General features: G+C 39.5%; 12 protein-coding genes, 2 long non-coding RNA genes and 1 other non-coding gene across 25 annotated transcripts; 8 read left to right on the forward strand and 7 right to left on the reverse strand.

Moving 5' to 3' along the window:
- Positions 1-4,241: 4,241 nt before the first annotated feature.
- LOC141607075 (uncharacterized) lies at positions 4,242-4,656 on the reverse strand. Its single transcript, XR_012526886.1, has 3 exons — positions 4,598-4,656; positions 4,419-4,511; positions 4,242-4,319 (listed from the first exon to the last, which is right to left on the reverse strand). It is a non-coding gene; the product is annotated as an uncharacterized LOC141607075 (long non-coding RNA).
- Positions 4,657-29,144: 24,488 nt separating this feature from the next.
- On the reverse strand, positions 29,145-31,578 carry LOC141607076 (uncharacterized). The gene is made up of 3 exons (XR_012526887.1): positions 31,396-31,578; positions 31,189-31,297; positions 29,145-29,471 (listed from the first exon to the last, which is right to left on the reverse strand). It is a non-coding gene; the product is annotated as an uncharacterized LOC141607076 (long non-coding RNA).
- Positions 31,579-48,330: 16,752 nt separating this feature from the next.
- Positions 48,331-51,609, reverse strand: LOC141606929 (uncharacterized). The gene is made up of 2 exons (XM_074426315.1): positions 48,921-51,609; positions 48,331-48,758 (listed from the first exon to the last, which is right to left on the reverse strand). Exons 1-2 carry the CDS (start codon positions 51,607-51,609, stop codon positions 48,331-48,333), a joined length of 3,117 nt encoding a protein of 1,038 aa, XP_074282416.1.
- A 1,744-nt stretch (positions 51,610-53,353) lies between these two features.
- On the reverse strand, positions 53,354-55,010 carry LOC141605068 (putative LRR receptor-like serine/threonine-protein kinase At3g47570). The gene is made up of 2 exons (XM_074423698.1): positions 53,902-55,010; positions 53,354-53,730 (listed from the first exon to the last, which is right to left on the reverse strand). Exons 1-2 carry the CDS (start codon positions 55,007-55,009, stop codon positions 53,354-53,356), a joined length of 1,485 nt encoding a protein of 494 aa, XP_074279799.1. The 5' UTR covers position 55,010.
- A 5,301-nt stretch (positions 55,011-60,311) lies between these two features.
- Positions 60,312-61,790, forward strand: LOC141607088 (uncharacterized). The gene has a single exon (XM_074426449.1). The coding sequence runs from the start codon at positions 60,312-60,314 to the stop codon at positions 61,788-61,790; it is 1,479 nt and encodes a 492-aa protein (XP_074282550.1).
- A 500-nt stretch (positions 61,791-62,290) lies between these two features.
- Positions 62,291-70,266, forward strand: LOC141605071 (uncharacterized). 7 transcript variants are annotated; one of them, XM_074423702.1, is made up of 6 exons: positions 62,340-62,728; positions 63,550-63,774; positions 64,492-64,637; positions 64,762-64,868; positions 67,348-67,430; positions 69,607-70,266. In XM_074423702.1, the coding sequence occupies exons 2-6, from the start codon at positions 63,745-63,747 to the stop codon at positions 69,688-69,690; spliced, it is 450 nt and encodes a 149-aa protein (XP_074279803.1). In that variant the 5' UTR covers positions 62,340-62,728; positions 63,550-63,744; the 3' UTR covers positions 69,691-70,266. The 7 variants fall into 7 exon arrangements, 2 of the variants coding, with proteins under 2 accessions (XP_074279803.1, XP_074279802.1); XM_074423701.1 differs by having other exon boundaries at positions 62,343-62,728; positions 67,348-67,442; XR_012526285.1 differs by having other exon boundaries at positions 62,348-62,728; positions 63,557-63,774; positions 64,762-67,229; positions 67,348-70,266.
- Positions 70,267-71,767: 1,501 nt separating this feature from the next.
- On the reverse strand, positions 71,768-76,794 carry LOC141605070 (uncharacterized). The gene is made up of 2 exons (XM_074423700.1): positions 76,092-76,794; positions 71,768-75,959 (listed from the first exon to the last, which is right to left on the reverse strand). The coding sequence occupies exons 1-2, from the start codon at positions 76,716-76,718 to the stop codon at positions 75,873-75,875; spliced, it is 714 nt and encodes a 237-aa protein (XP_074279801.1). The 5' UTR covers positions 76,719-76,794; the 3' UTR covers positions 71,768-75,872.
- On the reverse strand, positions 72,982-73,542 carry LOC141607089 (70 kDa peptidyl-prolyl isomerase-like). Its single transcript, XM_074426450.1, has one exon. The coding sequence runs from the start codon at positions 73,540-73,542 to the stop codon at positions 72,982-72,984; it is 561 nt and encodes a 186-aa protein (XP_074282551.1).
- A 1,011-nt stretch (positions 76,795-77,805) lies between the features above and the next one.
- On the reverse strand, positions 77,806-77,879 carry TRNAV-CAC (transfer RNA valine (anticodon CAC)). The gene has a single exon. It is a non-coding gene; the product is annotated as a tRNA-Val (tRNA).
- A 65-nt stretch (positions 77,880-77,944) lies between these two features.
- On the forward strand, positions 77,945-81,639 carry LOC141605086 (large ribosomal subunit protein uL5c). The gene is made up of 3 exons (XM_074423715.1): positions 77,945-78,282; positions 80,078-80,278; positions 81,080-81,639. Exons 1-3 carry the CDS (start codon positions 78,049-78,051, stop codon positions 81,416-81,418), a joined length of 774 nt encoding a protein of 257 aa, XP_074279816.1. The 5' UTR covers positions 77,945-78,048; the 3' UTR covers positions 81,419-81,639.
- A 1,682-nt stretch (positions 81,640-83,321) lies between these two features.
- LOC141605081 (sphingoid long-chain bases kinase 2, mitochondrial) lies at positions 83,322-89,324 on the forward strand. Its single transcript, XM_074423706.1, has 12 exons — positions 83,322-83,676; positions 84,539-84,615; positions 85,156-85,209; positions 86,090-86,149; positions 86,400-86,477; positions 86,576-86,622; positions 86,718-86,758; positions 86,905-86,989; positions 87,091-87,205; positions 87,356-87,478; positions 88,081-88,181; positions 88,753-89,324. Exons 1-12 carry the CDS (start codon positions 83,499-83,501, stop codon positions 88,880-88,882), a joined length of 1,089 nt encoding a protein of 362 aa, XP_074279807.1. The 5' UTR covers positions 83,322-83,498; the 3' UTR covers positions 88,883-89,324.
- A 546-nt stretch (positions 89,325-89,870) lies between these two features.
- Positions 89,871-92,142, forward strand: LOC141605082 (uncharacterized). Of its 4 annotated transcripts, none has more exons than XR_012526295.1 (7): positions 89,871-90,378; positions 90,612-90,766; positions 90,884-90,950; positions 91,151-91,202; positions 91,502-91,581; positions 91,679-91,894; positions 92,030-92,142. XR_012526295.1 is itself a non-coding variant. In XM_074423708.1 (7 exons), the coding sequence occupies exons 1-7, from the start codon at positions 90,018-90,020 to the stop codon at positions 91,744-91,746; spliced, it is 675 nt and encodes a 224-aa protein (XP_074279809.1). In that variant the 5' UTR covers positions 89,934-90,017; the 3' UTR covers positions 91,747-91,941. The 4 variants fall into 4 exon arrangements, 3 of the variants coding, with proteins under 3 accessions (XP_074279809.1, XP_074279808.1, XP_074279810.1); XM_074423708.1 differs by lacking the exon at positions 92,030-92,142 and having other exon boundaries at positions 89,934-90,378; positions 90,612-90,643; positions 90,752-90,766; positions 91,679-91,941; XM_074423707.1 differs by lacking the exon at positions 92,030-92,142 and having other exon boundaries at positions 89,934-90,378; positions 91,679-91,941.
- A 691-nt stretch (positions 92,143-92,833) lies between these two features.
- On the forward strand, positions 92,834-96,548 carry LOC141605083 (uncharacterized). Of its 2 annotated transcripts, XM_074423711.1 has the most exons (7): positions 92,877-93,177; positions 93,307-93,435; positions 93,641-93,795; positions 95,562-95,628; positions 95,851-95,902; positions 95,974-96,053; positions 96,151-96,548. In XM_074423711.1, exons 1-7 carry the CDS (start codon positions 93,096-93,098, stop codon positions 96,225-96,227), a joined length of 642 nt encoding a protein of 213 aa, XP_074279812.1. In that variant the 5' UTR covers positions 92,877-93,095; the 3' UTR covers positions 96,228-96,548. The 2 variants fall into 2 exon arrangements, with proteins under 2 accessions (XP_074279811.1, XP_074279812.1); XM_074423710.1 differs by having other exon boundaries at positions 92,834-93,435.
- A 616-nt stretch (positions 96,549-97,164) lies between these two features.
- On the forward strand, positions 97,165-99,472 carry LOC141605084 (uncharacterized). The gene is made up of 5 exons (XM_074423712.1): positions 97,165-97,652; positions 98,069-98,223; positions 98,656-98,722; positions 98,843-98,894; positions 98,998-99,472. Exons 1-5 carry the CDS (start codon positions 97,265-97,267, stop codon positions 99,083-99,085), a joined length of 750 nt encoding a protein of 249 aa, XP_074279813.1. The 5' UTR covers positions 97,165-97,264; the 3' UTR covers positions 99,086-99,472.
- A 1,066-nt stretch (positions 99,473-100,538) lies between these two features.
- On the forward strand, positions 100,539-109,052 carry LOC141605085 (CAAX prenyl protease 1 homolog). Its single transcript, XM_074423714.1, has 14 exons — positions 100,539-100,666; positions 102,181-102,328; positions 102,458-102,542; positions 102,699-102,794; positions 102,985-103,050; positions 103,212-103,310; positions 103,512-103,625; positions 103,719-103,829; positions 104,472-104,534; positions 105,130-105,219; positions 105,454-105,570; positions 108,146-108,217; positions 108,458-108,523; positions 108,672-109,052. The coding sequence occupies exons 1-14, from the start codon at positions 100,636-100,638 to the stop codon at positions 108,789-108,791; spliced, it is 1,278 nt and encodes a 425-aa protein (XP_074279815.1). The 5' UTR covers positions 100,539-100,635; the 3' UTR covers positions 108,792-109,052.
- The last annotated feature ends 16,162 nt before the right edge of the window (positions 109,053-125,214 follow it).

Consider the following 125,214-nt stretch of genomic DNA (forward strand, 5'->3'; position numbering starts at 1 on the left):
AATCGCGTAGGAACCCTGGTTCCAAGCGATCTTGAACTTTAAGCTCAATGGTACCTATCCACCAGATATGGACAAGAGGGGACAACGTGCTATACGCCTATTAGCTTCCCAATACATTCTGATGCAAGGAGAATTATACAAAAGAACACCTCTTGGTGTAGTCCTACGTTGCCTTGATCATTCACAGGCACGAAAGGTGATGGAAGAAGTCCATGATGGAGAATGCGGTCCCCACATGAGTGGGCCTATGATGGCAAAGAAAATCACACGTTTGGGATATTATTGGACTACAATGGAATCCGATTGTATCAAATACGTAAGACATTGCCACAATTGTCAAATCTTCGGGAATGTACAACATGTCCCTCCTTCATTGCCCTATACGATGACATCTCCTTGGCCATTTTCTGCATGGGGAATTGACATAATCAGAAAAATAACCCCAGCCGGAACAGGAGGTCACTGTTTCATTCTAGTAGCAATCGACTATTTCACCAAATGGGTAGAAGCGGCTTCCTACACTGGTCTTACGGCTAAAAATGTGGCAAAGTTCATACAAAACAACATCATCTGTCGATACGGTTGCCCACATGAGATCATTAGCGATAATGGATCACATTTCCAAGCTGAGACCGAGCAATTGCTAGCCAAATACAAGATTAAGCATCACCACTCTTCGCCCTATAGACCACAGACTAACGGCGCGGTAGAGGCGGCAAACAAGAATGTTGTCACAATTCTCAAGAAAATGACCGACAACTACAGAGATTGGCCAAGCAAGATACCCTTTGCTTTATGGGGGTATCGTACATCAGTTAGGACGCCCACTGGGGCTACTCCTTTCTATTTGACCTACGGCATGGAAGCCGTACAACCAGTCGAACTAGAAATACCATCCTTGCGTATTCTACTCGAAAGCCAAATCCCTGAAGCCGATTGGAAGAGGGATAGATATGAAGAACTCATCCTCCTGGATGAACGTCGGCTGCGCGCCTTGCATAATATCCAAACATATCAAGCACGTATCAAACGAGCTTTCAACAAAAGGGTTAGGCCAAGAAACATCAAAGAAGGAGACTTAGTACTCAAATCGGTTAGAGCTCTCTTACCTGTCGACCCAAGAGGAAAATTCAAACCTAATTGGGCCGGACCATATCTAGTCAAATCCATACTCCCAGGGGGTGCGGTTAGAATCACAGACCTAGATGGGAATGAGTTTTCAAACCCCACAAACCTTGACCAACTGAAACGATACTATGCCTAGAATAGGACCACACACGCGCCTCGCGTAAACCCATGTGTCGCTCTTGTGGCACTAAATAAATGGCCCCTGGCTAAGCTAAAATAAGCTAAGTGTCACTGTGCTCTTGCATCTTGACAAGATTATCATCCTCATGTCATCAAATAAACTAAATTCGCACCTTGAGAACAAGCAAAAGCTCATGCTTATTTTCTATGTTCATTAAAAGCTCTTGCTTCGAACATTTATTCTTTTACATTTACTCGAACTACGCGCAAGGGTTTGATTTCGCTTTTTTTAAGTGAATACGTAGGCAATCCTTCACAGGATTCAACCCGTTATATCTAAAATGTAAATAGAAGGACATTTGCATTGCATTTGAAATTCGACAAGGATAATAAAAGAAAATCACAGCGGTTTCATAACCATTCAACCTTTTTTATTCCGTTCACTTTCTAATAATAGTAGTACGTTACATAATAAAAATAGAATAGGCTAGGATTCTAAAAATCCCTCCTTTTTTATTACAACAATAATAATAATAATCAAATAATAAATAAGGACTCGGGCTATTCTTCCATCTTCCCTTTGCCCTTGTCATTCTTCTCATACTTCTTGTCACGACCTCGGGCCGGGCGCTCTTGCACCACTTCAGACCTAATCACCAACGGTCTTTCTCGAGGCCTGACTCTTCCATTCGTGCCAACCACCATCTCTGCAACAGGAGTAGTCTTTGATTTCTTTGAAGGACGAATGACCTGAAGCCCGACTTCTTCTTCTCCCTCTGTCAGATGCTTCTCCTTCTCCTTCTCTTTCTCTCCCTCGCACCTTGTAGTCAACAGTTCGCGTTTCCTCGCCGCGCTCTTCCGGAGTCGCAGCCTTTCTCCACCTCAGATAGGAATCCGACACCCATAAAGCATTGGCGGAGAAGTTCAAGAACCACATGTTTCTTTGGGCCCATTTAATAGCCCACTCTCTTCGGCTCTCGGTAGTAAGCGCCACAAAGCCTCATGGGACGGTGTCAAGCCTCGGGATCGTCTGCTTCAGCCCAACTTGCCTCATCAATCTTTCCGGAAAGATGCATACCATGAACTCCAATCCCGGAATGCGCACGGACCTAGTCGGATCCAAAGAAGACACTCCAGTGACAGACTTGAAGTGCCACCACGGTACGACCCACCTAATCAACGGGCCATCATCACTTTTCAGCTTGTTCTTCCAATAATCACAGACCCGAGTGAAGTCCACCATGTACAACCTCGTCCTCATCGCAATCATACGGGAATGATAAGAAAGTGCATGAACTGGGAGCTCGATCAATCGGAGCCGTTCCATAAGCCAAACCTACCAAAAGCAGGTATTAAAAAAAAAAAAAAAAAAAAAAGACAAAAAGGTGTCTTTTACCTGCAAGATGACGGGACTTCCCAAAAATGGCAGATCGCGGTTGGATTTCCTATTATCCAAACCCAAAATAATCTCCCCTAGACATAAGCAAGCTGGGCTCCTGCGCAGCTCCATTTGCTCGATAAGGCACAAAAGACGAGGATCACCTCTCAAGTCTTCATCCACATGCCCTTGGAAGACATACACATGCAACAAACAAAAGCCAAATGCTCTCCTCCTAGCAACATGAGAGACAGTAGGGTCGGCCCTGTTGATGAATCGATCAATAAAGTCCAACATTCTCACGCCTTTCGGGGTAACTAGACGATCCACCTCAAGTCTGGTCAGTCCAAGCAAGTCTCTGAATTTGCTCTTATACCCTTGTGAAGTGGAAGGGATGGCAGGTAAATGTTCAGGATCCCACCCACCAATAGCAGCTATTTCTTCAGGAAATGGGCAAATATCACCTCCTGGGAACGCAAAAACATGATAATTCGGGTCCCAATAGTCAAGGCAAGCATCCAAGAATGGTTTTACAATCTTAATGAGTTTCAAACTCAACAAAGACCCAAGGTTATAAGCACCCATGTCATGCTTCTCCATATTCGAAAATTCATTAGTCCATTCCTTCAAGCGGATCTCCAAAGTATTCATGATAATTTTCTCTTGAAAATTTATTTTGGGAATTTTGTGTGAATAGACGAAGAAGAGACGGAAGATTTATGTGAATTAAAACTCCATCGACGCTTCTATTTATACTAATTGCTGTTTCCAAAAATCCGTCAGAACGGACAAGCCTGGGAACAGGCGCAGCACCTGCTGCGCCTCTTCAAAGGGACGCAGCTCATGCTGCGCCTCTTCCCCAGTCTCACTTCTGTGATTTCCGCGTTGGATCTTTCCTAATTCTATAACCGCATGATTTCCTATTCGTGCGAGGTTGTATTTTGGTAAATACGGGAAGATTACCATATTTCGAGTTTCCTAAATTCGCGGGCACACATTTCGAGGCGACGTCGACACCTTCGCCATTTCATCACACTAAAATTCATTTTTTCATTCTTTCTAGGAAATAAATTTCTTTTTTTTAATTTCTTTTAATAATTTCTTTTTTATTTGTTATTTTCAACATTTCATTTCTACATTTCTACACTTATAGATTCCTCTTTTTTCTTTTTTTAAGGGGGTAACCCTCCCTACCGTCCGGTCATTTCCGGCAAATTTTTTGCATTTTACGTTCTTTTGAGTCTTTTTTGCGCTAATTAAGGCCATATGTATAAAATGTGTGTTTTGCGTGATTTCCATGTAAATTTCGGCAGCATGACGGCGTAAACCGTTGTCTACCAAACCTGTTCAAAACTAACCTGCAGATACAAGCAAGACAACCCAAAGAAAGAAAGGCACTCAGGCCATCGTATATACAAATGTACAAGCAAACTGGGGGCTTGCGCCCCGAACAAAGTCCAAAAGTCCAAGCAAACTGGGGGCTTGCGCCCCAAACAAAGTCCAAAAATGTTCAAATCAGAAGTCCAAATGTACAAGCCTACAAAACTACACAAAACTACCGCTGGGCGCCCTCCAACTCAGCAATTCTTGCCGCAAGAACGGCATTCTCAGCATCCCGAAACTCGAGCTCCCTCAACAAGCGAGCCGTCTCCTCCCGGGACTGGGCCAACTCTCGCTCCAGCTCGCGGTCACCCTGAAAACAGCAACAAATTGGCTCATGTCAATCAATTCAAGCAAGATCGAAAATCAAAACCAAAATCAAAAATCAAAAGAAATCAAATGAGGTTCATACCTGACGACCTCGACCACCGACGAGTGCCTCGATGGCGGTAGCTCGTAGCCGGTTGGCCACCCTCCATAGTGCCACGAACCGAGATGGCGCGACCTGCATTTCAAAAGAAATTCTCAGTAAATTGAACAAGTTCAATCAAATGTGTTCTTACACGAAAGGTATATAAGCGGGAAGCTCACCCTCCGAATCAGATGCTGTCAGTCGTCTAGGCCAGCATCCTTCACAGCTACGTCAAAGTCACGCAGCTCAGAGATCGTCGTCCTCCCGGTCGCGTCAGTGTACTCAAGAGTCTCGGGATACACTGGGGGCTCGATGCCCGCCGCCTCGACCTCCTGCAAAGACAAATAGCTCTCATTAATCGATGATCTTTCGTCGTAAAATCAAATCAAGGAAAAGTAAAAAATACTCACCACTACTGGCCAGTACGCCAACCTCCCGTAAATGAACGCCGAGTAGTCCTCGCCAGGGAGAAGAAGGTCGTCGCCACTGGCACCAGCCAGGTCCGCCTCCCTCTCAGCCTCAGTAGGCTCCCCGAACATCGTCCTCGGAGGATCAACAGGAACCGTCAACGCGTCCCGAGAGCACCGACGAGCCAAACGCTCGCCAAGATACCACACAGACCCATCGACGTCCACAACAAAGAACGGCGACTCGGGCTCCTAGGTCGAAGGACCTCAGCAACAAAAGGAGGCGCTCCAGCGTACTCCGCCCAAGGTCTGGGCACCCACTGCGACAAGACAAGGCAAAGATCATTTTTATGATCAAGCGAAGGCAAAAGGATAAGAAATATAAATGAATACGAGTGGGATACTCACGCTACTCAGCTGAAGGGCGTTCACGTCCCGCCGGTAGACATTGTGCGAAGAACGCTTGCTCTTCACCCGGCACATCACCCAATCCCTCACCACGGGATAGGCCTTCTCCAGCGGCTCCGTCCTCTTCGGCGCGAGACTCGGGAAGTAGGAGTACACCCATGCCTGTAAAACAGAATAATCAAGAACGATCCTTCGTAATTCGATAAAGAAAGAAATTTGCTATTAAAAGGAAGGTTCATACCTCCAACAGTAGTCCAGGTCCGACAGCACCAGGAGAAGTCCCCTTCTCCATCAGCTCTGGACGAACCATGGCCCTCATGAAGCGGATGAGGACCGCAAACCAGCGATGACCCGGTCCCGGCGCCCCCAGGAACTCGGGTCGAAAGAAAGGGAAGAAGCTTCGTCGACAACCTCTCACCCTTGTCTCCGAGGTAAATCGAAGACAGAAACCACCAAAGCCACAAAGGCGAGCCCTCCGCTCACCAGGTGCGGGGAGGAGGAGCCGTCTCCCTCCCATCGATCGTCACCGGCCACGGGGTCTTCCCCGTGAAGTAGTCTCGAACGTAGGTACTGGGTACCAAACCCGATCGCAACACCTTCGGCGACAAGTTCCAACCGATCAACCTCCTCGCCTCGGCCGAGTCCGCCCTCATGGCGCCTCTCGGCCACACCATCTCCTCGGTCCCACACGGCAGACCAGAAATCATGCCGTAATCCTCCAAAGTAACTCCCACCTCACCAAAAGGCAGGTGAAACGTGGAAGTCGTATCCCAGAATCGGTCCAAGAAAGCACGGACCAGGCTAAGGTTAGCCCGCAACTTCCTATTCACGATATCCCTCCAGACCTGAACCAGAGGACCGAACGCTCCACGCTCGATCATGGCCCTCTCCTCCGCCGACAGCCGCTCGTAGTGCTCCATCGCTGTCGTGTAACCCGAGAACGACCTGATGTTCCCGGCCTCCTATTATGATTTGAAACAAAGCTATCTTTAGTTTTGAATGAAATGTGAAAGAAATTTGAAAGAAATTTAGAATGAAAGAGGATGGATAATGAGTAGTGAATTCCTATTTACCAGGCTCTTCACCGTCTTGTAGGACAGGTGACCCTCTGCAGCCCACACAAGGTGCCTACTCTCCCAGGTCTCGGCCCACGCAGGAGCTCCCCTCAGCTAACGACCTCCTCGCCCAACGTTGGCTCGTCTCGGGATCTCCTCCTCCTCGACAGCCTCCTCCTCGTGAAACTCAGCAGCCATCACCGCAGCGGTGAAGGCCTGCTCTAAAGCCTCCTCAACAGTAGTGGCGTCTATCTCCATGGGAGTCCTACCAGAAGTAGAAGCATCATCGCCTGCAATGTTAAAGTAAATTCAGGCCGCGTCACATGACGACAAGCCTTTGTTAAGGGGTTTTCGAGCCTTCAAAACCCAGAAAACGCCCCTTTCCGGCCATCTTTGGCCATATTCCCGCCAACCCAATCACTCATGTGATAAATTGGGTCAAGTCAAGTCCAAGTCAAAGCCTAGTTCCGGGTTCGAGTCAAAAATTCGGCAGCATTCCGCCATAACGGCGATTATGCCCTAGAAAGGTGTCCCGAAAAAGTTGTTACAAACCAAAATTCCGAGATGGTAGGAAGTTTACCCATCATTCAAGGATTCCAAATATCAAATTTCATCGCCAATGGGCAATCCTAAGGCCATTTTCGAAGCCATTTACGGTTTAGCTGTAAAACCGTCTCAAATTTCACTCAAGAGCGCAAAACTCGACAAAAATTTAAAGCAAATACATGGTTATGTTCCTAACATTGCCTACTATCCATTTCTAACATCAATTTGGCATGGCAAATCCATTTGGGGGAAAAGCCCCAAATTTTCGATCAAAAGGGTCGAAAACCCTAAATCTCGCGGCTCAAAATTCAACAAATGTAGATGATTAATGCAAGATTGGAACACATACCTCGGTTAGTCATATTTAATGCAAGCTTTTGGATCAAACCTCGACGGAAATGGTGAAGATTTGAGAGAGAAATTGCGGAAATTGTGTTTCGAAATAATGAACACAATCCATCTGATTTCGCGTTTTTACGCAGAAAAAGCCAATTTGGGGAAAAGACGCAGCAGGTGCTGCGCCTCTTCCAAGAGACACAGCTCTTGCTGCGCCTCTCCCTTGTGTTCCCTCCATACGAATTTTCAAAAATTCGTTATGAGTTCGTTATTCGTGGGCCCATCTTTGGTGCGCCTCTTCTTCAACGCTATTATATTCTTTTGGTCCGTTTCGATGATTTTCTTTCGTTCCGGCCCGCATTTTATCCAAATAAGAAAGATTATTTCGATATTGCTCATATTCCATTATCCAAATAAGCATTATTTCGCAAAGATTGCTCATATCCTTTTATCCAAATAAGCGGAGTATTTTGCAAGATCGCTCGATCATTATATCCAAATAGCAGAGTATTTTGCAAAGATCATTGCTCACTCAAGATTTCTCCCACGACGGTCAAGATGTTCCTAGTCGTCAATATATTCCCCAGTAAGAGTTTGTTTGAGACCGACGCAAGCGATTCAACCTCAAGTTTCGCCGAGTTCGCTTGAGACTAACGCAAGCGGATTCCCAGCCAGCTTTCTACCGACGTCCCGTCGCTTGCTCTCAATGTTTCTTGTTTCCCCGCGAAGTTCGATTAAGTCTCAGGTATGGTCTCTCCTTATGGCTGGCGAGCTTCCTTACGTAGTCTAATGGACTTTAAACGACCCTCCCCGATAGTCGACAGACTCTAAAATGTTCCCGACGACAGGTCCTTGGCTCAGACCCCTTGAGCCGCCTCGCGTCGCCATAGTCGTCAGGTTGTAATCTTCGATTGACCTGATGGCTATACTTTGACTTTCGCCTTGTCCAAGCCTCAGTCAAAGTGGGGGCTCTGTAGACACCTCGTTTCTGCACCTCCCGCAAACCACCCGGTGATGATTGGGCCGCATGTTTGGTACGCAGAACGATTTGTGACAATTCGTAAGATTATCATCAAGTGATTGCTCAAATATTAATGTCAACCTCTTAGTTGTCATCTACTTCCCGATACGGTCATTTTGGCGAGTAATTAGAGTACATTCGAGTCCGGTCAAAAACCGTCTTCATTTTCTCGATAATCGTTAAATCCCGAGTCGGAATGTTCGAATGTTCCTGGATATTTCTATTCCATATTTCACAAATTTTATCTTTTGGAAAATAATATCCCGTAATATTCATGATTAATATTAAGGAAGATCGGATTATTTCCGTCCTACCATAACTCAAACGCGAAATCTTTCTTCAAAGGAGAGGAAACCTCCCGGGAATAGACGCAGTCTTTGCGCCTCTTCCAAGAGACGCAGCGGTGGGCGCTGCGCCCCTTCCCAGTGCCCTTCTTTGCATGTTCCACGTATCTTTTTCATATCTTTCCGAGATTCACTTCCAAAGAGTCTCCGAAACCCTAAACCTTCGTGTGATTAGTATAAATAGGAGTCTTCGCTCCTCATATTTCTCACGCGAGTGTCCGCCCTTCTCTTCTCCCTTTGCATTCTAGACTTTGTTCTTACTAATTGGCGCCTACGTGCTTGAACATTCGACCACGTAAGCTCGGATCTTTCCGGGTACCAGCCTCTCTGTTGCATGACCGACCAATTTGACCAATTACACCAATAATCAATCTAATTAATCAATTTGTTTCAATCGTTTTCCTCTTACGAGGGCACTTTCATTGCATTCGCGTCGAGCATCACTAATCGATATCTTAGTCCTTCTCGTTTCGTCAACATGTAAGTCTGAGGGTGTATAATCCTTATTTATTTATTGTATTTATTTATTGTATCACTCATTGTAAGGTTTACGTCGAAGATACCAATTAAAACCGATTTCTAAAACCGTCTTTAAAACCTTTTTTACGGATTTTCAGTAGACAGACAGTCGAGAAAAGACGCAGCAACTGCTGCGCCTCTTCGAAGGAGCGCAGTTCCTGCTGCGCCTCTTCGTGAGGCTGCCGCAGTTCCTGCTTCTTTTCTTCTTCTTCGTCCTCTGTAAAATTCGTCAATCTTTTGTTTGTTTTCGTTTGTTCCGTTAATTCTTTATCATGATAGTTTAATAATCGTATGTATATATTATTTATCATCATTAACACGTTTTAATTCATCGTTAATCCGACTTAAATCCCAAGTAATTCAATATTTGCGGGGTTTCGTCATTAAATTCAAACCCGGATTTTAGAGATTCAATTCGTTCATACTGGGTCTCTGGAATTCGATCATTGATATAGCTTTCACATATTCGTTGTATATTCATCATGTTTAGTCTAGTTAATTATTTCAATGGAGGACTCATTCACCATGTCACTAATTAATCGTTCATTTACATAATTAATCCGTTTGCATCCGTCTCATTCATGTTTTTACTGTTTTTACGACTTTAATCACATGTGAATAATCCATTAATCACTTTCATCCGAGTAATTATTATCAATCAATCCTTAAAATCCTCAATTGACATTAACGGCTTGCAAATACGGCTTCACGGCCCGGGAATCGAAGAAGAATGACGCAGCGTCTGCTGCGCCTATTCAAGGGACGCAGCTCTTGCTACTTTGCGCTTTGTTCTGGCTGAGTTCTATCTCTGAACTCCGTTTTGCCTTGACATAATTAATTAGCTTACGTATTAATCTAACTAATATCCGTAATATCGCTAATTTCTGTTCGTCTATTTATTCAAAAATTCGTTATGAGTTCGTTATTCGTGGGCCCATCTTTGGTGCGCCTCTTCTTCAACGCTATTATATTCTTTTGGTCCGTTTCGATGATTTTCTTTCGTTCCGGCCCGCATTTTATCCAAATAAGAAAGATTATTTCGCAAAGATTGCTCATATTCCATTATCCAAATAAGAGCATTATTTCGCATATTGCTCATATCCTTTTATCCAAATAAGCAGAGTATTTTGCAAGATCGCTCGGATCATTATATCCAAATAGCAGTAGTATTTTGCGATCTTCGCTCACTCAAGATTTCTCCCACGACGGTCAAGATGTTCCTAGTCGTCAATATATTCCCCAGTAAGAGTTTGTTTGAGACCGACGCAAGCAGATTCAACCTCAAGTTTCGCCAGAGTTCGCTTGAGACTAACGCAAGCGGATTCCCCAGCAGTTTCTACCGACGTCCTGCTGCTCTCAATGTTTCTTGTTTCCCCGCGAAGTTCGATTAAGTCTCAGGTATGGTCTCTCCTTATGGTCAAGCGAGCTTTCTTACGTAGTCTAATGGACTTTAAACGACCCTCCCCGATAGTCGACAGACTCTAAAATGTTCCCGACGACAGGTCCTTGGCTCAGACCCCTTGAGCCGCCTCGCGTCGCCATAGTCGTCAGGTTGTAATCTTCGATTGACCTGATGGCTATACTTTGACTTTCGCCTTGTCCAAGCCTCAGTCAAAGTGGGGGATCTGTAGACACCTCGTTTCTGCACCTCCCGCAAACCACCCGGTGATGATTGGGCCGCATGTTTGGTACGCGGAACGATTTGTGACAGTTCGTAAGATTATCGTCAAGTGATTGCTCAAATATTAATGTCAACCTCTTAGTTGTCATCTACTTCCTGATACGGTCGTTTTGGCAGTAATTAGAGTACATTCGGAGTCCGGGTCAAAAACCGTCTCCATTTTCTCGATAATCATTAAATCCCGAGTCGGAATGTTCTGGAATGTTCCGGATATTTCTATTCCATATTTCACAAATTTTATCTTTTGGCAAATAATATCCCGTAATATTCATGATTAATATTAAGGAAGATCGGATTATTTCCGTCCTACCATAACTCAAACGCGAAATCTTTCTTCAAAGAGGGAAACCTCCGGGAATAGACGCAAGCAGTCTTTGCGCCTCTTCCAAGAGACGCAGTATGCTGCGCCCCTCCCAGGCCCTTCTTTGCATGTTCCACGTATCTTTTTCATATCTTTCCGAGATTCACTTCCAAAGAGTCTCCGAAACCCTAAACCTTCGTGTGATTAGTATAAATAGGAGCCTTCGCTCCTCATATTTCTCACGCGAGTGTCCGCCCTTCTCTTCTCCCTTTGCATTCTAGACTTTGTTCTTACTAATTGGCGCCTACGTGCTTGAACATTCGACCACGTAAGCTCGGATCTTTCCGGGTACCAGCCTCTCCGTTGCATGACCGACCAATTTGACCAATTACACCAATAATCAATCTAATTAATCAATTTGTTTCAATCGTTTTCCTCTTACGAGGGCACTTTCATTGCATTCGCGTCGAGCATCACTAATCGATATCTTAGTCCTTCTCGTTTCGTCAACATGTAAGTCTGAGGGTGTATAATCCTTATTTATTTATTGTATTTATTTATTGTATCACTCATTGTAAGGTTTACGTCGAAGATACCAATTAAAACCGATTTCTAAAACCGTCTTTAAAACCTTTTTTACGGATTTTCAGTAGACAGACAGTCGAGAAAAGACGCAGCAACTGCTGCGCCTCTTCGAAGGAGCGCAGTTCCTGCTGCGCCTCTTCGTGAGGCTGCCGCAGTTCCTGCTTCTTTTCTTCTTCTTCGTCCTCTGTAAAATTCGTCAATCTTTTGTTTGTTTTCGTTTGTTCCGTTAATTCTTTATCATGATAGTTTAATAATCGTATGTATATATTATTTATCATCATTAACACGTTTTAATTCATCGTTAATCCGACTTAAATCCCAAGTAATTCAATATTTGTGGGTTTTCGTCATTAAATTCAAACCCGGATTTTAGAGATTCAATTCGTTCATACTGGGTCTCTGGAATTCGATCATTGATATAGCTTTCACATATTCGTTGTATATTCATCATGTTTAGTCTAGTTAATTATTTCAATGGAGGACTCATTCACCATGTCACTAATTAATCGTTCATTTACATAATTAATCCGTTTGCATCCGTCTCATTCATGTTTTTACTGTTTTTACGACTTTAATCACATGTGAATAATCCATTAATCACTTTCATCCGAGTAATTATTATCAATCAATCCTTAAAATCCTCAATTGACATTAACGGCTTGCAAATACGGCTTCACAGCCAGAACTGAGCCAAGAACAGACGCAGCGTCTGCTGCGCCTATTCCAAGGGACGCAGCTCTGCTGCGCCTGTTCCTGGCTGAGTTCTATCTCTGAACTCCGTTTTGCCTTGACATAATTAATTAGCTTACGTATTAATCTAACTAATATCCGTAATATCGCTAATTTCTGTTCGTCTATTTATTCAAAAATTCGTTATGAGTTCGTTATTCGTGGGCCCGTCTTTGGTGCGCCTCTTCTTCAACGCTATTATATTCTTTTGGTCCGTTTCGATGATTTTCTTTCGTTCCGGCCCGCATTTTATCCAGCGCAGCATTATTTCGCAGTATTGCTCATATTCCATTATCCAGCGCAGCATTATTTCGCAGTATTGCTCATATCCTTTTATCCTGCGCAGTAGTATTTTGCAGTACTGCTCAGATCATTATATCCAGCGCAGTAGTATTTTGCAGTACTGCTCACTCAAGATTTCTCCCACGACGGTCAAGATGTTCCTAGTCGTCAATATATTCCCCAGTAAGAGTTTGTTTAAGACCGACGCAAAAAGATTCAACCTCAAGTTTCGCCAGAGTTCGCTTGAGACTAACGCAAGCGGATTCCCCAGCAGTTTCTACCGACGTCCTGCTGCTCTCAATGTTTCTTGTTTCCCCGCGAAGTTCGATTAAGTCTCAGGTATGGTCTCTCCTTATGGCTGGCGAGCTTCCTTACGTAGTCTAATGGACTTTAAACGACCCTCCCCGATAGTCGACAGACTCTAAAATGTTCCCGACGACAGGTCCTTGGCTCAGACCCCTTGAGCCGCCTCGCGTCGCCATAGTTGTCAGGTTGTAATCTTCGATTGACCTGATGGCTATACTTTGACTTTCGCCTTGTCCAAGCCTCAGTCAAAGTGGGGGCTCTGTAGACACCTCGTTTCTGCACCTCCCGCAAACCACCCGGTGATGATTGGGCCGCATGTTTGGTACGCGGAACGATTTGTGACAGTTCGTAAGATTATCATCAAGTGATTGCTCAAATATTAATGTCAACCTCTTAGTTGTCATCTACTTCCTGATACGGTCATTTTGGCAGTAATTAGAGTACATTCGGAGTCCGGGTCAAAAACCGTCTTCATTTTCTGATAACTGTTAAATCCCGAGTCGGAATGTTCTGGAATGTTCCGGATATTTCTATTCCATATTTCACAAATTTTATCTTTTGGAAAATAATATCCCGTAATATTCATGATTAATATTAAGGAAGATCGGATTATTTCCGTCCTACCATAACTCAAACGCGGAAATCTTTCTTCAGCAGGAGGAAACCTCCTGGGAATAGACGCAGCAGGTGCTGCGCCTCTTCCAAGAGACGCAGTGGCTGCTGCGCCCCTTCCCAGGCCCTTCTTTGCATGTTCCACGTATCTTTTTCATATCTTTCCGAGATTCACTTCCAAAGAGTCTCCGAAACCCTAAACCTTCGTGTGATTAGTATAAATAGGAGCCTTCGCTCCTCATATTTCTCACGCGAGTGTCCGCCCTTCTCTTCTCCCTTTGCATTCTAGACTTTGTTCTTACTAATTGGCGCCTACGTGCTTGAACATTCGACCACGTAAGCTCGGATCTTTCCGGGTACCAGCCTCTCCGTTGCATGACCGACCAATTTGACCAATTACACCAATAATCAATCTAATTAATCAATTTGTTTCAATCGTTTTCCTCTTACGAGGGCACTTTCATTGCATTCGCGTCGAGCATCACTAATCGATATCTTAGTCCTTCTCGTTTCGTCAACATGTAAGTCTGAGGGTGTATAATCCTTATTTATTTATTGTATTTATTTATTGTATCACTCATTGTAAGGTTTACGTCGAAGATACCAATTAAAACCGATTTCTAAAACCGTCTTTAAAACCTTTTTTACGGATTTTCAGTAGACAGACAGTCGAGAAAAGACGCAGCAACTGCTGCGCCTCTTCGAAGGAGCGCAGTTCCTGCTGCGCCTCTTCGTGAGGCCGCCGCCAGCTTCCTCGCTTCTTTTCTTCTTCTTCGTCCTCTGTAAAATTCGTCAATCTTTTGTTTGTTTTCGTTTGTTCCGTTAATTCTTTATCATGATAGTTTAATAATCGTATGTATATATTATTTATCATCATTAACACGTTTTAATTCATCGTTAATCCGACTTAAATCCCAAGTAATTCAATATTTGCGGGGTTTCGTCATTAAATTCAAACCCGGATTTTAGAGATTCAATTCGTTCATACTGGGTCTCTGGAATTCGATCATTGATATAGCTTTCACATATTCGTTGTATATTCATCATGTTTAGTCTAGTTAATTATTTCAATGGAGGACTCATTCACCATGTCACTAATTAATCGTTCATTTACATAATTAATCCGTTTGCATCCGTCTCATTCATGTTTTTACTGTTTTTACGACTTTAATCACATGTGAATAATCCATTAATCACTTTCATCCGAGTAATTATTATCAATCAATCCTTAAAATCCTCAATTGACATTAACGGCTTGCAAATACGGCTTCACAAATTTTAATCGAAAGAAGAACGACGCGGCGTCTCACGCGCTTATTCCAAGGGACGCAGCTCTGCTACTTGCTTTGTTCTCGGCCGAGTTCTATCTCGAACTCCGTTTTGCCTTGACATAATTAATTAGCTTACGTATTAATCTAACTAATATCCGTAATATCGCTAATTTCTGTTCGTCTATTTATTCAAAAATTCGTTATGAGTTCGTTATTCGTGGGCCCATCTTTGGTGCGCCTCTTCTTCAACGCTATTATATTCTTTTGGTCCGTTTCGATGATTTTCTTTCGTTCCGCCCGCATTTTATCCAAATAAGAGATTATTTCGCAGATATTGCTCATATTCCATTATCCAAATAAGCAGATTATTTCAAATATTGCTCATATCCTTTTATCCAAATAGCAGAGTATTTTGCGATCGCTCGGATCATTATATCCAAAGCAGTAGTATTTTGCGATCGCTCACTCAAGATTTCTCCCACGACGGTCAAGATGTTCCTAGTCGTCAATATATTCCCGAAGAGTTTGTTTGAGACCGACGCAAGCGATTCAACCTCAAGTTTCGCCAGAGTTCGCTTGAGACTAACGCAAGCGGATTCCCCAGCAGTTTCTACCGACGTCCTGCTGCTCTCAATGTTTCTTGTTTCCCCGCGAAGTTCGATTAAGTCTCAGGTATGGTCTCTCCTTATGGCTGGCGAGCTTTCTTACGTAGTCTAATGGACTTTAAACGACCCTCCCCGATAGTCGACAGACTCTAAAATGTTCCCGACGACAGTCCTTGGCTCGACCCCTTGAGCGCCTCGCGTCGCCATAGTCGTCGAGTTGTAATCTTCGATTGACCTGATGGCTATACTTTGACTTTCGCCTTGTCCAAGCCTCAGTCAAAGTGGGGGATCTGTAGACACCTCGTTTCTGCACCTCCCGCAAACCACCCGGTGATGATTGGGCCGCATGTTTGGTACGCGGAACGATTTGTGACAGTTCGTAAGATTATCATCAAGTGATTGCTCAAATATTAATGTCAACCTCTTAGTTGTCATCTACTTCCTGATACGGTCATTTTGGCAGTAATTAGAGTACATTCGGAGTCCGGGTCAAAAACCGTCTTCATTTTCTGATAACTGTTAAATCCCGAGTCGGAATGTTCTGGAATGTTCCGGATATTTCAATTCCATATTTCACAAATTTTATCTTTTGGAAAATAATATCCCGTAATATTCATGATTAATATTAAGGAAGATCGGATTATTTCCGTCCTACCATAACTCAAACGCGGAAATCTTTCTTCAGCAGGAGGAAACCTCCTGGGAATAGACGCAGCAGGTGCTGCGCCTCTTCCAAGAGACGCAGTGGCTGCTGCGCCCCTTCCCAGGCCCTTCTTTGCATGTTCCACGTATCTTTTTCATATCTTTCCGAGATTCACTTCCAAAGAGTCTCCGAAACCCTAAACCTTCGTGTGATTAGTATAAATAGGAGTCTTCGCTCCTCATATTTCTCACGCGAGTGTCCGCCCTTCTCTTCTCCCTTTGCATTCTAGACTTTGTTCTTACTAATTGGCGCCTACGTGCTTGAACATTCGACCACGTAAGCTCGGATCTTTCCGGGTACCAGCCTCTCTGTTGCATGACCGACCAATTTGACCAATTACACCAATAATCAATCTAATTAATCAATTTGTTTCAATCGTTTTCCTCTTACGAGGGCACTTTCATTGCATTCGCGTCGAGCATCACTAATCGATATCTTAGTCCTTCTCGTTTCGTCAACATGTAAGTCTGAGGGTGTATAATCCTTATTTATTTATTGTATTTATTTATTGTATCACTCATTGTAAGGTTTACGTCGAAGATACCAATTAAAACCGATTTCTAAAACCGTCTTTAAAACCTTTTTACGGATTTTCGGTGAGACAGACGATCGAGAAAAGACGCAAAGAATCGCTAGCGCCTCTTCGAAGGAGCGCGATTCTGCTGCGCCTCTTCGTGAGGCCGCCGCAGCCTCGCTTCTTTTCTTCTTCTTCGCCTCTCTGTAAAATTCGTCAATCTTTTGTTTGTTTTCGTTTGTTCCGTTAATTCTTTATCATGATAGTTTAATAATCGTATGTATATATTATTTATCATCATTAACACGTTTTAATTCATCGTTAATCCGACTTAAATCCCAAGTAATTCAATATTTGCGGGGTTTCGTCATTAAATTCAAACCCGGATTTTAGAGATTCAATTCGTTCATACTGGGTCTCTGGAATTCGATCATTGATATAGCTTTCACATATTCGTTGTATATTCATCATGTTTAGTCTAGTTAATTATTTCAATGGAGGACTCATTCACCATGTCACTAATTAATCGTTCATTTACATAATTAATCCGTTTGCATCCGTCTCATTCATGTTTTTACTGTTTTTACGACTTTAATCACATGTGAATAATCCATTAATCACTTTCATCCGAGTAATTATTATCAATCAATCCTTAAAATCCTCAATTGACATTAACGGCTTGCAAATACGGCTTCACAGCCAGAACTGAGCCAAGAACAGACGCAGCGTCTGCTGCGCCTATTCCAAGGGACGCAGCTCTGCTGCGCCTGTTCCTGGCTGAGTTCTATCTCTGAACTCCGTTTTGCCTTGACATAATTAATTAGCTTACGTATTAATCTAACTAATATCCGTAATATCGCTAATTTCTGTTCGTCTATTTATTTAATTTTACCCTTTTATTCTTTTATTCCTTTTTTTTTATTAAATTATCCGTTTTAAAGGTATTTTCGACATAAATCGCCTATTCCAATGTAATTAATGTAATTTCATTTATTGTATTTATCATTGTATTTCATATTCCCTGAATGTTTTCACATGTAAATGAGCATTAAATCCGACCTTCGACTAAATTGTATGCCTAACTAATTGCTCACCGACTTAGCTAAATTCTCACATGTTAGGATTAAAACATGGATGTTGCATTGCATGCATTACAACCGACGATATATCAAGTATGAATAACTCCCTAATCATTAGTAGAGGCTGCTATCGAGGCGGGCGGGATTAGGTGTTCGATCAAAAGAGCTTCCTAATACGTACCCTCACCGCTTACTCCAGATCTCCGTGAGCACCCGTGTTCATTGGCATCCACGAGAGTCATTCTAGACATAGAATGCTAAGGGTAACGATTGCTTAGTGTTCATGTCACTACTTTATGTCTTGACATGACATGAGGTATTCGAACGGTTCCAATTTCCCATAAAAATTGGTGGCGACTCCATACAAAATGCAAACGCTTGTTTCGCTCCTCACCAAGCGCCCCCGTGGGCGGCCCGCTGTCCACACTGCTGCTGATGCTCTTCCTAGTACCTCAACTCCGGGGGGCGAACCGCCGCATCCTGATGAACAGGAGCCACTGGTTGTCACCACGGTAGGGTTCGGGGGTCCAAAGTCGCCTTCTCCTGAAATTGATGAGAAATATTTGGAGGATTTTGATGATGAGGAGGAGGAAAAGACTCATTCTGATGTAGAGAGGCCGCATTTCCTGTGGCACGGCGAAGCCTACTCGATTAAACCCGATCGTGTCTGGACGAGCAAGTTCGCTAGTTGTTCCGGGCCTGAACTTTTTGAAGTTCATTACTCCTTTGGCAAGGGGTATAGAATCATTGTCCCTGAGGGTGATCAGGCAGACTGTTGCCCTCCCGAAGGTTGTATCGGCGTGTACATCAGACATCTGGAGTATGGGCTCCGATTTCCTCTTAATGAACACGTCGCCGCTATAATCAAAGCCATGAATGTCGCCGTGGCACAACTGCATCCGTTGGCCATTAGGACGATAATTGGCTTCGTATGACTTTGTATTTTTAAAGGGGAGGCCCCAACGGTGAACCTTTTCCGCCGGCTTCACCATCTTCGGCAGACTACCCTAGGCGGCTCGGGGTGGTACAACATACAGACCGAGCCACCGTCTCTAAGCTGACCTCTTGCAAAGACTGGAAGGGGCGGTGGGTGTATGTCGAGGTTCCGGAGGACTATCCGCTGCCCCGGTCCTTCCAGCGCCGCGTCAATTTGCGGTGTGAGAATCAGGGGGAGCATGAGAGATATGTCTCCCGTAACAAGATTAAGATGGACGCCAAGAAGGTCTATCTTAAGGAGGACGAAGTACGGGCAATGAGCCTGTTCGAGGCTGAGAAGGATGGCACGCCGAAGGGATGGATGCCTCCGACGCAGATCGTCCTTCAAGACGAGCCGCTTTGTCATGTCGGCCTCATACCGGCCCTCGGCCAGGGTGAGTGGGGTCGGTATGAGGCCCACCTTTGCTTTTTATGCTTCTGTATTTGAGCCTTGGTTTACTTCTTTTGCTTAACTGTTGATTTTGTTTCTTGCAGATCGATTTGGCCGGGATCTCTCCGTCTCCATTCTAAACAAGTTGGGACTTGACCAGGACGGGAGAGTCGTTGAGCTTCACCCTAAGGTCGCGCCGCGTGATCGCAGACCGGCCCCTCACGAACTCATGGAGCAGGCGATGAAGGCAATGTATGTGAGGGCGACTCAAGCGGAGATCGGCGGTAACGTGCCGCGCCGGAGACCAAAAACAACGTCTACGGCGGCTACGACGTCAACTCCAACTCAATCTCAAATCCCCGTAGTCCAAAAGGAGCAGGTGGTCGTCGATGTTGACGAGGACGTCACCGTTGTGGAGGGTCCTCCTCCTTCAAATAAGAGAAAAGAGGCAACGCCTGCCGCTGCTGCTGTTACCGAGGCCGAGAAAGAAAAGGGGTCAGCCGGCCCTTTGTCCAAGAAGGCTAAGACTGGTACGGATCTAACCCATGGCTCGGATTTAGCAGGTTCTTTAGGCATTCCTGATGACAGGCTTTCTGATATGTCAATGAATGTTGACATGGATGCTTTGTCTGGGTTTTTTATAGATCCGCCGTCGCCGGCTGTCGTTCTCACTGGACGGCAATTGGAGAAGCAGCCTGTGCAGACGGGCGATAAAAATGTCACCGCCGACTCCTCATCCCAGAAGGTTTCCTGCGTTCAGCTCGGGGCGGACGGCATAAAGTTGGCTAAAAGGCTGGTGAAGTGGGCTGAACTAGCCGGCACTCAGCTTATCGAGCAAGAAAAGCTTATGGCTCAATCTGCCCCTGCGCTCGAACGGCTTAGGCTTGAGCTTGCCGCTTCTAAGGCGGAGGTCGAGAAGACGAAGAAGGACTTCCTGGCCTCCATGAAGGACTTCCTTGCTAAGCGAAAGCTTAAGGAGGCAGCTGAGAAGGCGGTCCTGGCCGAGAGAGCCAAGGTTGAGGCTGCGTTGGCTGATGCCGCTAAGCTGCGGGAGGAGAGAAACAAATTTGAGGGCGGCTATAAGGCCATGGTTGAGCAGAGGGAAGAATGGAAGTCCCTGCATTCGGCCGAGGCGAAGGAGAATAAGAGCACAAAGGCTATCCTTCACTGCTACAAATACAGGCAACCACAACGGCCCTTTAACAACGCTTATTCACGAAAATCATCAAAACACGTTGTAGAATTTATTCCGCGAATTTTACCAAACTTAATTACAACGGTTATATGTTGTTAACCGTTGTTATTGGTTTTAACAACGGGTCATACTTAAACAACCGTTGTTAATGAAAAAACTAATAACAACGGTTAAATTTTAACCGTTGTTAATGGTTTGGCGCCAAATTAGTGAAAAGTAATCACAACGGTTATATTAGAACCCGTTTTAAATACCTTTTAACAACGGTTGTAGACTCAATAACCGTTGTTATTAATATTATGAAAATCTTAAGAACAACATATTGCTTTATTCTGCTATACGCTACAAACACAAACACAAGCTAATACTGCTACTATATCATCCTCCATTCCTCCCTGATCGTCTCTCTGTCTTCATCTCCGTCACTGTTGTCACGTCTTCTCTCCCTCATCGTGTTTATCAATCAGGTATATATATGTTTCTTAGCAATAACGCTTATAGATATAGGATTTTTTGGGTTATTATCTAATTTGTTGATAATTTAGCTTAATTGCTTTCCTGAATTTCGTTTATTTGTTTGCCTATTATTGTATTTTCTGAATTAGTTGCCTATTATTACGAATGTAGAATAATGACTCGAACTTGGATGATTGATGCAAATATGAGTGACCGCACCGACAAGGATGGTTTAGCTGAATTTTATGAATTCGTTTCGAACAATTTGAAAGGTTCTTCTAGTATTGCATGTCCTTGTGAAAGATGTGGTAATATTAGCTATATGGCTTTTCCGGACGTTAAAATACACCTAGAAAAGTGGAGATTTAGTCGATCCTATACACTTTGGATTTTTCATGGGGAATCATTAGAGGAAGAGAATAACTCTGAAGAAGATGATGTTGAGGTACACGAAAGGCTAACTGATGATCCTGAGTTTGCCGAGTTTTTTGAGTTGGAAGAGTTGGAAGTAGAGAAGTTGAATGTTGGGTCTATAGATAATGAAGAGAATGATGATGAGTCGATTGCTTTTGAAGATGTAGGTGATGACACTAGTAATTGGGATGACCTTAACAACATGTATGAGAAGTTGTGTGAGTCTGAAGCACCTCTGTATCCTGGTTGTAACTTGTAAGTTCACAAAAATGTCGGCTGTGGTGAAGTTGTATAATATCAAGGGGGCAAATGAGGTGAGTGACACGTGTTTCACTAGTTTTTTAGCCTTGATAAAGGAGTTGCTTCCTGATGGTAATGTTCTACCTGTTAAGACATATGAGGCGAAAAAACTAATAAGAGGAGTGGGTATGAAATATGAGAAAATACATGCATGTCCAAATGATTGCATATTGTATCGGAAATTATATCAAAACTTAACCAATTGCCCTAAATGTTTGGAGTGGCGTTATAAGGATAAGGAAGGGGATCCCGGCTAAGGTGTTGTGGTATTTTCCATTGATACCAAGAGTCATAAGGATTTATGCGAATCCCGATGATGCAAAAATGTTAACTTGGCATGAAACAGGAAGAATCAATGATGGAAAGCTAAGACACCCGGCAGATGGTAAGCAATGGAAATCGTTCGACGCTAAGTATCCCGAGTTCGGCAATGAACCTAGAAACTTACGTCTAGCGCTGTCCACTGATGGAATGAACCCACACGGAAACATGAGTAGCCAACATAGTACTTGGCCAGTAGTGTTGGCTATTTATAACTTACCTCCATATGTGTGCATGAAAAGAAAGTATTTGATGTTGTCGTTGTTAATTTTCGGCCCTAAACAACCTGGAAATGATATAGATGTATATTTGGAACCTCTTCTAGATGATTTGCGATTGTTGTGGGATAGTGGGATAGAAGTATTTGATGCATATAAGAACGAAACTTTCAATTTGAGAGCGATGTTATTGTGTACAATAACTTACTATCCGGCTTATGGCGACCTTTCTGGGCACACAGTTCATGGGAAAGAGGCTTGTCCATTGTGTGGGGAGGATATCGAGTCTGAATACTTGAAGTCTTCTCGTAAGTATGTGTATATGGGAAATAGGAGGTTCTTGTATCATGAGCATTGTTATCGCAAGATGCAGAAAGCATTCAATGGAAGACAAGAACTTCGTCAACCTCCTAGAATTTTGAGTGGGCATGAAGTTTATCAGAAAGTAAATCATATTGAGATAGATTATGGGAAGAAGAGCGGCTCTAAATTGTCTACTCGTGGGTATAAGAAAAGATCCATATTTTTTGATAAACTTCCATATTGGCCTGACCTAGAGGTCAGGCATTGCCTCGATTTCATGCACATTGAGAAAAATGTTTGTGATAATATTATCAATACCCTTCTGAATGTTCCTGGTAAAACAAAGGATAAGGCCGCAGCTAGGGAAGATATGAAAATGATGGGTATTAGGCAAGAGTTGGCACCACAGAAGAGAGGTAATCGTACATTTTTACCGCCAGCGGCTTTTACCCTTTCACGGAATGAGAGAAAAGAGTTATGTGCATGCTTGAATGGAATTAAAGTGCCACATGGTTATTCGTCGAACATCAAAAGCCTAGTGTCGATGCAAGACCTAAAACTCACCGGGTTAAAGTCACATGATTGTCACACTTTGATGCAACAATTACTACCTGTGGCTATTCGTTCCATTTTACCTGAAAAGGTAAGATATGCTATAACTAGATTCTGTCTCTTCTTCCAGTCCATATGCGAGAAAGTCATCGATCCCGATGACGCGGATTCATTGCAGGACCTCGTTGTAACCTCTCTTTGTCAGTTGGAAATGTATTTTCCACCCTCTTTCTTCACTATCATGATTCATCTGACCATTCACTTGGTTAGGGAGATTTTGTACCTTGGGCCCGTGTACTTGAGATACCAATATCCTTTCGAAATATTGATGAAAGTCTACAAGGACTATACATCTAATCGGTATCGTCCGGAAGGTTGTATTGCTGAACGCGCTATTTTAGACGAAGCTCTTTCATATTGTTACGCTCATCTCTCTCTTGAGGAGTTGATTGGCGTTCCTAAGAATCGTCATAGTGACTGGATGACCGGAAAAGGTATTAGGGGCCGGGTTGAAAAAATTGTGACACGTGAAATGTTGCATTTAGCACACATGTATGTGCTAAACAACGAAGATGAGGTGCAACCTTATATTCAACAACACAAAGATGAGCTCAAATACGATCACCAAAACAAGACCGAGAAGTGGATTGCGAACGAGCATACGAAGACGTTTCCAGAGTGGTTTACGAATATTGTCTTACGAAGTGTGTCTTGATCAAACTGGTGATGACATCTCTCCTAGGTTACTACGTCTTGGTTTAGGTCCAAATGCCAGGGTCACCTTTTACAACAGTTTTTCCATTAATGGATATACTTTTTACACCCGCGAGCAAGATGAGTTGAGCACAATGCAAAATAGTGGTGTGAGTTCTGAATTTGCGGCAATGCACTTTGCTACTTCAAAAGATAAAAAGCCTATTTGGGGAAAATGCCTTTATTATGGTGTTATTCAAGAAATATTGGTACTAGATTACATTGATTTCACAATGCCTTTGTTTCGATGTAATCAAGTTGATAACAACATCCATTGTGTCCGAAAGGATAAGATGGGATTTACGTTGGTCAATCTGGGTAAGGTTGGCAATAATAAGGATGATCCTTTCATAATGGCATCCCAAGTTAAACAAGTGTTCTATGTCACCGATCCTATGGATAAGAAGTGGTCTGTTGTACTGTCTATAAGGAGTAGAAGGAGTAGTCCATCCGATAATGGTGATGATGATCAGGATGTCGTTTTTGAGGGAATGGATCACTCTACCACTGTATCTTATTTCGACGATGTTGACACTGATCATGAGGACACTGAAAGCATCTATATGCGTGATGACCATGGTGAAGGTATTTGGGTTAACGAAGAAACTATGACATCCAAGAAACGTCCCCGATCCTGAGATAGTTCATCAGGACACAGTGATATGGACGACCAACATTTTGAGTCATTTTCAGACCAATAATTTGATGGTTTAATTTATTGCTGGTAAATCAATAATGGTCATTATATTTTTAAATAAAAATTCCCAAATTTGCATGGCATGGTAAATCTTGTAGCTTAGATATGCAGTATGCATGCATGCTGGTGTTGTCTTATTTTCTTGATCTTATTATTAGATGTGGATCTTTGGTGTTGAAATTGTTGAATAATGTTGCAGATATAGTGCTTCCACATTTACGATATGTATTGTTACAGTTTGGACCGTAATGGAATTACGATAATTTTAAAAAAAAAAAAAAAAGTTCAACAATAACAACGGTTATATTTAAATTACCCGTTGTTAATACTTTCAACAACGGGTGTAGTACCTCTACCCGTTGTCAATGATTTTTTTGACATATTTCATTTTGGCGCAAATTTGGTGAAAATATATTACAACGGGTATATTTTAACCGTTGTAATAAACTTTTGACAACGGTTGACTTTTATTGACCCGTTGTTATTAACATATAACAACGGTTCTTCGTTGAGCACCCGTTGTCAATAGTTTGTCTTAATAAAAAAAGTAATTTAGAAACCCATACAGCATGCCATACACAAACACACACAACATTATTAGTTCAACCGTTGGTATCCTGAGTTAATTCCTCTCTCTTCCTCGCTTTCTACATTCTCGTTGCCGGCCGTCGCCCAATTTCCGACGCCCAGATTCCGTTGCCTTCCCTTATCATCCTGCTCGTTCTCTTTATCATCATCATCATCAGGTATGTTCACTTTAATTTTGTGTTTCGTCATTAGGGTTTTAAGACGATCATCTTGTTTCTTTGTCATGCATCTGTTTGTTTTTCGTCTTCTTTGTTATCTTTATCATCCCGCATCATCTACTTCACTCCTCTTATTAGGGTTTAGGATTTTAGAAGCTCAATCTGTTGTTTCAAATTTTCATTCCTATTAGGGTTTAGGGTTTTAGATAATACTCTGAATGTACGTTGTTAAGTTGTTCATTTCCAGCTATATCATTCATATTTGGGTTTTAGGATTATCATGGGTGAAAAACGTAAAAGAAGTCAAAAGAATAATAAGCCTGGTGATGATAAGCCTGGTGAGAGGGGTGCTACGAAGTGCCAGAAAGTCCTTGCAGCTATAGCCGCTAAACAGCCGTTCCAAATATCATGGAGTGAGATGGGTTTCCCTACTGGTCCAAATGCGGGTCTTTTCTCCAGTTGGATTGGTACTTGCACAAGACAGTTTGTGCCTATCCATGTAGATGATTTTAGAAATTTGAATCCAAAATTGGCGGAGTTATACTTGGCTCGTGTAAAGGAAGGCTTTATTATACCCGATGAAAGCCATGATGAGTATTTAATGCATAAGGCAGCGGATGTCCACAGGCAGTGGAGGTGTGGCGTTGCTAGGGATTGGTTGTATGTGGACAAGGCAACGGGGGAGATGCGTAAGAGCCCACCGGAAAACAAGTGTCCCACCATCAAGCAGGAACAATGGGATCTTTTCAAAAAGATGAGAACTACTGAGAAGTTTCAGGTTAAATATCCTCGCCTTTTAACGATTTACCTATCATTTTTTTAATTAATGAGTCCTTTATATAATCTTTTTATTATCTCATCTACTTGCGCTTTTATATAATTATTTGAAGGCCGTTAGCAGAAGAAATCGTGCTAACATTTCATGCAAGAAGGGGAAATGGTATGGTTCTCGAGGCGATTCTGAAAAGATAGAAGAGGACCTCGTAAGTAGCATGCATTATTCCCCTGTGAGACTTTATTTTTTTAATCACACTTGGACTTGCATTGATACACATTTACGTGTATAAATGTTACCATGTTAATGTGTAGGTGGCAAAGGGAGTGAAAGAGGTGGATCGGCATGTAACTTATAAACAAGGGCACACGCCTAAAGGATCCCGGTCGCGTGACAAATATGATGAGGAAGTGTTGGCCAACATAGTAAGCATTATTTTATTAAGACGAGTTCGTTACTAACTTTATTATTTTAGTCACAAATATAATTTGAAGTTTATTTAATATATTATAGGACAACGTATTGAAAGAGGTAGAAGAAGGGAAATTCACTCCCAGTGGTCGTAATGACGTTCTTGCTAGAGCGATCGGCCGACCCGAACATCCAGGTCGTTTGAGGGGCGTCCCGTTACAGGTTGGAGTAACGAAATATTATGGGAAAACTGCCCCGATAAAGAAGAAAAGGAAGACTAAGTCTGAGAAGGCTGACATGGTAACATTTATTCTATTATTTGCATTTAAGTTCAATTCACATGTTATTGTTGGGATAAAAATTGCTGACACATTACATTCTTGGCAAGCAGCTTCAGTTAATGGCATCCGTACTACTAAAGCTGAATGCTGGAGGTAAGCTTTCCGAAGAAGAGGTGAAGATGATGGAGGATGTCATTTCTAAAGGGGGTAATAATAAGGTACAACAGATTGGTCAAGAGGCCGCTACTACCTTGGCAATACATGAGAAGGAAGTATCGGTCAACGAGATTCAGAAAGATCAGGTACCTAATAATGCTTCTGAAGTTGTAACAACTAAAGCCGATCAGATACCTAATACTTCCTTATTTTTCTTTTTTTTTTTTTTTGGGTATGATCAGGGGGTGTGTTCCGTGCCAGCTCTAATGTAATAAACTTCTGACATCGTGCCATTGGTTAATTTTATTAGGTAAATAATAGGTCTGAAAAGGAGATGCAACTTGAGAAGACGGCTGATGGAAAACAGCATACATCTCCTTTAAGTCAGTTCCCTGTTTTCAGTAAGGTATGCATGAAGTGTTTAATTAGTTAAATTTATATGAATTATATTAAATTTTGGGATATAATAATGTATGTGTATATTCTTCAGACGGTAAACAAGAGGGAAGTTATTCTTGCTGACCCTAAAACCGAAAAGCCACATCATGTGCGTGTTGGCCGGGGTCTCGTAGAAATGCACACCAAATCTGCAGCAGCGGAAACTGTAGTTCATGGCCAAAAACTGTTGCCGAATCATACCAAAGTAGAGATAACTACAGTCTTTCCAGGCCATGAAAAATTTCAACGCTTTGTCCCGATTCGTGACGACATTACCATTCTGGGAGATGCGGTTGGAAGTTTCATCCAATGGCCTGAAACTCACATCTGCTTGGCTCGGACGTCTCCGCCTCAGAAGCGGAAAGCAGTTGGGGTTAGAAGAAGTACCTTTATATATATGTTAAATTTTTAATTGTTGAATGTTTTTATATGTTAAATTTATATGTTATTTTTTTTTTGTAAGGAACAAAAAAGCCGGCTTTGGCGGATAAGCCTAAGTCCACAGACATGCCAACGACCTCGTCGAGACAACAACTTGATGAGGTATTTAATTAACTTCTCCATTTTTTTAAAAACCTCGCTCCCTTTATTTATATTTTTTCTGTATTTATAAAAAGCATGGTAATTTTGTGTAGGGGACAAAAAGACCGATAAGCCTAAGTCCCCGTCTTACCTCGCTTACTACTACCTCATCATTGAAAGTTAGGAGTTTAAACGACACAAAATATAAAGGGAAGGATTACATGGGATATGTAAGAACGGTGACGATGAGGAAACTGCATGAGGAGGCTGCCCATCGCATAGCCACCAAGCAATTGATAATTATTCCGCTCGAGGAGGATATTCTAGGGGTTGATCGCCAATCACTTCTATCATGGGATATACTAGCCGTATGGGCTGGCCTAGACCAGATTGATATCCAACACATATTTGTTTGGATGAAGTAAGTTTCTTAGTAAATAATTTCATATTCTAATATTCTGACTACTAGATAGTGTTTTAAATACCGGAATTAATACCGTAATAATGTAGGATATTGAAATTGAGAGTGATCCCCGAGAAGAATATTCCATCTGATCAATACGGATTCCTGTGCCCCTTTATTTTATCTTTATTTATTGCGGATTTCTCCTTCCAACAACGGGTAGATTATATTGCTCAGCAATTGGCGACAACCAAGAAGCTGATTTTTGGCGCTTATAATGAAAAAGGGTAATAAACAAATTAATATTACGTTTCCCTCTACAATTGCATTTTCATAACTAATATATGTACTTCTTAATAATGATGATGTCTCTTGATGTAGGACTCATTGGGTGTTAGCAGCCATCATGCCGACAAGGAATAAAGTTTTCTGGTTGGACTCTTTACATCATCAACCAAGCGAGACTTTTAAGCGCTTGATTAATATGTAAGTTTATAATACTGATTTATTTATAATAACATTTTCAATTTTTATTTATAGAAAAAAGCTCATTTTTGCCCCTAAAAAAATGAGTTTCTGCCTCCTTTTTTATTTTTAAAAAAAGGGCCTTTGAGAAGAAAAGAGCAAACGAGCAGGATCAACCCACGAAAGATTCTGATGTTGGCCCTGATTTTATTACGATAACAGGGGTACGTGCTCAAATACAATAACATTAAGTGCAAAATCTGGGTTTAATACTAATACATACAATACCTAAAGTTCAAGATTCTGATGTGAGCCTTCTCTCGTCTGTTTGTTTTTATGTAATAATAGGCCCCTCGCCAGCCAGATAGCATACAATGTGGATACTACGCTTGTCGGTTCATGTTGGAGATTATTAGGCGAAGATATATCATTATTCCAGAAAAGGTTAGTAATTTAATAATGTGTTTATTACTTTTTTTTAAATTAGAGCTAATGTTGTCTTGCTTGCTGCTATATATACCATGATGTTGCTAATGTTGTCTTGCTTGCTGCTATATTATATACCATAATGTCTTCTCTTTGTTTTTTACGCAGTATGCAATCAACCCGTCACAACTGTGACACCCTCATTTTTAGCCTTAAATAAAGACGTAAATTCTACGGAAAAACTGACAGGATATGTTTGTAATTGGTTCAACTAGATAAAACCTGTAATTTCAAAAATTTTCCTAAACCATTCACAAACATTTCCAGAAGGAGAGTGCCATAACCTGCAATTTCTAACAAACTAATTTACATACATAACTAAAGACGCGGGAATATAGCGATACAAACCAAAATAGAAGAGGGAGACATATGTCCCTTCAAAATATATATACAAAACCAAAAGTTAAAGGTTTCTACAAAAATAGCCAAACTAGGTCCAAGGTTCTCTTGCTCACTAGCTCGTCCGTGAACCCCAACTAAGCATCAAGTACCTGTCAATCGCATTTTATACAAACACGAAAGCCACAATTCAGTGGGGAGTAACTTCGAGTCCTCCCAGCCACGAAACGTCATATTTAATGTAACATGTAATGTAACATGTAATCAGCATGATAATTAATCTAATTTCCAAGCATTCTATCATATGAATACTAAACTGACCAATTTAAACTATCATGTGAAACATATAACAAGTAGTAATCCAAACTTTATCAATTGTAACCGGCTTACATCTCACCTATTACAATTCATAAAGTCACCATACAAGAAAGGGCAATATATCAAAGACAGGCATAAGTTCTTAGCACGGTCAATAGTCACTCTGTAACTCGAGTCTATACCACGAGGTAGGGAAGGTAATCGAACCGGTATCTTGGCTCAGCGGTTAATATTAATAAAACATGGCCAAGACACAACACAACCCTAGCCTAAAATCTGCGCAGACCTAGACATGCGGATACACACCACCGCACCCAAGACCCACAATTTTTCTAAAACAAAGTGAGTACCCTAAGGAGTCCACCAAAGGGTTGGCTAGTACTTAAGCTGACCACTTACTATCAAAATAAGTAACGAGGTCATGCCCCAACTTGGATATAAATCCACTAGTCAGGAACACAAAGGCTATCAAGCAGTGAACATATACTCGTCAAAGACTATAAAGGCCTATCTATGATGAAGGCCGAAATACTCACCTAGGACCTAGTCCCAGCTAGTCCCAGCTTGAATACTTTAGCCCACACCACACAAGACAAGTAAGACACCCACTTAACCATAAGAGGGCAAAGAGTCCAACTTACCAACATAAATGCTAACATTCTATCATGTGAAAGGCTATATAAATGTCTATTCAAAGACAATCCAACAAAGATCCTCAATAAGTATTCAATACCAATTTCCAATTCTAACAATATTAACCATATTAAAGGTTTCGGGGAATCTAGGGCCGTTTCTACAATATAAGAAGCTACTTAAATCAACTAACTACACATGTGAAATAAAAATATAATAAATGGCCTAAAACAAGAAAAAGGTTGATTATCTAATTCATTCAAAATTTCATCCAACCGAATTTTTACCCGCAACCCCAGCCCTGCGACAGGTACGGGTTAAATTGCGGCTGACCAATCACACAATTGACTGACATCGAATCAGTCAAAGGGACCAAGGCTCAGTTTTCGGCACAATCATCAAAACATGGCAATTATTGCTATAAAATTTATTTAAGCCTATTCATTACAATTTTATTTTAAAATCTATCCTAACATGTGTCAACTACCATAATAAGCATACTTTTTACTATTAACACAATTTTCACTACTAACATGATTCAATTCAAAGTGTACTCAAGTGTAACTTATACTAAACATATCATTAATGAACCCGAAATGACAAATATTGCATGAAAAACCGCGAAACAAGCAACGGGCTGACCCGGGCCAGCCGTGGGCCTGCCATGGGCCTGCCGGGCCTGCTGCCGCCACCCCCATACCTCCATTTTTCCGTTTTTGTTCATTTAAACACCGTTTTAAACATTACTTAATCGTTCCTAAACTAATATGCTAACTTAAACTAACAAAAGACAAGCATTAGACATGCATGCATCAAATTTTATCATGTGAAAATTTACTACTCAAACAAAAATCACAAAACATACAAAAACAACAAAGAATGTGACGATTATTCGTCGAGTAACTCGAAATATGTTACCTTAAGCTAGAAAATGAGCAATTAGCACCTTAAAACCAAACCCTAACAAGCAACTAGCCGCTATCTTCGACAATATACGAGTCCCCAAACTCGTCCTCCAATTCTTCACCTATATAAACAATAAAAACACAATAAATAAGTATAAATACCGAAATTTGCCAAAATTCGTCTTAAAACAACTTCAAGAAAACTGAAATTAAAACATACTAGGTTGTAGATCTCGACGAGAGGATTCCGGAAATATAAATTTTGTAAAAATCCGTCAAGAAACGAGAAAGTTATGGTAAATTTAGCTTGGATTTTATGTGAAAAATGGTGTTTATGGGTGATGGAATGTTTTAGAACAATAAAGAAGGTGATGTTAGGTGAGAAAATCAGAAAAAAGAAAGAGGGAAGGGGGGTGTCCGCGGGAAAGGGAGAAAGGAAAGGAGGGAGACGGGTTTTAGTCGGGATTTTACGAGTCGGTTTTGGCTCGTTTCGATAATAATTAGAACCGTTAGTCAAATGCAAATTCCGACAAGACCAAAGTTCTTAAACACGAGATTACAAGAAAATTGAATACTCATACGACCCATTTCCAAAATTGTTTACCCAATTTTCAAAAGAATTGTCATTTTTCCCCGATATGCCCTTATTTCGAATTAAAAGATTTTTACACGGTTTAAACTATTTTTAAACATTTCGAAACTATCAAAATAAATACTTTACTTCAAAATATAATAAAATTATATTTCTTTGAATTATTTTTACTTGAAATACATTAATATCAAATTTTATTTGATTAATAAATTACTTCCGAAATATATTAACGGTCCGAAATTACGGGGTGTTACAACAACAGATTGAGGAGTACTCAAATATAGATATAGACGAGGTAAGAGACATGTGGGGCAACTACGATTTAGAATATAAAAATGCATGATACTCAGAGTTTAGATCAACTTATTAGTAAATTTTTTGTTGAAGTTAGGGAAAGATTAGTTCATGTAAATTCAACTCCTTGTAAGTATATATATATATATATATATATATATATATATATATATATATATATATATATATATATATATATATATATATATATATATATGATCTTTGTTGTTGTGGTTGAATTGAATCTATTGAGTTCGATGAACTCAAATTTGTGATTTATCTTTGGTCTTTGGTATATGGTGTCATTGATATATGCGAGTTTTGAATGGCATGAAACAAATTTAATTTTTCAAAACATTAGGAGTTCGTAATAAAAACGGTTACTAAAAAAAACCGTTGTGAAGACTTTTCACAACGGTTAATAAAAAAAACACCGTTGTGAATGACTTTCACAAATACCCGCGCATAATATTCAACAACAGGTTTTAAACGAAGAACCGTTGTTAAAAGTCTTCACAATTTTGAAGGTAAAGTTACAACAACGGTTGCTTCAACTAAGAACCGTTGTCAAAAGACTTCACAATTTTGGAGGGAAAGTTACAACAACGGTTATATATACGACAACCGTTGTTATATTATTCCCTCCAAATTTTTGAAACACTTTCAACAACGGGTATGTAGCATAATCCCGTTGTCAAAAGACTTCACAATTTTGGAGGGAAAGTTACAACAACGGTTATATATACGACAACCGTTGTTATATTATTCCCTCCAAATTTTTGAAACACTTTCCACAACGGAGAACACCCAACAACAACGGCTTTTAACCGTGGTGAATACTTTAGACAACGGTTTCATTAAATAACCAGACCGTTGTGAATACCTTCTACAACGGCCGCTTTAACAACGTCCGTTTTTTGTTTTTACAACGGTTTTTACCCGTTGTTATAGGCTGTATCTGTAGTAGTGCTTGCTCAGAGGGAGAAGGATATTGAGATGCTTAAAACCGTCATCATCCCTGAGATGTGTGCCCGGTACCGGGACCAAGCTGAAGATGCTACCAGGGATGCGATTAAAGAGCTCCTTCCTGAAGGTACCTTCCCGTGGCAAGATTTTGACAGGCTTCTTGATGAGAAGGCGGCTGCTGCGGAGGCCAAGGCCGCGGATGAGGCGAAGGCGGCGAAGGCTGCTCAGGAAGCTGAGGCCAAGGCAGCTCGTGATGCTAAGGTGAAGAAGGCTAGAGAGGAGGCCGAGAGGGCAAAGGCAAGTGAAGCTTCCAAGTCATCCTCCGGGCCGCCCATCGTTGGTAATGCTGCTACTGCTGCCGGTGGCAAGCAGCAACAAGCATAGGGAGACGGGCGGTCGTCACCAGATTCACCCGGCCCTTCGGACAGCTTCAGCTGTTCGGGGGCCAACTATTGAGCCTTTCCTCCCTGCCACCCTTTTGGCGCTTCATGTCTTATGTTGTAATCTTTTGTTGTACCTTATTTTTTTGTTAAACTTTGGTAGGTTGTGTTTAGGCTATCCCTATGGGGACGGCCGTCGACTTGATTTTGTCTTGTAAACATTTTTAATAAAGTTTGTTTATTTGCCCTCGGCTTAGCCGAGGCTTTGATCTCATCCTCGCCGTTGTCTTCTTACGTTTTTAACATATTGAGCGCTTTTTCGTTTTTACCTTCGGCTTGGCCGAGGCAGTTAGATTGCGTATCTCAATTGTACTTAAACGTTTTTAAACATGTTGGCATGTCGTTCGCTTCCTCCTCCACTCCCGGTCTGGCCGAGGCGGTCGGATTTGCGCTTCCCAACTGCTGTTGTGAACATGTTAGCGTATCGGTCGTTTCCCCATCACTCCCGGCTTTGGCCGAGGCAATCGAGGTTACGGCTCGACAGCGTTCGTATCTATAGACATATTGATCGCTTCCTCTGCAACTCCCGGATTGGCCGAGGCAGTCAGATTTGCGTCTCAACTGTACTTATACGTTCTTAAGCATGTTGGTCGCTTTCGCGAGTATCAACTGCTGTTGGCAAATCGGTCGTTTCCCTCGTCACTCCCGGCTTTGGCCGAGGCAATCGAGTTTACGGTTCGACTGCGTTCGTATCTATAGACATATTGATCGCTTCCTCTGCCACTCCCGGATTGGTCGGGGCAGTCAGATTTGCGTTTCTCAATTGTACTTATACGCTCTTAAGCTCGTTGGTCGCTTACGCGAGTATCAACTGCGGTTGTAGTGACTGCCCGGCTTTGGCCGTGGCGTCTACTTTGGTACGACTACGGAGGGGACTTGGATCACTCTTTGATGGAAAACTTGGATCACTTTTCATAAGATATAATCACGCGTTGGGGTGCCCACAACGGTCTCGGACACCTCCGCCGTTATATGAAATATTTCCTAAGGTTGTCTGTGTTCCAATGGCTCATTAGAGGCACACCCTCCATGTCTGTCAGCCGGTATGTCCCCGGCCTCATTTCTTCGACCACTTTGTAGGGTCCCTCCCAGTTGGCCGTCATCTTACCATGGATGTTTCCTTTGTTGGTTGCGGCCGACTTTCTTAGGACTAGATCTCCTACTCTCAAGTCCCTTTTGTGGACCCTACGGTTGTAGGCTCTTCTCATTCGGTTTTGATATACTGACAAGTTGAGCCGTGCCGTATCTCGACTTTCTTCGACCAGGTCTAGGGAGACTCTCAGGCCTTCTTCATTTTCGGCTAGGTTAAAGGTTTGCGTTCTGATTGTCGGCACCGCTGCTTCAATTGGCAGGACGGCCTCAGACCCATAGACTAGGTGGAATGGACTGTACCCTGTTGCTTCTTTCTCCGTGGTTCGAAGTGACCATAGGACGCCGGGTAGTTCATCAGCCCATCTTCCCTTTAGATCTTCAACCTTCTTCTTCAACCCGTTCGCATTTGTTTTATTAGCTGCCTCCGCCTGCCCGTTGCTCTGAGGGTGGCAGACGAAGGAGTATGCAAATTTGATACCGAGCTCTTCCAACCAATTCATCACCATGTCGCTCCAAAACTCTCGGCCGTGGTCAAATACAATGACTTGGGGTAACCCAAAACGAGTTATAATGTTCTCCCAAATCACCTTTCTTACGGCCGCCGTGGTCTTGGCAGGTACCGCGACAGCCTCGACCCATTTGGTGAAGTAGTCAACGGCGACGATCAGGTACTTCCTTCCTCCGGAGGCCGTTGGAAATGGTCCCAATAAATCCATCCCCCACTGTGCAAATGGTAGGGGACTGAGTACCGGTTGTAGGTCTCGGGAAGGTGCATGTATCACCGGAGCATGCATCTGACAATTCTTGCACTTCTTGGTTTTCGCCCTGGAATCTTTGAGCATGGTAGGCCAGAAGTAGCCGGCTCGGAGAGCTTTGTGGGCTAACGTTCTCGCCCCCATGTGGTGTCCGCAGATGCCTTCGTGAATCTCTGTCAGTATAAGCTCCGCGTCGGCTGGGCCGACACATTTCAAGAGTGGTCTTATCACGGACCTTCTGTATAATTCTCCTTCGAATACCAAGTACCTTGTGGCGATCCTTCTTATCTTCTGAGACAGACTGCGGTCCTCCGGCAACTCTTTTGTAAGCTTGTATTTCATTATCGGAGTCATCCACGTTGTCTCGGCTTCGATGTCGCCCACCATGCTGACGGTCTCAGTGATGCTTTTAGCATTTCTGATATCCACCAGCACGGTTCGACTGACATTCTTGATGCTTGAACTGGCAAGTTTTGAGAGAGCGTCGGCTCGGTTGTTCTCAGACCTGGGGATGCACTGTATTTGGAAAGATTTCAATTTTGAGGTGTCAGCTTTTACCCTCTCCAGGTACCTTACCATCCCATCGTCTCGAGTCTCATACTCTCCCCGGATTTGATTAGCCACTAAGAGCGAGTCTGTTTTCAACACAATATGCTCCGCCCCGGCAGCTCTAGCTAACTCGACTCCAGTTATCACCGCCTCGTATTCGGATTCGTTATTTGAGGCCGAGAAGGTAAACTTCAAGGCGTACTCAAACTCGTTTCCGTTTGGGCTGATGATAAGGATGCCGGCTCCTGAGCTGTTCGTCGTGGAGGAACCGTCGGTATACACTTCCGACACGCCGGGATGTGATTCTTCTTGATACGTGCACTCGGCCAGAAAGTCTGCAAGCGCTTGCCCCTTTATCGAAGGCCTCGGCTTGTACTGAATGCCAAAGCCGGAGAGCTCCACTGCCCATTTGATAAGTCAGCCGGATTGTTCGAATTTTTCTAATGTTTTCTCCAATGGCTGGTCGGTTAAGACCGTCACGGGATGTGCGTCGAAGTAGGGTTTTAGCTTCCTTGTGGCAACGACGACGGCGAGGGCTGCCTTTTCGATTAGTGGGTAATTTCTCTCGGCGGCCAGCAGTGTATGGCTGATAAAGTAAATTGGGTATTGCTGCTTGTTTTCTTCCCTGACGATTACGGCACTGACCGTGGCCGAGGTAACTGCTAAGTATAGATATAGCGTCTCCCCCAGCGTCGGCCTGGATAGGGTCGATAGTGTCAGAAGGTGGGCTTTCAGTTGCCTGAAAGCCGTGCTCTGTTCCTCCCCCCAGCTAAAGTTTTTATTCCCCTTCAGCACTTTAAAGAACGGAGTGCTCTTGTCGGCCGACCGAGAGATGAAGCGGGCGAGAGCCACCATCCTGCCGGTCAGCGTCATAACCTCTTTTCGATTCCTCGGCTCCGGTAGGTCTAGTATTGCTTGGACTTTCTCTTGATTGGCATCAATTCCACTGGCGCTGACAAGCACGCCGAGGAACTTGCCGGCCCGGACACCGAAGTTACACTTCTTTGGATTAAGCTTCATCTTATATTTCCTTAATGAACAAAATGTCTCGTCTAAATCGGCTAAGTGCTCCCTGTCAGACTTGCTTTTTACAATAGCATCATCGACGTAAGCCTCGATGTTTCGCCCTTTTTGATTTTGGAACACTTTGTCCACCAGCCTAGTGTAAGTTGCGCCAGCGTTCTTCAAACCGAACGGCATCATTTTATACATGAAGGTACAGTGTCTGGTGATGAATGCGCACTTAGGCATGTCTTCCTCGGCCATGAATACCTGATGATACCCTGAGAAGGCGTCTAGCAGGCTTAGCATAGTGTAGCCTGCCGTGGCGTCAATTAAACTATCTATTCGAGGCAAGGGATAACAATCTTTAGGGCACGCTTTATTAAGATTGGTAAAATCAACACACATCCTCCACGCCCCTGACGATTTCCTCACCATTACAACATTTGTTAGCCACTCAGGGTAAGTACAAGGCATGATAAAGCCTGCCGCTAACAATTTGTCTGTTTCAGCTTTGATGGCCTCATCCTTCTCGGCCGAGGAGTTCCTCATCTTCTGCTTGACAGGGCGAGCGGTGGAGAGTACGTTCAGCTTGTGAACGATCACCTCCCGGCTCACGCCTGGCATCTCGGCGGCTGAGTATGCGAAGACATCTTTGTTCTTCCTCAGCAGGTCTAGGAGATCGGCTCTGAATTTTGGCTCCAGGTCGACACTGACAGTTACGGTGCGCTCCGGGTCAATTTCCACTTCCTCGGTCTCGGCTCCCTCGACCATGCCGACATTGGTGTTCATCGGATCGCCCTCCTGTTGCAAGGATGGGCTTTTCCCTTTCTCCGACTTCTTCGCCACTTTGAGGGATTGCATGTTGCACCCCCTGGCCGACACTTGGATGTTGACAATTTCGTCTCTCTCGTCCTTTGAGACGAGCTTTGTGCTTCCCCCGGTCCGAGACGTACATCAATGTCAGGGCCTGGATGGACATCACTGCATCGGCCTCGCTCAAAGTGACTCGGCCGATGAGAACATTGTAGGCAGACGAACCATCGATAACCACGAACTCAGACAAAACATTCTTAGCCGCATCCCCTTGGCCGAACATCACCGGCAGTCTGATTGACCCCGGGGGTACCAGGCCGGCCCCAGAGAAGCTGTATAGCGGGTTAGTGCAGAGGCTCAGGTCTTCAATCTTCAGACCGAGATTCAGAAAGCACTCCCTCAACATGATGTTCGTGTAGGCGCCTGTGTCAATCAGGCACCTCTTGATCAAGTGGTTGGCTATGTCCAGGTGGACTACAAGCAGGTCGCTGTGCGGGGCGACGACTCCCTCGTAGTCCTTCTTCCCAATGGTTATATCGGGGATAGTGGAAGCGGGGATCGCTGTTTTGGGCACAAAGTTGACGGCTTGGTATAACTTATTTAAGTGCCGTTTGTGCCCATTAGCTGACCCACCGTTCTCGTTTCCCCCGATGACAACCTGGATCACTCCCATCCGTTGGAATACTGATTTTCTATTCGCCCCATCGGCGCTCGTTCCCGGGCCTCCAGCTACATACTTGCTGAGGGCCCCCTTTCGGATTAGCTCTTCGATGGCGTTCCTGAGATGTCGGCAGTTGTCAGTTTTATGGCCGGTGTGGCCGTGGTATTCGCAAAACTGGCTTGCGTCACCTTCCCCCCTCGCCTTGGGGGGCCTTGCCCACTTCTGTCCATCGTTCTTGCTTAGGGTGAAGACCTCGGCTATAGAGGCGACTAGGGGGGTGAGACTACTGTACCGCTTCTGGTAGTATGGTCCCGAACTCCCCCCGGCGCCCGCCGAGTTCTGTTTCCTAAAAGATTTCTCAGGCCGTGACCTATTACCGTCACGGCGGCCTTCATCTGTGTTGTCCCGGCGGCTCTTCCTCTCTGGGTGCCCAGTTTCACTGTGGCCTACCCAGGTCTTGTGATAGTCTTCCACCTATATGGCTCGGTCGGCCATCTTTCTGGCGGAGTCTAAGTTGAGGTCTTCGCACTTGATCAGCTCGTTTTTGAACTCGCCTTTCGGGAGGCCTTTCATCAGCGCGAAGGCCGCCAGTTCGGTGTTCAGATCACGGATCTGTTGAACCTTAGCGTCGAACCTCTTCACGTAGCTTCGGAGGGACTCGTCCTCCCCCTGTCGGATAGTTAGGAGGTCTGATGTTTCCACGGCCCTCCTCTTGTTGCAAGAATACTGGGCTATGAAATTGTCTCTCAGGTCGGCATAACAGTATACCGAGCCATTAGGTAGCCCCTTGTACCAACTCTGAGCCATCCCATGCAGGGTCGTTGGGAAGAATCGGCACCACACCTCATCAGGCTGCTCACATACCGACATGTACGACTCGAAAGCCTCGGCATGGTCGGTCGGGTCGCTATCCCCTTTGTATGATAAGGACGGCAGCTTCAGCTTAGTCGGCACCCGGATCTCGAGGACATAGGCACTGAGGGGCTGTCTGACCACGTGCCGAATGACACGCGGCGATCGGCTCCTCGCAACCCTAGTCCGGCTTATCTCCCTCTGGCGGGTAGGGCTTCTTGTCCGACTTTGGTGAGTCGGACTTCTTTCACTCCTTTGGGGCTGGCCTCGTCGTTGCCGCGGCGACGCTGTCCTCCCGCGAGTGGGGGAAGGACGCAGGTCTGCCACTGGCACTACGGGCTCTGCCGGCGTCCTAGCATGCCCAGCTCCTTGTATCGCTCCGGTCAAGTTGTTCGGAGTCACTTTATGGGCCCTGGTCACCTGTGGGTGCGCTGCCGTCACCGTCGTCGTGACAGGGGTAATCGGCGTACTACCCATCAGGTCCAGGAATAGCTTTAAGTTGGCCGCATCGACCACATGTCCCATGACAGTGACCTGGTCGGTAGGCAGCGGTGTTTCTGGCTCTTTCGGCATCCCGTACGCCGTGTCAATGACTCGGCCGGTGGGGGACTGCCTGATCTCAGAATTGTGGAACGTGTCATCCTGGAAGAATGCAGTTTCTTCACTCACAATTTCTTGTTGCTTTGACATCTTCTTAGCTCGTTGAATGGGTTTGTTTTTTTTGTTTGGTAATGTAGTTGACTAGCTTTTAGTATGCTATCCCCACAGACGGCGCCAATTGTTCCGGGTGTAATTCCGGAGCAGGATTATGACCACTTAAGCTTGTAGAATGACGTCGTTGCTTGTCTCTTCCTTTCGCTCTCTCCTGTAAAGATGAACAAACTGAGGGCTCGGCTTGGTACCGAGCGAACTCACTCCGACGCTCAAGTCAGTAAACTTAAAGAGATAAGTTGTGTGTTAACTTGGCAAAGTATATTGTAGAGAGATAAGGGAGTTTTATACCAGATTAAGATGATTTTCGGATCCTTTTCTCAATGAGAGAAGTGGAGTATTTATAGACTTTCACCTTTTGTCACGTAGTGGCCAAGTGGCCAAGTGGCTAGCAGGTGGAAAGACTGTTTTACCCTCGGCCGAGGGACCCATGACAGGCCGGCAGGCCTGGTTGACTCGCTGCCGAGGGGACCGGATGTGAGTACGCGGATATGCCTCTTGGCCGGCTAGTTGCCGAGCCGAGACCCAAGTGACAGGCCGACAGGCTTCGTCGGTTAGGCTGTTAATATGTTGACTTGCTGTCTTTTAGCTTTGACCTTGGTCAAGATGTTGACTCGGTCAGCGGGTGCAGAATATGCCCCATCAACTTTAATTAGGAAAGTGGAAGGGACCCACTAATATCCTAAAACCAAGCAAAATCACGTAGCTCCTTGTACAGCAGCAATACGCATCAGCCGAACAGCAGTCATACGCGACCCGTGTGACATTCAGACAATTCTTCTTTTTTTGTCTTAGCTCCTACTCCCTCCTATTCACTATATTCTTCCTCTTTCCTTTTTGCACAAGAAATAAGAAAGTGATTTTGGACCACACAAAACACACTACCCCACATGTAATTTAATTTGGACCACACAAATCAACCCAAAAATGGAAATAGGGAAGAAAACCCGAATAATCTAAATAAGGAAATAGGGAAGAAAATGGTGAATAGGAGGGAGTATATTTCCTCCCTTAGTTTATTTTTATCATCTTTAATCTTACTCCGACATATTTTATATGCGACATACGAGTCACATACTAACAATTCTCCACTTTTACTCGGACAGTCGCATTTAGCAAACGACTTTCAAATCACTCGACCACTATACAAGTCACTCAAGTAGACTTATATCTGTCATGTTCCAGCAAATTGAGCTCTCACACTAGAACACCATATACTCCACCATGAGTCTACAACCATCCAATATACCCTGGACTGGGTCTGCCGTCCAATAAGCCATGGACTAGGCCTGCGTCCATTTAGCCCTGGACCGGGCCGCTCAAGGATGCTCCACCTTAAGCTCAGCACCCCGAAGGGTCAGGGACTTCTTTTGTTTTATGAACACTCTTGCTAAATTTAAATCTGTGTTTCTTACCAAACACACACGCTGCTCATTAAACTCAAGGTTACTCACCTTGACACCGTTAAAAAGATCCCTCTTGTACAATTGTTGTATCCTTTTATCACCCATATGACCAAGCCGCTTATGCCAAACTTTAGTCTTCTTCTTGTGATTTACGGATGCACAACTTGCAAAATTAGTCAGTGTTTCTCCTTGTAATACATACAAAGAATTTTGTTTGACACCTTTCAGCACCAAACTAGAACCCTTCGTGACAGACAAAATCTCCCCTTTACTCTGGAACTCATATCCTAAATCACTTAATAAATCAAGTGATATAAGATTCTTCCCTAAAGCTGGAACATGTCTCACATTAGTCAAAGTACACTTCTTACCCTCAGCAGTTTTCACCTTGATTGACCCAATACCCACTACCTCACAAGTAGCATTGTTACCAACAACAACGCGACCCTCATTAAAGAACTCATAAGTATTAAACTAATGCTTGTGTGGACACATATGATAAGAACACCTCGAATCTAGAATCCAACGATCATAGGACGAACATAATCAACCACAAGTGTATAGTCCGCCTCAGAATCGTACTCCAAATTCTTACTTTGAACTACAGCCGCATTAAACTTAGCTTTCAACTTAGGACAACTAAGTCTTTTATGCCCGGGTTCTTTGCATAGATAACAGATAACAGAATTATCAGTAGTATTGGTGTCTGGAATATTAGCCTTAACCTTTTTCTTCCGAACTCCGCCCTTTTTAGTATTATCAACAACTAAACCTGCCCCTGATCCGTTTTCTAAGTCAACAGTTGCTTTTTGTCGCAACTCCCTAGTGCAAAGTGCTGACTTCACTTCCTCTAGAGTCAACGTTTCTTTACCAAGAACAAAAGAATCCACAAAATTCTCATACGACGCAGGTAAAGAAACCAGCAGAATTAAAGCAGCATCTTCATCCTCAATCTTAATATCTATATTACGCAGATCTAGTAATATAGTATTATATTTGTCTAGATGATCACGAAGTGACATACTTATTTGCATCTTGAAAGAGAACAGACGTTGTTTCAACAACAACTTATTGGTGAGCGACTTTGTCATGTACAAACTCTCCAATTTCAGCCATAACCCCAATGCAGTCGACTCATCGGCTACCTCAGTTAGGACATCGTCTGACACACTCAACAAGATCGATGAATGAGACCTCTCCTCCATTGTTAATAAGGCAGGATCTTCCGTCTCAGTCACCCTAGGTTCAACACCCGCAGCCGAAGCTTCAGTCTTCGTCACCTTTGTGGAGAAACCCGGCTTCAAGGGTTTCCAGATGCACCGCTCCTTTAGCAAAGCCCTCATCTTTATCTGCCATAGTGCAAAACTATTCCTCCCATCAAACTTCTCAATCCTTATAGTGTCAGTTGCCATCTTCTCCTCCCTGGATCCAAAAACCTAAGCTCTGGTGCCAATTGTTGTGCGGAAGCGCGAATATCTCGTGTTGGGCCTCTGCTGCATCTGTGTCCACAACCCATAATAGTACGATATTGTCCGCTTTGGGCCAAGCCCTCACGGATTTACTCTTCGGCTCCTTCCCAAAAGGCCTCGTATTATTATATTTTGTAGACACTTATAAAGATGAGCTTTCATCTTTATTCTACCGATGTGGGACATGAGTTTTCACCCTAACAATATCCAAACTCTATATTTATAATAACTACTTTTTCACTAATATGGACCTTGATTAAATGGTTAGATCCATGTTTATAATATATTTACGTAAAACCGTCTTAGGAGTATGAGGTTATACTGCTGTGACTGAGAATTTAAGGACTATCTTAGGTCAATGAACGTTACATCCCAAAATGTGGCCCAAGTTGGAATAATCTTAGGTTGGTTCAGAGATAATGACCACTTAATTTGGTCATATATATGTAATAACCACAGGTTTTGCTGTTTTGGAATGTAACGTTCAATTGCATGCAAGCCAGGGTAACTAGCATGTGCTTGTTCGAAACAATAGTATGCTGAATGCATTATAATAATTGTCAAAGAGTGGTATATGTTCTTTGTAGTATCTTCTTGATTATTTTTGGAATTATTATCTTTTTTGTTGTTATGGTTATTATAATTCTTCAATTTTGTAGATATTATCCTTGTGGATATCTTAAATCAATATGATAGATATTACTCACGACATTAATCATGGAAATTAGAAAGCTTTATTAGTTCGACTTATATTAAGAGCTTCAAATTGTCGATGATTCCTTGTACTCAATGGAATGGTGTTGCAGTGTTATATCCTGTGTTGTTGGGTTTGTGCCTTGATTTGTTAGTCGCCGCTTCGAATGACTATGCGGGCCTCGCTGACCGGGCAACGCCCCCGAAACTTAAACGGTATCGGTATATGTTATTGGGCTAGGTCTGTCTTGGGCCTTTATTAGGTCATTCTGTATTAGATCTTAGAGAGTATTATATAAACTCTCTAAGTCTCTACCTAGCAGCCATGTTTATTATAGCGTCTGAATCTGTAAACCGAAAACTCCTCACATATCAATAAAATTCTCTTCTTTCTGCCCTGTGGACGTAGTTTTATTGTTCTTTTATTTGTTCTTTCTTGCTTCCGTTACAACATGTGTGTATTGTGAATATATATTTCCTCCTTGTGGCCTCAAATGGTGTTGTAGTGTAACTAGTGTTGTATCCTGTTAACACATCATGTGACGTTGTCAACTGAAAGGTCGAAATAACATAGGAATTTATTCTCTCCTCCGACTTTGGGTGTTTAGGTAATGAATTTTGATATTTTCACGTCTGTAGATAATCAACCCATCACTTATTTCACTGTCTTTAGTGTTTGGATTTGTCATCGCATCTTGCATACGCGATATCATGCATTCCTTTGGCAGTCGTGTGAACTGTCGTCTCAGAAATAGAGCCATAGAGGTGCTTATCCCGCCAATATCAAGACAATATACTTTTAAATTACACCATCCATTTTAATCCGAGCTTGAGTCGGATTGATTGTAATAGGTAGTAACACTCTTTTATCTGTATTATGTTCATACTAAGACAATATACTTTTTTTTTAAAAAAAAAAAAAAAAAAAAATCATCTGTATTATGTTCATACTAAGGAAATGGGCAAATTCTCAAACTTTGAAGGACCGGTATAGCACATTAAGTGGATTATACATCTGATATACTACATCAAATGGTATAATTTTTGAGCATTAAGATAAAATTTTTGAATTTTAATTTAAAAATTTTGAGTTTTATTATAAAGTTTTTGAGTTTATTTACTTAAACATTAATCTTAAAAAGTCACATTATAACTCAAAAAAATTATATATAAGCTGAGAAAAATTTGATTTTTGACATCATAAAACTAAAATGTAATTTATAAACTCTATATAACTCAAAAAACCACACAAAAACTCAAAAAATTATTAAGTATGAGGTAGTACATCTGATGTACAATCCTTTTTCTCGGTATAGCGTGGTTCAGGGTAGGCTGCTATGGTGAATGTAACATGGAGCAACATCAACAAATGTGATTATTAGTCGGATTCAATTCGGATCATTATGATGCTCTTTATGTGAAAAGTAGGAGTAGAAGTAGAAAATACCTACTTCTACTTTTGGAGGGTAATTATCAGCTTTTAACTTTTTAAAAGTAGTTTTAAAACTCCTAAATTATCTCTCGTTTTAATTATTCATTATTAAGTGAATGTAACGAACAAAAGACGAGTCTGAATCGTTTCTTGATAACTACTCCTTTCGTCTCAATCTTTTGTTTACATTAATTAAAATACTCCTAAAAAAGAATAAAAAAGGGGTACAAATAATCAGAACTTTAGTGTCTTAGAAGAGGACGGAATATTACATATTCAGTTCAAAGTAAATAAATAAACAATAATAAGGAGTTTAAGATCAAACTGCAAATTCATTTAGGGGGTGTTTGGTTGAAGTTTTTGAAATGGATTGGAATAAAGATTCAATCCATTCTAGTCTTTAGTTGAAAGTTTTTGGAATGGATTGGAGTAGTGGTAGTAATATGATGGAATGGGGTTATAAACTTGGTGTATAGATGGGTATGGAATAGAGTTAGAATATCTAACTCTATTCCATACCCATCTATACACCAAGTTTGTAACTCCATTCTGCCATATTACTACTACTCTACTCCATTTCCGAAGCGATCCAAACATTTATCAGCAAGTTCTAACCCAATGGCTTTATAGTATCACAATCCATTCCAATACTTTGAACAAAACGACCCCTATTAAAGTGGTAGCGTTCGTTATGGACATAGTCGTATACTCGTTTAACATAGGTGTTATAGTTAGAGGTGGCAAATGGTCAATGAGTTAGAGTTTGGGTTGGGTTATTTTGGGTTTGTCAAATATTTTGGGTCAGGTCAGTCATTTCAAATTTTGGATTCCATTTTGGGTTTGGTGACTTCAGATCGATCATTTCGGAGTAGGTCATTTTAGATCGGGTCAATTTCTAGTCAATAGTTAAAACACATTATTTAGCACAAGTACTAATTTGATTTACTTGAAGATGAAGGTTATTTTACAAGGTCACTCATTTGTTATGGAGCGACGAAACCAGTGAACTTTTATTTGATATACATAATATTAATACGATTTAATATTAGTAATTGAGGGTTATTTTGGGTCGCTTTAAATCGGATCAATTACCATTGAGTGGTTTTCAGTCAATCAACATTGTGTCAATCAAGACTCAAGGCGGTTTGGGTTAGGTAAGGTCAACTTGGGTTTTGTGTCATATTCGAATTAGGTATTTTCAGGCTACTCACGGATCTCGGGTTAACCAAATCGGGTCGGGTCATATGATTATCAACTCTACCAGCCTACGGGTACAATTATTGCTTGGCGCGAAGGGCAAAGGGAGATTTTTGTGAACTAACAGTCAATCAAATAGAAAAACCGAAAATATAATCAAAAATTCAAAACCCTAACTTTTCCAATTCAAATTTAAAATTGAATTAATTCTTCAAGTTCAAAATTGGATTAATTCTGGAATCAAGAAGATTGGAATCTCCGGGATGATTAGGTATAAATTCCTTCATTTTCTCAAATTTATAGAAGAATGATTTCCTGTTCTAGTTCCTGCAGTTCATGTTTGCTTAGTGTTATCAATTATATGATTCCATGAATTTGAATTTAGTTTTATTAGTTGATGTTCGTAAACCCCTAATTAGTAAAGCGTAGCATATATAGAATTGTTTATAGGCAAAAAAGGGGTATACTCCGTACTTCCGTAGTGATTAAGGAAATTGTGCAATTAATTAATAAACTCTATAATACCGATATTTCTTAAAGTTTATAGGCAAAAAAGGGAGATTTATTTTTGTTGTTAAGGCCTCGAAAATAGAAGTGGAAGATGAATTCTCAGGAATTGTATGCAGGCAAGGCAGATGGTATTCAAGTGTTAAAATGAATATCAATCAAGCTCTGATTTATCCGATGAGTGAATTTCATAAAATGAGGATTCGGGATTAGATCTAAATTTATTTGGTCCGGATGCAGTCCAGATAGAAGGGCACGATCCTGTTCATTTTTTCTGGTCCGGGCCAAGCTGTGTTTGAACCCTATTCTTGTACCTGCAATGATTTTGTAGGGTTCAGACTTTGTGGAACGAATTATAGTGGTTAATACTTAGTGAAGCTTTGAGTTCAACTTGCTCATTTACTGGACCCTTGCAAATGCTTATTTAGAGCAAAAAAGGTGAAGCTATAAGGGTTTAATCATTTCTCTTAGTTACCTCTTGTAGGATAGGAAGATTACGGATACGCCTCTCTAGCATTGAGATGGTTGTTTCTAGAAGCTCGAGACCTGCTTATGGCATCAGTTATCTTCATTGGGTTTTGTGGCAAATGGTCCGAGCATGCCACTCCAACACTAAACATTAAAAAATCCATTCCAGTTTCTCTTGAATTGCTTTGTGGAATGTCCTTTCATCAGGTTCGTCAGTTATTTCGGTCTCTTCAAGTTTTGGATTGTGATAATTGTTTCTGCGGATCTGTTTTATGTCATGAGCTTAGTATTCCGGAGCCATACAGTTCACCATATGTAAATGCTTCGCTTCCTAACTGTCTAACATGTGAGAAGGCTTATATATAAGATTGAAAACAAAAAAAATCTTTCTGTAGAATACGAAGTATTTCATATAGTCATATTCTCTTAATTAAATACTCATTTTTCCCATTTTGATTTCTTTTCAAATCAGAGATTATGATAGATAGAGAAGCTCACTGACCATCAATGATCTACATATCAGTTGATTAAAATATAGGGAACCAAGTTAGCATTAAGTCGAGAAGCTTACTGAGTTTCTGCATCAGTGTTTTGATAGTAATCATGATCTATTAACAGAAGGACCCCTAAGATTGTTATGCTTCACAGATAGGTAATGTTAATTTGACAATGCTCTTAATCCCTCGAGTCTGTTGTGGTTTAACGATGTAACTTTGAGGTTAACACAATTAGATATGTTCGGTGGAAATTCACCTACAAGTTCCTGGGGTTTATATTTGGTAAATGTTACTCCTATAATGCATATAATTTGAGGTTATAGCTTCTCAGAACACTCGTAGTACTTCCTCCGTCTAATTCATTTGTTTACCTTTTCTTATTCTTATCTTGTCTGTGAGGGGTATATTATCGAAGCTAAATAAATGAACGAAACGGAGGGAGTATTATTTTATGAAGGCCAGTGTTGAATTAATTGCAACTATGTGGATGTTCAGCATAACACACGAAACCAGTTAGCTTTGAGAAAGAACAATACACAATAACAGTACATGATTATAAGTAATACAGTACTTAACACTTTATTAGTCATGTATACAGCAAACTGACGGAAAATTAATAGCATTTTACATGCAACTATGGTAGATTCGTAGTCGTTCAGGCCCCTGTAACCATTAGCGATACAAGTAGAAATAATATTATGTTAGCAGAAATTCTAAGCAAATTGAAACTTCACGAATAATTCATTAACTGTAAACTCATGATATGTCTGATGATATACCTCTTGCAGGAAGATTACGCCTGTTTCTAGCACCAAGAAGGTTGTCTCTTGCTGATTGAAGCATGCTTCTCGCGTCAACTATTTTCATTCGCTGTTGTGGCAAATGATTTGAGCACGACACTCCTACACTGATCACGGTAGTAATGCATTCCACTCTTCGTTGAAGCTCATCTTGGATTGCTCTTGGGTCTTCGACTTCTTCAGTGAGATTATCTTCTTCAAGTGATGATGGGTCTACAATCTGTAGGACTTGGTCAGGTAATGCTGCTTCCGCATGCTTATGAAGGTTGTAGCCTTCATTGAACATGTTGTCTGTTGGACTTTTTCCTGTCATTAGCTCGAGTAGCAATATGCCATAGCTGTAGACATCACCTTCTGTAGATGGCTCACTTCCGAGCCCATACTCTGATATGTGAACCCAATGCGAAGGCTTAGACGCATAAATGGGTAGTAAATAGATTACAAGTCCAGCAGATTGCTGAGTTTGTGCATCTTAGTCTTTTGATGATAATATAGTTATATGATTTTTGTCAGACTAATTATAAATAGGAATAACACTATTCTTACCTGGAGCAGCATAGCCTACAGTACCCTTCATTCCAATTGTACTACTTTGATTTGGATGCCGGGGTTGAGTAAGAAACCTTGCTAATCCAAAATCCCCAACATGAGCAACCATGTCATTATCGAGCAAAATGTTGCTTGGTTTCAAGTCGCAATGCACTATTGGAGTTTCACACTCATGGTGGAGATAGCTGAGTGCATGGGCCACATCAATCGCTACATTCACCCTTTGAACAAGGTTCATGTTTCCATCTACTCCATGCAACCATTGCTCGAGACTTCCGTTTGGCATGAACTCATATATTAGAGCTTTAAAATCATTTCTCTGAAAATCAATACTCGAGCAAACTGTTATGATGCCTACCAAATTCCGGTGACGGATATTCCTCAATGTGTTGCACTCTGCCATGAAGCTCTTAGATGCACCATGGTGTTGCAACTTGAGAACTTTCACTGCAACCGTGTTTCCATCCAAAATCCCCTTAAACACAGATCCAAAAGAACCTGACCCCAGTAGGTTCTCTAAAGAAAAACCGTTTGTTGCTTTGAGTAACATGTCGTATGATACTTTCATTGTTACATTCCCCATCATTGAACCCGATAAACGAGGTGTATTTTTCTTTTTGATACATGCCAGGTACAACCCTACTCCTCCTACCGCCATGGCCACCACGCCAACAAGTGCACTTATAATTGGAATTATCAACCTAGTCCTTTCCCTGCTTCGTTTCTCACTGCAGTTAGGTAATTGCAACTCTTTAATTCCTCCACAAATCTTGTTATTGCCAGCAACAAAGACCTCACTTGCATTGGCAAATACTGAATTCGTTGGAACCATTCCCTCAAAATCGTTATAAGATAAGTTAAGGTAATATAAATCTCGAAATTTAGAGAAGAAGGCCGGAATGGGGCCAGATAAGTTGTTTCGAGAAAAGTCAATTTCTTTGAGGCTAGCCAAAGAAGCGAAGGATGAAGGAATATTTCCACTGTAGGAATTTCCATCCATGTATAGATATTGAAGATCATGACAGTCGCCAAGATTATCTGGAATGACACCTGAAAACTTATTGTTAGACAGAAGCAAGGTTTGTAGGTTACTTTGTTTACTCAATTCCAAAGGGAGGGAGCCTTCCAAATGATTTTGAGACAAATCTACTACTATAAATGAAGCAGATCCTTGAAATAGCTTATTGTCCAAGGTTCCATTGAATTCATTGTATGCTAGATTCATCGTCAACAAGTTTTGGCAGTTTCCAAGTTGTGGAGGTATACTCCCTTCGAATTTATTATTATATAAATAAAGATCACTCAAGTGTGATAAATTGCTCAAGGAACTAGGAATTCTTCCTTCTAATCTGTTGGAACTCAAATCAAGTAGTTCCAATTTGTGAAGCTTCCCAAAATCCCGAGGAAGAGATCCCGTTAATTTGCAGCTAGGCATAATTAAGCGCTCAAGATTGTTGAGATTAGTAATACCTTCCGGAATTTCCCCACTTATTCGTGTATCATTGATTGTGAGCCATTGCAAAGAGGTGGATAGATTGGCTAGAGACTTGGGTAATATTCCAGAAAAGTGATTTGATCCCAAATCTAGGATACTTAATCGGCTACAGTTAACTAGAGTATCAATAAAGTTGATATCACCCTCTAGATAGTTATGGGCAACAGATAAAGCAGCTAGGTTATGAAGATTCCCAAAGTCATAAGGAATCCTCCCTCTAAAATTATTGCCCCTAAGGGCAATAATCTCAAGTGCTGTGAGATTTAGTATCGTGATTGGAATGGATCCTGAGAAGTTGTTTCCCGCAAGGTTCAAGTCATTCAGATGAGGAATAGTGAAGCCAATATCTGGAGGAAGTTCTCCATGTAGATGGTTGTCGTTAAATTCAATTTCTTGAAGGAACGAGATATTGAAAAGAGACGGGGGAAGTGTGCCCGTGAGTTCATTTTCTGTAACTTCAATGTTGGTTAGATTTTGCATCTTACCAATACTGTTGGGGATGGTTCCTGTAAAGAAGTTGTCATGAGCAAATATGTATACTAAAGAAGTAAGATTTTGTATGATGTCAAAAAGAGGCCCAGTAAGATTGTTATCCTCCACAATAAATATTGTCAGCATTGATAATGCCCTTAATCCTGTTGGGAGTTTTCCCTCTAGTTTGTTGTTGCCAAAGGAAAGAAGGTTAAGGTTACTGCAATTAGATATGTTGGATGGAATTTCACCTACAAGTGTGTTGTTCCGTAACCTTAATACTTGAAGCCTGTTTAAATGACCTAACTGCGCAGGAATATTGCCAGATATACTGTTATTGTAAAGCTCTATAATTGTAAGGAAGCTCAGGTTTCCTATGAAAGGAGAAATGGTTCCTGCCAAACCTCTAGAACTCAAATCTAATAAAGTCACTCTGTTATGTTTACGCCCACAAGTAACCCCCTCCCAAGAACAGTGGTGAATAGAGCCATTCCATGAACTTAAAACCCTGTTGGAAGGATCCAATAGTTTGCTCTTGATGGCTAGCAACGCAGTGTGGTCGGTCTCGTTGCCTGGGTAGTCAATACTATGCTGTGATAAAGTTCCTGTAATATTTTGCATAAGAAAAACAAAGATGACAAGAAAGGCTGCTGGTTTGCTACAAAATAGAGAAATAATACTTGGATTTTCATTTTGGGTTTGGAGGTTGATTGGTTTCATTGTGTGTAGTTGTCAGCAATTGTTTTGTGTGCGATGCTCTTGATCTTGATCACTCTTTGACTTATATAGGCACTTACATCATCATGATTTATTCGCTGGTCCATCTATTCTTAGTTGGAGTGGTGGCCATATAATAAGGGATTCCTTTCCTATCTAGCCAAACAAGGAGCTAAATTTCGGGTAATCTCATTCATTTCCCCTTCATTCCCTTTCTTGTTTCCATTCTCTTTCCCTTTTCTAAACCAAACACCCCCTAATTAGCTAGCGAAGCGTAACTACTAACTACACCACGTCCACCGATCAAATTTCGGTTTTTGTAGTCTTTACAGAAGACTTTTTCTGGTATTTGACCCACAGGCATAAATAATCAAGCTATAGGCAGCAGTCAGCCTGATTTAAGAAAAAGTTACATACCAGTGACTAATGACTAATGACGATTAATTAACTCCTGCTTACCAAATACTAATGACTCGTTCAATTCAGGATTTAAAATATATATTGAGCCAATCAAATTTCGGTTTCTTTAGTCAAAATTTGTCCAGCATTGATCATTTCCGTTGTCAAATACACGTGAAGATATTCAAAATTTAGCAAATAGTTTATGAATTTATGCGGTTCTTAATTGACTAGTTGGTTGGTTATTTGTGTTTTTTAATTGCTAGTCTATTTTGAATTTTTCTTTCTTGATTATATCCTTGCTTTCGTTCAGCCAATCTCAAACCTTTGATCTGATTAGTCTCAGAACATAACAGTGACTATGTTCACTGTCCTTGTGATTGTTCCCACTTAGTAGAAGAGCAGTGTGCGCTTAATGAGTACTCCGTTTTATTCCAAACCATCAAAGATCTTTCAACAGAACTTGAAAGCTTTTTGCATCAACATAACTTTATAATTCCATCTTAACCCTGGGCGTACTATTTGACCCTTCCAACATGACTTGTATACACCATATGACCTATATGGGGTACTATTTGACCCGTTTAACGCTGATAGATATGGTCATATTAAGGAAGACTAACTGTTTTTATTTATCCGGTTGTTTCCAGGCATATCAGAAGTTTTCAATGGAGCATAAACTTTGTGGCGTATTAATTGAATAGCCTACCAATATGGAATTCTTTGTTGCACTAATAGACACGGGCCTCTTAGCGGAACTGCGGAAGAGACGATGTCAGTGTCGTCACTGCCAGTCCGCCACTAGCACTCAAGGAATGACATTAAGTATTACTGATGTGTTAGGTGGGTGATCAACTGATTATGCAGATAACGTATATATGTGCATTAGTGACATATGCATGATGTTTCCTCTAATTTTCTATTTATTCTTGTTTAATTCCTGCAGGTCATATTTGCTGATGTTATCATGCATATAATTCGACTAATAAGCCATATATTGATAGTTGATATTTGGATGTTATGCTTAACACAAACTATGGTAGATAAGTCATGTTTACAGCAAAATAACAGGAACTTAAAAGCATTATACATTCAACTGTAGTAAATTTGTAGTCTTAATAATTCTATCTTGAACCTTCAATGGGAGGACGCTTTTTTCCTGATTGAATTCGACTTCTGGCGGTCAGGCCCCTGTAACCAACAGCACTGCTAATAGAAATAATGTTATGTTAGCAGAACTTATAATCAAATAAACTTTCAACATAATTCATTACTAGTAAGCTGTACACTCATGCTATATCTGATCAGTGATCATAATATACCTCTTGCAGAAACATTACGCTTGTTTCTAAGCATTAAAAAGGTTGTCTCTTGCCGATTGAAGCCTGCCTATGGCATCGACTATTTTCAGTCTTTCTTGTGGCAAATGATTGGAGCACAACACTCCGACAGTAATCACAGCAGCAATGCATTCCACTCTTCGTTGAAGCTCATCTTTAATTCTGCTTGTGTCATCGCCTTCTTCAGTGAGATTATCTTCTTCAAGTGATGGGTCTACAATTTGTAGGACTTGATCAGGTAATGCTCCTCTTGCATGCAAATGAAGGCTATAGCCTTCCTTGAACATGCTGTCTGTTGGACTCTTTCCTGTCATTAGCTCAAGTAGCAATATTCCATAACTGTAGACATCGCCCTCTGTAGATGGCTCACAGCCGAGCCCATATTCTGAAATATGATCCCCATGACAAGGCTTAGACACATAAACGGGGATTAGATAGATAGATAGGCAAGCCTTACGAAACGTTCATGCATGAAGGGGTCTATTTTAGATAAGAAAAAAGGTATTGCAGTAACCATTTCAGATTTATGATAGTTAAGGAATCAGGCTGTTATTACCTGGAGCAGCATAGCCGATAGTGCCCTTGATTTCGATTGTACTGCTTTGATTCGGATGTCGAGGTTGAGTAAGAAACCTTGCTAATCCGAAATCCCCAACATGAGCAACCATGTCATTATCGAGCAATATGTTGCTTGGTTTCAAGTCACAATGTACTATTGGACTTTCACACTCATAGTGGAGATAGCTAAGTGCATGGGCCACATCAATCGCTACATCCACCCTTTGAGCAAGGCTCATGTTTCCATCAACTCCATGTAACCATCTGTCTAGACTTCTATTGGGCATGAACTCGTATACTAGTGCTCTAAAGTCGTTTCTCTGAAAGTCAATACTGGAACAAGATGTTATGATGCCTACCAGATTCCGGTGCCGAACATTCTTTAACGTGTTGCATTCTGCCATGAAGCTCTTAGACGCACCATGGTGTTGCAAGTTCAGAACTTTCACTGCAACCGTATTTCCATCCAAAATCCCTTTAAACACGGATCCAAAAGAGCCCGTCCCAAGTAGGTTGTCTGAAGAGAAGCCATCTGTTGCTTTGAGTAACATGCCGTATGACACTTTCATTGTTACAATCCCCATCGTTGAACCTGATAAGTGAGGTGAATCTTTCTTTTTTATACATGCCAGGTACAACCCTACGGCCCCTACCGCCATGGCCACCAGCCCAACAAGTGCACTGATAATTGGAACTATCAACCTAGTCCTTCCCCTTCTTCGATTCTCAATGCAGCTAGGTAATTGCAACTGTTTAATTCCTCCACAAAGCCTACTATTCCCAGTAACAAAGACCGCACTTGCATTTGCAAAAACTGAACCCGTTGGAACCCTTCCCTCAAAATCGTTGTAAGATAAATTAAGGTAATACAGCGTATGAAATCCAGAAAAGAAGGTTGGAATGAGGCCAGAAAATTTGTTTCGAGAAAAGTCAATTTCTTGGAGGTTAGCTAAAGAAGCGAAGGATGAAGGAATATTTCCATGGAAGAAATTCCCATCCATATACAAGTGTTGAAGGTCAGGACAGTCCCATGAACCATCCGGAATGACACCTGAAAACTTATTGTTGGACAGTTCTAAGATTTGTAGGCGACTTTGTTTAATCATATTCGAAGGTAAGGAACCTTCCAAAATATTATTAGACATATATAGTTCAATAAATGAAACGGATCCTTGGAATAGCTCATCGCCTAAGGTTCCATTGAGTTCATTGTTTGTTAAATTCAGGTACAACAGGCTTTGGCAACTCCCCAAATGCGGAGGTATACTCCCTGTCAATATGTTGTCATCTAAATAAAGCTCACTCAAGTGTGATATATTGCCAAAGGAACTGGGAATTCTACCTTCTAATCTGTTGGAGCTCAAAATAAGTTGTTCCAATTTTTGGAGCTTTCCGAAATCCCCAGGAAGAGTTCCTGTTAATTTACAGTTGTCCATCGCTAACTGCTCAAGATTGTTGAGATTGGTAATACCTTCAGGAAAGTCTCCACTTATGGGAATATCTTGGATATATAGCGATTCCGGAGAGTTGGAGAGATTGGCAACCGATTTGGGTAATATTCCTGAAAAGTGATTTGGTCCCAATGCCAGGTTAAGTAACAAAGTGCAGTTAACCAGTGTAGCTATGAAGTTGATATCGCCCTCTAGGTAATTCCCCCCAAGATCTAAATTAGTTAGGTAATGAAAATTTCCAAAATTATAAGGAACCTTTCCTATAAAACTATTATCACCAAGTGCGATATGTCCAAGTGTTGTGAGGTTTACTAAGGTGATTGGAATTGATCCTGAGAAGTTATTTCCCCCGAGGTTCAAGTAATTCAGACGAGGAACAGTGAAGCCAATATTTGCAGGAAGATCTCCATGTAGCTGGTTGTCAAAACATTCAATAACGTCAAGGGAGGAGAGATTGAAAAGGGACCTAGGAAGTGTGCCTTGGAGTTTATTTGATCCAACTTCAAAGATGGTTAGATCTCGCATCCTACCGATGCTGTTTGGGATAGTTCCTGTAAATGAGTTGTAAAGAGCACTTAATGATACCAAAGAAGTAAGGTTTTGTATGTTATCAAAAAGAGGGCCTGTCAGATTGTTATTATCCACAAGAAGGGTTGTTAGCTTTGACAATGCTCTTATTCCTTCTGGGAGTATTCCCTCGAGCTTGTTGTAGCTTAACGATATAATTCCCAAGTTAACACAATTAGATATGTTTGATGGAATTTTGCCTACCAGTTTGTTGTTATGTGCCGATAAGTCATTAAGCCTCAACAAATGAGTTACTTCTGCAGGGATTTCACCGGATAAACTATTACTCGAAAGCCAAATAGTTTGAAGGAAGCTGAGATTTCCTATGAAAGGAGATATGGTTCCTGCCAAATCTTTAGAAGTCAAATCTAGTACCGTCACTCTGTTGTGTTTATGCCCACAAGTAACCCCCTCCCAAGAACAATGGTGAATAGAGTCATTCCATGAGCTTAAAACCCCGTTGGGAACCAGTAGTTGTTTCTTGATGGCCACCAACGCAGTATGGTCGGTCTCGTTGCCTGAGTAGTCAACACTAGACAATGCTGTAGTTACTGTAATATTCTGCATTACAAAAACAAAGATGACAAGAAAGGCTGCTTTGCTACATAAGGAAAAAATAGAACCTGGATTTCCATTTTTGGTTTGGAGGTGGATTGGTTTCATTTTGTAAGAGTTGTACTTTTATGTGTGATAATGCGCTTGAACATAATCACCCTTTCATTTATATAGGCGTTTAAATGAATTTTCACTCTACGTGTGTTAATTCTCTGTTGAATTTTCAGACTAGATTTTCAATTGGAGTCAAGTGCATTGTTACGAGTGGAAAAGTAATCGGCAAACAAAAAATTCTCAATTGAATTTTCAGACGAGATTTTATTTGGCCAATAAGAATGAGTTAGCATTTAATTTTGTTTGCAGGGTTTGTCCCAGAAAATACAGGTTCGCTCATTCAACCGGGTTGATCAGCCAAGTTGATTTTTTCCTGTATTTTTGATAAAGCTTGGTGACCTATGTAAGGCGGCATTACAAAAGTATATTGTAAAACAGGTTAGTTTTATAACTACTTTTTCGCTAATATTAACCCTGATTTCTTGGTGGTTAGATCCATTTTATATATTACTTGGTATTTGTGTAGAACCGTCTTGCCAACTTACTAGGGAACAATATTTGTGGTCTGAGGAGTATCAAGTTATAGGAAGCAGTCAACTTGACTTGAGGATAAGTTGCATTATCCTAAATGACTCTTGCCTGCCAGTCGTTCTTAGTTCAGCTTGACTTGAGGATTTAAGGACAATCTTAGGTCAATGAACGTGACATCCCAAATGTGCCCCAAATTTCACGATGTCCTACTTGCACTTCACTATTTATGTTCCCTCTATCCCAAGGAATTGCTTATTTCTATATTTGTTTTTTTGTTAGGAAGTTTTAAACCAGAGTAAATAACTGAGACGGAAAAAGTAATTTAGTTGACTAATCTTTTATCACCCATGACCCTCAGACACTAACAGAAATTACATATCTTTATCCGTTGGAGTTATATTAAGAGTTTCAATGATATTGTCTTGTCTCTGATTTCTGTATTAAGTTAATTGACCAAAACGCCTCTACGCGTCTACACCATCTATCACGACAAGCTCGAAAAGGGAATTTTTCAGGATGTTTTCATTGGTGTAGCCGTGCAGATAAACTTTTGGACTTTTGGTGAATCTTTGATTACTTGATTGAATAAGACTTAGTTTCATAATATGGAATTTTTAGCACTAAACGAGTTATGCATTACTGGTGCAGTATCAATCAATAATGTAATGAATAAGATGTGATTGCCCCACTCAAGTTGATAATTCTACACCTAACAGTAGAACAAGACTACAAGAGTTCTGTGTGCTGCATTCATATATATTGTTGCTGTACGTGCTTGGTCCCTCACTTGATCATTTCTTGTGTAATCCCTTATTGACTTATCGTCTTCAACTACTGCTACCCTCGCTAGCAAGGTTGATTTTTTTGCAAATTTCGAATGGCAAACGAGTGCTGATTCAGACGATTATGTAGAAACCAGGAATGTGATGCAGACTCCATTGTTACATAACTGCCAGAGTAACTATAGCTTGTGAAACCAAAGTGGCTTGAGTGTAGTGGAGCGCGGGAGTGCCTCAAAGCGTTGCAATTGGCAACGAATTGAGAGGTCCCAGGTTCGACTCCCTACACGGGAGTGTTGCGGTTACCTGTCATCCTAAGGGATGTCTTACCTGGCACACGTGGTTTGCAGGGTATTTTCCTTGTGCCGGCGTTGCTCATCCATTAGCGATTGGGGTAGATTTGGATTTTGAAGAGCGTGTTCAGACTTCCGTCTTACGCCATGAGCACTATGTTCTTAACCGATGCAATCTTTACCTTGTTTTAGTTTATGTGATTAGTAGTACTCTAGTGTTTTATATGTTGTAGCCTATTGGTATGGTTTAGTAAGCCGTACCACTATAATGTAAAACTCTTTTTTCACCGCTGCAAAAAAAAAAAAAAAAAAAAAAAAAGCCACAAATAAGAGGTGCTTGTTGGAAAGAATATTATTCATTCTACTGGTCGTTATACAGATACTGTAGGAATTATCTTTTTTTTTTTTTTTTTTGTTATGGACTCGTGGTTATTGTAATCCTTTTAACATTGTACATATTACTGGGTCTGGATCCTCTGTTTCATTTTTGTGTCTTATATTGTGTCTCACTACCTTTCTTTTTGACACATAAGCATTATTGTAAATTATTGTGTAAATGATATAAGTGTGTGATACTGTGATGTATCAAAAGATAACGGTAGCTAGGATATAAGATGGAACACGGAAATGGGATGAAATTCTGAGTCGATATTACTCGCTAATCTCATTCCTTGATGCTCTTGCTTGTTTAACAGCGAACACTTGGTTTAATTTAAAATCGGAAAATATACGTTTTTTAATTTAAGTCATTGAATTTAGTATAAAGTCTCATCCCTTCTTTGAGCTCGCCGTGATAGATACATGGGCGTCTCTGGCTGGAGGGAAATGATGGCCGGGGTGGTTGGGGATGAGCGGAGGTCCATTTGGTGGCCCAACATGCAGTGAAGCAGGGGAGAAGGGTGGTTGGCGTTTAGGTGGGTCTCTGGGCGTCTTTGGAGGGTGGTGGTCTGGTCGTGGCATGAGAGAGGGAGTAGTTTTTGTTTTTGTTTTTTGTTTTTTTGGTTAATTTTTGGGAGTGGCGGGTTTAGGAGGGTGGGTCTATGGACGTCTCTGGTCGGCGGTGCGCTGAGCAGTAGGAGGGGGCGGTGGTTGTTGAAAGTTGGAGGGACGGAATTGAAACACTTCGTAGTTGATTAAATTGTGGGGAGGGGGTTAAAATGGTCAATTATTTCCATGGAAGGAATTTTCATCCATATACAAGTATTGAAGGTCTAAACCAACCACAATGATACTTGGAAACTTATTGTTAGAAAGTTCTAAGATTTGTTGGGGACTTTGTTTAATCATATTCAAAGGTAAGGAACCTTCTAGAAAAACTTTCATTTTATAGAAGAAAGAATAATGATGGAAATCAAGAACTATGAACATTATAGAAACAGAACTCTCAGAACCCATATGGCAAGCTTGAAGAACAAACTCATGGTCTTTAAAGTTCTCTAACTCATGCTCTTCTTCCGATTTTTCATGCTCGTCCACATTATTATCCTCATCATGACTCGAAGAGACAACTTTCCTAAGCACCACATCACTTTTTTTCTTGAGCGGATGATCAGGATTCGAACTATTAGGTCATGTTCTTTTGGACTTAATCTCAGTTCTTTTAAGTGTAGTTCAGATCAGTTCAATTCAAGTCAACATTATTGTTATGATTTTTAGTTGTTAGTACTATATTTATATTTTATTTATTTTAATATTATATTATATTATTTCCCGACACCTTAAAATCTGAAGTTGTATATTTTCGTTGAATGTAGTTGAATAGTCCAAATTATATATTTTCCAGCACCTTGAAATCATTATCATACTGATTTTGGTTCGTCTAAAAAGGAGATTTTCAATGCGCTCATTGAAAAGGTGCGGCGCCGTATTTCGTCTTGGAATGCTATTTTTCTCTCTCCTGCGGGAAGGTTGACTTTGATCTCTTCTGTTTTGTCTGCTTTATCGAATTATGTCCTATCGGTATTTAAAATACCGGTAAGTGTGGCCAATAAGATTAACTCCTTATTGTCACATTTTTGGTGGGCTGGAACGAGATTAAAGTCCACGATCCATTGGTGTAGTAAGAATTTTATTAGCCTTCCTAAGTCGGAAGGTGGACTTGGAATTCGAAATCTTCAGTGTATGAACCAGGCTCTGTTAGGTAAGTTAGCTTGGAAAGTCTTGTCTATGAAAGACTCTATGGTTAGTCGAGTTTTTTATGACAAGCTTATTTGCAATAAGGATCTTGTGATGCCTGGGTCTTTAAAGTCTTGCTCGTCCCAATCTTGGGGTTGCAAGAGTTTATCTTTTGGTATGGAGTTGATTTTGGCTCAATTGGGATGGAAGCCTGGTGTCAATTCAATGCTGCGTATATGGAATTGTGGATGGGTTGGTGGTGAGGTACCACCTAAAAGGACGAGTTTGGGCTTTCCGCCGCCAGACTCTATGTCGAGTTTTACGGTTAAGGATCTTCATACTCCTTCATTGTGTTGGAATCGTGAGCTTATCTTTGATTTGTTTGAACCTGAGTGGGCTCGTCGGATTTGTGCCATACCTATTTGTAATACCGCTGTCGATGATTGTTTTTTCTGGAAGCTTTCTTCTTCGGGGATCTACACGGTCAAAAGCGGGTACGCGGCCTGTCTTGCTTCTTATCTAAGCGTTCATAGTTCGTCTAAGGATGAGAGTAGAATTGATGCTACTTCTAAGGTTTTTTGTAAAAAAAGGTTATGGCGTTTACCAGGCCCGCCTGTTTGGAAGATTCTTGTTTGGCGAATTTTGACGGATTCACTTTCGGTGGGAGCTGAATTTGTTAAACGGAATCTCATCATTGGGTCGGTGTGTCCTTGGTGTGGGGAGGATGGTATGGTGGAGACTGTAGAGCACCTTTTTAGGGATTGTTTTCTGGTTAAGCGTCTTTGGGCGTGTTCTTCGATTGGTATTTCTACTGAGTTTTCTACGTCGGTTAGGTTACGTGATTGGATTAAAAATTGGATAAATTATTTCTACACAAAGGAGGATTCATCTATTACTGTCATTCGTTTCCTTTCGGTTTTGTGGAGTCTATGGCGCATCAGGAACGACATTGTGTTCTCAGGAAAGTCCTTTTCGCCTGAGCACTTCTTTGCTTTTCTTTCAAACTCTACTAATGTGGCTTTGGAAGCGGAGTCACGGCTTGCTTCTGCAGTCTCGGCTTCGAGGGCTGTCTGTTACGATCCGTTGGATACTTTGAGGAATGAGATTAGGAATTATTTTCCGTTCTTTTTGGTGGGAGAAAAAGGAACTTGTGCTCCTTTCCGTGTTAAAGTTGATGCGAGTTGGGTAAGTTCTTTACAGGCTTCTGCAGGTTGGATTGTCTATGCTCCTAATGGGGAATGTTATGGGACTTTTGCCATAAGTTTTGATGCTGAATCCGCGTTACAAGCCGAAGCGATTGGTATTAGGGAAGCTTTGAGATGGGCTGCTAGAAGCAATTTGCTTCACTTGGACGTTTCCTCGGATTGCCTTCAACTTCTTCTTCAACTTGCCCGAGTGGAGTCTCAGCACCACTTGGTTAAGGGGATTCTGTTTGATATTGAGTCGGACCTCTTGTTGTTTCATTGTATTTGCTTTAGTTTCGTTCCGCGTCGTCTTAATAAGGTTGCCCATAACCTAGCTCGGGCTAAATTGGGATTGTAGTTTGTTCTCTTTACAGCTGCCAAAAAAAAAAAAAAAATCATTATCATTGTCATCATCCTCTGAAGATGACAAGCCTACATCACCCGAAGATTGGTCGACCTCTCCGCCATCACCAACACAAACATGATCAGCAGAAGGAACACATCCATCAATATTGTCATCATAGTTCTCGAAAATTAAAGAGTTCCATTTCACCCCTAAAATCTTCAAAAAAAAAAAAAATCATCATTATCCTCATCATTCGCATTACTAGGAGTTGGCATACCATCGTCTTTATTGACATTAGCATTGTTAATCCCAAACTAATTAAATTGATCACCCATCACGCTAACATTCACATCAAGCACATCATTAAAACATTTTACAATTCAAAGCTAATTACTGCACTTGGATATGAGAAACAATGAAACAAATCAAATCAATTCATAACAAGAGCTATATATTTTCTAAGTTAGGTCTCATCTTTAATTTTTTAGGCTCTACAAGCTTTTAGACAAGCCTAAACCCGACAAAACTGCACTAATCAAAATGATCCGATCCGAATAATTCGGCTCGGCACCTGAACTAAGGATTCAGGAGTCGGGATTGTCCCGTAACCTGAATTGTCCCGACCCGAATATTTATTACTCTACCCGATCCATTATAACTTGGTAAAACTAATAACGTACCCGAAAATGACCCAAATCTGAATTGGCCCGACCTTATCCGAATTTTATAAAACCCGAAAATAACCTCACCCGAACTAAATCCGACCCGTTAGCCATGTATTCCAGGTCTAGACATGAAGCTTAATTTTTGGGAGCAATGTCGAACATATGTAAGCTCGATCAAGAAAAAGGAAGAACACCATGGAAGGAAGATTAACCTCTGAACTGGAATCAAGTGTCACGATATGTAGCAAATTCAACTTCCAAGTTTGATATTGAAGATTATGGAAGGTGCGCTTTTTCTTTTTTATTAATTTTATTTCAAGACTAAAAATTCTGCAATTTTCTTGAGTATTTATTTATTATTATTATTTTTTTTTTTAAATTTCCTGGAGTTTAGATTTGGTAAATGTTACTCGTAAAGTGCATATAATTTGACTAATTAGCCATCGATTTGACTGAAAAAAAATAAGCCCTCAATTTGCAAAATTAGGGTTAGACTCTGCGAAATATCTCCTTTGTAAATTGTAACTGTCATATAGTTTGAGTAACATTTGCTTTTGGGTGGTCTTCGAAGCACTACTTTGACCGTATTTTTCTTCATATATATAATTACATGATAAGTACGGAGTAGTAAAGTGCATAAATTTGAGGCTAGCCTCTCACAGTACTCGCTCCGTGCCATTTATTTGTTTACCTTTTTTTTTTCTCTATTCCTTGTTAGGGGAATTTTATGCGGAGTGAGTATGATTTTGTGAAGGTTTAATAACTGAAACTATGTGGTATGTGGATGTTCAGCTTAACACAAGAAACCAGCTAGTTTTGAATAACACAATTCATAAATTACATGTTGATAAGTACTCCGTAGTGACAGTACAAATTAACCTTATTAGTACCATTTTACATTCGACAATACGGTAGATTTGTAGTCTTAAATAATTCTATGTTGAGACTTCATTTGGCGGACGCTTTTTTCGTGATTAAAATCAACCTTAGGCAGTCAGGCCCTTGTAACCATCAGCGCTACAAAAAGAAATAATGTTATGTTAGCAGAACTTCTAATCAAATTGAAACTTTCAGCGTAATTAGTACCTGATTACGCCTGTTTCTAGCATTCAGAAGGCCGTCTCTTGCTGATTGAAGCCTGCTTCTAGCATCGACTATTTTCATTCTTTCTTGTGGCAAATGATTTGAGCACAATACTCCGACACTGATCACACAACTAATGCATTCCAATCTTCGTTTAAGCTCATCTTGGATTCCCCTTGTGTCATCGAGTTCTTCACTGATATTGTCTTCTTCTAGTGATGGGTCTACAATTTGTAAGACTTGGTCAGGTAATGCTGCTTCTGCGTACTTATGAAGGTTGTAGCCTTCATTGAACATGTCATCTGTTGGACTTTTTCCTGTCATTAGCTCAAGTAGCAATATCCCATAGCTATACACATCACCTTCTGTAGATGGCTCACTTCCGAGCCCATACTCTGACATGTCAACCCCATGACAATGCTTAGCCACAAAATTGGTGAGTATTTAATAAATAGACAAAGCCTTAAAACACTTATTTACTATATGTATAAGTTAGGCAATCTCACTGACTTTACATATTTAGCGAGTAGTAGATATATTGGCAATAGTACTTCATGGTGTTTATCAGACAAATTATAATTAAGAATCACACTATTATTACCTGGAGCAGCATAGCCTATAGTGCCCTTGATTCCAATTGTACTACTTTGATTCGGATGTCGAGGTTGAGTAAGAAATCTTGCTAATCCAAAGTCTCCAACATGAGCGACCATGTCACTGTCAAGCAATATATTGCTAGGTTTCAAGTCACAATGCACTATTGGCGTTTCACAGTCATGGTGGAGATAGCTCAGTGCATGGGCCAGATCAATCCCTACATCCACCCTTTGAGCAAGGCTCATGTTTCTGTCGACTCCATGTAACCATTTGTCTAGGCTTCCATTTGGCATGTACTCGTATACTAGTGCTCTAAAATCATTTCTCTGAAAGTCAATACTAGAACAAGCTGTTATGATCCCTATCAGATTTCGGTGACGGACATTCCTCAACGCATTGCACTCTGCCATGAAGCTCTTAGATGCACCGTGGTGTTCCAAGTTGAGGACTTTCACTGCCACCGTCTTTCCATCCAAAATCCCCTTAAACACGGATCCAAAAGAGCCCGTCCCAAGTAGGTTCTCTAAAGAGAAACCATTTGTTGCTTTGAGTAACATGTCGTATGACACTTTCATTGTTACATTCCTCATAATTGAACCTGATAAAAGAGGTGTCTGTTTCTTTTTTATACATGCCAGGTACAACCCTATGACCCCTACCACCATGGCGACCGCTCCAATAAGTGCATTGATAATTGGAGCTATCAACCGAATACTTTGCCTTCTTCGATTCTCAATGCAGTTAGGTAATTGCAACTGTTTAATTCCTCCGCAAAGCTTGTTATTGCCAGCAACAAAGACTGCACTTGCATTTTCAAATACTGAATTCGTTGGAACTCTTCCCTTAAAATCGTTGTAAGATAAGTTAAGGTAATGTAATGAATGAAATCCAGAAAAGAAGGATGGAATGGGGCCAGAAAATTTGTTTCGAGAGAAGTCAATTTCTTGGAGGTTAGCCAAAGAAGCAAAGGATGAAGGAATATTTCCTTGGAAGGAATTCCCATCCATATACAAGTGTTGAAGGTTAGAACAGTCCCATGAGCCATCCGGAATGACACCTGAAAACTTATTATTTGACAGTTCTAAGATTTCTAGGCGACTTTGTTTAATCATATTCAAGGGTAAGGAACCCTCCAAAAGATTATGAGACAAATATAGTTGAATAAATAAAGCGGATCCTTGAAATAACTCATTGCCTAAGGTTCCATTGAGTTCATTGTACGTTAAATTCATGTACAACAAGCTTTGGCAATTCCCCAAATGTGGCGGAATACTCCCTTTTAATAAGTTGTCATCTAAATAAAGCCCACTTAAGTGTGATATATTGCCTAAGGAACTGGGAATTCTACCTACTAATCTGTTGGAGCTCAAAACAAGTTGTTCCAATTTTTGGAGCTTCCCGAAATCTTGAGGGATAGATCCCGTTAGTTTGCAGTTGTCCATCAATAACTGCTCAAGATTGTTGAGATTGGTAATACCTTCTGGAATTTTTCCAATTATCGGAGTATCTTCAACACTGAGAATCTCTAAAGAGGTGGAGAGATTGGCAAGAGATTTGGGTAATATTCCTGAAAAATGATTTGATCCCAAATCTAGGAGACGTAATTGGCTACAGTTAACAAGTTTATCTATAAAATTAATATTACCCTGTAGGTGGTTCCCTGCAAGAGAGAGATAATTTAGCTTATGAAAATTCCCAAGGTAAGAAGGAGCATTTCCTATAAAATTATTATATTCGAGTCCAATAAATTCGAGGGCTGTGAGGTTTTGGATCGTGATTGGAATTAATCCTCTGAAGTTGTTTTCCGCGAGGTTGAACCATGTAAGATGGGGAATATTGACCCCAACATCTGCTGGAAGTTCTCCATGTAGTTGGTTGTCACTAAAATCAAGAATTTGAAGGGAGGAGATATTAAAAAGGGATGTGGGAAGTGTACCTGAGAGTTCAGTTTCTCCAACTGCAAGGATGGTTAGATTTTGCATCCTACCAATGTTGTTTGGGATAGTTCCTGTAAATGAGTTGTAACTAGCATCTATTGTTACTAAAGAAGTAAGATTTTGTATGATGTCAAAAAGAAACCCCTTAAGATGGTTAGTTTGCACACGAAAGTCTGTTAGCTTCGACAATAATCCTAGTCCTGTTGGGAGTTTTCCCTCTAGATTGTTGTTGGCTAAGAAAAACACTCTGAGGTTAACACAATGAGATATGTTGGCTGGAATTTCACCTATAAGTGTGTTGTTAAATAGCCGTAGTTCATGAAGCCTGACTAGATGACCTAATTGAGTGGGGATTTCTCCATATAGGCTATTATTGTAAAGGTTAATGACCTTAAGGAAGCTTAGATTTCCTATAAAAGGAGAAATGGTTCCTGCCAAACCTCTAGAACTCAAATCTAGTACAGTCACTCTTGTATGTTTATGCCCACATTTGACTCCCTCCCAAGAACAGTGGTTAACAAAGTCATTCCACGAGCTTAAAACCCGGTTGGAAGGAACCAATAGTTGGCTCTTGATGGCCAGCAACGCTGTGTGGTCGGTTTCGTTGCCTGGGTAGCCAACACTACGGAATGATAAAGCTACAGTAATACTTTGCATTACAAAAACAAAGATGAGAAGAAAGGCTGACTTGTTACATCGGGGAGAAATATAACGTGGCCTTTCAATTTGGGTTTGGAGATGGATTGGTTTCATTTTGTATAGTTGTGTGCAGTTGGTTGGTGTGAGATGCTCTTGAACTTGATCACTCTTTCATTTATATAGGCATTTTAATGATGATTTATTCTCTGGTCTACGTCTAGTAGTTAGCCAAGGGGTAATTGCACCATCTACTAAGGTAAACATTTAACCATTTCTGCTTAGACCATCGTCAGGTCTAAACTATTATGACATAGTGACATCAGTTTATCTGGTTTTGCATGTTCAGCAATTCAACCTTGATAACTCTGATTCATGTGACTTACAAATATGAAACAATGACTTAAAATAATGAATTGTTAATGAGTGATACTGCTTCCTGCCGGGCATCTTCTGCAGGAGATGTCCGTCGACACATTTATTCCGAATGACTCGAAAATCTGTGGAAGATGGTCACTAGTCAGTACTTTAAGGTGCTGCACCTTGAATATCTAGCATTACTTATTTTGTTTACAATTTACTAGTCTTTTCCTTTGGCCAACTGTTGACTTGATCAAATGTTGTATTAATGACTTGATCAACTGTTGACAGGCATCTCAAATTCTTTTGTTTCTTTTGTTTTTAATGTTCGATACCACACTGTCCGTCACTCTGTGCACAGTGCAGCAGCGCAGGTTTGGATCACTGTAAGCCATTTTCCAGTTTTATTTTGAAATCTGATTAATTTTAATCAAACATGGCATGAAAAGGATTTAGCTTTATTTATGTTCAACCACGCCATTTTGGTTGCCGTTTGTTGTATGAACCCATGTCATGTGGTGTGTCTTCCTTCTCATAAATTCCAATGCTAAGTGACACCATTTCGCTAAAGAGTTTGCTTATGGGCCACACACTAACACACTACAAAAATTCTGAAGTAAAGACGAGCTCAGACTATCCATGGAGAATTTTTTCTCCATGGATAGAATGGAGAAAAACAAATCTCCATGTGTTCTTTATCAATGGAGAAAATCGTGAGTCTTGCGCATCAAAATATTCTTTCCTTATTTTTTTTATTATTATTTTAGCATGTTGGTGGTCCAATTGTAGACTGCCACATGGCCCATAATACGAAATAAGGTCCCACCCATGGACAAAAATAGTTAATCCATGAGACCATGCCTCCATGGTAGTGGGTGTACAAAAATAGTTAATCCATGAGACCATGCCTCCCTGTTTAACTAATGTAATGATCCCTTCACAGAAGAAGAGAGGTCCGTGCCACTCCCACTCAAGGAAGATTTCCCAGTATACTGTTACGATTGTTAGGGTTATGTTTGGTTAATGATGTCAAGTCCTCTTTGCTATTTAATTGTGTGCCTTCCTAGTTTCTAATTGTAGCTTGAAGCATTCAAATCATGTCTCAAGGATATCTCAAGACTGCCCAAGGAAGGTCAAGATTGAAGATGGTCTTAGCTTAGGTCATGTGTTGTATTCGAGATAATTCAACCCGTGGTTTTTGGTTCAGTCCACTGGATATAATTTCCGAAAATTCACAAGTGTTCAAACTTCAAACCTTTTGCAACTACTTTCTGATTTCAGGGTTTTGAAATTTGAAATAGAGGATAAAATTTGAAGGGATGAAAAAGCTTTTACCTTGCACTGTCCAAAGTCACAAGTACTTTTAAGTTTTAACCCTCTCTTAAAATGGCTAAGGGTGAATTAAGGGTAGAAATCCAAATTTATTTTGCCATTTTGGTGAAACCTCCTATTTGAGCTTTGTGGTCACATTTTCAGAATGCATGTTCCAAAAGTTTTTCACCTTTTAAATTACCCTTTCATTTGTCAAAAGAGAATAGGCATGTAAACTTTTACCCTTTTTAACCCATCACTTCCTCTATAAATACTGCCTTCATTTTTCACTTATTTTCCAAGACTTTTCTGAGCATTTTTTTGAGAAAAACCTTTGCACATCATTTGTGCATTTAAGTTCTTGTTTCCTTGACTGTTTTGCAAAATCGTTTTTCTTTCAAAAGTCTTCACTCGTTTTCTAGAAAATTTCCTATGAACTGCATTGGTGACATTTATGCTTGTTCCATTATCTCGTGTTTAAGTCTATTTGATGATCTCCTCGTTCATCAAGTGAACAAATTGAGATCCATTACTCTGTAATCCTGTGAGATAAGACCAAAAACTCTTGAAGCGGATTAACTTTAAGTTTGAGTGCAAACGGAGTAGATTGGCTAGTTGTTTATTGTAAGGGGTTTGGTAGTTTGAGTAAATTTTTAAACAAACAATAAAACAACATTAGACGTAGGCACCAATTGAAAAATCTTGTCTTGTTTGTTCATTTACTTTTACACTTCTGCTGCCTTATGTATTTCTTGTTCATCTCGCTGAACTTAAAGGGATTAAGTACCTCAAGTATTTTCATCTCAAACATTAAACGACATGAAGACTTCTGCTCTTTGCAAACCATGGTGGGCTCTTTATACCATCTTGCACACCTATGTTGGGCACGAGTATGACAATTGGACACTTTTTTAGAGGAAAACTTGTGGTGGTTATTCTGAAATAATGGAGTATGAGTGTATGACACTTAGAAACACAAATGGGAATTTTCGGTAGCACTGTAGGAGTTCTGGATTGCTAGTGATTAAGTGACTTCCTGCACAGTCTAGAAAAAGAGATTAGTGCTCTACTCAAGGAATGGCTTCCATGTCTAAACCCATTTTAATAATAGAAGTCATGCTATTGTACTTTACAAAGACCTGAATTCTTTCTGTGTTTTAACTGTAATACTACACCAGTAGAATAAGTAATAATTCTGTGCTGCATTCAGAATTGTGCTTTGTCCTGTATCTGTGACAGCGGTGTGCAATGACCATAGTGAGTGCTACTAACCAGCAGACATCATCTGGCTGGGTCTTGCCAGTAGCTGTGTTCAGGACATGAAAAAAAAAAAAAAAAAAAAGAGCGTTGATCATTTAGTGCGTAATTCCTCATTGCTTTTGCCTATGTTACGCCTGCATGCAAGGTTGAATTTTCACTCAAGCTGACAAATTTGGCATGACCATGGATGGCAGCAAGCTAGTCCTAATTTAGAAGATTATCTAGAAAGTGGGAATGTCATGCAGACGACAAAATGTCACAAGTGATCCCCTTCCTTAAGTACTGTGTCGATCAGGATGCTCTACTAGCTGGCTCTTCATGGCCTACAGTGCGACTTCGTCCATCTCATTGTCCAGATATCTAACCAAGAGAGGCAGGTATGGTAAGAACAGTCATTATGTATGCTGTTCTCTGTATTTGATGCTCTTCCTTTTTCAACTTATTTCTGATTTACATCTTTAAGCTAGTCAACCAAAAATGCAGCATTTTTACCTTGAGTTCAATTGAATATAATGCATACTTCTGCGGTCTGCCTGACAATGAGGAGTTTTTGAATTTTGATATATAGCATTAAAAGTGTCTGCTGTTGCTGGTGATGAAGTGGCTTCCACCCACAAGTGATTTTCTTTCGAAATGAGACTACACACATTTTATTATTCTATTCTAGTCATGCATTTGTACTTTACAAAGAACATACGGAGTATTTCTTTTGTGTTTTTCTTATGTTAGCTGGATTTTTCATATTATATTGCCAACTCCCATTAGAGATGAGTATATATGAGTACGGCCGTATGGGTGAGGGAAAAAAACTGAAACCACTTTTATAAATCAAATTTAAAAAAACCGAAAATTTGGTTTTCTCTCGGGTTCTGTTAACCGAAGTTTTTTGAGTGAAAATCGGTTCCGAATTTGGTTCTTAAAAAACGGAACCGGTTAACCGGCTTTTGAAGCAGATTACTTAAAAAGCACAAAATTTGACTTTCTACTGAAAAAACGAAACCGGTTCGGTTCTTGGTCATATATTTAGAACTTTGCTTAGATACATACGTTCATTTTATGGGTCCATGTTGAAAACCAGGTGTAGTAGGATTAGGAAAAAAAAAAAACTTATTTTTGAAATCCTCGAACTGCCCTTAACACGTTTTTTAAATAATTTTCATCGTTCATAATTGATTAGTTGTTTTTTATTGCTATAAAATCTATTTGCATTTAACTTTCTTAATTAGTATCCTTGCTTTCGTCCAATCAATCAAACCTTTAATTTGATTAGTCTAGCAACATAACAGAGACTGTGTTACCTTTAATTTGAGACCGTGTTCATCAAAACGTCAAAGATATTTAAGTTATTCTAAAATGACCCTGTAGTGTTTTTGTATTTTAAACAAGAAATCAGTGAACCGTAAGAAGATAGTAGGAATCCGGGTGGTGGAGTAGATCACAAGTACTGAAGTACATTAGACAAGCAAATTTAGTGTACTGTCAGCATAAATTCTAGTCAAATTGAAACTGTTTGGTTATTTGGTGACTGAGAAACATTATGTCTAATGATAGTACTTGCAGCAGGAAAATTATCCCTTTTTCTAGCATTGAAAATGTTGTCTCTAACATTATGTGAACCCCGTGATACAGCACGATTGTTTTGGCATTGTCAACTTTAGGTGATATTGATGTCAAACGTATTACTTTAGGAATAGTTGATAATCCTTATTTGTGACAAAAGAAGATTAGATGATTAGAGTTTATCGAAGATCCGGAACTTATTGGTTGAATAAGAAATGTGACAAAAGAAGATTAGATTATTATATTTAAGATCAATATATAACTGGGACGGAGTAACAATTAGTTACGCCGTGTGTAAGATGCAAGTAATTTGTTAGAAATGAAGCTGCCACTGGAAGTGATAATTGATACTCTTTCGTACCCTATTTGTTTCACCAGAAGTTGAACTATGATACCTGGTGATGGTGAGTCGTGGCCCAGTGATGATCCGATCATCCAACTTGATCGATCATTTTGATAAAAATTTAGCTTAGTTATGAATACAGTGCTGTACATGTCTGGTGATGTTTCATTTTTGAAGTCTCTTATGAAAAACGTATATTTAAAAGGCTGTAATTTTCAATTTTCCCTTATTTAATTCCGGTTTTTGAATTTTTTTTTTTTTTTTTTTGGCAGTCGTAAAGAAAGGTTCCTTATACAAAGCACACCTGCATCTCTAAGTCAGGTGCAAACACTACATTATTATAACAAAAATTTAAACTAGGGGCGGGTGTTCTTAAACAACGGGGTTTCTTCAAAGAGTTGCTGATGTAGTAATCTGAAGATGTCTTATCTTTTCTTTTCTTCGATATTTGAGCTTTAGGAGAGCACCTGCAACAAGATACACTTACGCCACGAGGACGTAGAAATTTATGGGAGAAGGATCTACTTTTACAGAAAGTAGATAAAATGTGTCTTGGAGATTCATCCCCTTTGCTATAATTCTTCTTTTTGATGGTAATTCTCCTTTTCTCGTTACCACGATGATTAAAAGGGCACCTGCAAAGCATAGACGAAGAAGAGGCGCATGATAGCTTATCAAACGAAGAGATCTTACGCTGCTTAGGACAAGCTGAAAATATGAAAGGTTGATGGACTGTCGAATCATTCAGAACTTGAGAACTTTTTGAGCTGGCTGTGTCGTTCACTGAACAGTCAGGCAAGCTTGAATTATGAGCTACAGCTGTAGTAGTTCCATGGAGGATTTGATTACCAAAGGGAATAGAGGAAACGGCCGAACTAACACACGCACTCGAACTTGCTCTGGGAAGATCATGGTTCACATTGATGATATTTGAAGAAGTTATGTCTTTGTTCATGACAATCGTCTTAGAACTCCGCTTTTTATGACGTCGCCTCCTTTTGTTCTTCTTACAGCCTAAAGTGCCTCCCTCCATAGTTGTCTCAATCTTAAGGACCCGAATTGTAATAGTTGACAATTCCTTCTTATTGTAAAAGCTCAACTTTTTACCTTCAAGGAGCTTTTGATAAGATTGTCCGTGGATCCTTAGACGGGAATTTCCTCCATCTTTTTTAGCGAACTCAAGAACTCTCTCATTAGAAATATGATCATTCTTCTTTAAGCTAGCCTTCAAATCTGTACCACAATTACCTTGAGCATCCTTAACCTCCATATTCACCCTCTCTTCTTTAGCCTTTACTTCAATGACGTGTTGGTCACCCATCACCTCCGTGATCACACTTTCACTATCCTTTATATTGTAGTTAGATTCCGCAATCTGATCTTTTATACTCACATCAGAAACAGCCGTCTTCTTCATATTTTTCCCAACCATGCCATCCTCAGGAGCAACCTCAAACACGTTTACCATTTTTCTTTATGAGAAGGTGGCCTTTTACAACATCTAATTCCCTTAAAACATCTTTATTCCTAGGTTCGACCACTAACGCCTCAACTAAATCCACTTCAGCTTCCAAAAACCTCTTTAACTTTACACAAGCAAGTGCCCTACGAAAAAGTGCCTTAACATTACGAGGAAATTTGTTCAAAATCATAGTGCACAACTCAACAGCAGCTCTGTACTCCTCAAGCTTAATAGCACAAGCAGCGAGATTAGAGTTAAGGGAAACCGCAAGGTCAGATAACGATTGGACATCTTCTCCTCCAATCATTCCGAAACTTATACCCAACAGTTTACAAGCTTCATCGTAACAAGCTGCGGCCCTATCAAAAAAAATTTGCCTAAAAAGACAATTCCCCTTGTCTTTAAGCTTCTTCACCTCCACCAAAGGCGACCCCTGAAGATTCATAAAACAGCCAACCATCCTCTCCCCATCACCGTCCATAAACCCGTCATTAACATGGGCACAAGCAAAGTCTTCAAGAAATTGATGACAAACGGTAGAGGAATCCATAGGTTCCACACCAGAGGAGAAGAACCAATCACGCAAAAAAGCTCCTACTCAGCAAGAGCAATCAACACGAACTGGGGAGACAGAAGATGATCCCACAACACAAAACGAAAACTCGAAAGGCCCAGCAACCAGAAACCAAGAGAAATCAACACCCAGTAAAACTAATCGGACTTAAAGATCGGAGAGAAATCAGCTAATAACAACCCAACAACAGCGATAACAGACCGACAAAGCCGAAAAGTACTGAAAACTTATTGAACTAGACACGGACTGGACTATTAACAGCTAAAACCACAAGACAGAGAAGAAGGAATCACCGGTAATGTTGCACTGAAGCAGGTCACTGAAGAGAACCGCCCCAAGGAAATCGCACCACTTGATGGAAAGACGCGATCAAGATTGAAAACCAATCGGCCTTGATAGCAAACAACAGACCAGATGAGCAAACAAATCCCTAAAAAACTACACCTATCAGAAACCACGACGATCAGAGTAGAACAAGTTCGGCTCGCCGGCGACGGAATGGGTGATAGCGTTGGGGAAAGCGGCCGGCGAGCCGAGGAACAGGCGATTTAATTAGGTTTTAATTTGGGGGAATTTTCTCTCTCCTGGAGACTTTCTCTCACTATCGTAAATTAGGTGTTATTGTCCGGTTTTTGAATTAAATGAGCTAAAACTATATTTGTATGAATATTGGGTTTAGTCGGTTTATACAAGAGGCATATACTGATATACTGGAGTATCATTTTTGTGCAACTTGGGGTTTTAAGCGTATTTTTAAACGAATTGAGATCAAATTTATACACTATGTATTGTGCTCATCCAATGTCGGAATCTGACTTTTTGAGAGAGTTGTATAGCTACGATCAACATTTTAAATCAAAAATCATTATTTTTTACAGCATAAATACTTATATAAAGCAAGTTCTAGGAATTACTATGTTGTAGATATAAATTTACTGAATTAAACTGAGCCGCATTATGTCCTGAAAAATAGACTTCTAATTCAATTAGATAAATGGGACACATAATCCTTACTTTGGATTAAAACATTCAACAAAACAGAAGGAGATCAAAAGAAAGAAAAAACTAATAACAACAACAAAGCCAGAAAAATAGTCCGTTGTTAGTTTTTATGGGTCTGATTGTCCGACTTGGCGTTTCCCTCTCCCTCGCCCCTTCCCCCGCCAATCGGATTGTTGTCTGTGTCCTGTTGGGTTTTGGAGTCGGTCGGTCTCCCGTTTCGGTGCTTGCATGTGTGTTGTCGGGTTGTTTCCGTGTGTCATGGATCGTCTGAGGGTCTCCTTTGCTGGCTTCTTTTTAAGTTTTTTGTTGTCTGGTCTTTTATTGGATCAAGGGTCTCGGTCGGATTTATTCTATTCGGGCTTTTCGTTGTCACTTTACTGGGTGTTTTGTAGTGTTTTGGGAGCTGATTTTTTATGAGCAGCTGTATAATGGGATGTTTCAGCGTAGATGGTTGGATTGGAGGTGGTGGTCTTTTTCCGTTACTTTATGTTGTTTCATTTCTTCTTACTAGCTAATTTGGTTTTCTTAATAATCTCCTCTTATAGGAGTTTATGTCGTAGTTATCGAATAATTAGTCTTGTTGGAGTGGTGAAGCAGTGCTTTTGGGCAGCTGTTGGATACGGCCACTTTTGGTTTCATGTGGGTTTGGGTGAGAGGATGTCCTGTTCCTCTTTCATCATTGTCTGTAGCTGGGTGAATTTGATGTTGGGATTGGTTGTGGAGTTTTCCTCTTCCCAACTTGTCAGCTTACTCTTTGTCTTTGGAGTTTGGTCCATTGACTGTTGTGTTCGTGCTACGTGGTGTAGGAGAGTTTTCTCCACCGGCAGTAGGCCTTCGTGGCTTACCTTCCACTTTAAATTTCTACGCTCTTGTGGCGTAAGTGCACCTCGTTCTTGCCTCACGACTTCTCAACTGATCCAATCTCCTAGGAGAAATGTTTGTCAAGCTGATGATTTGGGTGAAGATGCTCGTGACCAGATCTTCGTTATCTATCATCAAGTTTCGGATTGCCTATGGAAATCGCTTCTTACTAGTTGTTTTTTATTAAGGACCTATCACTCTCTCTTGTTTCTTGTTCGGTTTTACATTGTAGTACTTGAGTATGGCTTTAATAGCCATATTACTGTAATGTAAGACTTTTACGTATTTACAAAAAAAAAAAAAAAAAAAAAAAGAATAATAGCTTTTCCGTATTTTTTTTGGTGAAGAGAAACGGGATAATAGCTTTTCCTTATGCGAAAGACAATACTTCGTAGAAGAACTTGGTATCGAAACACAGCAGGATGACAGCTGAATTAACTACACTACTCGGTGGTTTTCATTTTCCATCCAAGGAAAACAGTAGTAAGAACCTTATTAGTCTCTAAAGAAGCTTTCAACAATGCCAATCCCTGCATAAACGTCACTGTTAACGGTGCAAAAAAAAAAATCGAAAGTAAGTTAAAAAGTTCCTCTGGACTCTAAAGGTTTTTCTTAGAACGGAGTAAATGTTTTGATAAAATTGTCGAAGATATATATAGTACCTCTTTTAGGCCGAATTGAACCTCGTCCATGCCTAAACAATCAAAGTCACTGACAAAAGACTTGATGAGAGTTAAAGACATAGGATGCACCTCTAAATTATCCATCACTATATAAGGTACCGACTTCTTCACGAATCCAGGACGGTCATTATTTTCTGATTCTGGTGATACGAAGGTGTATGTCACCTCCTCAGTCATTTGGTTAAAACAGGGTAAAGAGAACCTGTCATAATCCGTAACCTGAACACAAGTTACACCTTCGCAGCAACTTACATAGTTATGAACTGGACACTTAAAATAACGTAAGGTGGCCGGGGCATGACGGAATGACAACAATGGAAGATCAATCAGATGTTTTGGCACGAGAACTGTATTTTTATTCACATTCTCTTCAAAGTACTCCGTCTTTAACGATTCAACACTCTTGTACAGAGCGGGTAGACTGCCCGTCATTTCTTCGTTGTTCAGCAGTTTAACAACAGTTGCAAGCGGTAAAGACAGAATGTAGAAGAGGAAATCCACGAAATCCTTTCCTGCTTCTGCAAACACTACCTGTTTGCGCTTTGAATCGACCATTAACTTCAAACTCCACTTCAATTCGTTTACTTTCTTCCCTCGCACGCTCATTGTTTTACAGTTTTAGAGGCAATTGAAGCACCAAAAATTGTTCAGGTATATATATACTAAGAAGTTGGTTTATTGTTTTCAGGTGATTAATGACCAAATTGTTCAACGGAAGACTAAATAAAGGTGGCTTGAGTTCCCAAAACCCTTCATAAATGAGAAGAGGCAAAGCTCCCCTAAACATGAATATTATTGGTGCTAGTTGCATGCCTACTCCATTGGGAATCAACAAGAACCGATTAGTAGTCATATGGAGTTATGAACTAGGGGCGATAACGAGACGAGACAGCTCGCGAGTCGCGAGTAGCTCGAGTTAATCTCGGTTAAAGTTCGGCTTGAAAAGCTCTAGAGCGGCTCAAACATGTGTGATAAATTAATGTCGTGCTCTTATTTATTAAAGTCTTTATCGTGATTATATCTTTGTATGACAATATCAAATGTTTTTATTGATTTGTCCGATAATTTTATATATAACCTCGAAATCATGTTTCTAAAAATACCCAAAGAGAAAAAGAAACTAATAACTTAACAATTATATATGGGCTCAAATCGAGCTCGGTTTAAAGCTCACGAGTAGACCTGACAAAATTGACCCGATCCAACACTCGAACTCAAGATCCGAACCCAATTTGACTCGACCAACTTTAACCCAACCCGGATTTTTACTGTCCCGAACTGATTATTATCCACAAATAACTTGATACTACCCGACCGAAAATATGTCGAGCCACCCGAAATAATCCGACCCGAAATCTGTTCACCGGAAATGAACCTATCCGCAATTGACCCGATCCGGTTGACCCTTTTGCCAGGTCTACAGTCACGGGCATGGTAATGAGCTTAATTTTTTCAAGCTCGTGTGAGCTCGTTTTCGAGTTTTCTTTTATGAGCACAAGTCGAGCAAAGCCAAACTCGAGCCCGGCTCGTTATCACCCCGAAATATGGACCATTAGTCTTTCCGCCTAAAAAAAACACAAATTCTATAATAAGACGGTCAAGACGGGTTTTTTCCTAATAAAATCAAATCAAGAAGGTTTACTGTATTATAGATGGAGCATGGAGGTAGCTTATTTTTACTTAAAATCAAAAATGTCTGAGCCCGGGTTCGAACCGGGGACCTCTAGTGTGTGAGACTAGCGTGATAACCGACTACACCACCCAGACGTTGTTGATATCTCTCGTTCATTTAACGTATATCTATAGTTTCTTAAAAAGAACACAATCCTCAACATATCATTATCTATTCATCCAATCCTCCATTTGTTCTTCTGCTGCTCTACTTCAACATCATCTCTCTTATCTAATTATCTTCTTTGCTGTTGCAAACACAACAATGGCGGCGTTGCTACAATCAACGTCCTCCACCTTCCACGGCCAATGCTCCGCCTTCCGTACCGCCGCACCTCCGCCTCGCACCTTACCGGTCATGACGGTCCGTGCTTCCGCAGGTGTAGCTGTTTTCGTCGATAAAGCCGAGAATGAGAAAACATACCGTCTTAAATCCAATTACCTTGAGAAGATTATCCCTCTTCTTAAAGACGAGTTCTCTTACGCCAACATTCACGAGGTTTATACTCTCTTTCTTTCTCTCTTCTTACCATTGTTCAATTTCCTAATTGATTGAATGATACGGAGTCAATGTTTGTGGCGGAGTCGGGATTTGAAGTTAGTTGGTTAAATAAAATGATTGAAAGCCAATTCCTTTTAAAAGGTACCCTCGGAGGAGTCAAAATGTGTGGCGGAGTCGGGATTTGAAGTTAGGTTAGTTAAAGAAATTGCAGTGGCTATTACATTACTACGGTGAGCTAATGTAATAGCCACTGTGGTTTACACATGACCGTACACCCTAGACAATGAGAATTGAGAATGCACCATTTTTATTTCACTCGCATTATGTTTTGTTATTTATTGGAAGTATTGTCAATTCCAGCTTCGTCATTGGTTGAGGAGTAAGTAAGGTGACGTGGTATACCCGGTGTACCTAAGAATTTCTGTTTTAGGATATAGTCAAGGGAATTGTTGTTGTGCTGTGTAGAATGCGGCTCTTTTCTATTATATACTCCCTCCGTCCCGGTCAATTGTTGTCCTTTCGTTTTGGCACAAAGACCAAGGAAAGAGGAAAAGGCCAATAACTAAATGACAAGTGGAACAAATTGAATGAGAAAGATCAAATTACTCATCAAGTTCATTCTTAAAATAGAAAGGACAACAAATGACTGATACACCCCAAAATGGAAAAGGACAACAAATGACCGGGATAGAGGGAGTATAATAGTAGGAGACTGTCTCGCGTATTGAAATTGTGAGAGATATGATTTATAAGGTTGAATTCATGTATTAATGGTTAATTAGTTGGTCATTAGGGTGGTTTATTGAAAAATTGCGATGAGATATTGTCTTTTTTGGAGAATTGTGTTGAATATGAAGTTTGGATAGTGTAGTCATCTAATTTAGTCGTTGTATTAAACCATGACATATAGTGTAATTCTTTGTTATAATGTGAAATGTGGTGTGACTTGTGAGGGAAATGGCAATATAGGTTGAGGTGCTTGTTTACATGAAGATAAAGTTCCTCGAGTTTTGCACTATTAAGTGTATTGGCGAATTCTACTATGTTCTCCTTTTTGAGGATTTTTTATGGGAAATTGAAAGGACGCAAAAGAAAGGGAAATGAATAGAGTTTTTGAATATATTTGGGATTTAAGTGATTGTCGTACGACTTCAGTATGTTATTGGATTTCAGCTGGATGCCTGGATATCCTTCGTAAATTTCCCTTCAGTTGTGTGAGCAATTTGTTGGAATGCAATGTGTGATTGGAACTCAAGTCCACTCTTAAACCCTGTTCATCGTCTGTACATTGTACTCCTCTTTGGTAAACCTCATTCTGATGCTAAAGTCTTCTGGGATTCTTTACTACAGGACTTGATGTTTTCTTTTTGTGTAGATTGCTTCTTATGATAGTATGTAGTATGCTAGTATTGCATTCCTTGTAAAATTATTCTTAGGCTTGTCTCGGTTAAGTGATTATCAAGTACGAAAGGTTAACTTCATTAGTTCATTAGCTAGGCCTTAGCTAAAATAGAGGGCTTCTTGCGATGTTTGGCGCTGCTATAGCATCCTAGAGCTTTCTGAGACAGCGAGGTTCTTTAAGTCAGCTGCTGCAGTGAACTCACATGTTTGAGAATATATTGCTTTGGTTAATTCTCATACTACAACGGCCGTGTTTTGAACTTAAGTCATTAATACGGAGCAAGTGTTTAATAGCACCTCTGAGTGACTTTACATATAAGCTAAGCTTGAAAGGGTAAGAAAATAAATACAGCCCTCTCAACTTAACTTTCCTGGTTTGAAATGTGGGCAGGTTCCCAAAGTTGACAAGATAGTGGTGAATTGTGGGATTGGAGATGCTGAACAGAACAAAAAGGGTTTGGATGGTGCAATCAACGAGTTGGCGCTCCTTACTGGGCAGAAGCCTGTGAAGACAAAAGCAAAGAAATCCATTGCAGGTTTTAAAACCAGAGAGGGTCAGACTCTTGGGATTGCTGTCACACTTCGAGGAAATGTAAGCCTGTAGTATCGTCAATCTCTCTGTAGTTCATAGCTACACTTGATTTATTGCATTTAGTTTACATCTTCACAAGTTTTCACCTACAGAGGTTGCTAATTGCTTCATTGATGGCATTCTTATGGGATAATAAACTGAAAAAGTGAAAAACAAAAGAAATAAAAGGTTGTGGTGGGCGTGGTGGATGGCAGAAGGAGATTGAGAGGGTTTCATTTCCTCCTTTGTTTTGACGCCCATCACCCTTGTAACAATAACTTCCAGTCGAAGCAAGTCCTTGCTTGAAAAGTCTGATGCTTCATTTTTTGTCTGGGTTCACTTTTTTTTTGATTAATAGAAGGGATAAAATCCCAGAGACCTACAGAGAGTAGGGTCCCAGAAAATTCACAAGAGGCAGAAATATAACAAAACGAGTACAAAAACAAACAATCCATCCTTTTCATCCTTTTCAACACGAAAAACTTGCGTACTAGTATCACGCACCAAGCCTCCTTTGCATAATCCTTTTCTCCTTCCATGATCTTAATGTTGTCCAATTGTTTAGCCATTCCTCCAAAGTGTAGGGTAAAAGTGTCCTCCATGATGTGCACCCCAATCCAAAACTCAAGAGCAATTCATCCATTATAGAGGGCCGATTTGCGTGCTTTTGTCTGGGTTCACTGAAGACATTACTTTGTTCTGATGCTAATTTATGATGTTTCTTTAGACAAAGGTGATAAGCGAAGTGTTACAGTGGAAGGCCATTTATTTAACATTAACAGTCTTCGTGACTTCGTGACTTGCTCATTGGCGAACTTGCAGGTCATGTACTCATTTCTCGACCGTCTGATCAACTTGGCTCTTCCTCGAACAAGGGATTTCCAGGGAGTAAACCCTAACAGCTTCGACGGGCATGGGAACTACAGCGTAGGATTCCGTGAACAAAGTGTGTTTCCGGAGATCAAACCCGAGATCGTAGGCAAGGCGAGGGGAATGGACGTTTGCATAACCACAACGGCCAAGACAGACAAGGAAGCCTACAGATTGCTGGCTCTTATGGGAATGCCTTTCAGAGAGGGTAGTGGACCTACAAATGTGGTGCGCAAGAAGAAGTTGAAGTCTCACCATTTCGACTCAAGATACAAGGGGAGGAAATACTAGTAGGTTTCGTCTCGTTGGAGGGGCTCCGTGTGTATTTCCATGTACTACTTAATTTGCCTTTTTAGCATGCCCTGTAAAAGTTGTAATGAATGCTTGTGCAACCCAACTACTGCTTGAGCTGGCTCATTTGTTGATTTAATTTTGTGTAGTCCTAAACGAGCTACGTTTTGCAGGGAGAACCACTATCAAATTTATCAATGAGTAAGGTGATTTCCTCTTAATGCCTTTGTTAAACTTAACCATGATTTTTGTAGGAAAGCTGTAACTCGAGTGATTTTTTTTTTTTGGTACAAAACTCAAGTGATGTAGTGTAGATGTAAGCAAGCATCTCAAAATTTTCACTTTATTACGGAGTAATAAATTAAGAAATCTCAAAATTTACACTTTATTACGGAGTAATAAATAAAGAAACGATAATTTGAATGACAATTTTCACTTTATTAGGAGTAATAAATTAAGAATCGCAAAATTTTGCATATACATTATTCACACGAATAATTTGAAAGATTTTTATTCCTGGTTAATAATTTTCACTCAATAAAATGAATAATGGTTTAGTTTACTCTTTCGAATTAAGAAATTAAATCGCCTAAATACGCCAAAATTATGTTAAGGTAGAAAGGAGTACTTAAATAACGCTATTATTTATGCACGAATTCCGTGTAAGACGTTCTTCCAGTAGTGTTTATGGGAGACCTCTCATATTATGGTAATTACGTCTCTAAGTTAGTGTAAGACAGTCTCTTAGGATACTAGTCTTGGCAAAATTGACCCCGCGCAAATGAGCCGGCCCGATACTCAAATTGAGATTCTGTACTCCAGAATTGACTCGGCCCGAATATTTATAGTTGCATACCGACAATTACCTTAAATAACTTAGGGGGCGTTTGGTACGGGAAAGGGTAAGAGAATGAAATCAAGAAAGGGTAAGAGAGGGAAATGAATGGGATCACCCATATTATAGTTGGGTGTTTGGTTGAAAATTAGAGAGAAAGGGAATTAAAAGCCAACATCCACCACCTCCACCACCATTACCCACCACCTGCCACCTTTAGCTACACCGGCACCACCACAAGTAGCGGCGCCGCCGATCTTCCTCACGGTACCCCACGGCGAACCTAATCACCGCGCCTCACGCCTTCAACAAACACAACAATCCCGACCCCAAACACCTTATTCATTCTAAAAAAATCCGCCATAACCCTCTTTGAAACACCCCCCCCTTAAAACACCAGATCTGGTGTGGCCGGTGTCCGGCGGTTTCAGTGGTGTGGCCAAGGAAGGTGTTGGTGGTGGTTGGTGGGGGTGGGAGAATTATTGAAGGTGTTGGTGTTGTGTTTAGTGGTTGAGGATATGGGGTAGCGTTGACAGGCGGCGTCGCTGGTGGTGGTTGTGTCGGCGTTGTTGGTGGTGGTTGTGTCGGTGTGGTGGATGTAGGGTGTAGGTGGCAGTGGTTGACGGTGTGGGAAGGTGTGGTGGGTGTTGGTGGGAGTGGTGGAAAACTGGAAATAGGGAGTAGGAGGAAGAAGGGGTTATGGGGTTATGGGCTTCCCTAAGGGGGGGAGGGGTATGGATGAGAATGGTTTTGGGGGTAAGGAGGGGTATGGATTACCCTTTCTTTGTGTCAAACAAACAACAACAAAAGGAATCAACCACTTTGATTCTCTTTCCCTTTCCTTATTCCCCCCAACCAAACGCCCCCTTAATAATAACAAACCCGGAACTCCAGAAGCGAACCCAACTAACTGACATGTTATAAGCTCGAATTCTTACAAACCGGAAATAACCTGGCTCGAAATAACGACCTAAGTACCTAACCCAACCCAATTAACCCGGTTACCATGTCTACCTTGATTTGGATTCTATCCAATATCATTGTCCCTCTCATTAAGGCAGAGTAATCAGAATCTGAAAACTAATCCAACCATTCACATTGACATAAAACTACTTTGAGCAGCTCTAATCCAGATTACCATTAATAACACTCCATAACAAACCAAAGAGGTAGTTAATAATCCAGATTAGGAGAAAGAGAAAAGAGATAGACACAAAACAAAATCCGCCATTAAAGCTCCTCAAAATGGCAGCATATGGAGGTGCCACATTTACAGTCATAAAGATGCGATTTATACCAACCACACCCACAATTACCACTTCTCAATACAGTTTTCCTCCTTCCATGGCTCCCGATTTATCTCTCTCCTCTTCCGCCGCCGCCGCCAACCGCCGTGATCTTGTTTTTGTCGTCAATCCTCGAGGTATCCGTCTTTTTATGTGTTATATTTGTTCCGTTTCAATCAATTGTTTACCTTTGCGAATTTTTGTGAGGGAAGTTTTCGAAATAAATGATTGAGACGGAGGGAGTATATGCTTTAATTTCTTAAGTTTCAGTCAATTGTTTACCTTGGCGATTTTTATGTGAGGAAAGTTTTCGAAATAAATGATTGAGACGGAGGGAGTATAGGCTTAATTTATTAAGTTTCACTCAATTGTTTACCTTTGCGATTGACGAAAGTTTTTGAAATAAATGATTGAGACGGAGGGAGTATAGGCTTAATTTCTTAGGTCTCAGTCAATTGTTTACCTTTGCGAATGTTTTGGGAGAAAAGTTTCCGACAAAGAAATGATTAGGACGGAAGGAGTATGCGGTTAATTTTACGTCTCAGTCAGTTTGTCACCTTTGCGGATTTTCGTGGGGAAAGTTTTCTGACAGAGGTGAATAGATGATTAAGACGGAGGGAGTGTACACTAAGTTACGTCTTAATTTGTACCTTTACGACTTTTCGTGATTTACGACAGAGTATACGCTTAATTTTTCTATGACTGAGTGAATTATTTACCTTTTGTGATGTTTTGTGGGAAAGTTTTCGAAAAAGGTAGACAAGTGATTAAGGCGGGGGAGTGTACGCTTAATTTCCTTATGTTTCAGCCAATTGTTTACCTTTGTGATTTTTCATGGGGAAGTTTTCGGACAAAGGGAAGCAAATGATTAAGACGGTGGGACTAGGGGGTTTATGCTGAGTTTCATCTCATTGTTTTCCACGTGTTGTTTGAATGTTGTTACACATTTATGTATGTTTTAAAGGTGTTTGTTATGATTTGGAAAAATGATGAGTTCAGGAGCAAATGGAAAGACGGGAAAAGACTGGAAGAAGCTTTTGCCATTTTTACGCTCTCGCCTTCCTAATGATTGCAACGTGAGGTTTTTTATTCTTTGTTTTATTATTTTTTGATTTTAGGTAAAAAAAAATTTCGCCTGAGGTTAACGTTATTGGTTGGTTGTCAAATGGAGTATAGCAAGAGAGCCAATGATTTAGGTAGTTTAATCATAGTGAAACATTGCTGCATTCTAATTGTTATTTATCAAATTTACCAAGAAAATGAGTGTTTGTGCAGATCGTTTATTAATTTTTTTTGTCAAGTGATTGTTATGCGTGGGGATGAACAGTAATTTCTGTAACCGTTCATGAAATTTGATTGCAACAGAATTTGCAGAATTGGTATTGTAGATACTAGAGAGAAGTTGGTATTCTAGTTTGATTTGCTTTGCTTCTTTTGCAAAGAAAAACATTGGTGTTCGTTGTTACTTGTTAGTATCCTCGATCTGCTATGGTGAATTGCTTGTCGATATGATTGTTATAACTGCGTCATCTTGCTCACATAATCCAGCTATTCTGCTCTTTTTGGATTGGTAATTGAGTTGCTTTGTCTTAAAGTTCCTTTTCGCACTTTGGCAGATATGTGAGTCTCTTACATCTGGTCCCTCTCATGCCACTGATATAACAAGAGAGGTATTGCAGTAAAGCATTTTGCATATGCTGAACGTCTTTTTATTGTACTTTTTTATTTTTCTCTGAAGGGATCCACTGATTTTTAGTTACCATCCAGGAAGTTCGAACTTGAATTCCTGTGGGTTTAGGGTATTGTCAAGTTGTACCCTGAAACTGAAAATGTATCTCAATGTGTACCCCGTAGTTGTTCATCTACAGAGTAATATACTACAATAGCAAAATTACTGCATATGAAAACAATTATGCAAAATTGCAAATGAATCACCTGGTTTCTATAGGGTTTTCAGCATCGCAACTACTAAAAGATAAAGAGTAATGCATGTTATCAACTCATCTTGCTGTCAGGTTGAAAACTCGACAACACTCTCAATTGAAACTTTAAAATCAGTGAAAATTAATCCTTTTGAGTATATTCCTTCATTGGTTTCTCTTGGACCGTGTTTTAAAATTAACGAGAATTAATCTAAATGTTAAATATCTCATTGGTTGGTATACCCTGACGTGATATACCTGGTGTACACGTGTACTTAAGAATTTCTCATTTCAATATTTTGGAAAATTACATGATAACTTTGAGGTATATACTTAATCCCCCCCTTAACACAGTCAAATTAGGCTAATTGAGTGAGATAAAGGGGATAATATTATTGCATTATTTTCTAATAATCATAATCTACTGATTAATAGTAATAAATTTGAAGTTGGAATTAATAACATCAATAGTGTCCAGTTTCTATTGAACTTATGGTGATAATTGCTCAACTTGTGGTGACATGTTTGATAACTTTTCTTTATCAGGTACAAGTTGAAAAATGTAAAATCTTAAGGGTAAAAAGTTGGAGATTTCCTTGCTAATATTGTGTGGCATTGTTTTCAATAGGCTATTAGGGAGGGTGCTAGTGCAGTAATTGCGGTTGGAGGTGATGGAACCCTTCATGAGGTGTGTTTGTTTCTGCTTAATTCATTTTTTTTGTAAATTTATCTCACCATTTGCATTGTTTACCATTGTAACATAGCAAAGTGACCAGACATCACGTTTTACCTTTTTCTATGATAAAACTTCATTTACATATCATCTCTGTCTGTGTTACGATGTTTGGTTTCTGTCATATGCCTATCAGCTTTTCTATCCTTTATGCCGAGACAACAATGAGGATCTAATCTTGCAAAAACTACTGGTACTTGTACAGGTTGTGAATGGCTTCTTTTGGCAAGGAAAACCTGTCTCTAACCATGCTGAACAGCCTGCTCATAGTACTGCACTTGGTGTAAGAGATTGCTTATAACAAACTACTTGTTGACAGATATAGTTGATTTCTCCCAAAAGATTCCGGCTGCTGATTTATGTATTGTCTCCTTTTCCCAGCTTATTCCCCTTGGCACTGGTTCAGATTTTGCCAGGACTTTTGGCTGGTTAGTTTGTTTAGAATTTTCTAATTTCTAGTCATTCATATCTTTCGGGTATGAAATGAAATGAAATGAAATATATCTTTTTTTTGTTGGATCAGGAAAAATGACCCTTACGAGGCCGTGGAACGTATCGTTAAAGGTGAGTAGCCAACTCTGATGCAATTGCCCTTGTCAATGAGTAGTGGGTCTTGCCATTTCTATTATGTTGTCATGTACTCTATGCCGCTTGTAAATTTTGTTTCATATCCATGTTCTTGTCAAACTTGCTGATAAGGTGGTTTAAAGGAACGAGGTCACGCATTGATGTTGGCATCATAACTGGAGAGGATAGAGAACCTCATCATTTCATTAATGTTGCTGATATTCATTTGTAAGTCTGGCTTTCCCGAAAAAGCCTGCTTCTTAAGATGTTTTTTCTGCTAGCCTATTAAGAATTGCATGTTGCTTACAATATTCATGTGGTATTTGCAGGAGTGCAAAGGCAGGTTATTATGCTTCCAGATATAAAACTTTTGGGAACCTGTGTTATGTTATTGGAGCACTACAAGCTTTCATGGGGCACAAGAATGTCGATCTTAGAGTTAAGGTGAGTTGCGAACCCTGTTGTCTCTCACTATATTAATAAATCCTGTTAGAAGTTTTGATATTTTGGCAATCCTTCCATACTCGTCTCCTTATAGGCTCATTTATGCTGACCCGTGTTTTTTTATTGGTTTGTTTGCTTTTTGTTGCTTAGATTGATGATGGTGAGTGGAAGAAATACTCTCAAGTGACGGCCCTTTGTATTGGAAATGCAAAATACTTTGGTGGTGGAATGAAGATTACCCCCAATGCCGAGCCCTCTAATGGAAGTTTTGAGGTTTAGTTACTTTCCCTTTTTTAGCCCTAGCAATACAAGTCTCTCACATGGTAGTTGTCTTTTTTTAAGCCCTTTGATAATTCTAGCAAAATGGCTTTATTTAATTGGTTACATTTTTTTATTTTTATTTTTGAAGTAGCAGTCATAAATTGGTCACATTTTACTTTTATTTTTCTTTTGAAGTAGCAGTCATAAATTTGTTACCATTCTTTTTATTTCGAAGCAGCCTTCATACGATACAATTCTCGATGTCATTTGCATTTTGGTCTTCCGAAATATAGCCTCTCCGATAGTTAACACGTGATTAAGGTTGAGTCCATTTGGACCATTCACAGGAGTTGTGGAGACATTGCACTAATGTTGTAAGAGAAAAACTAATTTGAGAAGTCAGTTGAGAGCTGTAACAGTAAATTTTAGGCTCCAAAATTTTTCTTACCACGGGTAGAGGACATGCTATAGAAAATGGTCTAATAAGTTTAGATTCGTTACAATTGTCGTGGAAATAAGTGGAACTTGGAATGGGAGTAATCTTTATTGTTTAAAAAGTTGTGCTACCAGGGAAATGCAAATCTATCTCACAACTCCCACATTTCTATGTGCAGGTTGTAATCCTTCAGGATTTCAGGTGGTATGACTTTGTCTTGAAGTTGCACAAACTTTATAACGGAACCCATCTGTCCGTAAAAAATGTAATCTCACAAAGGTAATTTCTTGTTGACCATAACAAAACTACATTTTCTTAAATTCAAGGGCGAAAGTGTGTGATCCGCTGTTTGCCTTTTTGTATGATGGTCTCTGTGTATTAAGGTCTTATATGAGAAGGTCAAGAACAAGTTCTTAGGCAAACATGTCATCATAAAAAAATGAAAATGTGTAGAAATGTCAAATCTTGTTGCACATGAGATTAAGAAACATCTATTGATCTGCAGTTATAATTTTTTCTTTAATGGTAAGCAAATTTATCTCTTGATTAGGCATTTAGGCTTAGGTGGGAGTTATATATTTCATACTTGTGCATGTGTGCTCATTAGTCGTTACTCCCTAGCATTTTTCCTCAGAGTAGGGGAAGTGGGGAACTGCTCGGTCTCTTTTTGTTAAGGGAGTCCATAGAGCAATATTGTTGCCGAATGATTCTGAACCTAGGTCATGAGTACACCTTCAAGGACTTTTCCAGCTAAGCTAGTTGAAACATACCGAGTAGTTAAGAGTTTGTTTGGTGAGATTGCTTTTCATCTATCCAATAATTGTTTTATTTTACTTTTTAAACATTGCAGTGTACGTTCCATCGAAATTGAGCAACTAGATGGCAGTAACACCGTATATATCCAGTCTGATGGAGAACATTTAGGTTTTCTTCCCCGAAAACTCTGCATTTTACCCGGTGCTATAGATATGCTGACATGACATAAGATACCCACAAGGCTACAACTAGTAGCCACAAGTCTTCTATACATCTTTGTGATATGATCTGTCGACTGCCATCTATCCCTGGTTTCTTCTGGCAAGTTAAGCATTTTCACTGCAAAACGGTCAGTTATCGGCTTTTGCTGACTTAGGTGCAACTCGAGAAGTTCAACTTGCAAGTCTTTCATCGCCACGCTACACTAGTCGTTCAACATACACTGTTTTGCCTGATGATGCAAGAAAGACGTATTGTCTCATTATAAGACGAATGTACCTTTTTTAACAGTTCTTCTTTAGCTTAATGTCGATTTCTTAGTAAGGTCAATTAGTTGGAATTAAGCTTATCATTTCTATGCATAACATCAGTTTTGTGACACTGAAATTTTGCTGATATTTGCACGGGTAATCAGAATGAATAAATGAATCCCGACTTGTTTAGAAAGTTCCTGATTTTCCGATCTACTGCTGCCATATATACCTTCTGTATTAATATAGTCTACATATTTGGGTTCCTAAATCCATTGACGGAGCTACCTATAACGGAAGATGAATTGATAACATGCATTACCCTTATATTGTTGGATCAAGACTGGATAATGTTTCCGACTTTTGTAAATTTTGAAAATGTCGTATCTCTACGCGCTTATTTTGCAGGTTGGACGCCTGGATCAAGCGGTGAACAACTCTACGCATACCTGAAACTCGTGCAACAGAATAATTTCCGTCCCTTTACTCCTGTCACAAAGTAATTGCTGGTTGCTTTATTTCTTTTGTTTAAATGCATGACCACTCATACGTTGACACGTTAGACACATCGTCATCAGTTTCGAGTACAACTTGACAATGGCAAATCACATCTGGAAACAGGAGTTCAATTTGGAATTTCATTACCTTTACCCCAAAAAAAAAAAGCATTCAGCACACGTAAAATTGCTACTTCTGCAATACTTCTCTTTTGTCATATCAGGTGCATCTGAGATTGTGAGGTGCAGGACACAAACGTTTAAATCTCTACCAAAGTACGAAAATGAACTTTAACAGTGTCGCGTCGTACTGATTGAACTAGGTTAGTTTGTCGGAACTTGCAAGTTTGCGTTACAAATATTTCTCGTTGCATGAAACCTATGTCCACAAGATGGCGTCCTACATGCTACAGGCTATGGCAACTCCCCTCCTGAGCAAGCAGCAAATAAGGCAGTTCACTGCACCACTCCGTCTTCGTGTCAAATGTAAGGCCAAGGGTGATACGAGCAGCAATTCTTCGCTTAAGATACAGAGAAAAGACAGGACTGAACGCAACAATGTGGTGCTTAAGATAGCATGGTATGCTTCTGAACTATTCGGTATGGCTACTGCAGTTCTACAACCGTCCCAGACCACTACTGCCCCCGTTGTTGAATACCAGGAGCTTATTGGCGATGCCTCGGGAAGAATTGAACGTGATGTTGTTGTAGCTGCAATCATACAAGACTTTCAAAGTTCATATATTGTAACTGGTATGTGTCCTCGGCATTACAATATGGTCATTTGGATCTGTATTTGCATTTAAATCATTAGAAAAAAACACTCTATTTGCTTTTTGTTTAATTAAATCATTAGAAAAAAAAACATCAGGTTGTTACAAACACAGAACTGACACCATTTTTTTTGTACAAGTAGTCGTGTTTGACACTCGGATATGTACTGGTATTAGTTTCACTGGCGTAATTTGATCTGCATGCAATTGCAGGAAATGTGACGGTAGAAGCATATGAAGAGGACTGTGAATTTGCAGATCCAATAAACTCCTACAAAGGGCTTCGACGATTCAAGAGGAACTGCACCAACTTGGCCCCCCTAGTTCTCAAATCAAACCTGAAATTCACCAAGTGGGAAGACTTGGCGGTACTTCCTCCATTTAATTCCATTGATATCTTGTAATTTTTTAAAAAATAATTATCGTCTTGGACTGAAAACAAAAATATTTTCTATGACGAAATTTTAATGCTGGTGCAATTTCAGGATAAGGGTATTGCACACTGGCGATTCAGCTTTGTATTGTCTTTACCTTGGACACCTCTACTCTCGGGTACGTCTTTGATCATACAAAAATTATCATGTGAAGTCATTTCTATGACGAAATGTTTTCCAAAGTTCTCTATGTATTGAATTGATGCCATGCGGTATATATAACATCAAAACACAACTGATCCTGTAACGAGGGTATATACATTGTGAGAAGATCGTCTCAATCAAAGCTTACTACTTGAGTACTCATATGTATTGCAGCTACCGGATGTACAGAGTTCCACTTTGATGCTGAGTCCGGTAAAGTTTGCCGGTAAATTAGAAAACCTTTCTTCTTTTCATGTACAGTATTAAACTTGCTCTTTCAGACCTGTACTCGGGCTGGTGAGGCCGGGCCGGACTCTCCTGGTCAGACCCGGGCCGGGTTGGGATGTGCTTGGCACGGGCCAGGGCCCGAGGCAGGCCGTGCTGGCGGGCCTTACCAATTATTTATATTTTTAAATTTTTGCTAAACTGGCGGGCCAAGGGCGGGGCGGACTGGATCAGCCTGTGTTGATGGCCAGCTCTAGTTAGTATAGCGTCCCAGTTAATTTTTGTTACTGTGGTTGTCAGGCACATAGAGAAACGGGACGTCCCCATAACGATCTTGTTCAAACAAATCTTGATGCCAAGGCGATATAATTATAGCGAGGGTAATTAAGAAGTTAATTAGTTTATTTTTTGATATGATCATAGAGAAAAGTAGTTAGCGATGAATTATATTTACGAGTAATAGCATTACTTTTGCAGGGGAGAGTAAGTTAACAGTTGAGGTAGCAACTGAGATGGCAGCAAGGGCTGTTACAAAATGCAACTAACTCTGGCTTACTGTCATACAAGAAATGGGAACAGTGTCACACAAACATGTAGAAGCAGGAATCGTCGTCCTATAATCGAGAATATATGGAATAAATTCGGTTATGAGAACCACCGCTCATGTATTAGCTTAATCAAATTACTGTGATTGTATGTGATCGGGATGGTATTGTTTCAAACGTTCGTGTATTTGATTAGCGCGGAAGTATTGCACCCTTTACACACGTAACCATGTAACTAACTGGCTATAGCCTTATTTGTTCGTCTTTTTAAGTACCGCCTTAGTGGTCCTATCAGTCCACCTGTCTTAAGTTAAGACGTACTCTCAATCAATTTAAATAATGTTAAAATGTAAAAGGAATTGTAAAAGGTCTTACCTTAGACCGTTTTAAGCAAAATATTGTCTTACGCGTGTCACGAAGTAATTGATAATTGCTTTTTTTTTCTTTCTTTTTTCGCACCACCATTGAGCAAAAATATACGAAACGATTTTAATATACGGATATGATACGATATACGGTTTCAATTAAACGAATTTCCGTATATACGATACGGTTTTCAAAAACCGTATCGTATCCAGGTCGGGCAAAAACAAAACCGGGTATACGGTTTCTGATACGGTTTTGGAAAAGAAATAAAAAAACCAAAAATATCTTACAAAAACTAAATAATTTAACCAAAATCACTTTAACTTGTCCACTTTCTTTTTCCCTAATGCAGTTGTATAATGAATATTGAAATTTTGAATATTTTAATATGTAACATATTATTAAATTTAAGTTAGGGTGTACAGTTTTACCGCGTATACAATAATTTGAACAACAAACAACTGAAATCCGTATCCGGGTATACGAAAATCGGATATTACAGAAAAATCAGGTATACGAAAACCGGGTTGGATCCGTATCGACAAAATTGTGAATTTAAAAACCGTATACCCGATACGGTTTTCAAAACCGTATTGGGCATACGGTTTTGCTCACCCCTACCATTCATACGTCGACACGTTAGGTACATTGTCAACAGTTTCGAGTACAACTTGACAATGCCAAACCACAACAGGAAACAGGAGTTGAATTTGGAATTTCAATACCCTGGACAAAAAAAAACAGGCGATCAGCACATGTAAAATGCTACTCGTGCAATATCTGATACCTCTCCTTGACATACTCAGTTGCATGTGAGGTGCAGGACACAAACATTTAAATCTCTACGTACACAAAATAAACTTTAACAGTGTAATGCAATTGTCTGTCTGAAACCAGCAAATAATTTACTGACTGAATTACTCCATATGTTTGTTGGAACTTGCTAGGTTTCGTTACAAATATCACTCGTTGTAAGACACCCTATGTCCGTCAAGATGGCAGCTCCCCTCCTGAGCACGCAGCAAATAAGGCATTTCACTGCACCAGTCCATCTTCGTGTCAAATGTAAGGCCAAGGGTGATATGACCAGCAATTCTTCTCTTAAGATACAGAAAAAAGACGGGACTGAACGCAACAATGTGGTGTTTAAGTTAGCATGGTATGCTTCTGAACTATATGGTATGGCTGCTGCAGTTCTACAACCGTCCCGGCCCACTACTGCCCCTCAGGAGCTAATTACAGGGGATGCTTCGGGAAGCGTTGATCGTGCTGCTGTTGTTGCTGCAATTGTACAAGACTTTCTAAGTTCATATGTTGTTACCGGTGTGTGTCCTCCGCATTATAACGCTTGGTTTGTGGTCGGTTTTATTTATGTTAATCTGTTTTGCTTTAAACTTACTCATTGCTTGTCTTTGTTTAGTTAAGTCATTTGAAAAAAAAAATGTTACATAGTACAACAGTTCACCAAAAAAACGACAGTCGTGGATGTGTATTAGCGCCAGTGGCGTAATTTGATCTGTAATTGCAGGAAATGTAACGTCAGGAGCATATGAAAACGACTGTGAATTTGAAGATCCAATACTCTCCTTCAAAGGGCTTCAACGCTTCAAGAGAAATTGCACCAACTTTGGCTTCCTAGTTCTCAAATCAAACCTCAAATTCACTAAGTGGGAAGACTTTGAGGTATTCCCTCCATTTAAATCGTACCGTATTTATAGTACTCCAAAGATATAATCATAAAATCTCCTAATATAGGTAAGCATAATACTCCATATACTCCCACCAGGGGCGAAGCCAGAATTTCAAATATGGGGTAACGAAAAAATATACATCATAATCGTAAAAATAAAGTAAAATTCATGGCGCGCGAGAATAAATTTAAGTAATGATTTCTAATTATGACCATCTAACACGAAAGAAACAAACAATAAATCGCGACAAAAACCTTGCTTATATCCAATTTTTCCATATTTTTTTATCTCGTTTCAATAGTAACTGAATGAGAGGGCCCCATTATATAAAATACAACTCAATTATTAATATTAAATGATTTTTTTTGTTTATAAAATATACCGTCTTATCACGGTATAATACAATCTTATCTATAATTTGTGACCTCTTTTTTATTGCTAAGATCAATCATGCAAATTTTTATTTTCTTAGAAAACTACTAAGGCCAAAAAAATTCAAGTGATTCAATTAAAGAGAAAAAAAAAGAAGATTCTAGTACTAAACATCAATAATTAGAAAATTTTAGAAAAATAATAATCAATTAAAGAAAAAAAAGCAAGTATAAAATAATTATAAATCAAGTATAAAATAATTATCTTAAAGAGGGATTTTAATGAATTTGTTTGAGATTTCCCACCAATTAAGAAACATTTAATGAGATTGATGAGAAAAAGTCGAAAACAATGAAAAAAAAGGGTGGGTGTGGGTTTCGAACCCTTGACTTGCAACTTGGAATTTTCTTAACCTTACCACTGGAACACACACCCAGTATTGTCATTTTAGCGCTATTCTTTATTATTATTCTATTATTATGACAGTTAGGGTAGCAGGAAATCGATTTCTCAATTATTATTTTTTTTTGCTTGGGGTAGCGGCGGCCACCCTTTGCCACCGCCTGGCTTCGCCCCTGACTCCCACAAGTCGTTGCTTTGTTCCATTTCTTCCGGACACAAGAATTAAGTAAATGAATTTAAACCAGGCCACACAAAAGGAATTTTTTTGGTTAATTAGCGTTAATGAGCAAAACAATTAGGTAATAAGCGTTCATTTGAAACTATTTGGGTCTATAGTGTCCACGTCATCACTTTTTATTTTTTTCCAATTTTTATATGAAACCGCTAAGAAACCTAGCGGCTTCACTTAGTTTTTCTTTTTATATATAAAAGGCAAAACCGCTAGAAATCTTAGCGGCTTATCATATCAGTACGGTCATTTTGTAGGGTAGCTAATGGAAATTGTTGAAAATTGTTGGAAACTTTGTAATAAGCCGCTGAACTTCTCAGCGGCCTTGCTCTTCAATTTTTTTTTTTTTATAAAATAAAACAGATACAAATATTTGGACGATGACATTTTGTAAAGCCGCTAAGTTTTTTAGCGGTTTTATATAAAAATTAGAAAAAAAATAAAAAGTGATGACGTGGACACTATAGACCCAAATAGTTTCAAGTGAACCCTTATTATCTAATTATTTTGCTAATTAACACTCATTAACCAAAAAATTCACACAAAAGACTCTACCTCACATGAAATTGAATTTGGACCACAAAGGTTTCCAAATAAGGAAAGAAGGAACAAAACCGACTAACATGAAAAAGGAAAGAGGGAACAAAACAGCAACTTGGAGGGAGTAACTTATTTTTTTTCTAATTACGGCATATTACGATACCGTAATCTCTTCTAACATAACAATGTTAATGTTGGGTGCAATTTAATTTCAGGATAAGGGAATTGCACACTGGGAATTCAGCTTCGTATTGTCTTTACCTTGGACCCCTCTACTTTCTAGTATGTCTTTGATCATACAAAAATTACCATGTTGAATCATTTCTATGATGAAATTTTTACCAAAATGCTTAATATATACGCATTTCTGGCTACAAATGAAAAAGTTCTGTTATTTATCAATAATATTTTGTGAAAACGGCTAGAAAAAAGAGAGCGACTTATATGTTGTGAGAAGATCATCTCAACCAAAGCTTACTACTCGAGTACTCGTATGTAATGCAGCTACTGGATGTACGGAGTTCCACTTTGATGCTGAGTCGGGTAAAGTTTGCAGGTAAATTAATAACCTTTCTCTCTGGTTAATGTTAGTATAGAGTCCCAGTTGATGTTTTTTTTTTGTTACAGGCACATAGAGAAACGGGACGTCCCCATAATGATGTTGTTTAAACAAATCTTCATGCCAAGTCGATATAGTGATCCCAAGGGTAACGAGAAAGTTATTTAGTTTAGTTTTCGATATCATCATAGTGAAGTGAAGAGTAGTCGGTGATGAATTTACGAGTAACAGCATTACTATTGCAGGTGAGAAAGGGAAGAGTAGGTTAACAACGGAGGTAGCAGCTGAAATGGCAGCAAGAGTTGTTGCAAAATGCAACTAACTCTGACTTACTGGCATACAAGAAACGGGAACAACAACATCAGCACGAATCATCCTAAAATCTAGAATATGGAATAAATTCGGTTATGAGAACCACCGCGGCTCATGTATAAGTATGTGGTCGGGATGGTATTGTTACCGTTCTGGTTCAAGTGTTTTTGTGTCTGATTAGTCTGGAAGTGTTGTTAAGTTGATTGCCTTTGTAGCTTTTCCGAACAATAGATTGGTGTTTGGTGTTAGATAACTTAGATTCCGCAATCTGCTTACTCTATGCTGAATTGTTGATCATTTGGGGTCGGGTTATTTCGGCCTTTCGCGTCAATTGATGTATCGGGTCGGGCTTGAGTCGGGTCATTCTCAAGACCACTTTATTGCATCACTTCAATTTTTTACCACAGAGTTTAGTTTTCAACCATTATGTGGTTTGGTTACTTAATTATCAAAGCGTCTCATTCTAGACGGAGGATATCCGTTTATAGCTATAGACGGGTCAAATATCCACCCAATTTAAGCAAAACGGGTCAAATGTCATCACCTTAACGCCAAATGTCACCAGTATCATTTCCATGTGATAAACTACTTGTTGTAGCTTAGGAAATGACACTGGTGACATTTGGCGTTAAGATGGTGACATTTGGCCCGTTTTGCTTAAAATGGGTGGATATTTGGCCCGTCTATATGCGTCGTCTATAATGAGAATTTGTGCTTAATTATTTCGTCAAACTATCAAACTAAACACTAAATCACTTTCATTTTGGGTTCATATTGGGTCGTTCAGGTTCGGTTCATTGATCATCAGGTCGTTATCATGTTCGGTTGGATCAGTTTTAATTTGAAACATTCTCGAATTCTGTCGGGTCAATTTTTGCTTGGGTTCGAATCGGGTCCGACTTACCAGCTCTGGATACAATGCATAGTTACATACAAATACAAAACCCACGTTGGATGTGAGCCATACAATTTTGGCCACTATTCTTATTATACCCACAAAATTTGGCATATAAATATCTCATCTTATTAAAACTCCATGTCCACAAGATGGCGTCCTACATGTCACAGGCTACCACAGCTCACCACCTGAACACACAACAATTCAGGCGTTTCACCCCACCTAACCCTCCTCGCCTTATCGGAATCCACACGTTCAAGTGTTTCGGATTCAGTAAGGCCAAGGACGACATAATCAGCAATCCTACACTGAAGAAACAGAAAAAAGACGTGACTGAACCAGAGAATGTGGTGCTTAAGGTAGCATGGTATGCTTCTGAACTACTCGGTATTGCAGCTTCTGCTCTTCAACCGTCCCGACCTGCTGTCCCTGCTGACGAATATCAGGAGCTTACTGGTAATGCTTCAGGAACTGTTGATCGTGCTGTTGTAGTTGATGCAATCAAACAGGACTTTCAACGATCATATTTTGTTACTGGTATGTATCCTCAGCATTTTCTGCTCGGTAAAGAGGTAATTTGCGTTCGGTTTGTTAAAAACTAACTGAAAAGGTAACTGATAAGTAGTTAATTATATAAAAAAAATGTTTGGCAAACTAACTGAAAAGCTAACTGATTTTGATAAAATGACGTAAAAGAATATGATAATTATTTAATAATATAGATTTAAGGGATAAAAATAGAAAATCAAATCAAATCAGATACCTGAAATCTCAAATGCTACTTTTAGCATTTTTTTTTTCAATTAGTTTATTTGGTTAAATAAGCTACTTGCTTACAAAAATGAAGTATCTAAAATTTTAGTCAAATAAGCTATTTTGACCAAATTAGTTACCTGAATTGTCTTGCCAAACAGAGTCCGAGCCATAATGTATAATTTCATCTGTAATTGCAGGAAATCTGACACTGGGTGCATATGAAGAGGACTGTGAATTTGCTGATCCAGCTGGTTCGTTTAAAGGGCTTCGACGCTTTAAGAGGAACTGCACTAACTTTGGCTCTCTAATTATTAAATCAAACATGAAACTCATGAAATGGGAAGACTTGGAGGTATTTCAGCGAATTCACATCGAGTTTTAGCCAGCAGTGGTGGAGTCAGAATTTTAAGTCAGCGGGGGCGAAAATTTTCAGCGGGAGTGAAAGGGTAATATTATAAGGGGTTTGAAAAAATTCGAAAATTTTAACTAAAAATTTCGAAATTTTCAAACCTCGGCGGGGGCGACCGCCTCTACTAGCCCCCCTCGCTCCACCACTGGTTTTAGGCAAGACAGTCATAAGTTATCGATTATGGTGTTGTTCTTAAGGTTTTAGGATGAGTTTCTCACATGGTATCAGAGATAGCGTAACTTACATTAGGATGGTCTTACCCAAAATTTAACTGTTGCTTAATACTTCCGTAATTTTAATGCAATTGGTTCTCGTGATGGAATTGGTACATTGGACATTAATGTATATTTCTGTACTACTTGAATGCAATTTCAGGACAAGGGAATCGGACACTGGCGATTCAGCTGTGTATTGTCTTTCCCTTGGAGACCTATACTTTCCGGTATGTCTTTGATCATACAAAATGGCTACAGAATGGTTAATTTGTGAGTTTGGACAGTCTCTTACAGTTTGATAACTAGAATGTCTTACTGTAATCATTTACGACTCGTATGTGTTGCAGCTACAGGATATACGGAGTACTACTTTGATGTTGAGTCCGGTAAAGTTATCCGGTAAAATAATAAACTTATCTTGTTTTCATGTATTTACCGTATTGATCTCCATGTTTTTACTATTCCGGTTGATTTTTGATCTTTGCCTTTTTGTGATTGTCAGGCATGTAGAGAATTGGAATGTACCCAAAATGACATTGCTTAAACAAATCTTGAAGCCTAGTGGATATAATGATCGCAAGGATAATTAGGAGGTTAATTAGGTCTTGATATCAGCGGGAAACGTCTTCTCACAAGTGATTGAAGATATTTTAGTTTTAAGTTCTAATTTTCAGGCTATTTCTTGGTTGCATACGAGTCGTGTTAATAACTGTGTCGCACATGCGCTAGCACATGTGGTTCCTAGAGTCATTGGTTGTACTAGGTGGGAGGCTGCTTTGCCACCTTCTGCGAATGCTGCTGTTTTGTTTGATCGATCTTTAATATAGTAAGGCTTTCGGGCTTTTTACTAAAAAAAAAAAAAAAGAATTTGTGTCACCCTATAGGCTATAGCTTATAATTAGAAGGAAGTTCAATCAATTACAAAAATTGTATTATATACTAATTTGATATGTATGCAACGGTCTCATTGTATGTTATCTCCTTCCTTTAATTTATTTATTTGTATCTATGAAGTGATGCAAAATGTTTAAGCTAGAGAAATCTTAGATACAACAACATCATAATCTTAATTCCAAAATAATTTGAGGTCGGCTGACATGAATCATCTTTTAGAACTATTCTGGGATAATCTCACATCTCAAACCGCAAAATATAGTAGAAAAAGAAGAGTGAAGAGCAAAGCTCAAACTTCTTTTACAAAATCCAAAATTTAAATCTAACATAAAATTAAAACGATGTTTTGAAAAAATCAAAATAAAAATTAATGTTACGGAACACCTTAAAAGTAAACCAACTTAAAGCCTGATAGTGAAATAAAATTTGCAAGAGTTGAGAGTCTTCATACGGAGTATATAGGAATAATGTTTTATCAGGGTGTCTATTCGTTGATAACAGTGTATAAGTCTCTCGCTGTTCCTGATCTCATTGGTTAAGCGATGAGATGAGTAACCACTACACCAAATCCATTTGGTTATATATCGGGGATAATGTTGTGATTTGCGTAACTCTAATTCAGACGTTCTTAAATTAGTCGACCCAAAAAATCTTAACTATTGTAATGCTAAAAAATGAACTTCTATGCAATTTACGTGGATTTTTATTTCTGCTCAATTTTGATAATTTGTTTATTTTTCACTCGTAGCATTTAGGAGGAAAAAAATAGCAATTTAAACTGTCTTGTATGAGTCCGTCTCACAAAATCGGGTCATATTAGACCCGACAAATGGGTCAAATCGGATAGGGTCGGTTCATGACTATAACATTATAGGATTAGTTCGGGTCGGGTCAGGTTCTTTCGGGTTTAGGTGTTTTCCGGGTATGTTGGTTGGGCCATTTTCGGGTCAAACGGGTCGGTTTGTTTCAGGTTGAGTCATTTTTGGGCTGGATGGTTTCAAAGCAGGTCATTTCGGGCTGGGTCAGTTTCAGGTCAATAAGTATCAATCAATTCAAGTTTCGGATAATATTAAAGTGCTGTAGTTTGGGTTAATTTCGGACCTCGGATCAGCTTTTTGACCAGGTTGAGTTTGCCGGGTCTAGTACCAAAACAGGAAACAAAAGCAAAAGCCGAAGTCTTTCTTTCTTAAAACTCTCAGCTACGAAAAACTTCATTCATTTTGTCTCCCAACTCCCCACTCTTACCATGGCGTTTCCTTATCTCGAAGCCGTTGTTGGTAAAGCTTCCATCTTTCTCTCTTTTCCTCCATCTTTTGTTCACCTCTGCTTTGTTCTTCGCACTTATCCATTTATTTGAACACTTTAATTAGTTTAATATACATGTTATTCCACTGTTTTTGAATGTTTCATCCTTTAATTTATCAGGTTATTGGTTCATATTGTATACTTAGTTTCTGGGTTTCTTGCGCGATTTCATCGGTGTCGTTTTCGGAGTGCTAATTTCTAGTTTTATAGGGTTTTGGGTTTATGGATTTTATGGGTTTTGTACCTTTGTACCCTTTTTTAGTTTGTGCTGTTAATTTTGCAATCGAGCTATGTTTTGGAACATATCCGTCTTTCAATTTTTTAATTTTGTTATCGCCGTTCTGACTGACTGGTTTAAGAGTTCATTTATTTTTTTTATTTTTTTGTTAATTGTAATTTTTGAAGGTTGTTTTAGTTTGTAGGATGGGGAGAAAGTCGAGGATTTATTATTGAATTTATGAACAATTTATATTGGGCTCAATAGTCGATTCATAGATGAATGTATAATGTTGTGAGAGAGCATGCTCCAAATTTCATGAAAGACAAATGAGGTTGGTTTATACAAGTTGCTTAGATCAGTTATTAATGTGCAAAGAGATGTAGAAGATGCAACCATACTGCATTTGGTTGTGTATAGTTGTTATTCACCGAAGGTAGATTAGTTAAGGTGTTCAGCTGACATTCTAAATGGTATAAGCATTGTGGACGTTGCATCCGACTAGGATATAGAATTATTGGTCTTTTTCTGACGTTTTTTTATGTTCGTTCTTAAGGCAATACTGCCATTATAGGTGTGTTTTCTAAGAGTGACCTAAGAAGGTAAGTTTAACCTTAGTAAATGGAAGGCTTTTCAAAATCGTGCTAAGAAAGAAGGGATGCGTAGTTAGGTTGGAGCTCTGAAAGAGCATTTGCCGTAATATAAAATGGTTCTATGTTTTTCACAAATAATGTAATTTTTGAAGAAGATTGTATGGAAGATTGAGAGCACAATAATCAAGCTGATAAAAACGCAAGGAAAGCGCTTGGGATTTGGGGGGAGGGAGTTATTTGATTTCAAATTTGTCATCATCATGATTAAAGCCGTTATACAGAGCTGACCCCACCCTTGGCATCTGTAAACTTGGACGAGTTAAACTCTACGCAAAAGCTTACATGAGACATTGTATGCGTACAAGATACAATTGTCTCGTTGCTTGCTATGTCTTTCCATAATAAGGCAATGTTTTCATTGTATGCACACAACGGTCTTATACAAAACTAATTGTCAACTCTTTGTTTCTTGCAAAAACCAAAAAAAAACAATGCTTTTTCTTGTGCCAAAAATAATAACAGTTGGTGCCTGCCATTAAGATGCCAAAAAAAATGTTTATAAAATAAGAGGTAGTTTTTGTTGTGCCTTAAAGAAAATCTGATGTCTGAAAATGTAAGTGACTGTGACTCTACCCTGATCTGTTTTTTTTTGTGTATTTTTGGCAATCCTCTTCAGGTTTTATGATACTTATGTACATATTTGAAACATACCTGGATACGCGCCAACATGCTGCCCACAAATTGCGAACCCTCCCTAAACCTTTGGTAGGAGTGATAAGCTTAGAGAAGTTTGAAAAAGCAAGGGCATACAATCTTGACAAAAGGTTTTAGATTGTTCTTATCTTTCAATTCATTTATTAGGGATGTTTATGCCACCTGAAGGTTTTATCTCTTATATTCACTTTTCTTTTTCTTTGTTATTGGGTTTGATTGTTTTCTTTCTCCATTTGCAGCAATTTTCATTTTGTTCACGAGATTATCACGATAGTGTTAGAATCTGGAATTTTGTACTTTCGGGTACTTCCATGGGTCTGGAAGGTGAGTGACTCATGTGCGCATATTTAAATCAATGCATGAGGTTCCTTTATTTTATTTCTGTAGATAGTAGTGAACCAACAGTAGAATGGCAACTCTAACTAACCCTTCCTAATCATTTTCTTGTTGCCCTCTCTTTTTTTTTTCCCTTGGATGTAGAAATCGGGAGAGTTTTTAGTAGATGCAGGCCTTAATGCAGAAAATGAAATATTTCATACCTTGGCTTTCTTAGCTGGTGTCATGATTTGGTCACAGGTATTTCTAGTAATCACCTATGCTTTTTGCTTCGTTAACTTTGACGTGACCAAGTAAAAAAGCCCCAACCAATTAAACATTTAAACTTGGACAGTTGGACAGACCGTTTACCCAATTCTAATTTCTCCACTCTCAACATTTCCTTCTACTTCAATCCAGTTTAAAGCTGACAAGTAATACTGTGATGCAGATAACTGATTTGCCATTTTCTCTGTATTCAACATTTGTTATTGAGGCTCGCCATGGATTTAACAAGGTAGTTCAGCATACATAATCTATCTTTGATTATTTCCATTGTATGACCTACATTTATGTTGAATATTTGTTTAAATGTGCTTTCTTGATCCTCAATTACAATTCTTTAATAATTTTATATACTTGTTATATCTGCTTCCGCAATCTGTTTTTTGTGTGCAGCAAACTATATGGTTGTTCATTAAAGATATGCTAAAGAGCATTATACTTTCAGTTCTGATCGGGCCTCCTATTGTTGCTGCGATTATTTACATTGTACAGGTATTGATCATTGCTATATGTAGAGGACTGTTTTTTTTTTTTTTTTTTTTTTTTTTTTTTTTTTTTTTTTTTTCATTTTGTGTGCCTGACATCTTATTTGTCTCTACCATATTATTCTCGTTTTTAGTGTATTGAAGTTTGATGTTACTCATTTTTAGATTTCCTTTGGGAACTAAGTCGTTGTCAAATTTATTCTTTCAGAAAGGGGGTCCATACTTTGCTATCTACCTCTGGGGATTCATGTTTGCTCTATCTATTGTGATGATGACTATCTATCCTGTTCTTATAGCTCCACTGTTTAACAAATTCACCCCGGTAAGTGTGCTCTATTTTCACCATTTTTAGTAAGATTTTTTCATGTGTCATAATAATTGATGGCTTCGTTATTTTGGCATTTTATGAAAATAGCTTCCGGATGGGGAGCTAAGGCAGAAAATCGAGAATCTCGCTTCTTCACTGAAATTTCCCTTGAAGAAATTATTTGTTGTTGATGGATCGACGAGGTCCAGCCATAGCAATGTGAGGTTTCATCCTCTTATCTCCATAGTCTGCCTTTTCTGTGTATTTTGCATCTATAGTTTCTTCATTCCTAATTTTGATTTTGGGAACAATACACAATCTTAAAATTAAAGGTATGAGAGGTAAACGCCACTAAATGGTTCCTTACATGTTATTCAAATCCCCTAACCCCAAAAATAAATCTTAGGTAAAGGACATGGTGTGATAGAGGGAGTATGTAATATAAGTTCATGGTCACCACTTAGTTTCCTGTACAGTATGGTTGATTGGAGCCATTGTATTCTTTGTTCATCATCTATAACTGTACTCGATTGATTTCTACTTCTGATTATCAAATATTAAACTAAAAATAATCAATGTGTGGGTTGATCTACGGCGTTCTCCTGTTTGGCTATCTTTACTGATTTGTGTTTTCCTCATTCTAAGCAGGTTGTACTGCTGTAGTTGTGCAATTTGTTCTACTTATGATTTACACTTGTTCTGTTTTTCTAATTGCATTTTGCAAGGAGCTTTTGTACTCCTGGCTGTAGTAGGATGCTTGGATATGTGTACCAAATGGAATGTCATGTTTGGTGGTCTCCTTTATCCTGTTTACGAGTCTTTTGAGTTTTATCTCATGGCAATTGTTTCATTTCTTTCCAGGCTTACATGTATGGGTTTTTCAAGAACAAGCGTATAGTCCTTTTTGACACATTGGTGCAGCAGGTAGTCTCTAAACCATACCTTTTTGTTCATATGTTGTTGCTGCTTTTTTCAATTGCCATCTTATATCTTTTCTTTTTCAATTTGCATTTCGATTGCCAGTGTTTTTCATATCTTATCTTGTTCATATGTTGTGTGTGCATATCGATTTGCATTGTATGAGAATTAGAACAAATCTTTGCCAGTGCTGAAGATAGTATAGTGATGCTAAAGCGTCAAGCCATTGGATGATTCTTTGTTATGTACTAAACCACACCTTTTTGTTCATATGTTGGTGCTTTTTCCGATATTAAATCTTTTCTTTTTCCTGTGTGCATCGATTTGCATTTTATGAGAATTAGACAAAATCTTTGCCAGTGTTGAAGATAGTTATGCTAAAGAGTCAAGCCATTGCACGATTCTTTGTTACGTGTTTACAGTTGTTACTGCTTTTTTATTTTTTTCAACCCGATGATGCATTATTGCTGAAGTCCCTGGATTTCTGATTCTTAATGTTGTCCATGTTTCACTGACATTTTCCAGTTTTTGTAATCCAAAGGGTGTTGAATTTGTTGAGAGTTTGAGACATTGATAAACGGGATGATTCTTTGTTTTGCAGTGCAAGGATGATGAAGTAGTTGCTGTTCTTGCACATGAACTTGGGCACTGGAAACTCAATCATACCATGTACACATTCGTTACAATGCAGGTAATCATATACTATACAGTGTATTTGACAAACTGGCTTGGCATCTTCTAGAGCCGTTTACTTTAGAACATTAGTTTCTAAATTATATCCCCTTCCTCGTCCCCATTACGCGATATTGCTTTCCTAGTTTCCTCTGTTCTTTTTATGATTATTTTTTACTTATTATGTGAGTGAAAGTATGAACTTCTGCATGCATGAGCATGGTGATGATCATTGCTATTCGAAAATATGCAGATTCTTACGCTATTGCAATTTGGAGGCTACACCCTTGTGAGAAATTCAAAGGATCTGTTTGAGAGCTTCGGATTTCATGATACCCAGGCTGTGCTCATTGGTCTTATCATTTTTCAGGTTTGGATCTATGTTGATGAAACTTTGTTTTCGCATGTATTTGTTTTGCGCGCATCTGCTTCTATGGCCTGCCTGAGTCATGATATATGACCTATAGATGTGAAGTTCGTTTACCGAGATATCTTGGTGCACTTATTTAATTTAGGTTAATCCAAATTTTTTTTACCATGCTACATCCAGATTTCTGATTATATGCCAAAGCATATGTGGCTTGTCTCGGCACAAGGTTTTGATACTTGTTAGTCTGATCTATTTACCCATGAAAGTTGAAACTTGAATGTTAACTTTCACATGGAGATCTACCACTCAATCCTGCTTAAATTGTTTATTTTTTTTATTTCGGATGGGATGATCAATTTGATTTCAGTTTACCTGGCATGGTGTTACGGTGTGAAGTGTGAACTAGTAGAGGAAATTGGGTAGTACCCCCCAAGCCCCTCCATCTCTTTATATTTTTTCCTTTAATCACCCGAGTGGTTAAACGATGACAACTTTGACTAATATTAATCTCTCGATATTATACACTAGTTACAACTTTTTTAACATGATAAGGTGACAACAGTTTGCAAATATCTAATGCAACTAATTTAGCACTCTATTGCTGCATATAAATGGAGATATTAATGTTCAAAATTGCCTTGAAGCTTTTGGTGTTTCGTGTTATCTTCAAAATTAATTTGGTTTTCAATTTACTTGACACGGTCACGGTATTACTTTGATACTAGTATTGGTGCCCGGCTTCGCCCGGGCTACCTCTACTTACCATTAAATTTTTTTTTTCATTAAATAAAATTACTTAAAGTTGCATAACCCATAAATTTATCATTAATATATTTTTCTATGACATATCCTAAAATTACAATGAAATAAATTTTGAGACAAATTCACTACTCCCGCTATTAATATTTTACTCTGATTAATGAAACAATAGTAATAACATTTCACTACTTGCCCGTAATCATTGTTACTTTCACTACCCTCGCCGTAATTATTGTTACCGTCACTACTGTCACCGTAATTATTGTTACTGTCACTACTGCCGCATTAATATTGATAATTTCACTACTCCCGCCGTAATTATTGTTACTTTCACTATTGCCGCATTAATATTGATTATTTCACTGCTCCCGTTGTTGTTTCTACCACTCTCACTAATCTCGCTGATAATATTGTTACTTTTACTATTCAAATGAGTGATTACTATCATAAAACTATATCCAATGTTACTACAATTCTTTTCTTTACTGACGAAATTACTTTTACTACTCAGGCATGCAATTTTAAGAGGATTATATATTTATATAAATATATATATATATTACATATATGTATTAAATCAAATCGAAAGAATTATGCAATATTATATATTATATATTATGAAATCTAACTTGAATTATTTATAACCTACTTATATTATATTTTTGTATTGTATGTTAAATAATTAACATCTCTATACATCTAATAAACTACTCCGTATAAAGTTTAATAAAATTGCATAGGTTTTAAATTTAATATATAATTTTATGATGATAATAATTAATACTATAAGTGTGCATGTTTATACTAATTAATTATTTTATTTTAAGGAAATTGACCATCTTCTAGTCTTCTATAAATATTTAGAAAAATTACCAAGCATCTTCTTTCTTTTAGTCTCCTTGAAATTGACATCTTAATTAATTATTTTATTTTAAGGAAATTGATCATCTTAATTAATTATTTTATTTTAAGTAAATTGACCATGTTTTAGTCTTTTACAAATGTTTAGGAAAATTACCAAGTTTCTATATAATTTAATTTTAACCCAAACTATATAATATTTGCATTGAGATCCCTTAATCGGGTCCATCACATGGTGCTAGTGATTTAAAACTATATAGTATAATTAATTTGTATAACTTTCTTTAATTACATTGAAGTCCTTTGGTTTCTGGATTTAATATATAGTATTGATTGTGAACTAGTAAGGGAGATTGGAAAGTAGTATCCCCTTGGCCCCTCAATCTCATTTATATTGTACCAATTTGACTATAGTGGTCAACAATGACAAATAATATCTTCTCCTTGTATGCACTGCACTAGTTACAATTTAATTAAAATGATAATATGAAAATTATTTGATTTTGGTGGTTACAAGATGACAACTTTGACCTATATTTTCTCGTTATATACTCTAGTTTCAACCTTTTTAAAATGAGAAAATGAAAATAGTTTTGCAAAAATCTGATGCGGCTGATTTTAACACTATTGTTACGTGTAAAAGAAGGAATTAATGTTCAAAGTTGATCACCAAAGTCAAATGAGAACAATATAAATGAGATGGAATCATATTTTTCGTGACCTGACAATATTCTTCATGTAATTTCATTCCTAAAAGAGTAAAAGTCGACACTCTTTCTGTATAATTGAGACTGGTAAGACCTTATATAGGATTATTAATTAGGGATTTCCTTACTTGTGATTTTCTTGCTTGGTAGCTGTGTCTTGACTCTTGACTGCTCATGTTACTCTGCCAATTGTTTAATTGTGTGTGGACTTTTACTAACTGTTCTTATCGTCTGTTGTCACTCGTCAGCACACCGTGATACCTCTTCAACACCTTGTAAGCTTTGGTATGAATCTAGTGAGCCGGTCTTTTGAGTTTCAGGTAATAAATGTACAACTGGTCATGTTTTCTGTTTAGTTCTTTCTGTTAGTCTTACAATTCTTTCAAACAAATTGTCACTGAAGCTCTTAAAGAATACGTCACACTTTGTCTGTTAGACGTCCTCACGTCTTATAATATACACGAGCAACTTTTGAAATATTGAGTAAATATTACTTCAAAGGACGTTAAGCGGTCTCATAGTATGATATGGTTATTAACCACTATTTGCTCTATTTACAGGCCGATGCTTTCGCCAAGAAGTTGGGATATGCAGATGAACTCCGGGCAGGTCTTGTTAAGTTACAGGTAATTGTGAACTGCTGTTCTGATACTTGTGCATGTCAGTTTTTTCATGTTTTATTTACACAATGAATGCCTTTTTCGAGAGTTACAAAATTATTGGTGCGAATAATTAAGGCAACTTGAGTTGTTAAATGATGTGCTAATTTTCCAGGAGGAGAACTTGTCAACTATGAATCCGGACCCATGGTACTCGGCTTATCACTTTTCACACCCTCCCCTTGTTGAAAGGTTAACCGCCATTGACAACGAACCTCTCAAAAAACAAGACTGATAGAGTCATGATTCTGTAAGCCCCCGTTTCTTTGAGTTATTAACTTTTCTAATGAGGTTATCGAGAAGCTTACCACTATCGAAAGGGTTTGTAGGCGAAATGTAACTGGAGAGAAGAATTACATATATGAATTTTGACGTAATTCAAAGTTTCAGGTTCAAATTTAATGTTCTAACCAGAATCCTAGTGATTATTTATTTATTTGTAGGGAAACTTAGGTTCCGCGAGTCTTAAATGACATGATTTTGCTTGGTCGATTTATTATAGTGGTTTATGTTAGTCGACCCTCAATCCCTTATCATATACTTTGTATCTATGTTCGGTTCCTAAAATCAAATAATCAATGTTGCCTTTTCGGAAAGTAACATGTTTCTTTTCCTAGTACGGTAAGAGAGACCGAAAATGATATGTGCTTCTAGGCTCTAGTGGTTTTCTCTATCTGGGAGATGAATGTGATATGCTGTAACACTTGGTTAGTTTGCTTAATCTTATGGTATTGTTGAAAAGTTAATTAAAGATAGAAATGTAGGGAAAGTGGCCTTCAAACAATCCACTCTTTATCGAGTTGCTTTCATTGCTAACCTATCGAATGGGCTGTGCGGATTGGGTTCGAATTGAGTCGAGTCATGGCAACTCAATACAGATTTGGTACTAATCGACCACAACACCCAATGATGCTCAAGTTTTGAGGTAGAGGTAATTATATGTGTGGGGTCGGACCGTGAATGGGATGGGCCACAGTTAAAATAACCCGACCAAATAAGGCTGACCGAGACTCGAAAGTGGCCCGAAGAGTATTACCCAATAAAACCGACTCAAAATGACTTATTTAAGCAAAATCATGACCTGAAATGAACCAGAACGACCCGCAACCTGACCCGAATTAACCCATTTGCCTGGTTTAGCCACGGTGTAGTTTTTCGTCAACAGACAAGTGGGATAGCGGGTTTGAGTGAGCCAAACCCGCTGGTTATTCCCGCTTCTTTTGTATGCGAGACAAACCGGCTTAAGTAGACGGAACGATCCATAAACAACTCGACTTCGAGGAGAAGGAAATGAATAGAGCATTGATTAACTAGAAGGCAAAAGTCCAAGCAACCTACTCAAAGAAAAACAACTACATACATAAAGCATTAATTAATATGATTAATAATTAAGTAATGGGACGGTTGTCTAAAATGATCTTGTTGTTGAAGATTGGCTGGTTGTCCATAAAAGTCACACTATTCCTTGCGTATTATCTCCGATACTTAAACTTTGTCTATTGTGGTTTTTGTTGCTTTTTCGCTTTTAGCTAAACTTTAATTACAATTTTTTTTGCTGCTTTCCGCGTCTTTTTTTTCGTTCAACTACGCTATTATATATCCGTCTACATCATTAATACATTCCTAATTGCCAAGATTATTGAATGATTTGTATCATAATTGCTGTCTCTAACGGTATGCTTAGACTTTTAAGCGCCATTTGTAAAAGGTTCTTTATATTGGTCATCCGTTTTATTTCATGTCTCAGTTTTGGTGTCAATCGTTTTCGACTTTAGTATTCCCTCACAATTAAAGCATACCGGCATCCCCAAATGTCCTTCGTACTTCTCAAATTTTGTGTGGCCGTTTTACTGAGGAACCTTCCGTGTGATTTCCGGAGAATTTTGTTTCAGAGCCCAGGAATCCCGAAAATTGTGTATTATACGCCTCAATTTGATCCGTTCGGGAGGTCGTACCGGACCACGTTTTTTTTTCTCCCGGTTTTTCAACCACGTGTCCAACGTCGTTTCGAAACTTCAACAATTCAATTTCAGGCCCAATTAACGAGTATTAATCAATTTTTCACTATTATCCGAGGTTCGACGAATGCTAGTTTATCACATACCGGCACCCCAAATGTCTTCCGTTGCTTCTCAAACTTTGTGTGGCCGCTTTATCTAAACCCAGGATCCTCTGTGTGATTTCCTGCGATTTTGTTACGGGACCCTAAAATATCAAAAACCGTGTATTATCACTTCAATTTGAGTTGTTCGGGATGTCTTATCGGACCACGTTTCTTTATCTCCCGGTTTTTCTACCACGTGTCCGAGGTCATTTTAGAAGTTAACCTATTTGATTTCAGCCCAAAATAACGAGTATTAATCCATTTTTCACCATTATCCGAGATTCGACGAATGCTGGTTAATCGCATACCGACTCCCCCAAATGTCCTTCGTTGCTTCTCAAATTTTGTGTGGCCGCTTTACTTAATTTGATGAACCTTATGGGTAATTTCCGGAGAATTTTGTCCCGAAATCGTGTATTATACACCTCATTTTGAGCCGTTCGGAAGGTCATACAAGACCAAGGTTTTTTTTTCTCCCGGTTTTTCAACCACGTGTCCAACGTCATTTCAGGAGTTAACCTATTCGATTTCAACCCCAAATAATGAGTATTAATTCATTTTTCTCGATTGTCCGAGGTTCGACGAATGCTAGTTTATCGCATACCGGCACCCCCCAAATGTCCTTCGTTGTTTCTCAAATTTTGTGGGGTCGTTTTAGTTGATCTGAGGAACCTTCTATGTGATTTCCGGAGAATTTTATTCCGAGAGCCTGGATTCTCGAAAACCGTGTATATACATTTCAATTTGAGCCGCTCAGGAGGTTGTACAGGACCAAGTTTCTCTTTCTTCCGGATTTCTACCACGTGGCCTAAGTCATTTCAGGAGTTAACCTATTCGATTTCAGCCCAAAATAATGAGTATTAATTCATTTTTCAAGATTATCCGAGGTTCGACGAATGCTGGTTTATCGCATACCGGCACCCCCAAATGTCCTCCGTTTCTCATCACATTTTGTGTGGCCGCTTTATCTGAACTGAGGAACTTTTTGTGTGATTTCCGGAGAATTTTGTTCCGGGATCCTGGAATCTCGAAAACCATGTATATACACTTCAATTTTAGCGCCTCAGAAGGTTGTACCACACCACATTTCTTTTTCTCCCAGTTTTTCTACCACGTGTTTGAGGTCAGTTCAGGAGTTAACCTATTCGATTTCAGCCCCAAATAACGAGTATTAATCCATTTTTCACGATTAACCGAGTTTCGATGAATGCTGGTTTATCGCATACCGGCGCCCCCAAATGTCCTCTATTGCTTCTCAAATTGTTTTTAGTCGCTTTACTTGATCCGGGGAAATTTTTGTGTGATTTTCGTAGAATTTTGTTTCAGACCCTGAAATCTCGAAAACCGTGTATTACACACTTCAATTTGAGTCGTTCGGGAGGTCGTACCGGACCACGTTTCTTTTTATCCCGGTTTTTCTACCACGTGTCCGAGGTCATTTCAGAAGTTAACCTATTCGATTCCAGCCCCAAATAACGAGTATTAATCCATTTTTCACGATTACCCGAGGTTTGACGAATGCTGATGTAACACCTCTTTCTTACCTGGCCAAGGTAGTTAGGAAATGTTACCGTCTCGGTTCTAATGCAGTGAAATCGGAATTACAATCCAGAAACTCTTTATATAAACAAACATTTAATGAATTACAAATCACAAACTAAAATGAAAAAGTACAACTCATGACTACTATACTCCCCTAGTGAAGCTATGCTCGACTCAGATGATATCAAGGCTCGTCCTATCTCCCACGTGCTATCAAACACAACCTGTAAATGACTGCTCCCTATAGGATTGGAAATATCATATGGATCGACACAGGCCACCCTAGAAATAGGTGACAATTTTCACACACACAACACCCGGTCAGTTTCAATAAACAACATGGGGCATGACACAACATAAATATATAAGCATGCAACATGATAATGATATGAATGAGGTACTATCATACGATCACCATACCGGCACCAGGACACGCCCAGACGTAGCCACAACCACCGGTGCCAGGAACACGTCTACGACAACGCACCTCACAAATAGGTACCGTGACACCCCCAGACGTACTGGGTCCGGAAGCCAACCGAATCCCCTGCCAGACAGCATGTCTCAACCACACGTGTCCCTTCGTACTCAAGCCATTAATGTGCACATCCCAACCGCCTTCCGTCTCCTCAACAACAACCAATCAATAACAAGCCGTCATATCTTCCAATACACATGATAAATACAATGAATGTCAAATACCACATTATATGCCAAATACCAAATCAACAATCGCCTTACCCACTATCGTGTTATAATGCAATTCAATAAACATACTTATCTTCTTAATGATGTTATTACCCACTAAACATGTTATAATGCAATTACTCTAATTATGTGAAACTAATTACAACATTAACAACAACATATGTAATGACCACATTATTGAAATCGAGTAGGATTAACCTACCTTTAAGCATAATCTATAAGCTAGTCGAAATCACCAAGTATCCATCTCATAAAACCGTCTCATCCTACATAAATCACATAATAACTATCACAAATCATCCTACACCATAATACAACACAAAATCCCTTATTATTACCCATTAATTACCCTTATTATTCATATTAACTACTAACTAATTAACCCAAATGGAAACCCCCAAAAAATAGAGTTTAAACTTAAACAAAGAGGAGTGAGATTCAACTTACGAAGTGTAGATGACAAAGAACAAGGTGAGAGATACCCCTAAAGCAAGGTTGGATCCATGGAAGAAGGTGTTTATGGATTTTTTAGAGAGAAGGGAGGGGATTTGGAGTGCGAATGTATAAGATAGACTGAATGAGGATAAGGAGATAAGATTTTCTTATCCCGTGTTATGATTCAGCGCCACTCAATCCAGTGACGAGTCCACTCAATCAAGTGTCACTCACTCGTTGGACCGTCACACACTCGATCGAGTGACGACCCCGCTCGATCGAGTGCCGATCCCACTTGATCGAGTGACCTTCACTCGGTCGAGTGCAACGCAGTTCTCAACAATGACCAGTTATCCTAAAACAGTCATATCTCACTTGTTTCTTGGTAATTTTGGGTGTGTGACCTACCGTTGGAATAGTAAGAGAACAAGCTATCACCTCTAATTGGAATCACATCAATACCATGTCTAGATCTCAAGTTATGACAGTTTTAAGACGACCCTTCTATTGGTGGACATTATAACAACTCCACTAAGTCTAGTATAAGTTATATTCGGTCCACTTTATAGTTTTCTTAACTCCCGAGTAGGCTAATCAAACCCGAGGGTTATCTCTCGCATGCCAAGGTTACTTTGCGGGTCCCAAAATATGCGGGTGTTACAGCTGATTTATCGAATATCGGCGCCCCTAAGTGTCCTCGTTTCTCCTCAAATTTTGTTCATCCTTTTCACCTTATCCGTGGAACCTTGATAGGCTATCGCACACCTATGCAAAGATAATATTTATACCCTAGCAAAACAAATGAATGTAGTACGTGGGGGTCGAACCACAGAGAGACGGGAGTTTATAATTTAGTTGTTATGGAGTGAATTTTACCTCGGTAGGTTTACGGTTGATTGATTGGTTTGGTTTGATGTGATGATAAAACAATAATAAAGAAAATGTCTAGGGAGGTCGGGTCACACACGCAAACTATGTAAATGCTCATGTCAATTTAGGAAGTTGATTACTCGATAAATGTTTAGGCTTAAAGACACACACCTCTCGATCTTAGCGTCAACCATAGACCGGGTCCTAGAGAAACTCTCGTTTATGACTAGGTCGTCCTACTACACATGCTTAGTCTAATCCGATTCCGTGCCTCTCGACTTATAGAACGAATTAACAAACTTAATCAACGATTACGGCCAATAACCAAAGATTAAACGTTGTGGCGCAAACATGTGATAGAAACAATTATACAATATTAACTTATCCTTATTTTCACATTTACATATTACTTAATCATGCATGGTTTCCCTTACTCCTTAGACAAATATAACTACTCAAACATGTTGAAAGTATAAACTAAACTAATACTACATGAAATGATAAATAACATAATGAAAATAGAATAAGAATTACCTTGAATGGAAATGGAAATGGAAATAGAAGAACAATGAAACTAGAACAAACTTGAAATGTAACTTGGAATTAAACTTGAAATGTAATTGTAATGTAATTGCTAAAAGGAAATGTAAACAAACTAAACTAAACTAAGCTAACCTAAACTAACTACTAAGATTTAGAGAGAATTTAGATGGAAAAATATGTGTAAGAGATGTCGACCAAAGCTTCTATTTATAGGAGTGAAGGGAGTAACGGAAATAAGCTACAGGGGGCTAACCCCGATCGGGGCCACCCAACCCCGATCGGGGTCGTGGTATTTCTCAAATTTCTCTTAATTCCGTCTTAACTTTGCACTTAATGTTGATGCGGAATCCGATGCTTATGTCTTAATGCGTCCGTCTAAGGTATCTTAAGCATCCTTTGGCATCCAATGCAAACTCTTATCATGGGCTTTCATTTGGATTTCATTTCTTTACATATCCACCAACTAAGATTGGTTTCCTCTTGCTCGGGTTTTCCAATTTCTTCCCAAAATGCCCCTATGCTTCCCGAAACTCCTTTGCATGATCAAGACTTGCTCTCATTAGCCTCGTGAACTCTTGTACTTGCTACTTTGACGGGAAAAAGCTACTAAAAGCTTAATTTCCTACAAAACACAATAGAAAACAAGCAAGCACAACTAGAACACGGAATTAGCTCACAAACACTAACATTAGTGCAAATGACATGTAAAATAGAGGTAAAATAGGGGGTTAAAATGTATATAAAATGGACCTATCAAACTCCCCCAAGCTAAACCCTTGCTTGTCCTCAAGCAAGATCATCCCAACATTGCAAATCCCAAGTAGCTAACAAGCAATTGATTCAAATCCCGAAACAACATGGGCATAAGAATAAGCAAAATCATGGATGAGATTTACATGGTGGCGTAGCGTAGAAGACTTCAAGTAAACTTTTCGGCTCTTGCATGATCTTTTGACTTTCGGACTCTCACGATCCACTCATAACTCAATTTTGTGTAAAGGACATTTTGTGAATAAACACTCGACTATCCTCGGCCTATAATAATGTGCCCGCAATCTAATATGGTAAACACATCAAATCTAGTAGGCCAAAACAATCAAATGCAAGCATGATAAAGAAGCCAAATGAGTAGGAAGAAGGCTATATGTAATGGGTAAGAAGAGGGAACAAATGAATTATGGATTGTGGAGCTAATGTCAAGCTAGCAACAACCAAATTGTAAGGATGCTCAATCCCAATTATAACCCAATTTGCAATTCAAATCACAAGAAAACTCTCCAAAATATATGAATAATGTATAAGAGTTTCTTACATCAACTTCTTCTTCTCTTTTTTCCTTTTCAATTCTTACTTCTTTTTTTCATTTCACTTTCATGCTTTTTTTCTCATTCATTCGTTTTTCTCATCTTTTTCATTCTTTTCTTTCATCTCTTTTTTTCTTTCTCTTTCATTTTCTTTCTTTTTCTTTCTTGAGCATTAAGACCAAGCTCACATGATATTCAAACTTTGAAACAAATCCCAATTGAGCACCCAAACAAAACAAAACAAAGCTACTAGCTCAACAAGGTAGGCAAGTTATAATGTAGCTAGGGAAAATTGTTTGTGAAGGGGTCAAGAAGGCAATTATATTCATGTGAATGGCTCCAAAATGCTATAACAAAAGAATGCATGCTTACCAAGAGATGACATGAGAACCATACTTGTGCGTTTTGATGAAACACACATTATAAGGAGACACCTACACTCACCTAAGAGAGACCGGATAAGGATGCATCGGTCAAAAGAGGCTCTACCTTACCAATTTGTAGCTTGCCACAAGTCAAGATGAAGCCTATTCGGTTCATTCTCCATCTCCCACCTACTATGTCAAGACATCCCCATGTAGCTAATATCCCATCAAAAGTAGCGAATCAAGAGCTATCAAGCCAAAAATGGGACAAACAAGAGGACATAAGTAGGACAAGCAAAGAATTAGAAGCAAAAACAACACAATTTTTTTCAAAAATTCTCAAAAAATCTACACTAACTAAATGAAAACCAAAACAATTTTTCAATTTATTTGAAAGCAATAAAATAACTAGACACACTAAATCCCTCCCCCAAGCTAGAACACCACATTGTCCTCAATGTGAAAACGGGGTTGACCACAAAAGAAAGACAAGTAAAGCCAACAAGGGGAGATGGAAATGACACATGCGGAAAATAAAGAAAATAAATGCATACTAAATTTTAGAAGCCTCCCCCAAGCTAGCTTGAGAAGGGGCTTGGGAAGAAAGGACTTTTGTTTCTTAAAAAGCTCGTCAAAGCTCTTAGAAGTCTATCATATATCTGCGCATGAGCTATATGAAAACATATGTAAGCAATTGACAAGATATATGCATAATAGATCAAAGTTAGAGATTTGTAAATCTCATCAATACTCATATGTAAGACTTTAAACAATACCACCAAATCACTCATCTCATCAGCAAGAGATGGAGCATCATGTTTAAGACCATAAAATAAATCGTTAGTGTACAAAATATCATTCTTAATGGTGTCAAATGGGTGATAAGAAGAATCTAGGAGGTAGGACTCATCAATAATGGGAGGCGTATCCCATTCATTTTCTAAATAAATATCACTAAGTCCTTTATCTACCTCGGTTGGATCAACATTATCTTCTACAAATGAATCGTCAAGGGAGTCAAAAGACTTGGGAGAAACCTCATGAGAATCACAATGAAACTCGACAAATTCATTTGTGGGAGATAACTCATCTACAACAAGGGGTTCAATGTCATCAATATGAGTCTCTACATTTTCTATTTGAATGACACTAGGGAATATTTTAAAAGATAAAATCGGACCATCATCATCATCCAATAAATCAAAATCATTAGATTGAAAAGACTCACATTGGGGAGGTGAAAAAGCAAAATGAGAGAAGATAGGCTCACGTCGTCTCGGTTTCTCTTGAGAATTTTTTCCCAAATGAGCATGTAAAACTTTAAGCTCCTCTTCGATGCACCAATAATGGAATTGTCGTGCTAATTCCCGACATTCGGAAGCCATGAAATTTAAGAAATTCCAAAGTTCCGGCCCAATCATGTTGTAGAGATTCCCATTACTCAATTTCAGAGCCAATCCACGGGTCTCGGAATCCATGCCGCCAAGCACGAAATGACCCAAGTAATCCCCATCAAGGACATGTCCAAAGGAGGCGAGACTATCGCAAAAGTAGTAGAATCGGTCTAGATAGTCAGGAAAAGGCTCATCTTTGAGTTGTGGGATGAATTCGTAACTCATTATGTAAGGCCAAGCTTTATTACCTAGAAAATAGGCACTAAAACTACAAGAAAACCGTGAGATGAATCTCAAGGAACAAGTGTTCCTCGAGACAAAATAAAAGATAAAATTCAACAACTAATAACAAACAAAACCGTCTCCCCGGCAACGGCGCCAAAATTTGATAGGCTATCGCACACCTATGCAAAGATAATATTTATACCCTAGCAAAACAAATGAATGTAGTACGTGGGGGTCGAACCACAGAGAGACGGGAGTTTATAATTTAGTTGTTATGGAGTGAATTTTACCTCGGTAGGTTTACGGTTGATTGATTGGTTTGGTTTGATGTGATGATAAAACAATAATAAAGAAAATGTCTAGGGAGGTCGGGTCACACACGCAAACTATGTAAATGCTCATGTCAATTTAGGAAGTTGATTACTCGATAAATGTTTAGGCTTAAAGACACCCACCTCTCGATCTTAGCGTCAACCATAGACCGGGTCCTAGAGAAACTCTCGTTTATGACTAGGTCGTCCTACTACACATGCTTAGTCTAATCCGATTCCGTGCCTCTCGACTTATAGAACGAATTAACAAACTTAATCAACGATTACGGCCAATAACCAAAGATTAAACGTTGTGGCGCAAACATGTGATAGAAACAATTATACAATATTAACTTATCCTTATTTTCACATTTACATATTACTTAATCATGCATGGTTTCCCTTACTCCTTAGACAAATATAACTACTCAAACATGTTGAAAGTATAAACTAAACTAATACTACATGAAATGATAAATAACATAATGAAAATAGAATAAGAATTACCTTGAATGGAAATGGAAATGGAAATGGAAATAGAAGAACAATGAAACTAGAACAAACTTGAAATGTAACTTGGAATTAAACTTGAAATGTAATTGTAATGTAATTGCTAAAAGGAAATGTAAACAAACTAAACTAAACTAAGCTAAGCTAACCTAAACTAACTACTAAGATTTAGAGAGAATTTAGATGGAAAAATATGTGTAAGAGATGTCGACCAAAGCTTCTATTTATAGGAGTGAAGGGAGTAACGGAAATAAGCTACAGGGGGCTAACCCCGATCGGGGCCACCCAACCCCGATCGGGGTCGTGGTATTTCTCAAATTTCTCTTAATTCCGTCTTAACTTTGCACTTAATGTTGATGCGGAATCCGATGCTTATGTCTTAATGCGTCCGTCTAAGGTATCTTAAGCATCCTTTGGCATCCAATGCAAACTCTTATCATGGGCTTTCATTTGGATTTCATTTCTTTACATATCCACCAACTAAGATTGGTTTCCTCTTGCTCGGGTTTTCCAATTTCTTCCCAAAATGCCCCTATGCTTCCCGAAACTCCTTTGCATGATCAAGACTTGCTCTCATTAGCCTCGTGAACTCTTGTACTTGCTACTTTGACGGGAAAAAGCTACTAAAAGCTTAATTTCCTACAAAACACAATAGAAAACAAGCAAGCACAACTAGAACACGGAATTAGCTCACAAACACTAACATTAGTGCAAATGACATGTAAAATAGAGGTAAAATAGGGGGTTAAAATGTATATAAAATGGACCTATCAAACTCCCCCAAGCTAAACCCTTGCTTGTCCTCAAGCAAGATTGCAAATCCCAAGTAGCTAACAAGCAATTGATTCAAATCCCGAAACAACATGGGCATAAGAATAAGCAAAATCATGGATGAGATTTACATGGTGGCGTAGCGTAGAAGACTTCAAGTAAACTTTTCGGCTCTTGCATGATCTTTTGACTTTCGGACTCTCACGATCCACTCATAACTCAATTTTGTGTAAAGGACATTTTGTGAATAAACACTCGACTATCCTCGGCCTATAATAATGTGCCCGCAATCTAATATGGTAAACACATCAAATCTAGTAGGCCAAAACAATCAAATGCAAGCATGATAAAGAAGCCAAATGAGTAGGAAGAAGGCAATATGTAATGGGTAAGAAGAGGGAACAAATGAATTATGGATTGTGGAGCTAATGTCAAGCTAGCAACAACCAAATTGTAAGGATGCTCAATCCCAATTATAACCCAATTTGCAATTCAAATCACAAGAAAACTCTCCAAAATATATGAATAATGTATAAGAGTTTCTTACATCAACTTCTTCTTCTCTTTTTTCCTTTTCAATTCTTACTTCTTTTTTTCATTTCACTTTCATGCTTTTTTTCTCATTCATTCGTTTTTCTCATCTTTTTCATTCTTTTCTTTCATCTCTTTTTTCTTTCTCTTTCATTTTCTTTCTTTTTCTTTCTTGAGCATTAAGACCAAGCTCACATGATATTCAAACTTTGAAACAAATCCCAATTGAGCACCCAAACAAAACAAAACAAAGCTACTAGCTCAACAAGGTAGGCAAGTTATAATGTAGCTAGGGAAAATTGTTTATGAAGGGGTCAAGAAGGCAATTATATTCATGTGAATGGCTCCAAAATGCTATAACAAAAGAATGCATGCTTACCAAGAGATGACATGAGAACCATACTTGTGCGTTTTGATGAAACACACATTATAAGGAGACACCTACACTCACCTAAGAGAGACCGGATAAGGATGCATCGGTCAAAAGAGGCTCTACCTTACCAATTTGTAGCTTGCCACAAGTCAAGATGAAGCCTATTCGGTTCATTCTCCATCTCCCACCTACTATGTCAAGACATCCCCATGTAGCTAATATCCCATCAAAAGTAGCGAATCAAGAGCTATCAAGCCAAAAATGGGACAAACAAGAGGACATAAGTAGGACAAGCAAAGAATTAGAAGCAAAAACAACACAATTTTTTTCAAAAATTCTCAAAAAATCTACACTAACTAAATGAAAACCAAAACAATTTTTCAATTTATTTGAAAGCAATAAAATAACTAGACACACTAAATCCCTCCCCCAAGCTAGAACACCACATTGTCCTCAATGTGAAAACGGGGTTGACCACAAAAGAAAGACAAGTAAAGCCAACAAGGGGAGATGGAAATGACACATGCGGAAAATAAAGAAAATAAATGCATACTAAATTTTAGAAGCCTCCCCCAAGCTAGCTTGAGAAGGGGCTTGGGAAGAAAGGACTTTTGTTTCTTAAAAAGCTCGTCAAAGCCCTTAGAAGTCTATCATATATCTGCGCATGAGCTATATGAAAACATATGTAAGCAATTGACAAGATATATGCATAATAGATCAAAGTTAGAGATTTGTAAATCTCATCAATGCTCATATGTAAGACTTCAAACAATACCACCAAATCACTCCTCTCATCAGCAAGAGATGGAGCATCATGTTTAAGACCATAAAATAAATCGTTAGTGTACAAAATATCATTCTTAATGGTCTCAAATGGGTGATAAGAAGAATCTAGGAGGTAGGACTCATCAATAATGGGAGGCGTATCCCATTCATTTTCTAAATAAATATCACTAAGTCCTTTATCTACCTCGGTTGGATCAACATTATCTTCTACAAATGAATCGTCAAGGGAGTCAAAAGACTTGGGAGAAACCTCATGAGAATCACAATGAAACTCGACAAATTCATTTGTGGGAGATAACTCATCTACAACAAGGGGTTCAATGTCATCAATATGAGTCTCTACATTTTCTTTTTGAATGACACTAGGGAAGATTTTAAAAGATAAAATCGGACCATCATCATCATCCAATAAATCAAAATCATTAGATTGAAAAGACTCACATTGGGGAGGTGAAAAAGCAAAATGAGAGAAGATAGGCTCACGTCGTCTCGGTTTCTCTTGAGAATTTTTTCCCAAATAAGCATGTAAAACTTTAAGCTCCTCTTCGATGCACCAATAATGGAATTGTCGTGCTAATTCCCGACATTCGGAAGCCATGAAATTTAAGAAATTCCAAAGTTCCGGCCCAATCATGTTGTAGAGATTCCCATTACTCAATTTCAGAGCCAATCCACGGGTCTCGGAATCCATGCCGCCAAGCACGAAATGACCCAAGTAATCCCCATCAAGGACATGTCCAAAGGAGGTGAGACTATCGCAAAAGTAGTAGAATCGGTCTAGATAGTCAGGAAAAGGCTCATCTTTGAGTTGTGGGATGAATTCGTAACTCATTATGTAAGGCCAAGCTTTATTACCTAGAAAATAGGCACTAAAACTACAAGAAAACCGTGAGATGAATCTCAAGGAACAAGTGTTCCTCGAGACAAAATAAAAGATAAAATTCAACAACTAATAACAAACAAAACCGTCTCCCCGGCAACGGCGCCAAAATTTGATAGGCTATCGCACACCTATGCAAAGATAATATTTATACCCTAGCAAAACAAATGAATGTAGTACGTGGGGGTCGAACCACAGAGAGACGGGAGTTTATAATTTAGTTGTTATGGAGTGAATTTTACCTCGGTAGGTTTACGGTTGATTGATTGGTTTGGTTTGATGTGATGATAAAACAATAATAAAGAAAATGTCTAGGGAGGTCGGGTCACACACGCAAACTATGTAAATGCTCATGTCAATTTAGGAAGTTGATTACTCGATAAATGTTTAGGCTTAAAGACACCCACCTCTCGATCTTAGCGTCAACCATAGACCGGGTCCTAGAGAAACTCTCGTTTATGACTAGGTCGTCCTACTACACATGCTTAGTCTAATCCGATTCCGTGCCTCTCGGCTTATAGAACGAATTAACAAACTTAATCAACGATTACGGCCAATAACCAAAGATTAAACGTTGTGGCGCAAACATGTGATAGAAACAATTATACAATATTAACTTATCCTTATTTTCACATTTACATATTACTTAATCATGCATGGTTTCCCTTACTCCTTAGACAAATATAACTACTCAAACATGTTGAAAGTATAAACTAAACTAATACTACATGAAATGATAAATAACATAATGAAAATAGAATAAGAATTACCTTGAATGGAAATGGAAATGGAAATAGAAGAACAATGAAACTAGAACAAACTTGAAATGTAACTTGGAATTAAACTTGAAATGTAATTGTAATGTAATTGCTAAAAGGAAATGTAAACAAACTAAACTAAACTAAGCTAACCTAAACTAACTACTAAGATTTAGAGAGAATTTAGATGGAAAAATATGTGTAAGAGATGTCGACCAAAGCTTCTATTTATAGGAGTGAAGGGAGTAACGGAAATAAGCTACCCCGGGCTAACCCCGATCGGGGCCACCCAACCCCGATCGGGGTCGTGGTATTTCTCAAATTTCTCTTAATTCCGTCTTAACTTTGCATTTAATGTTGATGCGGAATCCGATGCTTATGTCTTAATGCGTCCGTCTAAGGTATCTTAAGCATCCTTTGGCATCCAATGCAAACTCTTATCATGGGCTTTCATTTGGATTTCATTTCTTTACATATCCACCAACTAAGATTGGTTTCCTCTTGCTCGGGTTTTCCAATTTCTTCCCAAAATGCCCCTATGCTTCCCGAAACTCCTTTGCATGATCAAGACTTGCTCTCATTAGCCTCGTGAACTCTTGTACTTGCTACTTTGATGGGAAAAAGCTACTAAAAGCTTAATTTCCTACAAAACACAATAGAAAACAAGCAAGCACAACTAGAACACGGAATTAGCTCACAAACACTAACATTAGTGCAAATGACATGTAAAATAGAGGTAAAATAGGGGGTTAAAATGTATATAAAATGGACCTATCAAACCTTCTGTGTGATTTCTGGTAAATTTTATTCCGGGACCATGGAATTCCGAAAATCGTGTATATACACTTCAATTTGAACCGTTCGGAAGATCGTACCGGGCCATCGTTCTTTTTCTCCCGATTTTTCTACCACATGTCTAAGAACATTTCAGGTGTTAACCTATTCGATTTCAACCCCAAATAACGAGTAATGATCCTTTTTTCACGATTACCCGAGGTTCGACGAATTCTGGTTTATAGTATACCGACATCCCCAAATGTCATACGCTGCTTCTCAAATTTTGTGTGGTCGCTTTACATGATCTAAGGAACCTTTTGTGTGATCCTGATAATTTCGCTCCTGGACCCTGGACTCCCGAAAAACGTGTATATATACACTTCAATTTGAGCCGTTCGGTAGGTCATACCGAACCACGTTTCTTTTCCTCTCAGTTTTTCTACAAGGTGTTTGAGGTCATTTCACAAGTTATACTATTCGATTACAACTCAAATAACTAGTATTAATCCATTTTTAGCGATGTTACGAGGTTCGACTCTGGCAGGTTTATCACAAACCGACACCCCAAAATGCCCTTCATTGCTCCTTAAATTTTGTGTGGCCGCTTTACCTAATCCGAGTAACCTTCTGTGCGTTTGTCGGAGAATTGTGTTCCGGGACCCAGGAATCCCGAAAATTGTGTATTATACACCTCAATTTGAGCAGTTAGTGAGGTCGTACCGGACCACATTTCTTTTTCTCCCGGTTTTTCTACCACGTGTCCGAGGCCAGTTCAGGAGTTATCCTATTCGATTTAGGGTCAAATAAAGAGTATTAATCCATTCTTCACGATGAGGTTCGACGAATGCCGGTTTATTGCATACCGGCACTCCCAAATGTCCTTCATGGCTCCTCAAATTGTGTGTGGCCGCTTTATCTGAACCAAGGAACCTTTTGTGTGTTTTCCGGAGAATTTTGTTCCGGAACCCTAGAATCACATAGAATGTTTATGATACACTTTAATTCGATCCGTTCGGGAGGTCGTACCGGAACACGTTTTTTTTTCTCCCGGTTTTTCAACCACGTGTCCGACGTCATTTCAGACTTAAATAACGAGTATTAATCCATTTTTCACGATTATCCGAGGTTAGACGAATGTTGGTTTACCGCATACTGGCACCCTTAATTGTTCTCTGTTGCCCCTCAAATTTTGTGTGGCCCCTTTATCTGACCAGAGGAATCTTCTGTAGGATATCCGGGGAATTTTCTTCTGGGACTCAGGAATCCCGAAAACCGTGTGTACACTTCAATTTGGGCTGTTCAGGAGGTCGTACGAGGCCACGTTTCGTTTTCTCCTGGTTTTCTTACCACGTGTATGAAATCATTTTAGCAGTTAACCTATTCGATTTTAGCCCTAAATAACGTGTATCAATACATTTTTCACGATTGTCCGAGGTTCGATGAATGCTTGTTTATCGCATACCTAAAACCC

This window comes from Silene latifolia, chromosome 10 (assembly GCF_048544455.1).
Source record: "Silene latifolia isolate original U9 population chromosome 10, ASM4854445v1, whole genome shotgun sequence".
Classification (NCBI taxonomy): domain Eukaryota; kingdom Viridiplantae; phylum Streptophyta; class Magnoliopsida; order Caryophyllales; family Caryophyllaceae; genus Silene; species Silene latifolia.

Excerpts from the sequence above, each read along its gene's own strand:
- LOC141605083 (XM_074423710.1), top strand. The coding sequence starts at position 93,096 with ATGTCCGTCAAGATGGCAGCTCCCCTCCTGAGCACGCAGCAAATAAGG. Across the intron at positions 93,796-95,561 it reads CTAAGTGGGAAGACTTTGAG|GATAAGGGAATTGCACACTG; the intron begins GTATTCCCTCCA and ends ATTTAATTTCAG. Across the intron at positions 95,629-95,850 it reads TTGGACCCCTCTACTTTCTA|CTACTGGATGTACGGAGTTC; the intron begins GTATGTCTTTGA and ends TATGTAATGCAG.
- LOC141605070 (XM_074423700.1), bottom strand. The coding sequence starts at position 76,718 with ATGAGCGTGCGAGGGAAGAAAGTAAACGAATTGAAGTGGAGTTTGAAG. Across the intron at positions 75,960-76,091 it reads TTCAATTCGGCCTAAAAGAG|GGATTGGCATTGTTGAAAGC; the intron begins GTACTATATATA and ends ACGTTTATGCAG.
- LOC141605086 (XM_074423715.1), top strand. The coding sequence starts at position 78,049 with ATGGCGGCGTTGCTACAATCAACGTCCTCCACCTTCCACGGCCAATGC. Across the intron at positions 78,283-80,077 it reads CTTACGCCAACATTCACGAG|GTTCCCAAAGTTGACAAGAT; the intron begins GTTTATACTCTC and ends AAATGTGGGCAG. Across the intron at positions 80,279-81,079 it reads CTGTCACACTTCGAGGAAAT|GTCATGTACTCATTTCTCGA; the intron begins GTAAGCCTGTAG and ends GCGAACTTGCAG.
- LOC141606929 (XM_074426315.1), bottom strand. The coding sequence starts at position 51,609 with ATGAAACCAATCAACCTCCAAACCCAAAATGAAAATCCAAGTATTATT. Across the intron at positions 48,759-48,920 it reads TGTAGGCTATGCTGCTCCAG|AGTATGGGCTCGGAAGTGAG; the intron begins GTAAGAATAGTG and ends TTCACATATCAG.
- LOC141605082 (XM_074423707.1), top strand. The coding sequence starts at position 90,018 with ATGGCGTCCTACATGCTACAGGCTATGGCAACTCCCCTCCTGAGCAAG. Across the intron at positions 90,379-90,611 it reads AAGTTCATATATTGTAACTG|GAAATGTGACGGTAGAAGCA; the intron begins GTATGTGTCCTC and ends ATGCAATTGCAG. Across the intron at positions 91,582-91,678 it reads GCGATATAATTATAGCGAGG|GGGAGAGTAAGTTAACAGTT; the intron begins GTAATTAAGAAG and ends TTACTTTTGCAG.
- LOC141605071 (XM_074423701.1), top strand. The coding sequence starts at position 63,745 with ATGGGTCTACAATTTGTAAGACTTGGTCAG. Across the intron at positions 63,775-64,491 it reads AATTTGTAAGACTTGGTCAG|ATTTCGGTGACGGACATTCC; the intron begins GTAATGCTGCTT and ends GATCCCTATCAG. Across the intron at positions 64,869-67,347 it reads TCGATTCTCAATGCAGTTAG|GCATCTCAAATTCTTTTGTT; the intron begins GTAATTGCAACT and ends AACTGTTGACAG.
- LOC141605081 (XM_074423706.1), top strand. The coding sequence starts at position 83,499 with ATGGCAGCATATGGAGGTGCCACATTTACAGTCATAAAGATGCGATTT. Across the intron at positions 85,210-86,089 it reads CCACTGATATAACAAGAGAG|GCTATTAGGGAGGGTGCTAG; the intron begins GTATTGCAGTAA and ends TGTTTTCAATAG. Across the intron at positions 87,206-87,355 it reads ATGTCGATCTTAGAGTTAAG|ATTGATGATGGTGAGTGGAA; the intron begins GTGAGTTGCGAA and ends TTTGTTGCTTAG.
- LOC141605068 (XM_074423698.1), bottom strand. The coding sequence starts at position 55,009 with ATGATTAAACAAAGTCGCCTACAAATCTTAGAACTGTCCAACAATAAG. Across the intron at positions 53,731-53,901 it reads TATCGGCTATGCTGCTCCAG|AATATGGGCTCGGCTGTGAG; the intron begins GTAATAACAGCC and ends ATCATATTTCAG.
- LOC141607088 (XM_074426449.1), top strand. The coding sequence starts at position 60,312 with ATGGTTAGTCGAGTTTTTTATGACAAGCTTATTTGCAATAAGGATCTT.
- LOC141605084 (XM_074423712.1), top strand. The coding sequence starts at position 97,265 with ATGGCGTCCTACATGTCACAGGCTACCACAGCTCACCACCTGAACACA. Across the intron at positions 97,653-98,068 it reads ACGATCATATTTTGTTACTG|GAAATCTGACACTGGGTGCA; the intron begins GTATGTATCCTC and ends CTGTAATTGCAG. Across the intron at positions 98,895-98,997 it reads GAGTCCGGTAAAGTTATCCG|GCATGTAGAGAATTGGAATG; the intron begins GTAAAATAATAA and ends TGTGATTGTCAG.
- LOC141605085 (XM_074423714.1), top strand. The coding sequence starts at position 100,636 with ATGGCGTTTCCTTATCTCGAAGCCGTTGTTG. Across the intron at positions 102,329-102,457 it reads GCATACAATCTTGACAAAAG|CAATTTTCATTTTGTTCACG; the intron begins GTTTTAGATTGT and ends CTCCATTTGCAG. Across the intron at positions 108,524-108,671 it reads CAGGTCTTGTTAAGTTACAG|GAGGAGAACTTGTCAACTAT; the intron begins GTAATTGTGAAC and ends CTAATTTTCCAG.
- LOC141607089 (XM_074426450.1), bottom strand. The coding sequence starts at position 73,542 with ATGGATTCCTCTACCGTTTGTCATCAATTTCTTGAAGACTTTGCTTGT.